The 121896-nt window shown below is 56.1% G+C and overlaps 1 protein-coding gene and 2 long non-coding RNA genes across 9 annotated transcripts; 1 reads left to right on the plus strand and 2 right to left on the minus strand.

Annotated features, from left to right (window-relative positions):
* The first annotated feature begins 1313 nt into the window (after positions 1-1313).
* LHPP (phospholysine phosphohistidine inorganic pyrophosphate phosphatase) lies at positions 1314-118930 on the plus strand. Of its 7 annotated transcripts, XM_045040798.1 has the most exons (8): positions 1318-1532; positions 19913-20100; positions 23455-23608; positions 29732-29795; positions 30643-30735; positions 45554-45645; positions 95583-95624; positions 118037-118930. In XM_045040798.1, exons 1-8 carry the CDS (start codon positions 1408-1410, stop codon positions 118131-118133), a joined length of 855 nt encoding a protein of 284 aa, XP_044896733.1. In that variant the 5' UTR covers positions 1318-1407; the 3' UTR covers positions 118134-118930. The 7 variants fall into 7 exon arrangements, with proteins under 7 accessions (XP_023096830.1, XP_044896734.1, XP_044896735.1 ...); XM_023241062.2 differs by lacking the exons at positions 95583-95624; positions 118037-118930 and adding an exon at positions 55190-55539 and having other exon boundaries at positions 1314-1532; XM_045040799.1 differs by lacking the exons at positions 95583-95624; positions 118037-118930 and adding an exon at positions 57427-57799 and having other exon boundaries at positions 1316-1532.
* On the minus strand, positions 46666-48866 carry LOC109492757. The gene is made up of 2 exons (XR_002146729.3): positions 47449-48866; positions 46666-46973 (listed from the first exon to the last, which is right to left on the minus strand). It is a non-coding gene; the product is annotated as an uncharacterized LOC109492757 (long non-coding RNA).
* On the minus strand, positions 115792-118152 carry LOC109492755. Its single transcript, XR_002146727.3, has 2 exons — positions 118018-118152; positions 115792-116951 (listed from the first exon to the last, which is right to left on the minus strand). It is a non-coding gene; the product is annotated as an uncharacterized LOC109492755 (long non-coding RNA).
* Positions 118931-121896: the final 2966 nt, after the last annotated feature.

A 121896-nucleotide genomic window follows, 5' to 3' on the forward strand; every position in this document is an offset into this window, starting at 1 on the left:
GTCTTCTTTTGATACCTCAAAGCTAAGTCATGCCCAGAGGAGTCTGATTTTTTTCAAATTTCAGTATAAAACTTGGAAAAGTCAGAGGGACAGTTAAGGGAACCCTCCCTCTTTTCTACCAATTTCTATTTATTGTAAAAATGGTGTAGCGTTAGGGGCACCTGGGTGGCTCAGTGGGTTGAGCATCTGACTTCGGCTCAGGTCACGATCTCGTGGTTCGTGAGTTCGAGCCCTGTGTTGGGCTCTGTGCTGACAGCTCGGAGCCTGGAGCCTGCTTCGGATTCTGTTTCTCCTCTCTCTGCCCCTTCCCTCCTCTCACTCTGTCTCTCTCTCTCAAAAATAAATAAACAGTAAAAAAATTTTTTAAATAAAAAATGATGTAATATTAAAGGGACTGTAACAATTCATCCAAAATATGACTGGCCTAACACACTGCAATATTCCCATGTTCCTCCCAGCCCTATTCCTATGCACCCTTAATTTTGCATGGCGGTGGTCATTATAGTTTCGTAGTCTGCTTTCTCATATGTTATAACACGAGCACTTTCCGTGTTGCTATCTAGTCTTCATTTTTGATGGCATATTTCTTTCTGTAGCCATGTTATACGTGCTTACACATTCACTTTTCTTCCAACTCGTTGTGGCATGATAGCTTTCATTGCACTCATGGTCTTGAGAATCATTTCCGGAGCATCACTTCCCAGGCATAGGATTGTGTGGCCAATTGATCCATCACTTCCCAGGCATAGGATTGTCCGGCCAATTGATCCAACTATCTCCACTGCTGCTTTTTTTTTTTTTTTTAACATTTATTTATTATTGAGAGACAGAAACAGAGCGTGAGCAGGGGAGGGGCAGAGAGAGAGGGAGACACCGAATCTGAAGCAGGCTCCAGGCTCTGAGCTGTCAGCATAGGGCTTGACGCGGGGCTCGAACTCACAAACCCGCGAGATTATGACCTGAGCCACCCAGGCGCCCCCAACAATCTCCTTTGCTTTTAAGGCTGGTTATACTCTTCAGCCAGAGGATGAGGACACCATCGATCTCTTTAACTTTTGCTACAGGTGTCTCCGTGTGGTCCACAAGTGCCTCGTTCTGGTTTTTAGGGAGGGGCTTGTTTTTTGCTTTTCCTGCCTTTGGTCCACTGATCTGGGAAGACGGCTCCCATTTCGCGCGCGTGCGGCCGGGAGTCGGGAGGCGGCAACCGGCGGCCCGGGGTTTGCGCCCAGCGGTTCCGGGTTTGCGCCTGGCGGAACGGCCCCGCTGGCCCCGCCGGCCCCGCCCCGTCGGACTACCCGGCCCAGGACTACACTTCCCAGGCGCCCCCGCGCGGTAAGCCCGGCCGCAGTTCCCAGCCGCGAGTTGGAACGCGGAGTCTGAGAAGTCAGAGGTGCACAGCGGCGCGCGATGGCTGCGTGGAGCGAGCGGCTGGCAGGCGTGCGCGGGGTGCTGCTCGACATCTCGGGTGTCCTGCACGATAGCGGCGAGGGCGGCGGCGTGCCCATCCCTGGCTCCGTGGAGGCGCTGGCGAGGTGAGTGGGCCGCGCCGGCCGCGGTGGGCGCGAGGCTCCGCGCGCTGCCGGATCCCACCGGCAGCTTCTGGCTGCCGCCGGGGACGGGGCGGGGCTGTTGCACTGGCCCCGCCCCGGTCCCTGAGAGCCCACCCGGGCCGGACCCCCGCCGCCCCTCCACCCCCGCGAGCATAGGGCCTGTGCTGGTCAGAGCTGCCCGGTCCTCTGGGGCTGCCTTTTGCTTCCTGCCGCTGCTGAGCGTTAGGTAAAATAACACACATTACATTTCTTTTCTTTTTTTTTTTTTTTTTTTACATTTTTGTTAATGTGGTTACAGGAAAACTTTAAATGACGTATGCGCTGGCATCGTTTGTTTAGAGGGGAGGAGGAGGAGGAGGAGGGCATCTTGCCCACCAAATCTTGTGCACAGAGGACCACACAGGGACCACAGTTGGTACTACTGGACCCTCCGCTTTGTAGCTGCCATTGATTGGCACGACAGGCCAGTGCTGCCATGATGTTGATGGGCAGCCAGGAAGGGCCAATGGCCAGGACTTGACTTCCCAGAGGCACGAGCTGGGAAACCCTGGGTTAGTGGCCTGACCTCACTAGGACTCAGTTTACCTACCTATGGATGGCAGTTAAGTGAGCCTCTTTGTCGTTCTCAGGGAGCCCACCCCACCTGTCTGGACAGGAGCCAAAGTGTCTTGTGTAGCAAAGCAGGAGGTGTTTGAGAGGCCAGGAACTCAGAAAAGGGAGATGTGGCCTCCAAGAGAGCATGTGAAGGGCAGCCAGACCTGGGAGACTCTTGACACCCCCCTGGAGCTTCATTTCCTAAAGTCAGGTTTAATTCCTGGCCTTTGCCAAGTCTTCATGGGGCTCATGTCTGCAGGGGAAGTGAACAGTAAACTTAGACGCAGATGAGTAAACATAAGATTTGCTGAGAAAGTGTCAGAGGTGAGGCTGGACTTCTCTGAAGAGAAGGCATTGGATGCAACCGAAGGGTAAGAAAGGCTATCTGGGGGAAGGGGCGGAGGAAGTGCATTCCCGCTAGAGGGAACAGCAGTGGCTAAGGCGTGCGGCAGAAGAGAACTCGGCACATTCCTGTTCATGGAACTGAAGACGGGGAGCTTGGCTATCGCAGGGATTGTCACAGAGCGGTGCCTGGATTTTAACCTGAGTGTGGGGGAAGGCTTTGAAGATTTAGGCAGAAGGGTCATGGGATCTGATTTATGTTTTTAAAACATAATTGAAACGTAATTGAAATTGAAACGTTAAAAGTGCAACCGTGTAAGTACTAGATGGAAACAAGAGAGACTTCCTTTGAAATCTTAGAGTAGAGGACCTTTATAATTATGCCCCCAGATCTAGATATCAACAACAACAAATCAACAGCCTAGTAGAAAAATGCACAAAAGATATAAACAATTCACAAGGAAGAAAAAGCAAATGACCCCTAGTCATATGAAAGATGCTCAGCCTTACTTAGATAAGAGAGATGCACTGTACTTGAATGGCTCAGTTGGTTCAGCATCTGACTTCGGCTCAGGTTATGATTTCACAGGAGATCAAACTCTCACAGCCCGAGAGTTTGAGCCTGGCGCCGGGCTCTGTGCTGACAGCTCAGAGCCTGGAGCCTGCTTTAGAGTCTGTCTGTGTCTCTGTCCCTCCCTGGCTTGCACACTGTCTCTCTCCCTCTCTCTACCTCTGTCTCTCTCTCAAATATAAATGAATACTAAAAAAAAATAAGAGAAATGCACATTGAAACTATGCCAAGGTGCCATTTTTTCAAGAGTATGAGAAACTGGCAATAATGCACAACTTTGGGCACACATTCACTTGGTGAGAGTTTGCAGAAACGGACCCTGTCATACGTTGCTTGTGGAAGATGCATTTGGCATTAGCTATCAGCGGCCCCACTTCTGGAAATTTGCCCTACCTCCTACGTGAGAAAGGACATCAGCGCCAGGGCATTCACGACAGTAACTTCGTAAATAAATAAAATAAATATATGTATGTATGGAAATAGCTCAGGTATCTACCACGAGGGGAGCATCATGGTCCATCGGTGTAGGATGGGGGAGGTGGCGAGAAGGGAGTGAATGCAAGAGAGGTTTTGGAAGTAGGACTGGTAGGGGAGGGGAGGGGAAGTAGGACTGGGAGGGGAGGGGAGGGGAGGGAAAGTAGGACAGTGAGTATTGCGGGGGCCAGGGAGAAGATGAAATAAAGAATGGCCTCCAGTGTCAGACTAGAGCACCCGAATGGATGGAGACGGGGGCGGGGAGGGGGTGAAGGGGTGCAGGGCAGGTGCCGTGATGGCTCATGATGTATGTCAAGTTCTTGGCCCAGTGCTAAACACATGATAGACCCCATGACAGCCCAACAAATATACATTTATTTATTTATTTATTTATTTATTTATTTATTTATTTAAGTTATGGAATTTTTTAAAGTTTTTTTTTTTAATTTATTAATTTTTTAATTTACATCCAAGTTAGTTAGCATATAGTGCAACAATGATTTCAGGAGTAGATTCCTTAATGCCCTGACCCATTTAGCCATCCCCCCTCCCACAACCCCTCCAGTAACCCTCTGTTTGTTCTCCATATTTAAGAGTCTCTTATGTTTTGTCCCCTTCCCTGGTTTTATATTATTTTTGCTTCCCTTCCCTTATGTTCATCTTTAAGGTTTTTTTTTTTTTTTTTTTTAATGTTTATTTTTACCTTTGAGAGAGAGAAAGAGCGCCAGCAGGGCAGGGACAGAGAGAGAGGGAGACACAGAAACAGAAGCAGGCTCCAGGCTCTGAGCTGTCAGCACAGAGCCCGATGCTGGGCTCGAACTCACAAACTGCAAGATCACGACCTGGGCGGAAGTCGGACGTTTAACCGACGGAGCCACCCAGGTACCCCTAAGTGATGGAATTTTTTAAACTTGAAGTTTAAATAACGACATACTATTGTACATTAGTTTCAGGCGCACAGCACAGTGATTTAGCCATTCTGTACAGTACTCAGTGCTCAACACGGTGCGTGTTGTCACCATCAGTCACCAAACATTATTACAATGTTATTGACTGTATTTCCTATTATTTCCTGGGGAGGTGAGGCCGCTTCTTCTGTGCTAGGCATTCATGCTCTCCTCTCACTATCTGGGGAGGTCCGCTGACAGTCTGGGGTGTGGAGGGGCTGTGATTCCCCTTTATCAGCTGAAGCTCAGGTCTTGTTGGGATCCCAGCCTGGATGGTGCGAGGACCACGGAGACCCAAGTCTGCCTCACTCCCAGCCGCTGCGACCCCCGGAGCCACACTTAGAGACCTTTGCGGGAGGAGTGGGTATTGAGAAAGGTCAGGGGCTTCCAACAGCCCCTCCTGAGTAATGCTCCCACCCTGATCCAGGCCTGCCCAACAGATGGGTGCACAGATCCCGGGCTGTGGCAGTAAGCAGGGCTCCCCAGGCTGCTCACCTCTGTGGGTTCTGCACTGGCACCTTCCCAGTCATCCCTAGGAGGGGACTGGTTTTGATTTTCTTTCACCCAGGCCAGTTTATGTAGCTGGAATGTCTCTGGTAGCAGCTATACCTGTATAAATCTAACAGCTATAGGAGAGTCTTCAAACATAGCAGAGCCAGTTTTGTGGGCCGAGAGGGGGATTTCTTCCTAGAGCATTTGGGATTATTTTCCACGAGGGGACATGGTGCTCCTTCTCCTGGGAGGTTTTATCGCTGTGCTGCCCAGGGGCCTGAAAAACTAATGGCCTCATCCCTCTGAAACCTCCTGGGCCTCCCATGCCACAGGACCAAGTGCCCACGCCCCCTCCTGCTCCACCAGGGCCTTCTCAAGTGAGCTTTGTGGCCCTTCTCTGCCTCCTTGCCCACCTCAACCCCTTGCTCTCAGCAGCATAAAGACTCCTGGGCAGGATTTTCACTGATGAACCCCCCCCTTGTGGCCCAGCACCCACTGAGCCCGGGCCCACGCAGTGCCCGCACCACGATGCCCTCTGGCACTCTGGATATTCCTTTTCAGCTCCTCTGCCTGCTCTTGTGCCCAGCCCCCAGTGGCCCCCCGATCACACTCGGGCTCAGGGAAGCCCCACACGCCTTCCTTGTGGGTGGCCCTGGGCACGCACCAAGTCCAGAGTCCAGACACTCAGTGGTAGTGAGTGTGATGCTGGAAACTTCCCCCTGCTTCGGGAGTTTTCCATGGGGGCGCTTCACACATACAGGATGAGGATACCCCTCTTTTGTGGTGGCCGAGCCAAGCATGGGCTCTCCCAGGAACTGTTCATGGAAGGAACAGGTGCCGTCTGCCCCGGTGCTGCATGCGTTTGGCTGCTTTCTGTAGTGTTTACAGCCCCCTGCACTCGATGGGGGGGGGGGGGGGGGGGCTCCTTGATATGCGTGGCTCACTTTGATGTCCTGGGGAGCTCGGTGGAAGCCCTTGGAGCCAGAGCAGCTGCTGGGGGACAGGCATGGTGGGGAGGGGACGAGGTCCTGGGGAACCTTCGTTCACCCGAATGGCGGCTCCCCAGCCCCTCAGATTTCCAGCAGCACCTTCCATCCTGGGAGCCCCGGAGGGGCCGGCTCCCCACTCTTCTTCCTAGACTTTCCCGAGTGACATGCGTCCTCCGATTTTCTGAAAGGTTCCCACTGTTTTGGAGACACAGAGCACATGGAGGGTACGAACTCTGCTTTTCCGGGGTGCCTGGGTGGCTCAGTCGGTTAAGCGTCCGACTTTGATGCAGCCCTCTGTCCTGCCAGAGTTCAGATCCTCTGTCTCCTTTCCTCCCCCCCCCCCCCGCACCCCCCCCCCGTCTCAAAAATAAACACGAAAAATAAATAAAGAAATACAAATCATTAAGCTCTGCTTTTCAGAATGGTGTGGACCACAGTAACAGTGGTCACCAATCACTGAAGGATGCCCCTGGTGGGTGCTCGACCCCATAGCTACCTTCACCACCAGTCGTGAGGTAGGGATTTGGGGCCCCTTTTTAAAGTGACTGAGGCGCAGAGATTCAGGAACGGGCAGAAGCAGAAAAAGTGGCCGGGCCAGGTTAACCCCCTGGGTCCGTGTGACTCCAGGGCCTCAGTGTCCCTCACAGTGCCTCACTGCCTCTCAGTACGTGCATTTGCTCCTTCGTTCACTCCCCCACCTGGCAGGTATTTACTGAGCGTTTCTAAACTCTGCAACACCTGCTGTAGGCTCCGGGGACGCTCCGCAGCGAACGAGGTAGATAGAGGTCTCTGCCCTCGGGAAGCTGGGGGTCCGGATGGGAGATCAGTGTAGGCAGCACCCAGAAGGGCCCGCTTCAGACAGAGACCAGGCGGGCGGGAACTGGGAGCTGGGGTGGGGGAGCACAGTCTCGCAGAGCCGCCACTGTGTGCGCTGGGGTCTTGAAGATGCCAGCTGGGCCGGGAGCATCCCAGATGGGACCGAAGGCCGCACAGGCCACACCGACTCCTTCCTGGAGCTGTGGGGGCCGGCGAGCCCTCTTTCTGCTCTAGGATTTGTGGGCGGGCGTGGTAATGGGACATCTGTAACCGGCCCGGGTCCCCCCAACAGGCCCTTTATTGGAGCCCATTCTTGGGCAGTTGGGCTCTCCGAGGGGAGCCATTCAGAGGCAGGGCCCGGCACAGCGGGGGCGACAGGGGCCGGCCCAGGCGCTGGCCAGCACAAAGGAGAGCCCCGGAGGCATCTGCATGTGAAAGGCAGGTGGGCATTTACTGCATCCTGTCTCAGGCCACTAAAGCACATCTGCCGGGCCCCGCTGGGTCCAGCCTTTTTGTGGCCGGCGGAAGAAAGTGGACCTCGGCCCAGGGCAGCTTCATAAAGCAATTCCCACCCAGGACCGCCGGGCCCACAACCCATCCTTCCAAGTGGGGCCTCTCAAGCCCCCGGGTGCACCGGAAGCGACCCTGTTAAAACTCAGGTGCCTCCCAGCAGGTTCTGGAGCCTCGAGGGACTGGGCCAAGGGAGCCTTGTCCGAAGTCGCCACCCTGCAGACAATAGGACTGACCCCTCCCCGATGCCGGGCCGCCCTGGCAGCGTCCGGCCGTAGGAGTGGCGATAATAATCGCTAGGGACCAGGGGACAGCCGGGAGCCTCACCTTGCTGCCTCATGCCATCCTCCCAGTCATGGCCCAGCACCTGCCAGAGGAGGCCCTTTCGGGATGTCAGAGGGGGCGGCCACTTGTTTGAGCTTGTTTAAGCCAACAGGAGCCACTCTGTCTTCAGAGATGGCACCAGGAGAACACGACACCCTCTCCTGGGCTGTGTTCTGTCTGGTTTTGTAACTTTTACAGTGTCAGCTTCAAAAGTCGTAAGTGGCCCCCTCCTCGCGAACAGTCCCGCAGGTACGTGACTGTGTGGAGTAAAAAGTCCAAACCCTCGTCACCGGCCCTGGCCCCCGCGTTCCCCCACGGTGACACTGTGCTTCCTCCCACACTCCTTCCTCTGTGTTTCCCCACAAGCACAGAGGACTTGAAGACACAGTGCCCCCCTTTCCTGACATCACACCATCCTTGCCCCCTGCCCCGCACTCCTCCCTCATCCACCCAGTTCTCACGGCTCACTGGAGGCTGAGTCCCTGCAGATCCCGAGCTGGGGCGTTCCGACCCTTACGTAGCCTCAGGGCACTTATCCCCCAAATGAAACCCAGGGTGGAACCCCCCAAATTAAAAAAAAAAAAAAAAAGAACAGTGTTTGACAAGTGTATATCTTCTCCGTTCAAATCTACAAATGATTATGAAGCCAGTCAGTGATCACGGTCAAAGTGTTTTGATGAATAACAATATTGAAGTCTGGGCCAGCGGACGGCTCAATGGTTCATAGGTTTATAATTTCATATGTGTGGCTGGGAACAAGCTGCTTGTCCGTCAGGAGAGGAGGAGGGAAGAAATTAGTTTACCCAGACTGGAGTACTCCGTAGCTATTCAAAAAGAACGGGGTAGGGACGCCTGGGGGCTCAGTCAGTTAAGCGTCTGCCTTCAGCTCGGGTCATGATCTCGTGGTTCCTGAGTTCAAGCCCCACATCGGGCTCTGCGCTGACAGCGTGGAGTCTGCTTGGGATTCTCTCTTTCCCCTCTCTGCCCCTACCCTGCTTGCGTGCTCTCTCTCAAAATAAATGAACAGACTTAAAAAAAATAAAAACAAAAAAGAATCGTGCACGCTGACCCACATGGAGGGAAACTGAGGGATGCTGGATGGGTGTGTGAGACCATACCGGACAAGAGCTGTTTCTCGGTTTCTGATCTCAGCATGGGTGCACAGGGCCACCACGTGGAAATCAAGCGTAGCCAGGCTGCTGGTTTTGGAACAGAGTTAATGGTGTATCCCACCCGTGCTGCCTCTGGTAGGAAGCCCCTGCAGATTAGGGGGTCACTGAGTCATGGGTTACTCGGGGGGCTCACAAAAAGAGTCCGTACGCCTCCCCCAGCACCCCGAGGACGTACGGGGAAGCCATATTGGCAAACCCTGCCTGATCCCTGCCCGCAGTGGAGTTCAGGGCGATTTCCCATGACCGTGGGGCTGGCGGGATGCTGCCCACGTATAGAGGAGGACCCAGAGACGCAACCTTGCTTAAAGATGCCTCATGAGGAAGAGTGGGGCCCGTGCTGTCCTCAGGGCAAGCTCTGCCTCTTACCTGTCACCTGAAAAAAGGCAGGGATACCTGGGTGGCTCAGCAGATTAAGCATCGATTTCGGCTCAGGTCGTGATCCCAGGGTCGTGAGTTTGAGCTCCACGTCAGGCTCAGCGCTGACGGTGCGGACCCTGCTTGAAATTCTTTCTCTCTCCCCTTCTCTCTGTGCCCCTCCCTCGCTCGCTTTCTCTCGCTGTGTGTCAAAATACATAAATAAATTTTAAAAGATTTCTTTTTTTTATTATTTTATTATTTTTTATTGTTATTTTTAATAAATTTTTAACGTTTATTTATTATTGAGAGACAGAGCATGAGCAGGGGAGGGGCAGAGAGAGACAGAGAGGGAGACACAGAATCCAAAGCAGGCTCCAGGCTCCGAGCTGTCAGCACAGAGCCCGACATGTGGCTCGAACCCACAAACCGCGAGCTCGTGACCTGAGCTGAAGTCGGCCGTTCAGCCGACTGAGCCACCCGGGCGCCCCCAGATTTCTTTTTTTTTAAAGTTAGGTGTCAGCTTTTGTGTGTGAGAGCCTGGGTTTTGAGTCCCGACTCTGTCCTGTGATTGTGATGTGGTCTTGGGCAGGTTTTATAGCCTTTTTGTGCCTCAGTTTCCCACCTGTGTCATGGGGGGGTGTAAGTTAAGTGAGGTGTTTTCTCTTAACCACCATTTTGCTTGTCCCACATCTAGAAGCTAAAGGAGTATGTTGTTGCTTGAAGGATCAGACGGTGGTCAGGAGGTGGTTACTTAGCAAATAAGTCTTTGAGTTGTTGAACTTGGTGCTGATTTCAACACGAAATCATTCAGCTCTGCCCCAGCTGCTGTATTTTTCACATTTGTATACATTCTCGTGAGGCCAGTTCATACTAAAGGGTTGTCGGCCCCTCTGAACCCCAGGTCCTCATCTGTGAATGGGGATATCGACCGATCTCTCAGACTGTCTTGAGAATTCAGTGTGAGCCTGTGGACGATGCGCTGGGTGGTTGGGAGAGGTGCTGGAGGCCAGTCACTGGGAGCTTTGGCAGCTGCTGTCAGGGTTCCCTTTGTCCCAGGTGCCCCAGGATTGTTCATCAGGACGGTCAGCCCTGGATTTTTGCCCCAGCCTCCCTTTGCTGGGTTGAACTTTACACTCTTTCTTAACGGTGCTCTCTGGGCTCCCTCACCTCCTGGCCCCTTCTGGCCCTGGTTCACTGGGCATCAGGCTTCCCCTGCTTCGAGGGCCCAGATGTCCCCAGCCTGGGCTTGCCAGGGATGTGATTGGTGCTGTCACTACCCATGTCTTCACTGGTATTCATTTTTTGTAATATGCCACGTGCTTCTGATATGGTTATTATTTCATTTCATTTCATTTCATTTCATTTCATTTTGGGGGGGGGGGGACAGGCAAGCCAGGGAGAAGGGGAGAGACAGAGAGATAGAGATTGAGAATCCCAAGTAGGTTCTACACCGAGCCCGATGTGGGGCTCAGTCTCTCACAACCATGAGATCATGACCTGAGCCCAAATCAAGAGTCAGTGTTTAACCAACTGAGCTACCCAGACGCTCAGTTATGTGGCTTTTCAATATAGTCTTCATGATAGCCCCATCAGTAGCTACCGTTAGTGTCCCATTTTATAGATGTGGAAACTGAGGTTGGAGAGGGTCGGGTCACAAGCCTCAGCCACACATTCAGAGGTGTGGGCAGTAGGTGTGTTGCTTTCTGAGTCAGGCTGCCACCCCCTGCCACGGGACCTCGGGAGCGCCTGGCCTCTGTCGGCTGCAGCTCCTGGCCCGGACCAGCCTCTGATGGTGCTCAGGGAGGACTGGCCGGCAACTGGCTCTCCAAGGTTGGGAGCGGTCCAAAGACACCTTGTGTCCCTCGGCACCTCAGTCTCCCGTTTGGCGAAATGAGCCGTTGGTCTAACGCTATGCGAGGTCTCCTCTGGCTTCTGGATTCCCTGGCACTTGATTCTAAGTTGTGTTTATTAATAAATAGTAAATCGATGCCTGTGGGCTCAGCACGTCCCTTTGGTCTGAGCTCCGAGGCTCGGGCGGGTCAGAGGGAACATGCTGGATGGCAGTCCCAGGCACGGGGAAGGCAAACCTCGCGTTTCACAAGGGCTCTGGCTTTGGAGCCTGCCCGGTGTCTGACCTCCTTGCTGTTCCCTGAGGTCACTGGCCGGCTGGTCCCGACTGAGAGGCCCAGCCAGGGCCCGGCTGTGTGCGTCACCACGTCCCTTGTTCTCTCTCTTCTCTCCGTCCAGACTTTGGACTCTGTTTCTTGCCTGGACTCTGACGACACAGTGATGTGCATCGCTGCCCACAGAATGAATGTCGGATGGAGACTAGGGAGGGACTTGAGGGCAGGGGAACAGCTGGCTGTCAGCCTAGCCGAAAGGTCTGCCCTGCTGGGTCGGTGGAAGGAAAGGGGAAGTGCAGCGGGTCCAGCCTGAGCTACTGGCAAAGGCTGTTACTGGTGCCCCTCGGTGTTTCTAGACCGATGGTCACTCCATCATGTGGGACGGCTCACGGCGTGCCCGGTGCTGGAGAGCAGAAGACCAGGCACCTGTTACTCCATTTCATGGCTGGGATTCAGGGACCCCAAGAGTCTGGCCTTTGGATGCCTCCTGGCCAAGGGCATTTGCAAGGTGCAAGTGCAGGACCCCAGCTGGGAAGCCAGACCCGATTCTCATGGGCCCAAAGCCCTTCTGCTGCTGCTCTGGCTACCAGGCGGCTCCCTGGCCCCAGCTGATGCCCATCATTGGAGCCCTCGGGGAGCTGGGCTGGTCCCCTCCCTGAATCAACACGGGCACCTCTTGGTATGCACGAATGACTGGGTTTTTCTACAGCAAAACTGTTCCTGTTCCACTCCTGGGCTCCTGTTTGACCTTCTATTTTTAAAAAAAAAAAATTTTTTTTTAACGTTTATTTATTTTTGAGACAGAGAGAGACACAGCATGAACGGGGGAGGGATAGAGAGAGAGGGAGACACAGAGTCGGAAGCAAGCTCCAGACTCTGAGCCATCAGCCCAGAGCCCGACGCGGGGCTCGAACTCGCGGACCACGAGATCGTGACCTGAGCCGAAGTCGGACGCTTAACCGACTGAGCCACCCAGGCGCCCCTTGACCTTCTATTTTTAAAAATTGGGTTCTTAGGGGCGCCTGGGTGGCTCAGTTGGTTAAGCGTCTGACTCTTGGTCTCGGCTCAGGCTGTGACCTCTCGGTTTGTGCGTTCAAGCCCCGCATCGGGCCCTGAGCTGACAGCGCAGAGACTGCTTGGGATTCTCTCTCTCCCTCTCTCTCTCTGTCCCTCCCCTGCTCTCTCTCTCTCTCTCAAAATAAATACATAAACTTAAAAAAAAATAAAAGATTGTGTTCTTAGAGCAAATAAGTACTTCGTAGGATTCAGTTCTTCCAAATGTGTGTTCTCAAGCGCTGTGGCTTTCCAAGAGACAAGCAGCCAAAGGTGTCAGAGTCAGAGAGCACTGGCACCACTACGGGGCCCTGCTGCCTATGCGTCTTGGTGCCCGTAGGGCAGCCGAGACTGATGTTCGCCGCCGGCGGCCTTGGCCGGGTGCTGACGCCCGAGTTTCGGTTCGTAACAGCCCCCTGAGGTGTCGTGAAGGTCCTTTTCCTCTCTGGGGGAGACCGAGGCATAGTTTTATCTCTCTGCCTCTGTCCCCCTTTAGTAGTAACAGGGACCCTCCACTCCACCAGAGAACGTCTTAGTTGTGGCCCCTGGGGCAAAGCAGGCCACCGAAAGGGGGTGGGGGACGTCCCTCCCCGCCCCTCACCTTCCCCTCCCCTCCTGGTGTGTTTCTCTGGCATCCCTCGGAGAAGGTTCCAGGCTCCAGCCGGGAGGCCACAACTCCAGCCCAGCCCGCGGGCCTCCTGCGGCTCTTGGGGGACCAGCCCAGGGATGAGACAGGATCAAGGAAAAGCACACTCAGCTTTCTCTCCACGGGGAGCAGTCACCCACCCCCTCTGCGTGCTAATCTCATTTGTCGCTGGAAGTTTGACCTGCCGGCCGGGAACCACCCAGGAGCCCACTCGGGGCTCGGGGCCTCCTCCCCACACTGGCCCGGAGAGGTCTCTCCTCGGGGGGGCGGGGGCGCGCGGCGATTTGGAGTCTGGTCGGCCTGGCCTCCCAGACCCTCCGCACCCTCCGACTCAGAGGCCCCAGGTGGGTGCAGGGGGTGGGAACGGGGGTGGGGGGTCCCGGCTGCCGCTGCTTGCTGACAGGGTGGCCGGGGTGAGGGGGGTGAGTGCCCCTGTGTACTCTGAGACATCAGGGCGGGTAGAGGGGGAGTGAATAAGGCCGGGGCAGCCTGTCCACAGGCCACTGGCAGGTGTTTGCAGCTGGCACGTAGTGAGCACTTACTGTGTGCCGGGCCTCTGCAGGCACATTACAGGTTTCGCTGGAGCCTCATAATGGGAGGCAGGTGCTATTATCATCCCCGTTTTGCAGAAGAGGAAACTGAGTCACAGAAGGAATGGCGCCCTGAAGGTCCCACAGCCACCGGGTGGCAGAGCTGGGACCCCGGCCACGGTCATCAGCCTCTGAGGTGCGTCCTGGTCACCACGTGGCCACCGGGCCCGCCGCCTGGCAGTAGAAGTACTTTCTGGCACGTGTGTGCCACAGCAACTCACTCCAGCCCCTTGCACGTAGGCCCAGCCTCCTGTTTACCTGTCTGGATGCATCCAGCTCCACTGTGCTTTCTCCTCTGGAATCCTCTAGAAACCTTGCACCAGAGACAGACGCTGGAGCAGCGGTTGAGCAGTGAGGAAGCAGTACTGCCCGTGGGTGGGCTTAGCTGTGAGCATGGGGTTTCTTCCTGAGGTTCCCTGGGTACTGGAGCAATGTGGTTCCATTCCCCGGTGGGCCCGTCGGATCTGGAATTTGGGTTATTTAGGTGCCCCCCACAGATAGGCATTGCCAGGCTCCGAGGGCTGTGAAAGCAGAGCCGAAGTGGGGCTCTGCCTGGGCGGGCATGGGATGGGGTCTGGGGGGCTTCCTGGAGGAAGGGAGACATGAACCAGGCCTTGAAGGCCGAGTGAGATTTGGCTGCAGAGGAGGATGCGGCAGACTCTGGGTGGCTTACGGTCTCCCTGGGTCACACGAAGGTGACAGCTTCCTGAGGGCCAGAGGGGAGGGGTGGAGGGAGGAGGGAGGACGGGCCCAGTTGGGAGAGTCTTGTCTGGGGCAGCAGCCTCCTTGCCCCCTGTGTGGTCTCCCCTCCCAGCCCCGCTGTGGCAAGCCGGAGAGGGCAGCGGGCTGGGGAGCTCTGCCAAGGTCGGTCGGGATGGCCAGGAATCGCCCCAGCGCTCTACTTGCTACCGAACGATAATGAGAGGGTTTCCATTATTTTCGGGTGAGCGCCCCTGGCAGATGCCGACAGCCAGCAGATGTGTGAGGTCCGAGGTGATTTGCAAGGGACCAGTTCATGTGATGCACAGTAATTGCACCAGGCGACGTTGTCACTCAGAGGCTTGTCCTGGCCTGCCGGGATGAGGTAAAGGTCAGTTCAAAGATCTGGTGTGGCCGCCGGAAGTGGGGGCAAGTCCCACTCTCGTGGGACTCCCGGGGAGGGGGCGGCAGGGTGAGGTGGTGGCCGAGGTCTCAGAAAGGCGGTCTGGCTGGAGCCGCACCCTGGGATGCCGGGGTCCTGCAGTAGGACCCCCGTTCTAGGGGTTCTTGGGTTTTGGGGGTGGGGATAACTCCTGGAGCCGGGCCCAGCCTGTGGCTGAAATCCTGTGGCTTCGTTTTCCTGAGCTGAAGGCCTGAAGCCGTGCCTGCCTGGGGCTTTCCCCACATTCGGAATTCTTGTGTTCCAGGCATCGTCAGGCCAAATCTGTGACATCTGGCAAGGATGGCGAGGACGCTTCCCCCCCAAGAGATGCTGAGGGTTTTGTTCGTGGGCTATCTTAGTCTGTTTGTACCGACACATCGAAAAACCACAGACAGACGTTTGCTGGGAAGTCCGGGATCTCGTGCCAGCAGCATCGGTTTCTGGTGACACTTCTCATCCTGGCTTCTTGGTGGCACAGAAAGAGAGGGCTCTGGTGTGTCTGCTAAGGATACGGATCCTGTCCTGTCACAGGACAGGTGTGACACAGCGTCAGGACAAGTGTCCTGCCACACTTGTGGCCTCATTATGTCCTGAGGGCTTCAGCATAGGAATTTGCAGGGTGGGGGACACAACTCAGCCCGTAGCATTGGCCGTCCTGGGCCTTTCCTTCAGCGCTGATCCATCGTGTTGCACTTTCTGTCCCCCGTGCCCCACGCATGCACCTGGGCTGCTGGGTCTCGCCTGGGCACAGCCCTTCCCTGACTGGAAAAGCACAGGCCTGCACACGCCACCCCTGTGTCGTCGGTTGATAGCTTGCGGGCTCTGCTACTTAGAAGCTGCATGACTTTATAGGTCTGCCTCTTGGAGCCTCCGTTTTTCTCATCTCTGGAATGGGGACGATGGTTTCGGTCTCTCGGCTTGTTACTCGGCTCGTTCCTGGCCCAGGGGGTGCATGTAGGGAATACAGACTGCGTGGCTTTGGACGAAATCAGATCACAGGTATTGAGCCCCGAGGCAGGGCTCACTGTAGTAATTTGTATTCATACTTTACTGTTCTAAGGACACACGTTTCTATTATCTGCAGTGATTACAAGAAATGGAGACGGGATCTGGGACTCTTCTCAAATGGTCAGAAAGGGGGACGAACAGGGGCGCCTGGGTGGCTCAGTCGGTTGAGCGTCCGACTTCGGCTCAGGTCACGATCTCACGGTCCGTGAGTTCGAGCCCCGCGTCGGGCTCTGGGCTGACGGCCCGGAGCCTGGAGCCTGCTTCCGATCCTGTGTCTCCCTCTCTCTCTGCCCGCCCCCCCCCCCCCCCCCCCCCCGTTCATGCTCTGTCTCTCTCTGTCTCAAAAATAAATAAACATTAAAAAAAATTTTAATAAAAAAATTAAAAAAAAAAAGAAAGGGGGACGAACAGACCCACAGGGAAGGGATTTCCCAAACCTTTTACAGTAGGTTTTTCAGGGACTGATCTAATCCTAAGACTAGTACTTTCATTTTAAAGCATGTGTTGTTGTTTTTTTTTAAAGTTTATTTATTTATTTTGAGAGAGAGTGTCCAAGGGAGGGGCAGAGAGAGAGGGAGAGAGAGAATCCCAAGCAGGCACCTCGCATTGTCAGCGTGGAGCCTGACATGGGGCTCGAACCCACAAACCTCGAGATCGTGACCTGAGCCGAGCCGACACCATGAGTCAGACGCTTCACCGACTGAGCCACCCAGGCGCCCCTAACACACGTGTTTTATGAACTCAGGTTGGTGTTTCAACGTTTATTTATTTTTGGGACAGAGAGAGACAGAGCATGAACGGGGGAGGGGCAGAGAGAGAGGGAGACACAGAATCGGAAACAGGCTCCAGGCTCCGAGCCATCAGCCCAGAGCCTGACGCGGGGCTCGAACTCCCAGACCGCGAGATCGTGACCTGGCTGAAGTCGGACGCTTAACCGACTGCGCCACCCAGGCGCCCCGTCAGGTTGGGATTTCAAAGGGGACCTGTGGCCGTGGCCAAAGTGTCCCGAAGTCAGTTCCGTTATTTGCTCATTTGTCATCGGCGTCTGAAGTTGCACTCTGAATAGCAGATGTGAGGCTCAGTCATCTCACTGTCACGCCGATTGTTCACTGTTCTGAGAAGGTCACATCATCATTCATTAGCACTAATTAGTCCCCCGACACCCCTGCACCTCTTCCCTCAACTGCTCCATTAACTTGGGTGCGAATCACACGTTCCAGGCGCCAATCAACGAAGATCTGTCCATAATGCACAAGGTGATGCTATTAGTTACAATATATTAACTGCCTAATTTAAAAATACAAAAGCTATCTTTATGAAGGGCAATTAACCACTAACGTGATTGATAATTCATAACACTCTAATTAGGAAAGACAAATATTAAGAAAGGACTGAGCCACCTGGGCTGTTGATTGAGACATTGTTAGCCTCTCGGTGTGTGTTCACTCTGTCATTGGTAGATCTACGGATTTCTTGCCAAGTGGCACCTGTCAGCCCCAGTGCACGGAGGGTCAGGAGGCTGATCTTAATGTGGGAACGCGTGTTCTCCCCGCTGAATCCTGCCTGTTGCCAGCGGGGCTTGTGAGGGAGCTGGAGGCTCAGGACACCCTTGGGGGAAGCAGTAAGTGTACTAAGCAGGGTCCCTCTCGCCGGCGGTCATTTGGATTTTCCATCCCTCAGTCATTCAGCAAATGCTTATGGTGAGCCTGCCTCGTGCCCAGCCCCGTGCGAAGCACTGGGGATGCCGAGGAGAGCGTGCCAGATGTCATTCCTGGTCTCATGGTGCACGCAGGTCTGGGAGAGAGACAGTAAGCAAAGATATAAATCAGATGATTGGCGATGCTGGCTAGTGTTATAAAGAAAGAAAAATACAGATAGGTAGTGTGAGGGCAGCGTCGCACAGGGTGGAGAAGGGGGACGCTGGACAGACATACCACCTTTCCCCCAGTTCTGTCATCGCTAAGGAGTGTTGCATTTGGAGCTCCCTCCACCCCAGGATGGAGTAGATTGCCTGAGGCATCCCTACCCGCTCAGTGAGCCTCCTTTCCAGCTTCATTTTCTGGCTCAGCTTCCATCTACCCAAGGCTGCTAGAAGATTCTGACACCTGACCGGGTCCCAGGAGGGCAGGGCCTGCCCCGCACCTGCTCCTCCGTCCCTGTGCTCTGCCCACCCTTCCCTGGCCTTCTTGTCTGTGCTGCAAGAGATTCTAGTTGGACCTGGCTCTTCTGGGAAGTCTTCTCTGAGACCTCATCCTGGGATGAGACCTTTCTGTCCTCTGGAGCCCCTTTGGCTTTGTAGGCCACCGTGGATGTGCTTCCTGTTCCTGACTCCACATCAGTTCCAGGATCTGCTTTGGGGTCGAGTAGGAATGAGCTCACGTCCCTAGAGTCTCAGATCCAGGAAGAGGAGCAGAAAGTCCTTGAACTTTCTGAGACTCAAATGTCCTTAGTCATCAAGCAGGATAAAAAGTGTCACTGCTAGGGTTGGGGCACAGTAGCACTTTTGGTTGGGTCTCACTTACTTGCCCGAATGGAGATTGAGTTCAAGTGCGTAGTTCTGAGTAACTGGGTCCAATCTGTGTGTTTACTTCTGCACACGGGGCTGTCTCTGAGCACGCGATTGGAGCCCGTCTGTCTCGTACACGAATATCTATGTCTAAATAACAAATGTTACGTACTTAACACTGGATTAAATGTATTATTTATATTACAAAAAACTGTAAAACTTGAAAGGGTGGCTGAAAAGTAAACATGAATTCCTGTATGTTTGGAGACCACTGACGTGCGTGTGTCCGGAGATCTGTCTACGAACAGTGCTGGGTGACGATTAGCGTACCTGGTTAACTTTACTAGGGGTTTCCCGGGCCTCCCGACTTGTGGCCTGGTGTCTTTTCCACGATCCCACGGTGCCGAGTAGGACTGCCCCTTTGTCCCGGCCGCGGCTTGTCCAGAGAGGGCTGTGTGTTCTGGGCCAGGGCCCGTGTGGACTTCCCCCCCCTCCTACTGGACCCCTGGCTCGTGGGCTCAGCCATGCCAGCCTCCTTTCCTTCCCTGTGCCGGGTGCCCTGTGCCCTGTTCTCCCTTCAGGCCTCAGCTCCCGAGCAGTCTCCCCACCCACTCTGGTCCCCATCTGTCTCTTCATCCCGTCCAGTCCTTCAGAGCACCTCTCTGCTCGCAAATCACAAATTCGCCTTCCTTTGCGAGTTTCCCTCCCGCCCACCGGATTGTGGCTCCAGGGGAGTGGGGAGCCTGTCTGCGGTCAAGGTTACGGTTCGGTGCCCTGGCCCAGCCAGGCCACTTAGTAGGTGCTCAGTAACCTTGTGGGAGGTTGTGTGTTATTGCCTGTGGGGCCTCTTTATGCATCTACGTTGTGGCTTTGCGTTCTGAGAGCCTGCCCGAGTGCAGCCAAGATGTAGCAGGTGTCCTGTGAGAGAAGGAATGTGGGTGCTGCTGACCTTTCACAGCACCTCAGGGTCACTTCAGGTTAACGCTGGGCCTGCAGGGGATCCCCGTGTCCTGCCTGTCTACCTGGGATCGCCCTGGGTGACAGGGCACCTCAGTGATCGCCTCAGTGACACCAATGAGAAGACACAGCCGAACTTGGTCCCTCAGCCTTCGCACTTCAGGGGAAATACGGATCCCGAGTGACTTAGGCACACGCAGCTCACATGACAAGTGGAATTGCTAACCACGCAATGGTATAGAGAAGTTGCTGCGGACATTCATAGGTGATCTCCAGCCGGGGCGAGTGGGACCGGACGGTGGCGGGGGATCTCCAGGGGGTCTCAGAAGGTGGGAGAATTGGCACGTGTAGAGAGGCAACGTGTCTCAGGCAGAGGGAGTGGAGGAAATGTGTCCCAGGCGAAGGGTGTAGAGATGTGTCTCAGATGAAGAGGTGGGGACGTGGCCCAAGCAGAGGGAGTGGGACGTGTCCCAGGCGGAGGGAGTAGGGACGTGTCCTGGGCACCAAGCTCGGTGAGGATGGAAAGGAGGGTTGTGGGGCCTGTCGGGGCTCCCTGGGAAGGGTCAGCCCTAGTTCGGCATCCCCGTCCTGACCCCAGGTCAGCCGAGGCCCATCTCTGGGAGCCACGGTGGCCTGGCCTGCGCGGAGGGTCCTGACTGCCCTTGGGAAGCGCCCATCTGGCTCCCTCCTCAGAGGCCGCAGGCTCTGAGGGCCGACAGCACCCTCTGCCTGTCCTGTTCCCACTTCCAGACTGAAGCGGTCCCAGCTGAAGGTGAGGTTCTGCACCAACGAGTCACAGAAGTCCCGAGGGGACCTGGTGGGACTCCTGCGGCACATGGGCTTCGACATCTCTGAGGGCGAGGTGACCGCCCCGGCCCCGGCCACCTGCCTGATCCTGAAGGAGCGAGGCCTGCGGCCACACCTGCTCATCCATGACGGTAGGCCTGCTGGGCCTGGGCCTGGGCCTGGGGCTGGTGGGGGTGGGGGAGGGTGTCCCTCTCCCCTGGGCCAAAGTCCTGGGAAGGACATGGAGAAATTTGGCTCCTGCTGGGGGCCTGTGAGATGGAAGCTGAGTGGGCTTCCTGCTGGGGACCAGGCCCCTTCTATCCCTGGCCTAATAGCAGACGATGAGGCACGTTCCAGATGCCTCAGGAACATCCTGAGCCTGCTCTCTTTGATCTAGAAGGGACCGAGGGGGCAGGGAATTGTCACGGGGCAAAGTTCTAGCTTCTAGGGTTGGTGGGCGTGGGGAGAATGAGGGCTAGATTGAAGCCCACAGGTTTCTGTCTGCTACCACCCCCTACTCCCTCCCTGCCTCCCCTGCCCCCCCTACCCACCCCCCACCCACCCTCCCAAGCTTAAGCTCTGTTGGTGAAAAACAGCCCTGCTCTCTGGCAAATGGCACAAAGTTTACATCCCGATCTTAGTCTAAAGACAAGAAAAGAGCCCCTTTGACCCTCTGTGCGGAGTTCTTCTGGAAAGAAGTGGAAGGAGCAGTATTATCTGGTACCTTCTGAATATTTAAAAAGAGGAAACATAAGCAGTGCTTCGGAATTCAGGACACTTTCCTGTCAATGCACCGAGCCCTCTTTCTTCCCCCCGCGCTTGGTATTTTTATTTACAAACCACTGGCAGAAGGATACTTCTCTGCCTCCCGGCAGGAGCGGGGGGCCCCCAGAGTTTGAGGGTGCTCCCTGAAAGGCCCGAGTGTCAAATCCATAGCTCTGGTGCCAGTCAAGGGCAATATGCCCAGGCTTTAGAAATCCTGTTTCTCAAAAATCCTTCCTCTGTGATCTGGGATCACGGCCAGCGTCTTTAGAACAGGTCCTCAAAGAGAAGGAAAAACTTAAGAGAGAAAATCCCTGCCCCTGGGGCAAAGGGAGGGTTGGGGGTGGAGGGAGCAGGGAGGGAGGGGGGAGGGTCAGCATCTGCCTCTTAAGGGCGCAGAAACAAGTAGATATTAGAGCTCGCACTGGCTGGAGGGGCAGCCAGAGTGGCCTCTTGGGCTGCAGTCCTGCCTCTGTTTTCAGACTTGGAATCTTTTTCCAAGTTTTATTGTTGATGAATTCTCCCCCCCCAGCCCCCCCCGCCCCCCCCCCCCCCGCCCGCATATTATTATGACATTTGGAAACATACAGCGAAGCCGAAGGAATTTTAGTTGGAAGATTTGTATGCTCGTCACCTTGACTTTACCAGTGACGTTTTTACTGTATTTTGTTCTTCATGCGTCTGCCCGTCCCTCCGTCCATCTTTTCATCTTATCTTTTTGATGCGTTTCAAGGTAAACGGCAGACATTGGTACACATCCCCAAAACTTCAGCACATCATTAACTAGGGTTCAACATCTGTTCATATTTCTTCTTTCTGATAGGAAATTTATGCACGGTGAAATGCAGACCTCTCTAGTGTACTTCTGAGTTTTCGCAGATGCGAAACCCTGTCACGATCAGGATCTAGAACTTAACCATCACCTTGAAAGTTCCCTCACGTGCTGCCCAGTCAGTGCCCATCCCCTCCTGCCTTGGGGGTACCTAGTGTTCTGTTTTTTTCCTTTCTGAATAGGTCTGCCTTGTCTAGAGTTTTATATAAATAGAATCATACAGCATCTAGTTGTGTCGGGGGTTCTCCAGGCCACACTCAGGCTTGATGATTTGCTAGAAGGACTCACAGGGCTCAGAAAAGCTGTCAGACTCAGTCACAGCTTCCCACAGTGAAAGAACACAGCCGTGAACTCAGTAAGGGGAAGAGAGGTGTGGGTGAACTCCGGGAGAATCCAGGCGACCTTCCAGTGGTCCCCTCCCGTGGAGTTGCCCTGAGATGCACCTGATTCTCCCAGCAGAGATGTGTGACAGCACCTGTGACATGTTGTCACCCAGAGAAGCTGACTGGAGCCTTGTGCCCAGGGTTTCTATTAAGGGTCCCTCACGTGGGTCTGTAGCACCTGGGTGACTAACCCTGGCTGCTCAGTCTCCAACCCCCCAGGGCCCCAGGCTTACAAAACACTCTTTTCTGGTGGAATATTCCAGGGGCTCAGAGGTGATCTCCCAGGTGCTGGTGGAGGGCCTGTCCTGAGGACAGCCTTTCTTTGGAATTTGCAGGATCCAAGCAGCCCAGGCCTGCTGGGTTTTTGTTTGTTTGCTTGTTTGTTTTTATTAAAAAAAAAATTTTTTTTTAACATTTCATTTATTTTTGAGAGAGAGAGAGAGAGAGAGACAGAGAGCAAGTGGGGGAGGGGCAGAGAGAGAGGGAGAGACAGAATCTGAAGCAGGATCCAGGCTCTGAGCTGTCAGCACAGAGCCTGATGCGGGGCTTGAACCCAAGACCCGTGAAAGCATGACCTGAGCTGAAGTCGGACGCTTAACAGGCTGAGCCACCCGGGCACCTCTTTGTTTTGTTTTGTTTTTTAAGTTTATTTCTTTTGAGAGAGAGAGAGAGAGAGAGAGAGAGAGAGAGAGACCAAGTGTGCAAGCAGGGGAGTGGCAGAGAGAGACACAGAGAGCGAGAGCGAGAGCGAGAGAGAGAGAGAGAGAGAGAGAGAATCCTAAACAGGCCCATGCTCAGCGCGGAGTCTGACACAGGGCTTGATGTCATGACCCTGGGATCGTGACCTGAGTGGAAATCAAGAGGCAGACACTTAACCAACTGAGCCGCCCAGGTGCCCTGCAACTTGCCCTGTTTGATGGAAAATTGGGGAGGGCAGAGAAGGTGAAGGAGGAAGAAGCTCTCCTCAGGGGATTGGAGAGCCAGGCCGGCAGGGGTGAGGCCTTCCTAAGGACGGGTGAGCTGGGCCAGCAGGGGTGAGCTTCTGCTCCTTCTTTTCAGCCTGTGTGTGTGTCCCAGCTCCGCCGTGTTCAGTGGCATGGGGCTGGAATGCTCGATGGTTCCTAGAGTCTGGGTGCAGCAACAGCCGTCCTCTAAAGGTTACCAGCAGCCGGATTTGACCCTACATCCAGGGATCTGTGTCTTCCAGGCGAATCTCTTCTCAGTTGCAGGGCTGTGGGTTTCCTACCTGTGGTATTGAACTGGGTAGTCCCTGGGGTGATGCCAGTGTTGGGGCAGGGACCCCAAGGGCGGGCCCGTCTTTCTCCTAACAAGCCCTAACTGTGGAACATTCCTTCATCTGTACAACCGGAGTAACAGCCCTTCCTGGTTCACCTCCCGTACAGCTGTAAGCGTCAGGAGGAACATTCGAGAAAGGGGCAGGGCCCACGTGGCAGGCAGAAGGGGTCCCTGGGAGGAGATGGGAGGTAGGCCACGTCACCCCAGGGCTTTATCCTTTTTTCTCTTTTCAGGAATCCGCTCAGAATTTGCCCAGATCGACACGTCCAACCCGAACTGTGTCGTAATAGCAGACGCAGGAGAAAGCTTTTCTTACCAAAACATGAATAAGGCCTTTCAGGTGCTCATGGAGCTGGACAATCCTGTGCTCATATCGCTGGGAAAAGGGTAAGTCAGCTTCAGGAAGAGCGTTTCTGGCTGCTTTGCATGCCGTTCTGTGGGCCTGTGCCTTAGAGAGTCAGTAAATGGTGCAGAAAAGTGGGTGTGGGGTGGGCACAGGCTGCCTTCCCTTTCCCTCCCTGCTTTGTTTCTTTCTTGATTTCTTCCTTCTTTTCTTTTAATGATGTATGAGGAAAGTAGGATCGTCTGACTTCAGGAGCAGGTTGGTCAGGCTTCCATGCGGGCTCAGGGCTGGGAGAGGCTGGGGGAGGGGAGGGGAGAGTCACTGCGGACGGAAGCTCCATGGAGTCTCAGGGCGCCAGTGCTGGCTGTCCCAAGGTTAGGTGCGTTCGCACAGGGTACAGCACAAGGCATTGAAGGATTGTCTCCAGGGGACATGTGAGTAGGGAAGAAAAGGCTTGATGGCCCGGAGGAAAGCTCTGGGCCGGGCTCCACGTCTTGGGCTGCAGAGCATGACCTCTGTAAAGTTGTGATCTTATTACCAACATTTTTGTCGGAGCCTTTAGCACAGTCCTCACTATCTCTTTCTTTCTTTCTTTCTTTCTTTCTTTCTTTCTTTCTTTCTTTCTTTCTTTCTTTCTTTCTTTCTTTCTTTCAAGCATTTATTTTTGAGAGAGAGAGATAGCAAGCTGGGAAGGGGCAGAGAGAGAGGGAGAGGAGAATCCCAAGGCACAGAGCCCGATGTGGGGCTCGAACCCACAAACCTCAACATCATGACCGGAGCCGAAGTTGGATGTTCAACCGACTGAGCTGCCCAGGTGCCTCGTGTCTCTTTCTTTTAAAAAACCACACTGGTTATTTTTCTTAACATCTTTTACCACCAAGACAGCACAAGTTCATGGGAGGAAAACTAGAGCCTATGGATGAGCAAAAGAAGAGAAGAGAAAGTACTTTCATTCCCCTGCCCAAGAAAACAGCTGTCAACATTTTGGTTTGTGTTCTTCCACGTGGTTTCCAGTGCAAACAGATCCTTACAGATGGATGTACTCAGAGCATCAGTATCAAACCCGACCCAGCTTTGTCGCCCGGGTTCTATTCTTTGCCAGATAGTACTTTATGAACAACTCTAAACTCAGTTAATAAATATCTCTATGGGGCGCCTGGGTGGCTCAGTCGGTTGAGCGTCCGACTTCGGCTCAGGTCACGATCTCGCGGTCCGTGAGTTCGAGCCCCGCGTCGGGCCCTGTGCTGACAGCTCAGAGCCCGGAGCCTGTTTCGGATTCTGTGTCTCCCTCTCTCTCTGCCCCTTCCCTGCTCATGTTCTGTCTCTCTCTGTCTCAAAAATAAATAAACATTAAAAAAAATTTAAAAAAAAATTTTTTTTAAAACCGATGGGCCACCAGGTGCCCCAAAGATGTATTTCTTTTTGAGAGAGAGAGTGAAAGCTGGGAGGGGGCAGAGAGAGAGGGAGACATAGGATCTGAAGCGGGCTCCTTGCTGACAGCAGCGAGCCCAGTGAGGAGCTTGAACCACGAGAGCCGTGAGATCATGACTTGAGCTGAAGTAGGACGCCCAGCTGACTGAGCCGCCCAGGTGCCCCCATCCTGTAGTCTTTTTAAGCCCATGCCTTCTGAGGGACATTAAGTTATTTCTGATTTTCCACCAAAGTAACGCTGTGGTCAGCATCTTCGTGCATTTAGAATGGTGGGCATATCTGAGGTTCTGGACTCATGTCACCAAGTTGCTTACCAGAAAGCTGTGCAGACTTACTCTGTCATCAGCAGAGGCAGTGCTAGCTAGGGTTTTAGAGTCACGGGCTCTTAAGGGTGCAGGGGCACTGTGGAGCCCTGCCCCAGCGTTTCGTGCCCTGCGGGAGTTTGGGGGCCCGCCTCTGGGGAAGGCTTTCCCAGTTTAGATGCTTCTGCTGATTGGGAACTCCCGACCTCTGCCTGCTGGACAGGGCAGGCCATTCCGGTAGTCAAGGGAGGGACCTTGTGTTTGGCCACCAGCCATTGGTAAGTACTTTACGTGCTCCGTTTTGTTTAATTCCGATCACGACCCTGAGAGTTGTAGGCCATGGCACCATTTTACAGGTGGGCTCATTGAGGCACAAGGAGGTGAAGTAGGCCAGGATCCCCAGCTGGTAAATGCTGGGAGGGCCACCCGGACCCCATGCTTGTCACCTCTAGGCTGTATTCGAGAGCAAATGTGTGGCCCACACAAGATCCTGCATTTTGGGGGGACCTGTGTTTAAAAATGGGGAGATTTTTGATCTCGGCTCAGGTCGTGATCTCTCAGTTTCGTGAGCTCGAGCCCCGCATTGGGCTCTGCGCTGACAGCACGGGACCTGCTTTAGGATTCTGTCTCTCTCCCTCTCTCTCTGCCCCTCCCCTGCTCGTGCCCTCTCTCTCAAAATTAGTAAATAAACTTCACGAAATAAAAGAAAACTCAGAAGATCTGACAGCACAGGGCCCCACATTCCTGAGCACACAGAAGCTCAGCGGAGGCCACTGCCTCCATGAACTCTGGTTTACCGCAGACCCCACCACGTCCTGTTGTCCCCTTCACCACACTCAGTCACTTGCCACTTATCTTGTGCTGCAAACAAAAGAGATTTCAGGAAAGAAAAGAGAAGCTGTATTTCTTTTAGGAGGTAAAAATATTCTCGTGTGTTTATCACACAAAATAAAATAATCCAGTATTAGGATTCTTCACAGAAACGAAACCAAGTGAATTTGGATACACACACACACACACCCATCCATATGTATATGTGTGTGAAGAGAAATTGGTTATTGAGGCTAGGTAAGTCCAAAATCTGCAGGGCAGACTGGCCGCCTGCAGACCCAGTGAAGAGTTGTGGTCTCAGTCCAAAGGATGTGCCTGGGGGCAGCATCCTTCTTGCTCAGGGAGGTCAGACCCTGCTGTCCTGGCCGTCAACTGATTGGGTGAGGCCCACCACACAATGGAGAGCATTCTGTTCCCTCAGAGTCCACTGATTGAAGTGTTAATCTCACCCCAAAAAGACCTTTACAGAAACACGCAGAATAACGTGTGACCAAATATCTGGCACCTTGGCCCAGTCAAGTTGACGCATAAAATTCACCATCCTATCCCTTTCCAAGCTCACAACCTTCTGAAGCGTAGGGCACTGCAAACCATAGAACCTGGCTTGCTTAATTCACTTAGGTTCCAGGCTTGGTCCTTCAGGCACCCCTAAAATCAACCCCTCCCCAGAGAACAGCATAATTGAGAAGCTCTGTTATAACTCATTTATGTTAAAAGTTTTTTCTTGAAAATTGTCTCTAATTTTTACAAGTTTTTGTTCCAGATTTTAGGTAGCAATCAAAGTAGATATGTTGTTGAACAGGAAAAACAAATGGAGTCAGCTGCTTTTTAGCTTTGCCATTCAAGGGTAGGCAAGGGTTTGTTTCACGAAGCAGCGGTTAGGGTGCCTCTGACTTAGGGTGTTCTGACTCGGGTTACGGGTCGGGTGCTCAAATACGAGAGAAAGGAACCGCCAGCTTTCGGGCTTAGGTCAGCAGCTTCTCGGGACAGCCCAAGGACAGCTGTCCCGTCCCAAGTGGGGGTCGTCGATGGTGAGGGGCCGTCCTCCGCCAGAACAGGGCTGAGCGGCGCCCCCGAGGAGGCAGGACGGCGGAGGCACTGGGGCAGAATGTCCTCCTCCTGGAAATGGAGTGATTTACATTTGGCATCTGTTTGGACCGGGAGTGGGAATTGCCTTTGTAATTTCTTCTGTCATGCCGCCGTCAGAAAATTAAGCTGTTTACGCGACAGACTATGGAAGGTTAATGGCTCTTGTGGGAAAGGTCAAGTGGTCATTTTGAAGGGAGGCCGTGCTGAATAATCGGAAAGGCAGAAGAATAAAGCATAAAATCTATCTGACTGCTTCTCCCCAGCTTTTCCCAGTCTTTCCCAGCATCCCCAGTTTCTTCTTTGTGGCTGGAACCGAATGTTCCAGAACACTCTGGAACTGAGTGTTCCAGCCAGGCTTGCTGTTGCTCTCCTTATGCCAGTAACAAAAGATACTGCATGAAATCGCTTATGTTCCTGGAATAACCTGGGCTTTTCCATTTAAAAAAATTAACAGGTACTTCTAAATTTTTTTTTAACGTTTATTTATTTTTGAGACAGAGACAGAGCATGAACAGGGGAGGGTAAGAGAGAGAGGGAGACACAGAATCTGAAACAGGCTCCAGGCTCTGAGCTGTCAGCACAGAGCCCGCTGCGGGGCTTGAACCCACGAACCGTGAGATCATGGCCTGCGCCAAAGTCGGACGCTCAACCGACTGAGCCACCCGGGCACCCCAACAGGTACTTCTATTTATTGTGTCTCTAAAAATGTTTTCAGCCAACAGATGGCCTTCAAGGTGGCTCTTTTGTTTTCCTGAAGAAAGCGGAAATAAAGAAAAATTCTGGACACTATAAAAACAACTCAGATTCAGTTAAAAAAAAATTCTTAAGGGGGCACCTGGGTGGCTCAGTCAATTGAGTGTCCAACTCTTGATTTCGGCTCCAGCCCATGTTGGGCTCTGTGCTGACAGTGCAGAGCCTGCTTGAGATTCTCTCCCTCCCTCTTTCTGTGTCCCTCTCAAAATAAATAAAGTTAAAAATAAATACATGCATGCATACATACATACATACATACATAAATAAATAAAAGGGGGAGCATTTTTAGGCCCCCAGTTCTGTAAGCAGGAGGTAGTTCTTTTTGACTACCAGGCATCTATCTTCCTGAAGGTGTGCGGTGTCCCGGCTGGTTACGGGGTGGCCCCTAGAGCACAGAGCCTCAGATCCCTGACCGGAAAACCTGGGGTTCGCTTGGAGACCAACGAGTCCTGTCGTGACAGGAGCCCCCCCACCCCACCCCAGCTTCGTCACAGGGGCTCCAGGCTCCAAACCCCTGTGACGAGTGAGTGCCGGGGGACCAGCCCTGGCCAAAGCCAAGAGTTTGGCCAAAGCCTTGCGGCACTGCCCGCGGGCATTGTGTCCTGGCGGCCCCCGGCCAGGCTCCTGCAGCCCTCGAGGCCTCAGGTGGGGCAGAGCCGAACAGGCAGGGTTCCCGGGCCCTGCCGAGTTGGAGGGAAGGGCACAGCCCCGAGGCAGCTCCCGGGAAGCTCGGTTCTCACCGATAGGCACAGAACAGGTTGTAACCCCCACAAACTGGGAAGACCTGCGTTCCTCCTTTCTGGCCCAGCCTGCGTCTTACCGCCTGTAGCTCACGCCGGGTAAACGCAGTGATAATATCCTCTAATATTGTTTGAGCGGTTTTCTGCATGTGAGGCGTCATGTTGAGAACTTCTCTTGGGTCTCTGCATCCGTGTCGTTCAATGTCTCCCAGACCCGAAGGACATGGGAAAGACAGCCGGGCACCTGGTGGGATGGGTCTCACATTTGAATAGTCCCGGGCTGCCAGGAACCCTGTCTGTAGAGAGGCACAGGTTAAACTATCTCTGTTCCTCTTTATGGTCAAATGGCTTTGCTCAGAGAGAAGAAGGCTTCGTCTACCGTGTGTCCTGAGGGGTCTGCCTGTGGCCTGGGGTGGGCCGGACAGTGGAGGCCAGGGCCGGCACTGTGCTCCCGAGAATCACGAGATCATCTTCAGAAAGGCATGCTTCCAAGAGCCGAGCTGTGTGGGTCTCCAGTGAGACAGGGAGGAGATAGCTGTCTTCTCGTGAGAGCATCTGGGGCCCCTGAAACCTAGCACCTTGACCTCTGGCTAATAGGAGCTGCGGCGGGGTGCCGTGGAATAATGGAGTTTTCTTTTTCAGGCAGCAATTAGGGGTTAGTTATTAGCAGTTAGGGGCTCACCACATGCCCTGTGGACCTGCTGTCCTTCCCTGGAACACAGGTCACTTGTCTTTCTCTGTGTTAGCGGCTGGATCCATCTGCCCCCGGGGGTCCCCAGAGGCCGGCAGCAGGGGACCATTGGGACTGAGATCTGCTGGCCCACTGGCTCTCCTGCCCGGGCGCGGTGACCTGGCCCTGGGCCCTGTCGTGCCGACCTCCATCGGTCATGCCCAGTGTGGCATCTGGACAGACCCTTACCGGTGGCTCTGCTCTCTTGAGCTGGCAGAACGAGGACAGGGCAGTCTCTCGTGGTACGGCTCCCGGGCCCAGCTCACCTTGTCCCCTCCTGCTCTTTTGTAGACGTTACTACAAGGAGACCTCTGGCCTGATGCTGGACGTCGGTGCCTACACAAAGGCGCTCGAGGTACCTCCCTGAGTCTGTCCGAGCCTCCTTCAGATCTCGGGGCTGTTTGGGGTGTTTCTGGTCTTTGTGGAGAACGGGGTGTACTCCCATGTCTGAATCGCCTCTTAGGTTTCCACAGTGGGCCCTCCTATTCGGGCCTTCAAGCCGAGCGCCCTCTCTGCCCCAGAGCTTGGCCCCTCAGCCGCCTTGGTCGTCACTCTACTGTCCTGTCCTTCACGCTCCTCCCCACACTCCAGCCTGCCGGCTGTTGACCCGGCTGGCCCTCCAGCACGCCCACTGCCACTCTCCTCTCAGACTCTCATCGAACCACCTGCCTCGTTCCTAACACCTGCGACACCTGGAGCTTGATGTGTCCCGATGGGATTCCTTCCCGACTCCCTCCTCCAGCTTCCAGGGCCAGGCTCAGATGGGGCTCCCCAGGGTCCCCTCTGACCCACGCCTGATCACCTGCCCCAGGTCACTCACTGCTACCCTGGCTCCTTCCTGCCTGTGCTCAGGTGGGAGGGTTGAGCACATTGGCAGATAGAGCCATGGCCCTTTTCTCCTGGAGGGCAGGTGACAAATGAGCATCAGCCCAGGTGGCCCGCCTCCTGCCGTGCTCAGGTTTTTGAGCAGGGGGCCCACTAGGGGTGCCCCCCAGCATCCTGTGCACCCTGATGTGGGGTCGCGATGCTCTTGCCTATGAGATGTGTCTCGCAGCCCCTGTGTCCTGCCTCTTGGAGGCCCCCGGCCCCCGGGGGGCACATTTGGGGCACTCTTACCTTGATTCCCCGGAGGGAGGCCTTTGGATCCATATCCACCTGTTAATCCTAAACCCCATGCCATGTGTCCTTTTCTATTTTCCCAGTATGCCTGTGGAATCAAGGCCGAAGTGGTGGGGAAACCCGCTCCCGGGTATTTCCAGTCGGCCCTGCAGGAGATGGGGGTAGAGTCTCACGAGGTAGGCCAGCCGCTCACGGGTGTGTGTGGAAGCGGGTCTGTTGCGGGGGGGGGTCCCGGGCACTCAGGTGGGGCAGCCCTGGGGCCTGAGGTGGGCCTGAGGCCTTGGGCAGCCTGTGGGGTTTGGCTGGGCAACTAGGTAGGTGGGCCCTTCCACCCATCAGAGCTGATTGTCCTGGGGAAAGACCGCAGAGGAGGCCCACAGAATGCTTTCAGCCTGTGGAATGCGTTTCAGCGTAAGAGTAAGAAATGCCCGTGGCTGTGTCCCAGTGACTTTTGCTTCTTCTCCGGACGGATGGGAACTGAAGTGTATTAATGTGTCAGTGTTTTAAGCATAGTTCATTGAGGGGCGCTGGGGTGGCTCTCAGTCGGTTAAGCGTCCGACTCTCCATCTCTGCTCAGGTCACGATCTCACGAAGAGCCCCGAATCGGGCTCTGTGCTGTCAGCTTGGGGATCCGCTCTCCCTCTTTCCTTCTTCCCTTTCTGCCCCTCCCCTGCGTGTGCACATGCACGTGCTCTCTCTCAAAAAATAAATAAACTGAAAAAAAATAGTTCATTGAAAGGCCAACATACAGCAAGAGTCAAACAACATGTAAGCACTAAATCGTGCGTCTTGCGACCTTTACGTTATGACTGTTTTTGACACAGATGGCCTTCCCAACATCTTAAAAAGAAAAAAGCACGATTTTTTAAAAGAATTTGATGCCTCCAGTGCCTCCCACTTCCCAGGTAGTGTGGAGTTGGTCCCCAACAGCAGGTGGTTTTCCGAGAGCATCGCTGAAAAGACCATGGGCACATGTCTGCAGCGGGCCCCGGGCTGTCTGTTTTGGACATTGGCACTGAGGACAGCATCAGCATCTGCAGTGAGGCTGTGCCCCCAGGACCACTTGCTGATTGATTGTTGGACCCGAATTTCCCACATGTGTTCTGGTCTAGAGCACTGGTCTCTCAAGATGCATGGGGACAGTCCCAGAAGTCTGGACCCTCTGTCCCCCCGCCCCCCAGTCTCCCCAACATCTGTGAATGTCAGAAGGCAGGGTCTCTGAGGTTGCCAGGAAAAACCCAGAAAATGCCTTGTGAGGTTGGTAAGAGAGGAGAGAGAGAGGCTTGTGTTTTGAATGAACAAAGACCACAGGAGTAATGACCCTGGGTTTTCACGACTTTGTTTCATAGGGCAGAATTTCTTTTCTTTTTTTTTTTTTTTTAAATTTTTTTTTTCAACGTTTATTTATTTTTGGGACAGAGAGAGACAGAGCATGAACGGGGGAAGGGCAGAGAGAGAGGGAGACACAGAATCAGAAACAGGCTCCAGGCTCTGAGCCATCAGCCCAGAGCCCAACGCGGGGCCCGAACTCACAGACCGCGAGATCGTGACCTGGCTGAAGTCGGACGCTTAACCGACTGCGCCACCCAGGCGCCCCCAGAATTTCTTTTTTTATTGTGGCAAATTTCAGACATACATGAGAGCAGAGAGAATGATACAGCGACTCCCCCCACACAGCCATCACTCAGATTTAACAAAAGATTTTTGCCGCATTCCTTTCTTGTATCCTTTTTGCCTTTTTTCAACTTGTTTTATCTTTTTTTTTTTTTTGCTGTTGTATTTTAAATCCCAGATTTGTTGTCATGTGTATCCTTTCATATTTTAGTAATGCCTTCCAAAAAAAAGATAGTTATTTTTCACATAACTACAACACGTTAAAACACCTAACAATGGCCAACAAACACACAAAGAGATGCTCTGTGCCATCAGTCACGGAAATGCAGATCAAAACTACAGTGAGATCCCACCTCACACCCACTTGGATGGCCATCCATAATCATTTTAAAAACAAAACACAAGGGAAGATGGCCAGCTTTGGCGAGGATGTGGACAAATTGGAGCCCTCATGTGGGAATGCTGGCCGGAATGTGAAATGGGGCAGCCCCTCTGGAAAACAGCTCCTGGAGAAGGTAAACAGAAGCACCCTATAACCCAGCAATTCCACTCCTATGTACGCATCCAAAAGGATTGAAAACAGGTGTCCAAACAAAAAGTTATACATGAATATTCATAGCAGCACTATTCAGCATCGCCAAAAGGCGGAAACAATGCAAATGTTCATCGACACATGAACGGATAAACAGAATGCGGTCTATTCACACCATGGAATATTTCAGCTATAAAAAGAATGAAATACTGATCAATGCCACAATGTGGATGAACCTGGAAAACATGGGAAGCGAAGGAAGCTAGGCACAAAAGGCCGTATTTTACATGTTACGTAGCGTTTGTATGGCATGTCCCAAATAGGAAAATCTGTACAGACATAAAATAGATTAGTGATTGCCGGGGGAGTGGGGGTGGGGAGGGGCTGTTGATGGGGACAGTCTCCTGTTGGGGTGATATAAATGTCTGGAAGTGGACAGGGGTGATGGTCATATAATGTGACTATGCTTTATGCTACTGATTTGTATACCTTAAATGGTTACATTAGTACATTTTATTTTATGTGTTTTTTTATCACAGTGGAAAAAACCCCTACCTACAAAATCAACAGTGATTTCTTAGTATTTCCCAGTAATCCATATTTAAGTCTCCCTGCCTGGCTCAGAAATGTTCTTTGACGTTGATATGTTTGAATCAAATCCAAACGGGGTCCACATCTCCTGTGCGGTTGTTTTGTCTCTGAAACCCCTCTTTTTAACTTTTTGTCCTTATTTTTTTTTTTTAAAGTGTATTTATTTTGAGAGCGAGTGTGAGCAGGGGAGTGGCAGAAAGAGAGTGAGAATCTCAAGCAGGCTCCACACTGTTAGTGCAGAGCCCGGGGCTCAAACCCACAAAGCTGTGAGATCATGACCTGAGCTGAAATCAAGAGTCAGACGCCCGACTGAGTCCCCCCAGGAGCCCCTCTTTTTAACTTTTGGTCATGGAACATTCCAAGTGTCTATGCAAGTAGGGGGAGTAGCATAATGAGCTCCTCGTTTCCCATCGCCAAGCCTCACTAATTATCAACTAATAACCACTTTACAAACTTATGTGTAACTGTTCATTTTGAAGTAACTTCACACTTACAGAAGTCGCAAAATTAGCACAGAGAATTTCCATCTGCCCTGAAGCCAGCTTCCCCAAATGCTAACATCTTGCATAACAATCGTGGGAGAATTATAAGATCGGATGTCCTCATGGGCCAGCGCATCCGCATCTTTGGGTGGGACGCGTTGCATTTAGCGGTCCCTTCCCCTGTGTCCTGCCTCCTGGGCCAGTCCCTCAGCCTTTCTGGTCTCTAAGGACAGTGGCATTTCTGAATAGTACTGGCTGGTTATTTTGTAGAATATCCCTCAACATCAGGTTTTTTCCTGATGTTTCCTTGTGATTTCATTTAATTTTTGGCTATGCACTTTGGGCAGGAATCTCGCAGAAACAGTGCTGTGCCCTCTCGGTGTGCTGCATGGGGACAGGTGCGTGATGGCACTTTGCCCCTTACTGGTGAGGTTCACTTTGATCAGTGTCGGAGGTGATAGGTGCCAGGGTTCTCTACTGTGAAGTTACTCCTTGTCCCAGTAACTAGTCAGTATCCTGTGGGAAAGCATGTTGTCTGTGTAAGTATCCTTTCCTGTTATTCTTTTCCCGTCTCAACGTTTGCATCCATTGATCAATCATTCTTTTTAATTAATTAATTAATTGTTTGATTGATTTGAGAGAGAGAGAGTGAGCAGGGGAGAGGGCAGAGGGAGAGAGAGAATCTCAAGCAGGCTCCATACTCAGTGCAGAGCCAGATGTGGGGCTCGATCCCATGGCCCCGGGGATCATGACCTGAGCCAAAGTCAAGAGTCAGATGCTCAAGCGACCAAGCCACCCCGGCGCCCCTCCAGTGATAATTTTTACCTGAAGCAGTTCTTACTGTGGTGTTTGCCGAATGGTCATTTTGTGTTTCTGTCATTCCTTCTGTATTTGTTAGTTGGAATTTACTGTAAGAAAGAGCTTCCCTTTTTTGTCCCCATTTACTTGTTCATTCCAATATGGACTCAGGGCTATTTGTTTTATTCTCTAAGTTACAATTCATTCCCGTTATTTATTTTGTTGTCAGATTGTCCCGTATTTGGCCATTAGGACCCCTTTCAAGATTAATACCCTCTTGTTTAATCTATACTCTACCCATTCTTCTCCCCTAGATTATTTTGATAAATTTTTTTTTAACATCTATTCATTTTTGAGAGACAGAAAGAGACAGAGCACGAGCTGAGGAGGGGCAGAGAGAGAGGGAGACAGAATCGGAAGCAGGCTCCAGGCTCTGAGCTGTCAGCACAGAGCCTGATGTGGGGCTCGAACCCACGAACCACGAGATCATGACCTGAGCCGAGGTCGGACGCTTAACCGACTGAACCACCCAGGCGCCCCACCTTTCCATTTCTTAAATGTAAACAACTATGTATATATTTCTATCCTACTCATTGGATACGGTTAAGAGGGAATCAATGCTGAAGATGATTTGTTACAGGGCGGAAGAAAGGCTCCCATAACGTGGATTTAAAAGCCGGTATTTAGAATTATATGAGCAGTGTGACCGTAGTCGTCTCAGAACCTCCTCCAAACAGACAACACAGCAAAAGCTGCCCCTGTCTAGAAAGTAAGGCCGGGGGCACTGGACGTCACATTATCGCTGGATGTATTTGGGGAGTTCGACCTGGGATGATTTCCCCCCTCCTCTTTTTGCTTTTTGGCATTTTTCAGTTATTTTTCCCGCTGTCACCTTTTCCATTCCGAATGAGAAACTGTCCTCCCCAAACCCCAAAGAGCAGCCGAGGCCCGTATGGGCGTCCCGTTAATCTGGGCATCTCATGTGGCGGGTGCTGGGGCTGTGGGCGTTGTGTTTTAGATTCCTGGTGAGTCTTTGTGTGTGATGAGGTCAAGGTCCCTCGGCTGTCCAGTCGATGGCGAGCATCGGATACCCTGGGCAGCTAAGGAATTGTTTTCTCTGGTGGCTCTGAGCACATGTGGCAAAGCTGGATCTTATTTACTTCTCATATTATCATTCTCCCTTCCACCCTCAAATGTCATTTCTGTCTCTCCCCTTGACAGTTGAGTGGCAACTCCTGTGTGCCGTTAACACCCTCACCCCACCGTTTTTCTAAAACGTTCATTAACGTTACTCGAGCCTCAGGATGTGTAGACCTTTTAAGGCAGTATTTCAAAATAAGGCCATTTCAAATGAACGGTGTCTTATGCACAAGGTAATAATTCTCTGATCCTGCCTCTTTATTTGTAATGAAAAACGCCTGTGAGGAGCAGTCTTGCTGTGGAAGTGCCAGGGCTGTGGCAAACCTTAAATTTTTCAAGCCGCTTTAATCAATAAAGTTATCAGCAGTCATTTCCCTTGATAACTGCTCCTTCCAGGCCAGGGCCTGCTTCCTCTGCTGAGTCCTCAGCCTGCGCTCAGAATGGACATAACCACCCAAATGCAATTTCCATTCTAACCTTTCCTCGATAGCCTAGAAATAACAGATTGCTGGTATTACTCTAATAGATTGGAAATTCAAACCTCTTAGAAGTAAGCAGGCCCTTTCCAGGATTCAGTAATAAGGCAAAGAATAACATACCTTAAAGGTTGCTTCTAGAAATACCTAATTTCTCATGGCTTAAGGCTTCGGAATCAGTGGGTGGTTTTATAGCTTCACACTACAGCCCGAATGATGTGAAGGTTTTGGCAGTTTTCCATACACGTAGAAATTCCGTCCTTTGCAAATCATGCAGGTTTCATGGAAATTGGGACTGTTGAAACCAGAGTGCTTAGTTAGCACGGGAGTCGGTACACAGCAGCCAAGAAGCTGGGGGTTGGGGGGGCGCTCATCTCACTGATGGGGAGCCCAAGGCTTGGAGAGGAAGGACCTCGAATACGTGAACCGTCACAAACCTATTTATTTCTCTTAAAAAAAAATTTTTTTTTAACGTTTATTTATTTTTGAGACAGAGACAGAGCATGAACGGGGGAGGATCAGAGAGAGAGGGAGACACAGAATCTGAAACAGGCTCCAGGCTCTGAGCAGTCAGCACAGAGCCCAACGCGGGGCTTGAACCTACAGACCGCGAGATCATGACCTGAGCCGAAGTCGGACGCTTAACCGACTGAGCCACTCAGGCGCCCCACAAACCTATTTATTTTGTGGAGTCCTTGCCCCAGTCCTCGTCATAGGCATTTGCACCTCCATATTGAGGTCAAGGCAGGATTCCCCACCTCGGCACTCTTGACATTTGGGAGCCAGATCATTCTTTGTGGTGGGGAGCCACCCTGTGCATTACCGGATGCTTAGGACCCCCTTCCCCCAGTTGTGAAACCACAGCTGTCTCCAGATGTTGCCAAATATCCCCCCAGGGGCAAGGTTGCCCCCCAGGTGAGAACCACAGCATTAGGGAATAGTCACAGAAACCCTAGCGCCGAACCCAAGATTAATCTGCTGATGAGGCATGTGGCCAGGGCCCCATCCCCTCCAGGCCTTTGCTGTGCCCCAGGCCTCCAGGGGGGCGTCAGCCACATAGCAGGATTTTTCGGTTTGGTGATTGGACTTTTTAAAGGCACATGAAGTAGGACAGTATCACTTCCTAGTTTCAAAAATACTAAATATTGTTGACTGAATACCAACCATAGAAAATAAAGTTAGACAGGATCTTAGGGGGGGAGGGTAAATGCCCTAGGGATGGTCTGTCAAACATGTGGGCAAGGGCTGTAGGTTTCTCCCAAGAGGGCCGGGCATAAAACGCGGACTAGGCTCTGTCATTCTGCTCACTAGTTCTCAGATCGTTCATTCTAGCTACGCGGCTACGGGGACAGGCTGTGGGTGGGGAGGGAGTGTCCAAGCGGGGCCACTCATTTCTCTCATGGCCTCGTCCCCCCTCGGGAATTTCCACGGAAGGCCCATCCCCAGTCCCCTCCACCAGCTCAGGCCCGCCACCCACGAGTCTTGGGTGTCAGTTCAGGGAGACCTTGCAGGGCCCATGTGAGCCCAGAGCACCGGGAGAGAGCGGACCAGCTCCTGCAACCCGGATTTGAACGTGAAGCTCTGTCTCCAGACAGGGACAGGCCTGACACCACAGCCCTGGGTTTGAGACTGTCTGGAGTTTCGGGAAATTGTGGCTCTGAGGTTGTCGTAGGCATGTATCCCAGTCACGAGGGGTCTGTAAAACCTTTACTTACTTATTAACGATATTTATTTGTTTTTGAGAGAAAGAGAGCAAGGGTGTATGTGAGCGTGGGAGGGGGAGGGGCAGCGAGAGGGGGTGCAGCGCATCCAGAGCCTTCTCTGGGCTGTCACCACAGAGCCCCCCACTCAGGGCTCAAACTCACGAACTACAAGATCACAACCTGAGCCGCGATCGGATGCTCAACCGACTGAGCCAACCAGGCGCCCCAAGAGCCTTTTTAAAAATAAGATTTTCTTCTCAAAGCACAAGAATTTCATCGTGCGAAGTAAGTGATGTTTGTTAAAGGCAACAGGGAAAATTCAGAAAGTACAAGGAAAAACACTGTTCCTCATCCCACGAACCAGAATAACACAAATCCCGCGTAACCCTTCCAATATTTTAGTTTCTACATATACATTTTTTTTTAAGTTTATTTTTATTTTGAGAGAGAGAGAGAGAGAGAGAGAGAGAGAGCGAGCACGCAAGAGGGGGAGAGGGGCAGAGAGTGAGGACAGGGAATCCCAGACAAGCTCTGCTCTGTCAACACGGAACCCACCGTCGTGGGGCTCGAGCTCACCAACCATGAGATCGTGACCTGAGCTGAAGTCAAGAGTCAGATGCTTAACCGACTGAGGCACCCAGGCGCCCCATCTGTGTATACATTTTTAACACACAGTTTGAATGATCTTCTTTTTTTCCAATATTAAGTATTAAATACAGTATTGTATTGGGAGCAGTTTCCTTTGTCACAAAATAACGTCTGTGGCTCTGTGGTGTTCTTCCATATGGGCTAGCATAATGTTCTTTATATCCCCTGTCGCTGGATGTTAGATGACTCCCAATTTTCCTATCGTACCAAACCCTATGAATACCCTTGTATGTGTGCCCTTTTGTACAAATCTAATTATTTGTGGAGAAATCTTACCTAGAGGGTAGTTGTTGGGCCATGATGCACATTGCTTTTTTTCTTTTTTTTAATGTTTTATTTATTTTTGAGAGAAAGTGGGGGAGGGGCGGGGAGAGAGAGCGACAGAGAGAGACAGAGGATCCAGAATGGGCTCTGCACTGACAGCAGAGAGCCCGACGCGGGACTCGAACTCACGAACCGGGAGATCGTGACCTGAGCCGAAGTCGGACGCTTAACCGACTGAGCCACCCAAGTGCCCCGAGCATTGCTTATTTCTGTTTCAGAAAGGTGGTATCCGTTTACCTTCCTTACCAGTTGTATCCCCCACCCCCCATCCTTACCACACTGTTTCTTACTTTTTTATGACATAGCAGTCTTTGAGTTGTGCTGTGCTTTGGAATTGTTGCCTCACAAATGTGTCGGACTGTGGGGGGATTCCTTAGCAGTGGGCCATCTCCGGGTCTCTGAGGGGGCCCGGGTGCCTCCAAACCCGCAGGCTGAAGACCCGGGACGCATCGAGTGCTAGATGTCCTCTTGAGGCATCTCCCTGGAGGGGTGTGTGCCCCTCGGGGCTGAGATCCGGACTGAGCCCCCGGCTCCTTCACCGCCGGCCCTGCTGTGCTGCCCTGGGAGAGGGAGGAGAGCTCCTGGGCAGAGTCCTGGGGCGACTAGAAAGTGTATGACAGGTGGGCTTGCTCCCAAACGCGGTCACCTGTCAGCACGGGTTCCTTCCCTGGCAGACGGTAAGGAGGTGCTGGCAGGCAAAGATTGAAGAAACGTGAACGAAGCCTCTCGAAAGCTCAGACCGGAAGACCTGCTTGCGGGGCTCAGTGCCCCCTCCGGCTCTCCGGCTCTCCGTGTTCCCTGAGAGTCCAGCCTCGCCGGGTGCCTCTGCCCTGCCTTCACCGTATTGCAGTCAGAAAGGAAGTGCATCCCGGGCCTGACAGGTAGGGGTTTTTTATTTCCCCCGACGGCGCACCTCTTGACCTCTATCTTCTTGCCAATGATTTTTTAAATCCTAAATGATTTGGCAATAATTGCCCCTCGTCGCGTGATCATTGCCCTTCACCGATAGTAAATCTGTGAAATCCCCGGAGGCCCCAGCGCATTTTGGTTTGCGGAGCCCACAAGCTGGCCCGGACAGGCATCACTGCTCCGGGCAGCTGCACGCCCCGCAGCGTCCCCGGCACCCCTGCGCTCCCCCAGCCTCACACGCGGCTTCGGGGCGCCGCCCGGATCGGGCATCGGCTCATCGTGACCGAGTACAGCGGCCGCTTCTCCAGAGTTCTTCCTCCAAGGGCCCAGATCTCTGCTTCCGCCTTTGTGGGTCACAGCAGCAAATGGCCTTGCCCAGGAAGCCCCGGGAGGCTGTGTTCCGAGGGCGAAGACTTTCTACTGCCTTGGGGGAACGTGTGCACAAAATCTTCTTTTCCCCAGAAGCGTGGAAGGCATCAGGCTTGACACGGATTCCTTGGAAGACCTGTTTCATTTCCAAGTTACTTCTAGCAAGATGGCCCCCGGAGCCTCTGGTAGCAATGGACAGGGCCCTAGGTTGGAAGGTTAGGAACGTTCGGAGGCCTCGAGAGGGCAGAAAGCAGAATCTCATCCTGGGGCTCATGGCTGGTCCGGCGCCCTCCTCCTGGATGAGTCGTGTGGTGGCCCGGTTGACCCTGGCTTGCAGGACCACCCATGTGTGAGCCCTGCTGCTCTTCCCTTGTCAGGAGGTACACGTAGCCCCCTGGCTGTTTCTTCTATTTGGATTTGGGGGCCTGGGTGGCTCAGTCAGTTGTGTCCAGCTTCCACTCAGGTGATGATCTCGTGGTTCATGGGTTCGAGCCCCGTGTCGGGCTCTCTGTGACAGCACAGAGCCCGGAGCCTGCTTCGGATCCTGTGTCTCCCTCTCTCTCTACCTCTCCCCCCTCTCAAAAATAAGTAAACACTAAGAAAAAAAAAACCCATTTGTATTTGGCAGTGCTCTCCCAAGCCAACAGTCATCCTAGAAGAAATTTCCAATTTTTACCGTACATGGGTACTTGCCACTGGCACTATTACTCAATTTTTCTTTAAATCGACGGAATTAAAAAAAAAATTTTTTTAGTGTTTATTCATTTTTTGATAGAGACAGAACATGAGTGGGGGAGGGGCAGAGAGAGAGGGAGACACAGAATCCGAAGCAGGTTCCAGGCTCTGAGCTGACAGCACAGAGCCCGACGCGGGGCTCGAACTCATGGACCGTGAGATCAGGCGGCTGTGGCCACTAGCCGTTGGCAGAGGTCTCAGTGCTGGTGGTCATTGTCCACGTCCGAGCTTCTACCTGGGGCCTCCCTGATGAAGGCCCCTTCAGCCTCTGCTTGAATATGATTGAGTGGTACCTCCGAGGCAGCCTGTGTTGGTTGTTAGAAGAGCCTCGTGTTTACCTGGAACTACCTCTCTGACCCCCAGAGTGGCACCAGCTCAGTCTTTGTCCTTTTCCACAAACTCTTCATGATTTCTCCAGTTATTTGAATGCCTGTTCAGATGTTTCCAAGGACAGTCGCTTCGGGCTTATTAGCCTGTGCTTTGTGGAATGCATTGTATGGCCCTGCCCTGGGGAAGGGCGGCAGATGGGTTGTTAGCACACATATGGGGTCCCCTGCTGCGAGTGCCCCTACCTCCTAACCTGGCCGGCCCCTCTTGCCCTTCAGGTTGGAGCTCAAAACCTCACGTCCTCCAGGAAGCCTTCCCCGACCACTACCCCTCACAGCCTCCTGCACCTTATCACAGGTCTTGGCTATGTATTTATGGAATTGTCTGATGAACCTCTGTCTTCTGTATTCAACCAGGAGCTTCATGAAGGCAGGGACTGTGTCTCTTTGATCCCCTGTATCCCCGCTGCCTGCCCCCCACAGGGGCTTAATACAAAAGTGCTGGGTCACTGGAGGCAAGAGTGCCATCAGAGAGACTGGATTATCTCCAACAGGGCGAGATCAGGAATTTCCCCAACAAAACATTTCCTAGTGTGTTTTTCCTTTTAAACATATGCAGATAACTTATGTGCAGGCACTGTCCTCGATGCTTAATTGATATGGTTTCATTTAAATGCCACACCACTTAGACCCCTTTTACAGATTGAAGCAGAGCCTTGCCCAAGACCACAGAACTAGCAGATAACAGAGCTGGAGTTTGAGCCTGGTTGCTCTGGCCCCACCTGAAACCTGAGCTCAGTCTGTCCATTCTGCTGGTCACACAAGGCCGGCCTCTGCTTCCACTGCCCTATATCCCCCACTCTGAGATGGGAGACATGTTCCTTGCGGACTCCTGTCCTTACAGGCAGAGTCCAAATTCATTCCCCCAGTGTGAATGCCTCACAGTCATCGTTTGGATTGTCCTTGATTTTGGCTGGTGTATCTATTCACTGATTAGCCACCCACACCTGGCATCTGAATTCCAGAGGGGAGACTTGTGGAGTGACTGTCAGTTTCGAAGCTTCCACCCTGTCGGCATCAGGACACCCGTCTTGTCACGTAGAGTCCAGTTTCTCAGACCCATCTGGCCTCCAACCGCGTAAAATCCCAACTGGACTTGAGAACAGATCTGGAGAAATGTTTGATGTCTAAGGCGTCCGATTTTTCTTCCACTAGCAGAATCTTGTCCTGAGAATATTTTGAAGCTTTTAATCAGAGTTTTGTGGTAGTTAAGTGAGGGAAGCTGTTCTTTTTTTCTTTAAAAGTACATATGTGGGGCGCCTGGGTGGCTTGGTCGGTTAAGCGGCCGACTTCAGCTCAGGTCATGATCTCACGGTCCGTGAGTTCGAGCCCCGCGTCAGGCTTTGGGCTGATGGCTCAGAGCCTGGAGCCTGCTTCCGATTCTGTGTCTCCCTCTCTCTCTGCCCCTCCCCTGTTCATGCTCTGTCTCTGTCTCAAAAATAAATAAACGTTAAAAAAAAGTACATATGTAAGAAAGTATGAATCAACGTAAACAATAATGTTAGTAATACATGTGGATATCGCAAAAGGAGACCCACTAATGACTAAAGTTCAGGCAGCACTGAAGTAGACTCTACTTTGGTGACCAGTGAGGAGACCTATTGGCTGTACCTCCTAAGTGTCTCCTGACGTCGGCAGCCATGCCTTAAATTAGGACACTGATCTACTCAAGTTTTTGGATATCAGCTAAGTGCCAGCATCAGCCCATAGCCCTGCCTGCAGGAGCCCACACGTTTCTAGAAAAGAACGATGAGTGAACCAGTACAATGCAGTAGGGGACGTGCCAGGGGGTAACCAGAGGGTTTTGGGGGGGTCTCAGATCCCAGCTGGGTTCAAAGGTGGTGGTCTTGAAAGCCTGTTAGGAGTTGGCTGGTAGAAGAAGGGATCAACATATGCCATGGATCACTCTTTCTCTGTCCCTTTGTGCAGATCCATATTTCCACTTAGTACTATTTTCCTTTTGCCTAAGAGACTTCCTATTACATTTCTTTTGTGTGGATATGTTGGTGATGATGCCTTTAAGCTTAAGATATCTGAAAATGCCTTTATTTTGCCTTTGTTTTTGAAGGATACTTTTGCTGGGTATAGAATTCTAGGTTGGCATTTCCCTCTCTCAGTACTTTAAAGGTGGCGCCCCACCATCTTCTCACCTGCATTGTTTCCAGTGGAAAATCTCATGTCTTATCTTTGTTTTTTACTGTGTAACAGTACTTTTTTCTTGCTTCAGCAGCTTTTAAGATTTTTGCTTTGTCCCTGACTTTGAGTAGTTTGATTATGTTGTGCCTTAATGTAATTTTCCTCATGTTTCTTGTGTTTGGTGTTGATTGGGGTCTTGGATCTGTGGATTTATCAGTTTTATTGTGTTTAGAAAATTTTTAGCCACTAGGAAGTCACATTTTATTTCTGTCACCTCCTCTCATCTTCCAGTTACACCTGTATCAGGCCCTTTGAAGTCATGTCCTAGCTTGATGATGTTCTGTTCATTTTTGTTAAGTTACTTTTTTCTCTTGGTTTCATTTTGGATGGTTTCTATTGCTATATCTTCAAGTTCATTAATCTTTTCTTTTGTGTTGTGTAATCCGTTATTAATTTCATTCGGCAGATTTTCCATTCCAGACATAATGTATTTCAGGTGCTACCAGTATAAATAAAATGTAAGCATTATTTAGTACCGCACACTTGCGATTAGTTGTAAATGTCAGTAAATTGCACTGTTATTAGTAATTAAAAATAAAAGCAGTTCTCTGTCAGAAAAACAATCTGATGTAGTTTCCATCTCTAGAGGTTCCATTTGGATCTTTTCTTTTATCTTCCATGTCCCTACTTGACATTTGGAACATATGTAAGATAGTTGCAGTAACTAATTTAATGTCTTTGTCTGCTAATTCCCACATCTGTGTGAGTTCTGGGTCAGTTTAGACGGATTGAGTTTTCTGTTCATTATGTGTGATGTTTGCCTTCGTTGCATGTCTGATCACTTTTTTAAATTAGTTGCCAGACGTTGCAAATTCTACTTTTCGGCAGGGAAGGGTTCTGGATATTTTCGTATGCACTTTGTTCTGGGATGCACTTAAATGACTTGGAAACAGTTTGATCCTTCCAGGTCTTGCTTTAGAGACTTGGGAGGCAGTGCCAGAGCAGGGTTTGGTCTAAGGCTAATTACTCCCCACTACGAAGGCAAGATGCTCCTGAGAACACTACCCAGTGCCCTGTGAATGATGAGATTTTCCAGTCTGGCTGGTGGGAACAGGCACTATTCCCAACCCTGTGTGAGGTCCGGGCACTGTTTTCTTTCATTTTGCAGTGTGATTCTTTCCCTGGCCTCGGGTGGTTTCCTCACTCACGTGTGCCGATCAGCAGTCTGCAGAATGCTGCCTCATTCAGAGGGACCCTCTGTGGATCTGTGCCCTTCTACTCTGGGTAGTCCCCTCCTCTCTGATACTGCATCCTGGGAACTTCAGCTGCCTTGGTCTCCCAGCCCTTAGCTCTGTCCCTCCATTTGGGGAGTCTGCCAGGCTCCGTGTGGTTCTCCCTCCCTGCACCCGCAGTCTGGAAACAATATACTCGTGGGGCTCACCTCCTATGTTTCCTGTGTCCCAGAAATCATTGCCCTTCATTGCTTGATGTCCAGTGACTTGAAAACTGTTATTTCACATAATTTGTCTGGTTTTCATGTTGTGTCGGGTGGGAGAGTATATCCCAGAGGCTGCTTTTTGAAATGATCACCGGGCTGCAAGCGTTTCCTTTGTGTGTGTGTGTGTGTGTGTGTGTGTGTGTGTGTGTGTGTGTGTATTTTTGTTTGCATATTATTTTGGTTTTATAGGTAGTACCCTCATTATTGAAAGCAAAAAGTCCTAAACTGTGAGCTACAAAGATTTGCCAGAAATTTAGTTAATTTTCACAGGGCTAGTGGTTGGCACCTGGTTACGGAGTTTTTAGCTGCAGGTAAAGTTCAGCCCGTGGTCAAGTAGAGGCGAATCTGTGTCAGCCTCCCCACGTGGCCTTGTGACACCGTTATCACTTTGACACCTGAGGACTGATTTCAGATTGCCCACGTATGCGCTGTTCAGAGCCACTCGGCTCTTGGGGGGTGGGAGAGTGGGCAGCAGGAGATGTATTCAAGGTGGGTTGACTTTTAATCAATACGATGACAATATTGCCTTGCCTAATTTGTATGGTAGTAGTTTTAAACATCAAATCAAGCAGTTGATTATGTCAAAACAGCTGAAGGAACACAGGAATAAACTCCCCTGACATCACTTCTGAGCTCATTTCCCTGCCTGGCAGGCCATCATGATTGGAGACGATATCGTGGGTGACGTCGGTGGTGCCCAGCGGTGCGGGATGAGAGCCCTGCAGGTGCGGACGGGCAAGTTCAGGTGAGTGTCCCTGCACGTGGTCAAGTTCATCTGCCTGCCTGCCTCCATGGATTCCTGGGGTGTCCCAGTTTTCGTTTCGTTTTCTTTCCAAAAAGAACAGGATGTGGTTATCTGCTGACCTTTATACAACTGTCCTCTAAGGAGGGGCCTAGCTGGCCTTTTCCTAGGTCAGGTAAAGTATCAAAAGATACGGGGGCCAAGTTTCACAGCTGGGGTTTGAATAGGGTTTAGTGTGGAGACAAGAGAACAAAGGCTCCAGCTGCCCCAGGCCACAGAGGGGCAGGCCCAATTTGGGCAAAGTAGTCAGTGGGGGGGGTAGGGGGGGGACGGTTTACAGATTGTGGGCCCTCGGCCCTCCCTGATCACCCTCCGTCTCCTCTTGCTCTGTCTTCTCAGTTTGTGGGAGACAGAGAAGCTAGAGATGGCATGATCCTTGGTCAGGGACACCTTGGAACCGAACCGCTGTGTCCAGAGAAGCCGTGTTTCTTTCCTGGGTCAAAAGTCAGCCTAGTCTTGGTCAGGTTGCCGATGGGCACCTCTCAGGGGTCAGGTGCTTGTGGGCACGTGGAGGTGCCCTGTGGTGTCCGGGTTTGGCTTGTGGGGCCGTTGAGGGTGTCTTAGACATGAGAGCATTGTCTTGACTTGTTCCAGATGGTTTTGATGGTGGCCATGAAGAGAACGTACAGTTTTGTGGATGCTGTAGAGACTTGGTTAAAACACGGTTACCCAGGGGTACTTGGATTGGGGTGGGGGGTTGCATCTGTCCCGAGCGATCTGTTTTCACAGGGTCCAGGAAATGGATTAGAGGACCTGTTCACTGTGAGGCCCCTCTCCCATGTGCGAGAGCCAAGAGACCTGTGGGTTTGGGGCCCAAGTGGATGCAAGGGGAGTGAGGAATGCTTGCCCCGCCAGCCACCTCCTGGACCCTCCCGGGGCCCTAGAGACTCTCTTAAAGCCCCTTGGCACACCTGAGATCTAGGCCCTCTTTCTTCCCCAGGCCCTCAAAGGAAGGCACCCCAAAATTTTGTATCTTTTTATTTGTTTGTTGTAAGGACGTAAATCAGCTTTTGTCAGCACACAGGGCAGAGTGAGAAGACCACTGTCACAGGAAAGGCAGCAAATGAGCCATCTGAGAAGGAGGCCACAGGGCAGAACAGGAGGCTGGGCTCTGTGTGCGGGAGGGCAGGTGGGAGGCCTCTCGGCCCTGGCCGCTCTCCAGAGCCACGCTGTTGAGGACGGTGGTCACGTGTTGCCGGTGGCTGCCGAGTACTTGAACTGTGGCTGGTCGAGATCGAGATGTGCTGGACTCACAAGACAGATTTCCAAGACTGAATGGTAGAGAAAGGATGTGAAAAAGCTCGTGAGTAATTTTTTGTACCGATTACACACTCCTGTGCTAATATTTTGTGTTAATTTCACCTGCCTGTTTTAATTTTTGCCAGTGTAGCTGCTGGAAAGTTCTTGCTTGCCTCCCCGACTCACATCAGGGCTCAGCGCATTTCTGTTGGGCACGGGGGTCCCTGCACCTCCCCCTATTCCCTGCAGATGGCACTCGTGACGCACAGACCCCAGCGAAGAGCCAGAGAAAACCTTGTGCTCTGCGGCCCCCGTGGGGCTGGAAAGCCAGAGGCCTCCATGGCACCCTGCCTGGGGACTGCTTCGCGGTGTTCTCTGTGGTTCTCCCATGTGGTCGGCTTCCCCCAAGAATGCAGTTGGGTTTTCCTGGGCTGACCTTCATCTAACTGGTGTTACTGCCCGTTTCACCTGGCCATAGCTGGTTCATCCTCCCTGGTATGAACACACCTCTCTCTTCCCCTCCCCCGGAGGGCACACTTGGGTGGGTCCTGGTTTAAGCTTTCTTTGAAGTACTTCCAGGAACGTCTGATCCATGTTTCGTGGGCACGTGGGCATGAGTCCTTGTAGTGTCGATCCGCCAAAGCTGGAATTGCCGCGTCGTGGGGAATACGCAGGGTCAGCTTTACCAGACAATGCCAGACTTCCAAATCGGTTGTGCGGGTTTATGCTCCCCCCGCAGTGGGCAGGGCCCCACTTGCCTCCAGCCTCTTCACCACTTGGCTGTCTTGCGTCGGGAGGGCCCGTGTTCTCCCCAGTTTATGCGCCTAGAGCCCTCAGGGGCAGCGTCGACCCCCGGTACTCTGTCCACCCAGAGACTGGGGAGGGACCCAGAGGGACCTCGGGAGAGAAGGCACAGGAGAGGCAGAGGTGGGCACGTGTGGTGGCATCGGTGGCTGCGAGGGTGGGACAGGCAGGGGCAGACACGCCCATCTGGGCCCTGCCCTCTGGCTTTGCCTGGGTTTGGCTCCCTCCACACCTGCTTGGTGTACCTGCTCTTTGATCGGCTGGTGGTCGGGGGACAGCCCTGGAAGTAGTAACCCTTTCTGGTACCTGACCGTCATTATCCTTCTTGGTCCCTGACCAAGCCCGCTTCATGTCCAGGGCAAGAGAGAAAGGTTTTCAAACCGTGGACAGCTTGGCTAGGCCCTGCGGGCACTGGAAGGGGGTCCCAGGTGAGGCCAGGAGGTGGCCACAGAGTGAGGCCCTGAGGCCTGGGGGCGGCCCAGAAGTTAGCCTCCCAGCCCCTGGAGCTAGCTTCCTAGGAACCTGTGGTGCCTGGGACAGCCCTGAGAGGCTTGTCCTATCTCCCTACTGACAGGCACAGAGATTTAGTGGCCCCGCTTCCCATTTGTAGAAGTGGAAACTGAGACCCAGACAGGGCAGGGGTGTCGGTACACATATTTTGACCTGTGGGAGAATGGCCACCCAAGGATGGGACCCCAGCCTCCCCGGCACAGAGAGGGTGCCCGGGCCATTTTCTCTGGCCTTTTGGACTGTAGACCCCGGAATGGGGTGGGGGGTTAGGGTGTGTCCCTGGCAGAGGGGCCTGAGCCAGCCCTGACTGGAGGAGGGGCATCGGAAGGTCTGGAGGCCCCCCTAGCTGAAGGGCCAAGCCAGCCCCATGGTGTCGTGTGAGGCCAGTGCCCCGGGTCACCCAAGAAGGTCAATGTCAGCCTTGAAGACACATTAGTCCCTGAGGAGAACCCCGGGAGAAGTGCAGCCTGGCCTTCTCTGCGTTCTCCTCCGGTTTTCTCCTCTGCTCTCTCCTCCTGTTCTCACCCCCTGCCCATCGCGTCTGCCCTGGGCCTCACCGCCTCCTTCCCGGTCTGCTAGGGCCCGCTTTCACTTTCCCTTCCTCGCACACTGCTTCCTGCTGCGGCCGCTAGAGGGCGCCGTGCTGCCGGTACCGGGAGGGGCTGCGTGCACACCCACTCACACGTGACGCGCCGTGTCCCCTACACTCACACCCGCAACACACTCACGGCTGGGTCCCGCACCCTCACATGTGCATACCCAGGTCCCACACACACAAATACGCACCCAGCCCTCCCCTCCCCACACACGCTCACACCCAGGCCCCCTCGAGCAGCACACATGGATGGGCGTGCTGGCACACCCACACGCACTCGCACCCAACCCACATGCCGGCCACACCTGCCTGCATGCCCCGTTTTCCTCTTGCAGCGGCCGGGGTCTGTGCTGCGACCGGGGCAGCAGGCCTGGGGATCCTCGAGCCGCTCCAGCCCCTTCTGCCCCATCCCACCCCTAAGCCCTCATTCGTGCTGTGCCCCACCACCTGTCCTACTATCCTTCCTCAGTTGCCTGAATCCTGCCTTCAAGGCCTTTCCTAGTGAAGGAACTCCCAGGTCCTCCCACACGGAAGGGCCCTTAGGGGACCCCTGGCTTCATATGAGGATGAGCTGAGAGTCACAGAGGGACTGTCTCCAGGGCAGGGGTCACCCCATGGCAAGCTGGAGCCCGGGCTGGACCTCACCCCAGGGCCCTGTCTGTTGTGCCCCAGACACACCTCACCTCCAGGAGAATCATCTGCCACTGCCGGGGCTTCCCAAACCTTTTCTGCGATTTCCAGAATAGAAACAATTCCACGTACTGGTCTCCCAGGGCTGGACCTAGGAGGTTTCACCGGTAGATCCGTGATGTTCTTTGTAGAGAGGAGCGTCTGGTCCGGGGGCAGGCAGCTGTGTGGTCCTGTTTCTAGACTGCTTCGCTGGCCCTTGCCTCAGCTCTCAGGACGTTGACACCTTTGAGGATCACGGGGCGCCCACTTCATCTGATGTTTCCCTGCGATACGACCTGCGTTGTGCCCTTTGGGCCAGAATATCACAGAAGTGGTGCTGTGTGCTTCTGGGCGCATCCTGTCGGGAGGCCTCCAGCAGTATCGGTGGTGGCGATCTTGACCGATTAAGATGGGGACCGCCGTAAATTTATGCAAAGGTATGGGCTTTTCTCCCCCTTTGTGAGGTATGACGATTTGCGGGGTGATACTTGGAGGATGTACAATCCCAGTCCTCACCCTGCTCCTATCCGTTGTCTCTAAGGTCCATTACTGTTCCTTGAATTAACTATTTCTGTGACGGTTGCTAAGCAATCGCATTTTTCGTTCTTACGCTTGATGTCGGCATTCCACCATAAAGAAGAATGTTTTCTCCTCCCCGTTTATTTATACCCGTGCGGACTTGCGGAATTCTGTTCAGTTCAGTGGGTTATCATCTGTTCCTACTGTCATTTATTCTGATGCTCACGTGGTCCCCGACATGGCTAGCGGCAGCTGAGTCCTTTGGACACATCCCCACCGTTCTCTGAGCCCTTCCTTCCTTTTCTGGCACCAAAAGATGTTTCAGGTTCATAATATTCTGTCTTTGCGTCAGCCCTGGAGCCGACCATTTCTCAAGGAGCCCTAGTTCCTTTTAGTGGAGAGTGATATTTAGAATGGAACCCTAGGGCACGAGGCGTTCTTCCCATGCCTGGGTGGGGGGGCAGGTCGCTGTTCTGAGACCCTCTGAGCGGACAGAAGTAGGACACAGGCACTTGCAACTCACACGTCCACCCATCAGCACCTGTGTATCTGTACTCCCAAAAACAGCACCCCCGCACCAGTACCTCTGATTCTGGTCCGACACCACAGGGTTCATCCCAGCCTTACGCTTTTGCACATTTGTGCCTTCCTTCTACAGGGAGAAGCCTGCTTTACGTTATTCTCTCTCCATTTACGTATTTGCTCAGTCCCCCTGCATGTAGCCAACCTGACCTTGCCCGGCTGCTGAGTACCTGCTCCTCCCCTGCCCGCTGCCCCAGGGCCCCCTCCCCTGGGTCCCTGGTCCCCTTCCCACGCCCAGGCACCACGGGCTACACTCCTACAAGGAAGGGGGGAAGACCCCAGTCTTCCGCTGCCTCGTCCGCCTCCCTGCTGTCTCCCGCCCTGCTTTGCACGTGAAGGGATGAGTCTTTGCCAGTTTTGTTTTCCCCACGATGCCTTGCACGTGTTGGGCGCTCTGCATTTGTGAAACTGAGCAGCAACCGTCTTCCATTGGCAGGGGCCTTTCGGCTTCCCAGCCATTTTCACGTTTGGGGCCCCCTTCCGAGCCTCAGGGTAGGCGGAGAAAGTCTGCTGTTTTGTGGGGAAGAAGCCCACTCATCTAAGGTCACCCCAGCCAGTAAGGCCATTCCAGGGCATTCGTCTGTCACAGTTGTCCCTATGCCTGGATGAAAGCCTAGCCCTGTCGTGTACGTGTTCGTGTGGGAGAAGGGACCATTTGTCCTTGGCTTCCGGGCACTCACCTGGGCTGCTGCTTGGAAGGGTGAGCATAAACAGAGGGGAGCCCCAGGCTCATGTCCTGGCTCTGCCACTTACCGGCTGGAAGAAACACCGAGCCTCAGTTTTCTCATCTGTAAAAGGAGGGTTTAGGGGGAAGTACTCCCTTTGGTGCAAAGGAGGAGCCCAATAAATACCTGACTGTGGGGGGGATAGGTCAGTGATATGACAGGTGTGCACAGCCCGACCCTCCAGAACTCTGGGGCCTTCCTGAGGGCAGGCCCAGCCAGGCCCCCACCTCTGGGTGGAATCACAGTCGCGGCACCGCTTTGAAAATTCGCCCCTAGAGACCGCGTCCTCCGGTTTCCAAGGCATTCTCGCAGACCAGCTCTTGGCCTCCCCGTGTGTGGGGGGATGGCAGTGCTCATGGACGGCGGGGCGGGAAGAGTCCGGGTACAGCCATGCTTATTTCTCTTCCTGCTTGTAGCCTGGTGGCAGCCCGCCAGCATGGCCCGGCACACCACAAGCCTCCCTCGGGGGAGAGACGCTCGATTGGAAAAGCTGGCTTTTCTTTAAAAAGCCCGAGTGCAGTAGGCTCTACCCCAGCTTACTGGGGCACCTGCTCTCCGCCGCCCTCACCCCCGTGCTAGGAGACGTGGCCCACGTCGGCTGCCTGCTGCTGCCACCGGGAGCACATCTGAGAGGCAGCTCAGCTTTGCAAGCACCTGCTGTGTGTTCAGCAGCGTCGAGGAGGAGGAGTTCCCAGCCCGGTGCTGGGCACAGAGTGTTTGTCCAGAGGGGCTGGGAGGAGGGGTGCTCAAAGAGGACTCTGTGAGATGCAGAACGCAGGGGGTAAGGGATGTAGGGTGAGGGTGGCCGCCCAGGGGATCACCCGGTCGGCAGGGACCGTGTTTGCCCTGCGTCATGTCCCGCCCCGAGCAGGCACAGGGCTGGCCGCACTGCAGGCTCTGAATGACGGAGTTTGCGGGTGGGGGCTGAGGACGCAAGGGGACCCGGGATGGGAGCCTGGAGATGGCGGGCTGGCCAGAGCAGAGCCCTTCTGCCGCTGCAGGAAACCCTTAAAGGCCCCAACGCGTGACTGAGAGGTGGGCGGGCTGCAGGAGAAAGGCCCGCGGTACGGCCGCCTGTGTTTCAGGAGCAGACGCCCCTCGTGGAGCCAGCTGGGTGGCCACTGCGGGGGACTTGTATCATCGTCCCCCCCGCCCCGGAGGCAGGTGGAGGCAGGTGCGGGATCTGCCTGGGTCTTTTGTAGCACAGCACCAGAGCCTTTTCTCCATTTTTTTTTTTTTTTTTTTTTTTTTTTTTTGCATGTCCTGTATGTGGGGTTGTAAAGAGAGCTGATGGCAGGGAGGGGACAGCAGTGGCTCATCAGAAGCTGCAGCGGCGAGGGCAGGAGGCCTAGGTGGGCGCCTTTCAGCCCGACCGGCCCTGGCCCAGGGGCAGGGGGGCCTGGGGGCCTGGGGAAGGGCCTGGGCTTCGCGGCCCGGGGCAAGGGATGGAATGTCTGGCGTTGTGACCCCGCGCGGGCTGCTCTCTGTGCTCCGTCTGGGTTTTACGATGCCGTGAGGTGCAGGTGAGCCTGCCATGAGCCCGGTCCCCTCCCTCCCTGGTGCCTGAGTGGAGGTCTCTCCTGGCTTCTGGCTCTGGCTCACACAGGGCTGGGAAGAGCTCATTGATCAGGCTGCATAAAGTAGCAGTTAGGCGGGGCGCCTGGGTTGGCTCAGTCGGTTAAGCGTCTGACTTCGGCTCAGGTCCCAAAATCACACTCTGTGAGTTCGAGCCCCGCGTCAGGGCTCAGGTCCCAAAATCACACTCTGTGAGTTCGAGCCCCGCGTCAGGCTCTGTGCTGACGGCTCAGAGCCTGGATGGAGCCTGCTTCGGATTCCGTGTCTCCTTCTCTCTCTGCCCCTCTGCCTCTCGTGTTCTCTCTCTCTGTCGAAAATAAATAAACGTTAAATAAATAAATAAAGCAGTAGTTAGGCCTTGAAAATAGTTCCAAATTAAGACTTTGCCAGAATCTGAGGATTTTCTCATGTGCCCTGGTCTTTGGAGCCTCGTGGTTAAGCACACAGGTTCCGGGACCTGGCGGGCTGTGAATCCCAGCTCAGCTGTTTCGCCAGGGACTGGTTACCTAACCTCTCTGTGCTTTAGCTTCCTCACTGTGGGTGGTGAAGTAAGGTGTCTTCTTCCTAAGGTGGTTGGGAAAACACAAACTGGCCGCAGCAGAAAAGGGACCCCCTGCACCAGAAATTGGTTCATTTACTCTCAAAGCAGCTGTGTGGGATGGTTAACTGTTCTTTTCTTTGCTTGTGTAATATAATTTATTGTCAAGTTAGCTAACATACCTTGTATACAGTATGCTCTTGGCTTCCAGAGTAGATTCCCACAATTCTTTGCTTCCGTACAACACCCAGTGCTCATCCCAAGTGCCCTCCTCGATGCCCACCCATTTTCCCCTCCCTTGCCCCACACCCCTCCCATCAGCCCTCAGTTTGTTCTCTGTATTTAAGAGTCTCTCTTTTCTTTTTTTTTTTTTTTTTTTTAATTTTTTTAAGTTTATTTATTTTTGGGACAGAGAGAGACAGAGCATGAACGGAGGAGGGGCAGAGAGAGAGGGAGACACAGAATCGGAAACAGGCTCCAGGCTCCGAGCCATCAGCCCAGAGACTGACGCGGGGCTCGAACTCACGGACCGCGAGATCGTGACCTGAGCTGAAGTCGGACGCTTAACCGACTGAGCCACCCAGGCGCCCCTATCTTTTTTATTTTTTTTTAACGTTTATTTATTTTTGAGACAGAGACAGAGCATGAACGGGGGAGGGTCAGAGAGAGAGGGAGACACAGAATCGGAAGCAGGCTCCAGGCTCTGAGCCATCAGCCCAGAGCCCGACGCGGGGCTCGAACTCACGGACCGTGAGATCGTGACCTGAGCCGAAGTCGGACGCTCAACCGACTGAGCCACCCAGGCGCCCCTGTATTTAAGAGTCTCTTATGGTTTGCCTCCCTCCCTCTCTCTTTGTATCTTTTTCCCTTCCCCTCCCTGTAGTCTTCTGTTAAGTTTCTCAAATTCCACATGTGAGTGAAAGTATGGTATCTGTCTTTCTCTGACTGTCTTATTTCACTTAGCATAACACCCCCCAGGGGATGGCTAACTATTCTTATTTCCGAGAGGTTGAGTAACTTGCCTGGGGTCACAGAGCTGGTGAGAGCTGGCCTTTGAACCCATAGTCCACCACGTGCAGGGTTCCCTGTGATTACTGTCTCTCCATTTGTTTCTGTATGGTTTTAAGTTAGTCCGGTGGATTTTTATTTTTATTTTTTTAATGTTTATTAATTCATTTTGAGAGAGAGAGAGAGAGAGAGCCAGCAGGGGAGGAGCAGAGAGGGAGGGAGAGGGAGAATCCCAGGCAGGCTCCATGCTGTGAGCACAGAGCCTGACTCGGGGCTCGATCTCACGAACCATGAGATCATGACTCGAGCCTAAATCAAGAGCTGGACGCTTAACTGGCTGAGCCACCCAGGTGCTCCAGTCCAGTCAAGTCGGCCACCAGGGACGTGTGCCGTGAGGTCCTGCTGGGTGGGGGCTGGTGCCAGGAGGAGCCACTCACAGCTGCCAAGGGAGCTCGAGCCACAGGGCAGAGAATGTGGCTCAGGGTCCTCAGGTCGGGGCTCCAAGCCCCAGTTCTGCTCTGGCCCCTCAGGAGAATTAGGGGGATCCCTGTGGGGCTTCCAGGCCCTACCCCTGGTTCAGCCGGACCAGCTGTCTTGTCTGTATCGGGGTTCCTTGTGAATTCCACTGGGCAGAGGCAACGGGTTCTGCTTCTTCCGAGCATTCGAAAGCTTCGAGGAGCACTGTGTTCAGATCCTGTCCACACCCCACCCTCCCTTTTACAGGTGCAGAGGCCGAGACAGGCTAGGAACTGAGCCGGGGGCTGAAGGGGCCCACCCCAGCCCTGTGTGCAGCCCCACCTCACAGCCGAACGGACCTGACCTTCCTTGGACTCCCTCCCCAGCGTCCCCCTGGAGGCCTCACGGGTCTTGTGGAGACTGTATCTAGGGGCTGGCAGGATCCAGGTGGCGTGTGGAAGTCATCCCCCGTCCTGTTCTGGCCAGAGTCAGCCAGGAGGGGAAGAGGTTAACCTGTTTGTAACCTAGTAGTAGAGGGGAAGCACCAGTGTCCCCATAGGAAATAGTTTCAAATAAATTCCTGTCCTGCCTCCCTGCCGCCCCGGGACAGAAGCTCAGTAGCGCCTCCTAGTGTCCCAGCTCCTCTCTGCAGGCCTGAGAACACTCTAGCCCTGCTCCCCGACCCGTGTGTGGTGGACAGAATATGTGGGCAGGCCGAGGGACCCCGGAGCTCCAGGGAGACCAGCTGTCCTGCAGTGTCCTGCAGCCAAAGTCCAAGTCTCCCGGGTCAGGGAGGGGGGGAGGTTCTGTAAGCCGAGGCCTGGGGGAGCTGAGGGCAGGCAGGGCTGGGGGAGTGGAGGGGAGTAGAGAGCTTCAGTGTCACTGTGGAAGGGACTCTCTGAAGGCAGGCAGGAAGCAGGACAGGCCCCCGTTCGGCAGAAGACCATTGGGAATCTGATGTATTGAAAAACAGATCTTGTGTTGCCGCTCCGAGCCGGGAGAGTGGGGTCGGATTCGGCAAGGATCGGCTTGGACAGTGGCTCTTGATGGGTCAGGTTGGAAGCTGTCAGTAGTCCGTTAGCTCCTGGGGGATGGATGGACTGAGCTGTGAGGGGCTGGGCGCCTGGACTGTGCCTCCTGCCTCTGCTACGGGCCGCCAGGTGATGGCTCAGGCCTCCTGATCGCTCAGGTAATGAAACTAATAGCCATCTTTATAAAGTTTATTTATTTATTTTGAGAGAGAGAGAGAGAGAGAGAGAGAGAGAGAGACCTAAGCAGGCTCCTCGATGTTAGCGCGGAGTCTGACGCGGGGCTCGAGCTCACAAACTGTGAGATCATAACCTGAGCCAAAATCAAGAGTCGGATGCTTAACCCACTGAGCCACCCAGGCACCCCAGTAGCCATCTTTTTAGAATAATCCAGCACTTACCAAGTGTAAGCAGTGGGGCTTTTCCTCCTTTGTGCAACCAGCTTGCAGGGTAAACACAGTTTTCTGGGTTTCAAATGAGAAACGTGAGCATCAGAAACAGTAATAGCCTGGGAGTCGAACCAGGTGTGCCTGACTCCAGAGCCTCTGCTTGGAATCCCAGGCGAGCTTGCCCAGACTCACTTTCCCCACCTGCCGTCTCTGCCTCCTCCTTGCTGCTGAGAGAGGCGCTGGGAACACGGAGCTTGGGGATCTCCTGGGGGCCTAGGAACGTGTTGGAGGTGTTCGCGCTCTCTGTCCATGTGGCAGGGCTCCTCCTTGTTGCCGGAAGCGGGGACTCGGGCTGGAGGCGTGAATCGGGGCTGCAGAGAGTGGGCGGCGGGCATGCCCGCCCAGAGCAGGCCGTGCAGAGGCGAGGTGGGGAGGCTAGGCCTCCCAGGGCACCTTCTGCCTGGCTGCCCCGCTCCAGGCCGGAAGCAGCTGGCGTGAGCCCCACTCTTCCTTGCGCCCCAGCACGGCTGCCTCGAGGTGCTGTTTACAGGCTGCGCTCATTGTGGATAATGCCTGCGCCTTATCTCATCCATCACACTGCCCCCGTTTCACAGATGGGTACTGAGGCCAGAGGGCCGGGTGGCCAGCGTGAGGGTTGGTCCTAAGAGCCGGGCTCCCCGTTTCCTGCTTTCTGTGCCTCCTGCCTCGGGGGTGGGACGGGGAGATCTCAGCCAGGGGTGAGTAATGTAGACTGCATCATAAACAGAAGCCTCTGGGCTTATTTTGCCCTGTTACAAGCGTGTGTGGGTTTCTACCCCCAAGCGTGAGCCGCCACAGAGCAGAGACGTGGGGTGTGGGTTGGGCTCAGATTGGGGGTGTGGCCCAGGTGATGAAAACACCCTCTTAGGACCTGGCAGAGTCCTTGTCCTCTGCTGTGACTGAGCCCCCTTCTGGGCCATTCCAGTTCCCCCTTCCCAGGTGACCCCTCCCCCCCCAAGCCTCCCACCCCGGCGCTGAGGGCTGGGCCCACCCTGCGGGGTCTGCTGAGCACCCTGCCATTTGCTGTCGCTCTCCCCGCGGTCTGCAGGTCTCGCCTCGGTGGGTCTCACGGCCCTGCCACTGCCCTTCTGCTTCCCAGAGTGCCGTCTCCCGGTTGCCCTCTCTTCTCCCTGTGGGATGTTTGATGTGAGGAAAAGAGAGGCCTGATGCGGCGAGGCCCTGGTCCGCACACGCCCGGCAGCTTCAGGAGAGCAGACTGCCGCTCCGAGCCCCCCTCAGCCCCCCTGGCCGAGGGGAACACGGTGGACAGGCCTCCCTCCCCTGAGACAGAGGGCCACGCACGTCTGCCCCGGACCGCGTGGTTGCCCACGAAGGGCTGGCAGTGCAGATCTGGAAGACACCAGTGACGGTGAAGGTATGGGGACGGATACTCCATGGAGACTCACACATCTAGGAGAACCCTCGGGAACTCTCCGGGTCCTTTCCGCCCACCCCATCACAGAAAAGTAAGCCTCCGAGTGGCTTCTGACTTGCCCGGCTCCTGCAGCTGTTGGAAAACTGACTGCATCCTAGAGCCTGGGTGTGCTCACCAGTGCGTGCCCTGATTGCCTCTCAATTCCTGCAACAGAGGCGTGGCGGAGGAAGGAAGCGCTTCCTGAGAAGTTTGTGCTACCTCCCATGACATTTCAAGGCACTTTATTTCTCAAAATATTGTCGGGATGGAGTTATTTTTAGCTCGGCCTCATGGGATCGGAGAATACTGTTGCTGCCGCTTGGGCAGACAGACTTCTAGTGTAGACCGGTTCTGCGTGACCTCTTTCTGGGAGAGCCACGTGCTCTGAGGAATTGTGGGGTGCCCGTGAGGCGAAGCAGAGCGCCCCCAACTGTTCCCTGTGGGTCAGCGACCATCTTGAAACCAGAATGCCCCCTCCCCCCATCCCCAGGGTGCGGGTTGGGGACGCTGGAGCAAAGCATCTCCAGTCAAAGCCACTTGTCCGTCTTCCCATCCTGCTCCGGTCACTTCAGGCCTCAATTTCCATATCTTTAAAATGGGAATACTAAAAGGATCGATGCTCAGGTTGGGGAGAACAGAACAGCGTATTCTGCGGAAAGCATTCAGCACGCTTCCTGGCATGGAGTGAGTGCCCAGCGAATACTGGTAGTGTTATTTTTATTGGAGGAAACTCGGGCCCCAGGATAACTGTGGAGGCAGGGACTTGACTTCCAGGCACTCGGACCTGACCGACTCTGTGGCATTGCTGTACTGGTGTGGATGTGTGAGCCCTTTTCCGGGGAGATGCTCTGGGTGCCCCTGTGCTGTCCGGCCTCCCGAGGCTGGGGTGCCTCCCACCCAAGCAGGGGCCTGCAGCCTGAGCACATGGCCCTACCCTGTCCCTCCTGGTCCCCGTGGCCCCGGGTCCCCACCGTGTGCTGGCGTTTTTCTGGTCTCTCCCGGGGCTGGGCTGGGCTGGGAGCAGGAGGAGCCGCACAAGGAGAGACCTTCCGCTACGGTCTAGAGCCCCGCTCTCATTCATCTCTGGATCTGCTCTCAGAATGTTCTGGGGGAAGTTGCTGACACAGGACACAGTGCCTCAGAGGGCCGGCCCCTTCCACCTGGCACCCCCCCACTGTTGGTGTGACCCCGCCTCGTGTTCTTGGCCCCCCTTGCAGCCTGCTCTGTTTACTCTGTTCTGCTCTCCACAGTTTGAGTGGGGATTTTGCAGAGGACCCTGGGCTGGTGGGGGCCGCCCTCTCGCACCCAGCTGCCCACTCTGGCTGCCTGGAAAACCGCCATGGTTCCTGCAGGGGCCTCGGCTGTGGGGAGCACACGCATCGTCTCCGGCAGGCCCTGATGCGGCCCCCAGCCCCAAGGGGATGCACGGGTACAGGCCCCAAGACCGGTGGATCAGAGTGCTTGGCAGTTTATAGAAGACACTTGTCCTCTCTCCTGTCCCCTTGAACCCAGTCCTAGGTTCTGGCCACAGGACTGGGCTCTTTTCTCTCCCAAGAGTTGGAGCCAGAGTGTCCTGGTGGCAGAGCAGGCTGCAGCCTGCGTCCACACTTGGTCCCCGTCCCGATGGATGGAAGGAGCGAGGGGGCTTTGAGGGGCTCTCCTGAGATACACCTGCAGCCCACACTCCTGGAAGTGGAAGCCCGTGTGGGCTCGGAGGCTGAGTCACCAAAGGCCATCGTCATGCATTTGCCCTCCCAACCTTCTCTTGGTGCCTTATTAGACCCGACTGGACAACCGGAGGCAGTTGGGGCCTGGGTCTGCTGCTGGGGCCAGCCTGGAGGTACTGTGACTCTGAATGGGGCCATCGGTGGGGCTCTGATGCAGGGTGACTTCCACTTACTTGCTGACTTACATGTTTACAGATAATGATCACAACAGCCTGAGGAGGAGAGTATTAATATATCCCCATTTAGAGTTGGGGAAACCGAGGCACAGAAAAGTTGGGTTCCCCACCGAGAGCACACAGCAGCTCGTGGGCACTGGCATTCTGTTTCCAGTCTGAGTGCTGGGGCTGTCCATGGCACGTGGTGTCGAGGGGCATCTAGGGGCTCCCCAGGGGGCTCCCACTCTCATGGAATCTCACAGATTGGAGCTGCCCTCCCACATCAGGCCCGCTCTGGCCTTGCCTGAACTTCTCTGGCCTCTGTATGCAGGGACTGGAGAGAGGGACTGAGACGCCCCACAGGGACCTGAGTTCATGAGCGGCCGGAGGGAGGTACCATCTGTCCTGGACGCCCTCTGCCGGCACAGGCCAGCCTGAGGCCGTGTCGCCCACACCTGGGGCCGCACACCCCATCTGGGAGCCATCGTGCCAGTGGGATGAAGCAGAGATGCCCCAGGGAGGCCGAGACTTAGGAGCCTGGGAATAGGGTGTCTTTCTGGGCTCAGGGCCTTTCCCTCAAGATGGAACATCTCGGGTTCCAGAGCTGCTCACAGCACGAGTTCAGTTGTTGGTATTGAGCGCGTGCTGGGGTGTACCTTGCGTTTCTCATCTGCCGTGTGGTGGGTTTAGCGGGGCCTGTCTGGGCCGGAGCACCCGTAGCGGCACACGGAAAAGCCATTTTTACCTGGAAGAACTCCATTAATCCTCGGAGTGCGGAGGGGGGGGGGGTAACGTTTTTGATAAGGCCTCCAGTGTGTTTTTTTTTTCTTTTTAAAAAAACTAATGGCATTTTTCTGATCGTGAAAGAAATCCATACCTTTTTAGGAAAATACAGAAAAGCACAAGGAGGAAAATCCACAATCCCACCTCCCACAGGGAATCACAGTTAGTGTTTTGTTTTGCCTGTTTCTTAAAAAAAAAAAAAAAAAGTTGTACTGAATGAAATCGTGAAGCCCTGGCTTTGGATTTAAGATCGCACTCAGAGTCGCTCGCATCCGAGCGTGCTCCTGTCCCTGGGACGTGGTCGTGCTCTCACAGAACTGCAGCCTCCTGGCCTCCCAGCCAAGCTCCCCGGGACCCAGCCAAGTTTCCCCGGGGTGGAGCCTGTTCGGGAAGCTGCTAGCCCAGCCAGAGCAGGACGGCAGGCTGGAGGCCCCCCCCGCCCTCTACCCCGGGCTGACCTGAGCGACAGAGAAGGTCAGAGTCAGGCATGTTCCTCCTGGTCCCCTGGGTGCAGGGAAAGCCCTGTCATCCCATCCTGTCTCCCCTCTCTAGAACCCCTGGGTAGGAGGAATTGTGTCCCCCCCACCCCCACGTGCCTGCCGGCCCGGAGCCCCTGGAGACCAGGAGCAGACTAGTTGCTGGCACGGAGGGAAGGACACGTGGCAGAGGGTGACAGGCGGGCTTCAGCGGCCACGGCCACAAACCTGTCCCATGAGTGTGTACTGGCAGGTGGCCGTGGAGATCCTGGGGGAGGGTTTGTGAGTCCCTCTCCTCCCTGCCTCACCCCTGCCCAGGCTGGTGGGGCACAGCCAGCCCTGGATTTACCCTCCTCACTTGGTGGCCTTGTGCCCTCACCGGTGTGGGCAGCAGGGGCAAAGGGCAGGGAACTGGCACCCGTGAGTTGCAGCATTGGCCGCACTAAAGGGGGTGGTGAGTGGCCTCCAGGCACCCCTGGCTACTGTTAGCCTCTGTGCCAGGGTTCCGTTTACGGAGGTCAGGATTCTTTTTAGATTTTTAAAGGTTGTTATTGACATGTAACATACAGAATAGTGTACAGAACTTAGGTAAAAAGCTTAACAAATTTTTATTAAGCGAACACACCTGTGTAAGCAGAACGTGACCAGTCCCCCCAACCCCCCCCCCAAGTCTCTTCCAGTCACTTTGTTCCCTGAGATAATCACCACCCTGATGACCTCTCAAAGCAGAGATTAGATTGCCTGTTCTGGAACTTACTGTAAAGGGAATCATACCACATGTATTGTTCTTTCTCATGGTCAGACTTTTTTTTTTTTTTTTAATGTTTGTTTGTTTGTTTATTTATTTTGAGAGAGACAGAGAAAGTGCATATGCACGAGCTAGGGAGAGGCAGAGAGAGCGAGAGGGAGGGAGACACAGCATCTGAAGCAGGATCCAGGGCTCCAGGCTCCAAGCTGTCAGTGTGAGATCATGACCTGAGCTGAAGTCAGACACTTAACCGGCTGAGCCATCCAGGCGCCCCTCTCATGGTCAGACTTTTAAGGGGGGGGGGGGCCTGCTGGGTGGGTGGCTGGAACCGTGAGGGGTCATCCTGGCATCCGTGGTGGGAAGCAATGCTTCTCGGAGCAGAGGTTGTTCAGTCACCCTGCAAACACTCCCTGAGTGTTGCTCCTGCCAGAGGAACAGTAAGACCTGGCTTTGCAGAAACCTTCGGTCCACGGGGCAGGGAGCCAGTGTAAAAACAGGCAGTTTCTCTCTCTGGGGCTGGATGGCATGAGGGCTGAGCCCACAGACGCAGAGTGAGCCCAGAGGGTGGATGGGGTCTCCCTGGAAAGGGGGAGCCTGAGCGCTGTTCTGAAGGGTGAAGGGAGTTTGCCAGACCGACAAGAGCTGGGGAAAGGCAAGTCAAGAAGAAGGGAGAAGAGTCTTTGTTTTCCCAGTGGGCCCAACTCCTATAGAGGCAGCCGCAGCCACAGCCCCGGCCCTGGCCCTGTTGAGGTGGGAACCAGGGCGCCACCTACCAAGTCAGAGGCCAGAGTGGTGCTTTGCCCCCCCAGCCCTTGGAGGAGGCCCACCCAGCATCACACGTCCTGGCGTTGGGCCCGTGCCTCCCGCTCCGAGACTCTAAGCCCGCTGCATAGACCAGACGTGCTGTGATTCCCAGAGACACCAGAAGAACCTGCTGGTCAGAAACGTCTCCCTGTTTTCTTCCACCATGAGACTTAAGGGTTAAGGCAGATGCAGGACAGGGGGTGGTCCGGGACAGGGGGCCGCTGTGACTTGGCCGGGACGCGCCCCTTGCGGAGCCTCCGGAAGAGGTGGGAGTTGGATAGAGAGTCTCTTGAGGTCCCTTCCAGCTCTGCCCACCTCCCAGTTAGATGGGATGACTCACAGCGAGCGCTTGAGAATGGAGGTCAGTGTCCCACCATAAGGCCTTGGGTGCCCAAACGTGGGTGAGCACGCACGAAGGCAGGCCCGAGGGCCGAGGTGGAGACGGGGCACAGCCCTCGCCCCCAGGGGCCAGGGCTGGGCTTCAGGGGGTTGTGTGCAGAGAAGGTGTGAGGGGGACATTGAGGGTAAGGGGCTGTGTGAGGAGCTGTCCTCGGGTTCTCCGTGTGCCCTGGACGGGCCCTGACCTTGGCAGAGGCCGGGACACATCCAAGAGATGACCCTGAATCGAGTCAGATTCACACCCTGCAGGGGCCACCGATCTTTGTTTGCAAGGGGAGCCCCCTCCTCATTCTACCATCAGAGTCTGGGGAGCTGGGTGGGCCCAGCCACCTCCCAGAACCCCTTTGGGATGCTAACCACGGGCAGGCCGGTCTGCTCAAGCCGACACGGCTGCCTTGATTTCACGGGCCCTGATTTCACCTCTGGGCTGTCAGCCCCTGCCTGCAGGAGACCCGGCATGTGTTTTTATATCTCACCACCTCGAGGTTGTGCGGGGTGAGGGGAAGGATGCGGTCAGGGCTGTGAGCACAAGCTTCAGCGCTGTGGCTGCCTGGGTCGGGCCTCAGTGTTGTCATCTCTGAAGTGGGGAGAAGGATGCCGTCCTCACAGGACCTCACAAGTAAACGCATCTGGTGCCCAGCAAGCCTTTGGTCAGGGTGTGGCCGTCTCGGCACAGACACCAGCACTTGGTGGCCGACTACATTTTGACCCACCCATGGAGTTGGGTCCCCTGGGTTGCTGGCACCCATGGAGGTGCTATCCGTGTGCACCATGTGCCACACATTGGGGCCGGCTCCCCGGGGGACTGTGGCTCCCCGGCCTCATCCCGTCTTCCCCCGCCCCACAGATGTCGGTGCCTAGAGCCAAGTCAAAGACGGAGCTTCTCCAGGGGCGGCCCCTCCGTAGTCCCCCCGACACACAGGACAGGAAGAGGCCCTCAGCCCCTGCCTGGCCCCCAGCCCTTTGGAGGAAGAGGGGCTTCTGTGCCCCAGGAAGTTCTGGGGGATGGGAGATGGCTCCCTTGGGGCAGGCGACCGAGCAGGCGTGTCTCCACATCCTCATCCGGACGAGGGGTATATGATCATGCGTGTCCCGTAGTTAGAATCGCGCCTGCCCCCCCACCCCCCACCCCGAGCCCTGAAGCTCCACAGGTGATCACTGCTGCCTCCAAACAAGCCGTTATGCTGGTTCACCTGTTTGGGGCCATCTCGCAGCCCCACATCCGCCCCCGGCTGTGCTCCTCCGGAGGCCTTGTACTGGTTTTCAAGAACGTGAGAACATCGGAAAGCACAGGAGACCTGTTAAAAACGTGTTCCTGGGGGCGCCTGGGTGGCTCAGTCGGTTAAGCGGCCGATTTCGGCTCAGGTCATGATCTTGCAGTCCGTGAGTTCGAGCCCTGCGTCGGGCTCTGTGCTGACCGCTCAGAGCCTGGAGCCTGTTTCAGATTCTGTGTCTCCCTCTTTCTGACCCTCCCCCGTTCATGCTCTGTCTCTCTCTGTCTCAAAAATAAAATAAACATTAAAAAAAAAAATTTTAAAAAACGTGTTCCTGAACATTAATACAAATCCCCAGGTGGAACTGGGGTCTTACCGTGAAGGCTGACGTCGTCATCTTGAGAAGTTCCGTCGGGGAGAAAATGCAGCCTCTTCTGCTGACGTCGGGGGCTCAGGAAGCCCAGCGATGGACAGTGGTCGTCACAGCTCTGATGGACGAGGAGGCAGGACGTGGGGCACTGAGGAGGCGTGTGTCAGGGGTGTGCTTGGAATCGGGGTGTCTCTGGCTGGCTGTCCTCCCTCCGCCCGCCAAGCTGGTGGGAAGGTCTGGGACGCGTAGGACTCCGTGCGGGCGCAGCGTCCGCAGGGGGCACCTCTCAGGAGCAGAGTGGGTTGGAAGGGACGCGCCACGGGACTGCCAGCCTCTCCTGACCTCGGATGGCCGCTAAGGGACAGGGTCACTTAGTGCCCGCTGCGCCTGGAGCCGGGCCGGGTGCTGCACACAGTCCCGCCTTTCCATGGCGGTCCCAGCCACTCACGTTTATTTATCAGAGGTGCGTTCTGTGCGAGGCCCCTGCCAGGCACTGGGAGGCCCCTGCCAAGTATTTGCTCGTATTCTTAGTTCAAGTATCAGACGCTGAATTATTTGGTCGTACTTGGGCCTGAGAAGTTGCCCAGAGGAGTCCGGAGCCATCCGAAATTCCTCCTCGGTCGTGTCCTACAGCTGCCGAGCCTTCCCGTTCTCCTGCCTGAATATTTCAGGTCAGTCACCACACGCACTCCTTGCTGCTGCTGGCCTGGGTCCCTGTCATAACCCTCTGCTCCCATCAGGACGCCTCTGGCTGCGGCTGACAGGACACCTGACCAGCAGTGGCCCCAACCCTCAGGGTAGTTATTTACCTAAGAACACAGTCAGGCTCAGGGTCGGCATCGCCGTTTACCGTCTTTGTCTTTCTGGTCCACCAGCCTCCATATCAGAGTGAATCCAGGTTTTTTGAGGCTTGAAGTTGAGACAAGTTGGGCAAAAGGGGCATTTTAAGGAAAAAAAAAATACATTGGATTTAATGAATACACAATGAGGTTTGAAAGAATCGGAAACATGTGTTTCACCAAAAACATGTACGCGAATATTCAGAGCAGCATTATTCATGATGTCAGAGCGGAAACAGCCCAGATGCCCATCAGCTGATGAATGGGAGACAAAACGTGGCGTACCCGTACGTGGGATGTTATTCAGCCATAAAAGAGGATGAGGCCATGTCAGGCTGCACCGCGTTGGTCCTTGTGGACACGGTACAGGTGCATGAAGCCAGATGCAGAAAGCCACATATTGTGTGGTTCCATTTATAGAAACGTCCAAAATAGACAAAGCTGTGGAGATAGAAGGTGGATTAGTGATTGCCAGGGGCTGCAGGGGAGCCAGGATTGGTGAGTCACTGTTTAACAGGTGTGCCTGGGTGGCTCAGTCGGTTAAGCATCAGACTTCGGCTCAGGCCATGATCTCACGGTTCGTGGGCTCGAGCTTTGCATCGGGCTCTGTGCTGACCGCTGGAGCCTGTGCTGACCGCTGGAGCTTGCTTCGGATTCTGTGTCTCCCTCTCTCTCTCTGCCCCTTCCCTGCTTGTGCTCGCTCACTCACTCTCTCTCTCAAAAATAAATAAAAAAATAGGTACAGGTTTTCCTTTGGGGTGATGGAATGTTCCGGAAGTAGATCGTGGGGGTGGGGGGGTGCCTGATGTTGTGAACACACCAAACGCTCCTGAAGTGACACTTGCAAATAGTGATTTGTATGTGATGTGAATTTCACCTCCATTTAGAAATGGCTTTTGATGTGGACACATTGTCACCTCATGGTCAGAAGATGGCCTGTTCTTCCACGGCTGTGGGCCTTTGCCATGGCGTGGATGTTGACAATGGTGACAGTGGCGATGCCAATGGAGATGGTGGTGACAGTGGCTGGCAGGGAGGGAACACTTCTGCAGGTGCTGCTTTCTGCGGACTTTTTCCTGAATTCCCTCGTTTAAGACTCATAACCAGGGGAGGCTTTCGCCCCCATCTTACAGACAAGGGATGGGGCACCGGGTGGGCGAGGTCCTGGTCCCCAGTTATGTAGCAGCGGCGGCAGCCGGGCGTGTGGTGGTGCTGGTGACGATGATGGGAGTCACTGCTCCGTTTCCTGAACCCTCAGCGGGCCAGGCACGTGGGCTGCAGACATTGCCTCTGCTGTCCTCTGGTCATTAGAAAGAGCCCTCGCTTGAGCGTTCAGGAGACCGACCACAGCTCTGCGTGGGGAGGGGTGCTGCCCAGGGTCCCAGAGGGAAGTGGGCAGGGCAGGATTCAGAGCCACGCCCTCTGAGAGCCGAGCTGTGCGGTGCTGGGAATAAACCGGGTGCAGGAGTGTTGCAGCACGCAAGGGCCCTTGCCCAGTTGGGGCCCTGCGGGCGCCCACGTTGGCAAGATGTCTGTGTCTCCTCCAGACCCCGAGGCCACCCCCAGGCTCCTGTGCCCCAGCCCGGGATTCCACCTCCCTGATCTTTCCACCCAGGGCTCCCCACACTAGACGTGCCTGTCACTGAAACACGGTCCCCTCTGCTCACCTGGACCGTGGCCTTCGGTCACCCTCCCCAGTCACTGAGTCACCCCCACCCGTGGCCGGAGCTCGGTCACACCACCACGGGCAGTGGCTGCTGTCTGGTCCTGTGTCTCCATCTGCCCACCTGCCACCGCCACCTCCACCTCCAGTCCGTCTTCCCTGGGAGGCAGAAGGACCTAGAACCCACGCTCGATCATCCCGCTCCCTACCTTGAACAAGAAATAATGTGGTTTCATGTGGCCTGTGGCAAGTGCAGGTCTTATGTGTCCCCCTGCCCTCCAGCCTCACCTTTCCCAGACGCCCCTCCCTTTGTCACATCCCATTCTCCTTCCTCGTCCCTCTGCGTATTTACGCCTTGTTTGTATCAGTGTGTAGATAATACTGTTGTTAGAGTTTTGTGTTCTACGTTTGTACTTACTGTACTTGACGTTATAGCACGCGTATTGTTGTATTTACTGTGGTCTTTAAATTTTCTACACCTCTTCCCTCTCATCTCTCCTACCCCTACCTCCATCCCAGAATAATCTCTGTTAACAACCTGCTTAGCCTCTCTCTGCTCCATCGTGTAAACCACCCCCCCCCCCCCGGCCCACACACATCCTTTAAAGAATGGAATCATATTGTTTTCTTGCTTTTCTCCCTTCCCATCCCAGACACCCCCCAAGGCCATGGTAGAGGGGCTAACTCATGCTCTTCAGGAGCCATGTGTGCCTCCACGGCGGGGACGGTCTAGCTCACTCCTCCCATCCCCCGGTAACAGAGACTCAGGTTATTTCCTTTCTCTTCAACATTACAGATGAAAAAATATGCTTTCTTAAGCCTTTTTTTCCTGTTTTAAAACTGTTTCTGGTGCACCTGGGTGGCTCAGTTGGTTACGTGACTGACTCTTGATTTCGGCTCAGGTCACGATCTCAGGGTTCCTGAGATCAAGTCCCGCGTCGGGCTCTGCGCTGACAGTGCGGAACCTGCTTGGGATTCTCTCTCTCCCGCTCTCTCTCTGCCCCTCCCATGCTCTGTCTCCCTCTCTCTCTTAAAATAACTAAAATGAAGTTTAAAAAAAAAAGTTAAAAAATAACTGTTTCCAATTTCGCACTTCAGTGGTTTGGACTTTAGATTCTCTTAGTGATTTTATCATTTCTATGGATGTAAGTCTTTGTGGAGGAAGGAGATGTTCTGGAAAGTCTGCAGCTCGCCCTTCCCGGTGGCTGCTGGGTGGAAGTTTGAGCGTGCCGAAGGGTGAGCCTCCGTCCCACCGTGTCTTGGGGGAGGTTTCCATTCTGGGTCTCCCCGGGGCCCGTGCTGAGTGCCCGAAAAGCCGCCCTTGGCCCTGAGGCCCCTGCCCTGGCTCCGTGCGTGGTGACGCAGCATCGATTCAGAGGGGAAGGTCTGGGCTGATAGTCTCCCTCCTGAAGAAACAGTTTCCCAGAGCAGGGCCACCCAGGCTGGTGAGGGTGCTTGCAGCGCTGTGAACACAGCCTTATTTGGAAAGAGTCTGCAAATTTAATTAGTTAAGTTGCCATACTGGAGTCAGGGGGGTCCTTAATGCAAAACAAGAAGAGAAGAGACAGACATGGCGAGAAGTCCCCCGCGTGTCGACGGAGGCAGAGGCGGAGCGATGCGCCCACAAGCCAAGGAGCAAGGAGGGCCTGGGGCCGCCAGAAGCTGGAAGAGACAAGGAAGGACCCTCCCCAGGAGCTGTGGAGGGAGTGTGGGCTCGGAGCACCTTGGAGACTCCTGGCCTCCAGATCTGGGAGGGAATGAATTCCTTTTGTTTTAACAACCCCCCCCCCCCCCCCGTTCGTGGTGCTTTGTCACAATTAGCATCAGCCTGTCTGTCTAGTACTGACCGAGGCAAGTACATACGGGCATCTCATCGTTGAGTCTGGAACCTGTCCGGAGCCAGAGACCGGCAGGCTGGGGAGGGCAGGGGAGGGGACTCGGGGAGACCGCAGGTCTGGGGCCCGAGCAGCTGGTGGAGCGTTGGGGGTGGGAGCCGGGCCGGGGGCCGTGGGTCGTCCTGCCTTGGTGCCCAAGTGGAGCGCCCCCCAGCCATGGTTGGGCCTCCGAGCCTTGAGCTCCGAGCGACAGGCCGGGGTTGAGATCAGCCACACAGCTTGTCCCGCAGACCCGCAGCCAGAGCCTCAGAGGGGCCGGCTCTTCCGCGGGGGCCTTCTCACGGGCCAAGCTGCCCAACCTGGAAAGAACAGGAGAAGGGGGACAGTTTAGAATAAATACATGCATTTTTAAGCGCATGGCCTCTTTTAACTTGTACATAGTATTGGTGATTGTTGTATTTAGGCCTGAATGGAAGCTAAGTCTAATATAAAAATCTAGGGGCGCCTGGGTGCCTCAGTCAGTTAAGCGTCCGAGCTCGGCCCAGGTCGTGTCTCACGGTGTGTGAGTTCGAGCCCTGTGTCGGGCTCTGTGCTGACAGCTCGGAGCCTGGAGCCTGCTTCAGTGTCTCCCTCTCTCTGCCCTCCCCCGCTTATGCTCTGTCTCTGTCTCTCTCTCTCTCAAAAATAAGTAAACATAAAAAAAAAAAATCTAGTCTAATTAGCTTTTTCCCACAAAACAATTTCCAGCAATGTATCATGGACATGAAAGTGAATCTGAGTGGACATGAGTGGACATGAGTGAATCTCATCTGCTCGGTTCAAAAGCATCAGGGAAAGAAGGGGGACTGTTTCTGAGCCTTCCTTCTGAACGCCAGCTTTTCTTTTCTTTTCTTTTTTTTCCTTTTTTCTTTTTTCTTCTCTTCTCCTTTCTTTCCTTTCCTTCTCTTCTCTTCCCTTCCCTTCCCTTCTCTTCTCTTCTCTTCTCTTCTCTTCTCTTCTCTTCTCTTCTCTTCTCTTCTCTTCTCTTCTCTTCTCTTCTCTTCTCTTCTCTTTTTTTTTTCAGTCTTAGGCTTATGTGTAAGACCTTGGAAACTCACAGAAGAAACCATTTGGTAGCCTTTGCCCTTAATTGGGGCATGGGATAAGGCTTCCTGCCGCACCCAGTGCTGTGAGTTGCAGGAATGGGCCTTTCCTTCACGGAATGGTCTCCCAGGCGGGGCCAGCCTCTGGCTGCATCACAGGGCCCGGTGTCCAGAATCAGAGGCTCGGGTTTGAATCCCCGCCCGGTCACTGCCTGATGGGGCACTCCGGGGCAAGTGACAAACTCTCTGAGGCTTGCTTTTCTCGTGTGTGAGTGGGGATGGTAAGGCCTCTTTGCGGGCCGTTATGAGGATTAAATCCAATCAGGTTGCATGCATGTGAAGCGTCTGGCATGGTAATTGCTGGCCGCGAGGGGTGGGTGGTACAGATGTCCTGACCTCGGCGTGCAAGGCAGATGGCCCGTCTCCCAGCCCCTCATGGGCCTGGGGGTTGGATGGACTCCCCTCTTCTTCTTCATGCCTGCAAGTGGGGCTTAAACACCTCTGGTGCTGGGGAGCTCATTCCTGGTCAAGGGAGCCTGGTCCACAGTCACTGCCGTTGTCTCTTACCGTCTTTCCCGATCTGTGTCTTGTGGGCTCAACCTCAGGCATCTGTGGGGCAGGGGACTCGTGGATGACCCTGGTCTCGTCTGTTTGAGCCCTGACCCCTGTCTCCCGCCCTTCGTGTGCTGAGAGGAGAGAGGACCCACCCCCACTCTCTCTCCTGGTAGTGCTCGCGTTCCAACGGTGCCTCTGCTTTTGTGCGTTCGCAAGACTTCCGGCGTTGCGTGCAGGTGCAGGGAGAGCATGGTGCGGTCTGTTCATAGGGGTGGTTCGGCTGCAGTACGCGGAGGCCGCCGCGTAAAGGCCCAGCCCCAGCATGTCGATGTGCCCAGGGCCCTTCCTTCCTGCACCGGGGGTGTGTGCGCGTGACTTCTCCCCACACTGACCGACTGTGGAGAAGACAGACCTGCTTCCCCCTCCAGGCCGAGGCTCTGGAAAAGGGGCTCTGGAATGCCAGCTGCGGGGGAAAGGGAAGCCGGGGCGGCAAGGGGGGCCCAGCCAGCACAGGTCTGAGACAGCCGGGTCGCGTGCTCACAGCCCTACCATCACCTCTGTGCCCCGGGGTGACGTCCTTCCTCAGCAGCAAGGGACCAGCTCAGTGCCCCACAGAGGAGCTTGGTCTATGTGGGATCTAGAGCCGAGCTCTGGAGCCCAATAGCCTGAGTGTAGATCCTCGTCCACCACTGCATAACCTGGTAATCTTCCGTTCTCTGTGTCCTCTTGCTTGTTGTGCCTCCACTGGTACTTAACCCATCTGTAAAATGGGCCCACAGGAACCACCGTCTCCCAGGGTGCTGGTTTTCATTATCACGCCCGCCAGCATCGGCTCCCATCCGCCCCCTGGGGCTCCTGAGGCAACAGCACACCCCCCTCCCCACCTCATTAACCACCTGCCTCAGAGACCAAGCAGGGGGGGAAGGCAGGTCGCACCCAGGACCAGCTGGCCCGTCCCCAGAGGTGGGGAGCCCTGCTCACCTGCCTTCCCACTGCCCCAACCCCGCCCAGATTCCAAGCCTGCCCACCACCCCTTGGGCTCTGGACTCCTACCTTTCCGAGCCCTTTTTTTAGTCACACTCGGCCATTGACAGACATCCACGTCCCAGTGCCCTCATGGAAGCCTGTCCCCGCCCCTGCCGCCCCATGGGCTGTTCTCTCATGTTGCATGTTCTGGAGGGGACTCTCCCCTCCACAATCTCAGGGAGGTGAGGGCCAGCTGATGGGATGCGGTCCTGAGTAGGAGATTCAGATCCGCAAGAGCCAAAGTGGGTGGGGGCGGCCACCTTTGCCAGGGTGGAGAAGTGACCCCCAGCCTTCTGAGGTTCTGATGCTGGTGGTTCCTGCCTGGCTGGCCTGGCCTCCGTGGGAAGAAAGTCCACAGATGTGAGGGACCCAGTGGGGTCCCCTGGTGGGCCTCCTTAACGAGCAGTGTGGCCCAGCCCCGGGCTCCCACCTCTGGCCGCCTGCTGAGCTGCCGATCTCCCCTCGGAGCCGGGGCTTGTGCTGGGACATCCAGAAGGCGCCGTGCCCCGGCCGCCTGCTCTGCGGTCTTGCAGGTTGTAGGAGGGACCCCGCAAGCAGGTCCAGCATCCTGAGGCCCCAGGACACTTCATACCTCACCCCCGCCCCCTACTGCAGGCACTTCCCGTTCTGTCTCCCTGCTCTGCCGGGTTGTCCTCTGGAACCTTTCCTTGCTGGCCGCCTTACCACCATCCATTTTCCAGGCTGTCGGGTGGGGGTTCCGGGCACTCATCGCCCTATCAGAAGAGGTGCCCTCTGTGCCCACCTGGCCCTGTGGCCTCCCTGCTCCCCATCCCGGAAAGTAGGTTAATAATATTTATCAGCCCTCTCCAGAGATAAGGAGAGAAAACCATCTCTGCCTGGAGGGGCTGAGCGTCATAATTAACGGGCTGATGAGTGTCCAGATCTTGAGGGAAGAAAGGGGGGCTCCAGTGGCCAGGCTGGGCACAGCTCTTAATCCTGGGGCCCTGCTGTCCCTGCCTCATCGCCGAGGCGATCATTTCTAAATCAGGCCTACACGGACTGGACATGTGGCCACCATCCTTTGGAAAACGCCAGAGATCATGCGAGCACCTCCTCTCCCCCTTGCTCCAAACCCCCAAATGCCCCTGAGCCTGTGAAGGACCAGCCCCAGCGTAAGGCCCTTAAAGCCCCAGCATTTTAACCGCCCATCCCTGAAGAATTAGGAGGACCCCCTTGCTGATTTATACACTATACACTTGGGGTTTAATTGGAACATAATTGTAATCCATATGCCTGTTAAGGTAATTACACTTATAAACCTAATATAATCCATAGATCAATGGGTTCTGGGCTAATTAAGGCAACCGTAATTAACATTTACAAAAAACCTTGCAATTACCGGGCTATCCTTTAAGCTGGCCCTCCGAGCTGATAATGAGGGCTGGCTCAATGCTCGTGGCCGCCTAAAGCTCTTGGATTCTGCACCTTGGGTTGCTGGACCGAGCGCTCGCCCCCTACCGCCCAGGGGGTGGGGTCGGCACCCGCACTTACCACCCCGGGGCTCTGAGGCAGGCACCCGACTGATGATCGCCATACCAGGAGAGCCAGAATCTTGTGATTCGGCTGTCCCCGGTGCTCAGCTTGGGTTCTGGCTCAGTGGACTCCACCTGGCAAAGCAGATCTTGGAGAAAGAGAAAGAGAAATCCTCTTGTTGAACTAAAAACCAAACTCGGGCGGGGGGGGGGGGAATGGAGTCTCCTACCCCAGCCTCGGAAGTTTCGGGGGCCTTTCCTCCTGCCCCACCCCTTGCACCTGCAGCCAGCCTATCCCTGTGCCCTTCTCACTGCCCTCGGGGAGAAAGTGGGACTTTCGCTGTTTCCCCGTGGGCCCTCCCGGGTCCATCCAGCGTTGGGGAGTTGGGCCTCCTGGGTGTGGAGGACTGAAGGTGGCAGGAGAGACCAGAGGAGCACAGCCAGTGCCCAGAGGTCGTGTCCAGGGCTGATGCTGAGGGAAACCAGCCAGGACATCTAGATGCCCTTGGTTGTCTGGGGCTTTTACACCGTCTCCAAATCTGTGTGTCCAGGAAAAGGATTAATACAGAACATTCCAGACCTCACCCCTGTCCTCTCTCTACCCCTTCCCAACCTCAGGAAAAGTCTGACAGCTGCACGCTCAGGTCAGGATTGCCCCTGTTCCTCTGTGTTGCCTGGTTCCTGGTAACACCAGCTTCGTGAGCTGCACGGAGGCCGGCCCGCCAGCCCCCCCACCCCATCCGGAGCCCGAGATAAGCGGCCGCCTCAGCAGGCAGCGTCCACGGGGGGATTGCCACAGGCTAATCTGTCTGGAATCTGTCCTCTTCCTGCCCAGGAAAGCAGCGGCACTCTGGGAGGGACAGGGACATCCTTTTGTCCTTGTAGCCCTGTCCCCTGGGAAGCAGGTGCTCCTTCAGACAGCTACCACGGGGTGCCTTTGGCAGGGATTCGGGTGCAGACAGCAGGAGCCCTGGAGCCTGTGTCGGAAGGGAGTGTGGCAGGGCCCTTGCTGGCCTGAGCTGTCTCCACCACTTGAGCTGGTACGATTTCGGCAGGTAGAAGTTACCGAACCGCTTGAAGACCGGCTTATGGAACGGGCATATGATGAGTAAAATCATGTGCTTGGAGGACTTGACATAGCACCCGGTCCACAGTACACGCTCAGCTAATGCTGCTGCTGCTGCTGTCACTGTCACTGTCACTGACAGGGGCTCTGGAGGACACAGGGTGGATGGCGCAGGGTGCGAGAGAGCAGGGCTAGATGGGGGCAGGGCCAGGTGGGGGAGGGGCCGGATGAGCCTGGCCCAGTGGGGGCAGGGCCAGGTGGGGCCAGCATCTCGGCTGTCCCCACCACGCCGACTCTGGGTCTGGTGCATACGGGGGTCCCAGCGCTGGTTCCTCTCCCTTGTTCATTTCTGCGCACCTTCCCGTCTCTGGACCCCAGAGATTCTGCAACTCTGGCAGAAATTCCCAGACAGGACCAGGTTCGTCAGTGGAGGAATGAGGCAAACAGGTACAGGGTATATCTCCGTGGGGACCACATGGCTGGTCAGGGCTGGCACACACACGAGGGGAGAAGATGACACGTCATAAGAACAGCTGTCGCTTACTGAGCCCCCACTGCGTGCCAGACTCATTCCCTGACTCCGGACCTCAGCTCGACACAGCCGGCATTCTAGTTGCCTTCCACGGATGAGGAAGCCGGACCCAGAGGGGTTGAGTCATTGGTTAGAATTCGTCCAGCAGGGGAGTGCTGGGCCAGGATTTGAATCCTGCCATTCTTTTTTGTTTGTTTGTTTTTAGTTTATTTATTTATTTTGAGAGGGAGAGAGAGAGTGAGAGCGAGAGCACATGAGCAGGGGAGGGGCACAGAGAGGAGGAGAGACTGAGAATCTCAAGCAGGTCTGCACAGTCCGTGTGAAGCCCGACGCAGGGCTCGAACTCATGCACCGGGAGATCGCGACCTGAGCCGAAATCGAGTCGCACGCTTAACTGACTGAGCCACCCAGGCGCCCCAGAACCCCGCCACTCTTACCGCCACTGTGCTCTCTCCCTCCCAAGGGCCCACTCTCTCCTGTGCCAGCCAGTGGGGCTGAGCAAGGGATGGTCTATGCGGCCTCTTCTCCCTCTCCATAGTAGAGAAGAGGAAAGATCTGGCTGGGCCGGGCTGCGGCCCCCACCCCACTCCCACAAGGCCAGCATCCCCCGGCGGGGCCAGAGAATGCTGGGGGAGGCCACCCTCTTCAGACAGAGTCTGCTGGGTGGGTGGTGGGTGGGGGTGTCAGACACCCCTCCTCCCCAGATGGGGGCCCCTGAGGTCACCTGACCCTCCCACAGCCCGGGAGGCGAGGTGTAGGGCCGCGGAGAGTGTGGGTGGGCCCCCTTTCCCCCGCATGGGGCCGCTGGGGGGCTGGCCTCGTCTGGGACCACAGTCCTGCCCTGCCCGTCGTCCAGAGCCCACATACTATCATTTCATATATTTTATCCCATTTTCTAGTTGCCTCAAGGCAGGCGAATCACTCTTTTGTGGCTGTTAGCCTCTTTATTTTCTCAAAATTTCAATGTAGCGAGTTATGTTTTCTCTTGCTGATAGTAAAACCCGGGGCATTCCTGAGCCCCTGTTCTAGGCGCACATGGAATTGCTGGTCAAAAGATATGCAGAATTCTAAGGTTTTTGGTGCTTCTGGAGAATTCTCCCACCCAGTGGCTGTTGTAACCCCATCTGCAGCGTGGACCGCATGTGCTCCATACCTTTACATCTTCACCAGCTCGTACCAGGGAGCGGTTATCATCGGTTTCCTTTTATTTTTTAAAGTTTGTTTATTTTGAGAGAGAAAGAGAGAGAGCAAGGGAGGGACAGAAAGGCATAAAGAGAATCCCAAGCAGGCTCTGCACCGTCAGCCCAGAGCCCGATGTGGGGCTCAGTCTCACGAACCATGAGATCATGACCTGAGTTGAAATTACAAGTCGGGTGCTTAACTGATTGAGCCATCCGGGCGCCCCAGTTTCTTAAAAATGTCTCCGTTGATAAAAATAAAAACGTTACCGTCTCTGGTTACTAATGAGACTAAAGGTTTTTTTCTCATCTTCCTTGGTCACTGATTTTCTTCCCCTTCTGTGCATTGCATATTCCTATCCTTTTTCATTTCTGTTGTGTGTTTTTAAAACCAAGCCTTTTCTTTTCATGAGAAATCTGCATTTCATCAAAGATGGAGTGCAGAGTCTGTGGCTCATTTATTCCCTAGAGAAGATGCTTCTGTTTTGTTCCCTAATCTAATAAGATACCGAGACATGTTGGCAAATTACTCTGCAGCCTGCGAGACGGGTGGTCGGTGTGCGGAAGGATCCCAGCCTCGTCCGTTCCTTGGCTAGGGCTCTCTTGACGGGTCCCTCTCTGCGCCAGGCCCGGGAGCAGCTGGGCTCCCAGACCCAGGCTTCTTCGTTTTTGCAGCCGTGGCGTCCAGGCCAGGGGGGGGGCCTGGAATGCACCCCACACCTGGTTTTGAGCTGATGAAGGAAGGAAGCAGGCACCAGCAGCAGCAGCTGCGGATCAGGGCCTGGTGCTCAGCAGATGCCTGTTGAAATAGTGGTAGCACTCAGCCCCACAGGCGCACTGACGCGCCCTCAGAACGCGTGCGTACCACCCCCTTTGTGTTAGGGGTGCGAGTCGACGTGTAGCTTCTTGTGTCTACTTTGTGCGCAAACTCCCGTGTCCCCAGGAATTGGGGAAGCAAGGATACGTAAGTGATTTCTGTCCTCGAGTAAATCACTGTCCGTTTGGAAAATCTACTTCCTGGCGGGGAGCTAGGGCTGCTGGTCTTGGGGGTGGGGCTGAAGCCGGTGGGCTCCCCCCTGGCGAGGCCATTGGTGGGGCCAGGTGTCCTTCCCATCCTGCAGTGACATTAGGTGAGGCTGGCCACTGTGGGCAAGGGGCACAGGAGTGGACTGGCGGGGGGGGGGGGTCCCCACACAGCGGTCTCGGACTGAGTGGGGAGCATGTGGACGGAACATGGAGGGGGCCGCAGGGGGTCTAGGGAGTTTAGGGTGCGTGCAGGGGTGGGTGAGGGTAAACACGGAAGCGAGCAAGGGCTACAGCCCCGAGCCCCTCCTTTCTGTGTGTCCTGATTCTAAGAATGGTCAGGTGAAAACCGTCCTGTTTCTTCCCGTGTCCTTTCTGTGCGCTTGGTGCTTCAGGGTCACAGGCGGTAGTCAGGGATGCACAAGGCTGTGAGAGAGAAGGAGCCACTTAGCCCTGCCTTCTGCTGTGACTGGACAGCTGCACCAGCCCCTTCAAGGGCCGCTCTGCAGCTGCCGGGCCACCTGGACCAGCGAATGGGCCCAGCGGCTCCCTGGCAGTGCACTTGGTGGCCTTTGCAGGGGGAGGAGGTCACGATGACACTTCTGGAATCCGAGCCCCGTGTCAGGGAGCAGCAGCTGGAAGGACTCCCCGTGTCCTCCCTAGTGGATGTCCTCTCATGGCCCTTGGGCACCTTTGTCCCTAAGGAGCTTACCATCTACCCACACGCACAACAAACTCGCATGTAGCCCGTGCTCCGCGCCTCGATGCACGTGCACGCATCGCTCGGCACAGGCCCCGATCGTAACCCCACTTTCCGGGAGAGGTGCAGAGAGCGGGGAGGTGTCAGTCGCGTGCCCAGGACCCACGGTGGGAGGCGAACGTGGCTCAGCCCCCGGCGGTATGACTCTGGAAGCCGTGCTCTGGGTCTTCCTCGTGGTTGTAGGGAGTCCCGGCCTCTCCCGTGGGTGGATGCGCGTGGCTTGTGTGTGTTCAGTTCAGACACAGAACCTCCTGGAGAGGCTTGCAGGGAAAGATCAGGCAGAGGGGCTGACCTGGTGTGCTGGCCCGCCCTGTCGGGGCCGGGAGCGGCAGGCAGGGGCACTCACCGCCCACCAGACGTGGAACAGAACGGCCCAAGACCCACTCTTATTTTGCCACAACTCTTTGTCCCCATTTCCATGTTTTGTTTTTCCTTTATAGTCCCAAGTGTTGAGCCTAGCAGAACACAGCTGTCTCACTAAACAAAAATAGATCCCATCCAAGGAAGGCTCTGCGGCCGCAGACATTCTCATGCTCTCAGCAAAACCAAGTTCCCTTGCCAAGAGCTCTTTGAGAGGATGTTTGGAAAAAATGTCAAGGCATTCATTTTTCTCTCGACCTTTTTGGTCGGAGTTGCGGGGCCTTAACACTGGAAGTAAAAGAAGTTATAAATAATAGACGCAGCCAGTGGCCTGGCCTGCTCCCCCAACTGGCCGTCAGTGGTTTCTCCACAGCTGTTACTGAGCACAGGGGTCCCCGTGTGGCTCTGCCTCTGTGAGAGGAAGTTGAGGGCTTGAGAGGAAGTTTCCAGATAGCAGAGGGACAGGGAGCCAGGTTTCCACACGCTACCATAGCAGAGAGAAGGAGGCATCCGAAGAGAGAATTGACAGTGGAGCACGCTGTCGGGGGATTTCTGGGGGTGGGCGTGGCTTCCTGCACGATGGTTCCATCTCAAGATGGTTTCAACTCTTAGAAGGTTTGCTGCTTCTGCCCTGGATTCTGGGAGTGCCGGTTCCCTATTGCCCTTCGGCCCCCCGGCGGCACTGACGGTCTGCTGGGGGAGTCTGGGTGTGTCTGAGGGCACCTGCCCGTGATGTACACCAGCTGGCTCTTAGCTGTATTTGCTCTCCTGCCCTGGCCTGGCGGTGGGTCCCAGACTTCCAGCCGGGGGGCCATCTGGCTTCCCCCAGGGCCCGCAGCCTTCCAGGGAGGCCACAACCCAAGTTGCCTGCTGAAACGGAGGCCACCCACCAAGGCCACAGAGGGGGTGTGGCGGCGGGGCCGAGGATGTGTCTAGCGGGGAAGATGTCCCGTGTGGGCCCTCGTCTGCCCGGGCTCCAAGCCATCTTGCTGTGGCGCTATCTCACGCAGGATGACGGGCCGTTCTTTTGTCTCTGTCCTAGAGGGCTTCCTCTGGCGAGTCTGGGGGTGGGGGGGGGGTCGGGTGGGGGGACTGATTCTTGGAAGGACTGGGTTTTGCTGCTCTTTTGATCCTTTGGTGGCACTAATCGTGGGCCTTAGTGCTCCTGCACAGGACTCGTGCCACTGACTCTGGAGCCCCGAGTACATTCCACGGGGAGAACCTTCAGTCACATCTGTAGAGTGACGCCCTGAGGCGGTGCCCCCCGAGGTGTCGGCCTCGGGGCTGGGCAAGAGGGCAGCTTCAGGCGCCCAGGGGAGAGGCACGACGTCCACTCTCCAGGCCCTGGGGCCGGTTTGCGTTGCGTGTGACCCCATCCCGGTCCTGTCCTGAGCACAGCTCGTGGCATCGAGGAATACACTCGGGCCCACAAGGAGACAAGCGGCCTGTGGTGGCTTCGGAGAGTTTCTGGTTTGCTTATCTTGGAGGGGAGAGGATTGTTTTTGGTTTAAAATTTTGAGTTTTAATTTTATACACATGATAAGTTCATATGGAAACTTTGGAAATTGTAACCAGTCTGAAAGAAGCCGCTCAAAGAAATCCTTTTGTGATCCACCAGTGACGTGAATTCACACTTTGGAATGTGTTCTTCCAGCGCCCCCCCCCCTCCCTTTTTAGTATTTTTTAAACACAATTGAGATTGTGTTTTATGTACAGTTTTACAGAATGTAGTTGTCAGCTCTGAAACGGATTCATCTGCGTTTTCGATACGGGCCGCAGGGAAAAGACCAGATTGCTGAGGCTTAGCTGTGGGAGAGGGAAATCTAAAAATATCCCTTTCGTCGGCCTGGCACGAGGAACCCTATGGCTCCGCGTTTTCCTCCCAGGAGAGTAAAGGCAGAAGTAGCCAAGACTAAGAGTGGACCTTCTGGTGGGTGTTTGGTTTTTACGCTCACGGAGCACGTGTGGTGCTCTCACTGTCAAGCCCGGAGACGAGGAAGGGGCTGTCACCGGAGGGAGCCTGGCCTGGCTGGGGAGGGGACTGGAGCCCAGCTCCTTCTTGAGGAACCTCGGGAGCTGGAGGGGTCTTCTGTCAGATAACCCACCATGGCTTTACCCAAGATCCACCCTGGTTGCAAGAGGAGAAATCCCAACCGGGAAGAGCGTTTGTAGAGATTTGTGTTTCCAGCAAGGTGGGGTAAAAGCACCTTTCCTGTTCTTCCAGTTAAGTACAACTAAAACCCCTGGGCATTGGGCATCATACACACAGGAGAAGACTCTGGAAGGTGGAGAGAAGAAGGCACACAGGCTAGCAGCCTTGGGACCTGAGGAATGACAGCGGTGAGCTCCTTGGGTTGTCTTTTTGCATCATTGACCCCAGACTGGGGGTTGGAGAGGCCAGGAACTGGAAACACCGATGGGCACAGACAGAAAAGCCCCACAAAAACCTAAATCTAAAAGGTTTAAACCTAAAAACAAAAATCTAAAGAGGTTTAACCAAAGGACAGACAGGCGGCCTAGCAAGACCGAAAACCTGTAGACAGTAACCCCTCTACGCCAGCCAGATACCGCAGCAAAACTGTGGTCCGTCTCCGCCCTTGCCGGCAAGGGCCAAATGGGGAGCCTGGACCCTCATGAGGCTATAATGAGCCCCCACCACTAGGGGGGGGCAGTATCGGAGAAAGCCAAGTAGGGAGCCAGGAGCCAGGTGGTAATGAGGGCCCCTCAACTGGGGTAGCCGTGGAGGCCACATGGAGATCCTGTGCTCTGCCCTCATCCAGTGGTAATAAGGCCACTTCACCCCCCACTTCCTCCCACACACAGCATCAGTGGAGGCCATATGGGAAGCAATCATGAGGCATTTCTGCTCCCACCCTCGACCAGCCGTCATTAGAGCCTCTCCCCCACCTCAGTGTCAACAGAGGACCAGTGGGGAACCTGGACTTTTATCCTACCTGGCAGTAGTGAAGCAGCTCTAACCCCCTTCTCCTGCCAGAGATGTGTCCAAAAACCCATCAGAGAAGGTTTCAGTAAGACCCAGAGTCTCATACCATAGTACCTCAAATGTTCAGGTTTCAATACAAAATCACTTGTCGTGCCAAGAACCAAGAAAATCTCAACTTGAACGAGACAGGACAATCAACAGACTCCAGCACTGAGGTGACACAGATTTAGGACCAGGATTTTAAAGCTGCTATTACAAGAATGCTTCAACAAGCAATTGCAAGAATGCTTGAAGCAGACGGTAAAGTAGAAAGTCTCAGCAAAGAAGTGGAAGATTTCAAGAAGAACCAAATGACAATTGTAGAACTGAAAAATACAATGGCCAAAATAAGGCAATCAGTGGATGGGCTTGGTAGCAGAACTGAGGACAGAGGAGACAATGTGGGAACATGATGATAGAAAAATAGAGGTTGTGCAATCAAAGGGGGAAAAAATGGACCGAAGAAAACGAACAGACGTTTCACCGAGATGATATGGAGATCAGCACGTAAAAAGATGTTCTGCATCGTTAGGTGGTAGGGAGATGCAAATTCAGACCACAATGAGGTATCACTATCAGAATGCCTAAAATAAAAAATAGTCCCAACAACACATGCTGATGAGGATGCTGAGAATCTAGAAGACTGTGGCGTTGGTGGGAATGTGAAACGGTATGGCCCCTCGGAAAAGTTGGGCAGTTTCTTAAAAATCTAAACACGCAACTGTCATAGGACTCAACAGTGGCACTCTTGGGCATTTATTACAGAGAAATGAACACTTATAATTCACGTCAAAACCTGTCCTAGCAATTTTTCCCCAAGCCTCAAACTGGAAGCGACCCAGATGTTCTTTGGTAGGTGACTAGTTCAACTCTAGGTTCATTGCACGGAAAGGTGCTTGGCAAAGGGGAGAAACGGACAATTGATACGCTGGATAGATCTCCAGTGATAAAAGCCTATCCCCAGGTTACGTACCATCTGACCCTGAGTATATAACATTTCCAAAAAGATAAAATTATAATGATGGAAAACAGACTCTTGGTTGGCAGGGATTAGGGAGGGTGTGGGAGAGGGGAGGAGGGAGTGGGTGTGGCTACAAAGAGCAGCATGAGGGATCCTGATGGGATTGAAACCTTTTTTTTTTTTCTTCTTTAAATTCTTTTTTAACGTTTGTTTATTTTTGAGAGAGAGAGAGAGCTCGCGCGAGCGAGCGCGCAAGCAGGGGAGGGGCAGAGAGAGGGAGACACAGAATCTGAAGCAGGCTCCAGGCTCTGAGCTGTCAGCACGGAGCCCTACGCGGACTCAAACTCATGAACCATGAGATCATGACCTGAGCCGAAGTCGGACGTTTAACCGACTGAACCACCCAGGCGCCCCATATACTTAGTAGATTTCTTATAACTGTGTGTGAATCTACAATTATTCAATTCAGTTATTGATAATTATTGATTATATTCGACTGATAATTATTGATTGATAATTATTAGTAATTATTCAGTTATTAACTGTTTATTCAAAATAAACAGCTGTCTCAAAATGCCCTGGAACAAGGAGGAGGGGTACCCTTTGTGTGTAGCAACTCAGAAAAATGCCTGTGATATAAATCAGAAGGGCCAGGGGCCGACGACGGACTGTTCAAGGGTGATAGCAGTTCCGGAATCAGCATGCTCGTGGGGAAGGACGCAGGAAGACAACATTCCCAGGTGCCCAGGTGGCTGACTCGAGGGCTGGATCGACCTGTCGTTTATCTGTCTGTCTGTCTGTCTGAACACCCGTCTCCTGTTGTGCTTCCCGGTTCCTCAGTGGAAGATAGATGAGGAGAGGACAGTTGCTCTGTGGGTTGGGGGGGGGGGGGGGCGGACCGTGTGTTGTGCTGTGGAATTATGGGTTATGTTTCTTCTCCGTCTCTAAGTTCTAAGCGCGTGTGCTGATTATATTATTTTCTTATGATGGAAGAAGTCACATATTTAAAAAGGAAAGCAGACAAGCAAAGTTAAGCTCTTCTGCTAGCCATTGTCGGGGAGCTCGTGGGGCACACTGAGCTGCTAGACAGTCATCTGACAACAGCCCTGGGTTCTAGGGACGGGAGAGGGGACATGTGCTGTGACTGCTTTGCTGCTGGGGCTTTGCCCCGCGCTTCCCTGACGTGGCAGGACCAGATGGTGGTGGGGAACAGCCACCCCTGCTCCACCTTGGTTGCCCACCGAGCAAAACCCAGGAGGCAGTCTCCAGGCGGGAGTGAGGGGGGTTGTCACAGGAGCCTGTGTCTCCACTCAGCAGTGACGTGCTCACCCCCACATGTCCCGTGTTCGTCTCTGTGATATCGTGATTTCCAGGAAGAAATACATACTTGGTCCTCGTCTCTGGCACAGAGCTCCGAAAACCTTTGGAATTCCCTAAGTGGTAAGAGGATAAAGGTGTCTCATATTCATAACAAACCTCTTGCAACCACATCTGAGGCCACTGTAGGGAAGCTCTTAAGGATGCGGCTGGTTGCCAGGGAAGCCAGCCACGTGGTTAGAGAGTTGGTACTTGGTGCGTCACCCCCCGGCCCCCTGGGGGAGAGCAGAGGGGCTGGAGAAGGACGTCAGTCACCAAGGCCAGTGATTTCATCACCGGTGCCTTTGTCATGAAAAGTCCCTAGGAACCCAGAAGGATGGGCTTCTGGGAGCTTCCACAGTGGTGCACGGGTACGGGTGCCGGGGGAGAGTGCTGTGCTTGGAGAGGGCATGACAGCTCTTCGCCCCTTTCCCTGAACCTCGAGTTCTGTGAGCTGTTCCAGCAAGTTAACTGAACCCGAGGAGAGAGGGCGGTGGGACCCTGACCTGTAGCGGGTAGATCGGAGGCACAGTGACGCCCGGACTGTGATTGGCGTCTGCAGTGGGGGAGGGGCCGTCTCCTGAGACTGAGCCCTTGGCCCGGAGGATCTGATGCCGTCTCCAGGTAGACAGTGTCAGGGCCGAGGTGGGCTGTAGGCCCCACGCCTGGCGGGGTGGGGAAGACACCTCGGGGGCTCCACCCACCCTGACGCTCGCCCTGCCCCGGGTTTGCAGATGTGACACCTGCCGCAGGCCAGTCCCACCTGAGACCCTCAAAGGCCTCCGCTGGGCGGACCCCCCTTCGCACAGCAGCCACCGCGGGCTGAGAAGTGTTTTCCCTCCCTTGGAAACGTTGTCTGGTGCAGACGGAGGGGTTTTGTTTGTTCGCTTGCCTGTTCTTCAGGCCCCTCGCAGAAGCAAGGACCGGTCTCCCTCGTGTCCTTTGTTAGAAATGAATGAAGAGCACGGGGCCTGCTGGCTTGCTGTACAGGTCACTGTCCCCAAGAACTCGCTGGCCCTTCTCTGCTAAAGTGCATCTGTAGTTAGGGTTACCGTTTAGTCTGTGGGGAGCAGGACCCATCGAGCTGCATTTCCAAATTTTGCACCTACTCTTAGAAAGGGCGCTATTTTTATTATTTATTTATTTATTTTGAAATGTTTCTTTTATGCCTGAGAGAGAGAGAGAGCGCGCGCGCGCGCGCGCGCGCGCGCGCGCGCGGGGGGGAGGGGCAGAGACAGAGGGAGACACAGAATCCGAAACAGGCTCCAGGCTCTGAGCTGTCAGCACAGAGCCTGACGCGGGGCTTGAACCCACAAACCGCGAGATCGTGACCTGAGCTGAAGTCGGACGCCTAACCGACTGAGCCATCCAGGCGCCCCGAAAGGGCACTATTTTTAAATTGATCGCCGCCAGCCCGGAGGCTAAATCTGACCCCATGTCCCTCGGACCACGCCTGTTGGGAAAAGAGCCCAGCGCCCAGAAGGCTGATAAGGAAGCGAGGCAGCCCCAGGCCGTTTCCTGGGTGGCCACTTTCACCCAAGAATTCCAAGGTTTTTCCGGTATCTGTTCTTGGCATGTGCGGTTCTGTCAGGTGGGGTAGAAGCCCAGCTCCCACCGTCCGGCATGCAGCTGGAGGCCTAGGGGCGTTCGGCCTCGTTCAAGGTCGCCGGGAGGCAGCTGGAGACGCTGGCGTGCAGAGCCTGGGACGCGGCTGCCAGCTCCCTGCTCCAGCCGCGCATCGTGTTACAGCGGGGTCGGAACTGGGTCGGAAGGCCGCCGCTGCCCTTCCGTGTTAAAGAGAAAACCGGACTTTATCCTTTTCGAAACACGACAGGACAAAGGCGCCTAAGCGGAGAGCGAGTGCCCCGGCGGTCCCCCGAGGGCCTCCAGGGAGGCAGCTCAGTGTCGGCGCCTGGCCGCGGGCTGGCCTGCAGAGCGGGGCTCCGCTGCCCGCAGTGCTGTGTTTGTTGTGGGGGTTGCCAGGCCACACTCAGGAGCGTCAGCAGGCGAGGCCCTAGGACAGGTGCTCCAGCCCAGTGACTCCCCGGCCCAGCCGGGCCAGCGGGCGGCACCTTCTCCGGTTACCCCTCGGGGGCCTGGAGGCTGGACTTGTCATCCTATCCGTGCCCAGGCACCCTCACGGTACCAGGAGGCTGGCTGGCATCGCTGGGTCCCCAGAGACACCCCCTCTCGGGAGTACCACGGTGTACTCAGTACTCAGGCGTGCTCAGTACTCAGGTGCGCTCCTTACTTGTCCCCCTGGGGCACTAAGCCAGGAGACCTTGTGTGCTGGCCACCATTGCAGGGCCTCTGCCCGCTTTCCTCTGGTTTTCCCAACATCGACCCTAAGCCTTTGGCTCAGGGGGCGCGTGTAACTGTGGGTCAGGTCTGTGGAGCAAGCTGGGACCAGCTTACACATCTCTTCGCCACTCTGTTCAGCCGTATCGCGTTGGCAGCTTGAACTTGGACACAGAAATATTCACACCTTGCCAGTCTGCAAACACTCACAGACCAGGGTTTGTTCCCACCCCCTCAGGGAGCTGGATCCCTGGCACACCTCTAGCTTTTGGGACTTTGGTGCAGAACGAGTGGCGTCCCCACAGAGACTTGGCCAGGTCACCCTGAGGCCCGGCAGGCTGAGAGGTGGGTGGGCCGCCGACCTGTTTCCCTAGACGACAGAGGCCGGGGGTCTGAGGGCAAACCGCCGTGCCTGGAGGTTGTTCGTCTCAGCCACCCGAACAGTTCCCATTGGGTTTCCCCAGGTGGCCCCGCTTTGCCCAGAAGCAGGGCCCTACCTCCCCAGGTCAGGCGCCCCATTTCTGTGCGTGCCCGCGTTCCAGGCCACACACCTGTATCCAGCCTGCTCAGCTGCCAATCTAGTGAGGGGGTCCCCACAGTGAGGAGTGCAGGGGAGGAGCGGGGAAGGGGCAATCGCTCGGGGCTCCAGAATCTCAGGGCTGGGGCTTTCGCCCAGTCTCAGAGTCCCAGAGGGTGTGGATCTCACACCTCCCTCCTCAGGACCCCCAGCCCTTTGATCTCAGATGTGATGAATGCCGGGAAGGGAAAGACCCAGGGAGCCTGATATTGGTGGGGAATGACTGTTACCAGCGAGTTTTATCTGTTCTTTCTTTTAAATGTTCATAGCGTGGGGGCACCTGGGTGGCTCAGTCGGTTAAGCATCTGACCTCAGCTCAGGCCATGATCTTGCGACTCATGAGTTCAAACCCCCCACCCGGTGGCTCTGTGTAGACAGCTCAGAACCTGGAGGCTGCTTCAAATTCTGTGTCTCCCTCTCTCTTCCCCTCCCCTGCTCACACTCTGTCTGTCTCTCTCAAAAATAAACATAGGGGCGCCTGGGTGGCTCAGTCGGTTGGGCAATCGACTTCAGCTCAGGTCATGATCTCGGAGTTTGTGAGTTCAAGCCCCGCATCCGGCTCTGTGCTGACAGCTCAGAGCCTGGAGCCTGCTTCAGATTCTGTGTCTCTCCCCTCTGTCTAACCCTCCCCTGCTCATGCTCTGTGTCTCTCTGTCTCTCAATAATAAATAAACATCAAAAAAATTTTTTAAATAAATAAAAATAAATAAACATAAAACAATCTTTTAAAATGTTTTTAGCATAAAGTACATGATTCTGAAATGTACCACTTGGTGAATTTGTACATACGTGCACATGTGTGAGCTTCCACTCAGATCAAGACAGGGAACAGTCCAGCCTCCAGAAGGTTCTCTTGCGCCCCTCCCCGGGTAACTATCGTTCTGATTTCCCACCAATAGATTAGCCTTCCCACTTTTATGTGTCCCTCACAGCAGATGAGGAAGTCCTTTTACTTGGAGAAGATTTTGATTACTAACTTAGGTTTAAAGGCTTCTTTGTAAGAGGCAAATCTGGCCAAGTCCTCCCGGCTTAAAATATCTCTGGGGGCTCCCAGGACTACCATGAAGATTGTGTCCATTCGAGACACAGCTTCACCCTGAGCCAATCGGAACCTACCCTTCAGATCTCAGGTTGGCTGTCACTTCCTCTAGGAGGCACCCTCTGTCCCCACAACACCACACCGTAGCCCCTCACAGCCCTTCTGGCTGTCCCTGCTGTCCTCAGACTTGCCGTCTGCCCTGCTGGATGGAGGGCCGCTCCCGGCCCCATCACACAGCCCCTGAATCGGGTTCCATCTGGGGCAGCTCCGTGCGGCTAACCGTCATTAAGCACCTGTGAGTCAGGCACCGAGCTGGCCCTGGGGACTGTGGGGGGGGGGGGGGGAAGGGGACGGTCCAGCTGGGGTTGGTCCAAAATCAGAGCTTTTACCCTCTGAGCAGCCAGGTTTAAAAAATGTTTTAATTGAGATTATAATTCATGCGCCATGAAATTTGCTTTAAAGTGTGCGATGTCAGGGTTTCCGGTTTTTAGAATATTCACAAAGTTGTGCAGCTATCACCGCTGATTCCAGAATATCTCCATCACCCCACAAAGAAACCCTATACCCATGAGCACTTTCTCCCCAACCCCCAGGGCCCCAGCCCCTGGCAACCACTAGGCTACTTCAGCCTCTGTGGATTTTTGCCTGGTGCAGACATTTCATGTAAATGCAATCACACACCATTTGTCCTTTTGTGCCTGGCCTTTTTTTTTTTTTTTTTAAGTTTTATTTTTATTTATTTTTGAGAAAGATACAAAGAGCAAGCGGGGGGAGGGCAGAGGGAGAAGAAGACAGAATCCAGAGCAGGCTCCACGCGGTCAACGCAGAGCCCGACGCGGGGCTCAAACCCACGAACCATAGACCGTGACCTGAGCCGCAGTCAGATGCTTTAACCCACTGAGCCACCCAGGCGCTCCTGGCTTCGGGTTTCCTCTGGCTGCTCTGTTGGATCAGATGACGGGAGGTGAGGGCAGAAGCAGAGAGAAAGACCACTTAGGAGGCTTCTGCAGAAATCCCATGGAGAGGTCGTGGTCGCTCGCACAAGTTGGGATGAGCATGTTGTAGAGAAGCTTTTTTAAATGTGTATTTATTTTTGACAGAGAGGGAGAGAGAGACAGAGCATGAGTGGGGGAGGGGCAGAGAGAGAGGGAGACATAGAATCCAAAGCAGGCTCTGAGCTGTCAGCACAGAGCCCGACGCGGGGCTCGAACTCACAAACCGTGAGATCGTGACCTGAGCCGCAGTCGGTCGCCCCACCCCCTGAGCCACCCAGGCGCCCCTGTCCTCCTGGCCTCTTACGTGTACATAAGCGCATCCTTTGTCGCTTTGATGGGATCGTACCCTAAGCGTGAAGTTCAGCGGTCCCGTTGTTCCCCCAGTATACCCTGCTGTCTGTGTCTCGACTGTAAGGAGCCACCACCCCTGTTTTGCAGCCACACGCATGTGGCACATGCTTGCACTGTTGTATATTTAACGATCCCCAGACTGGTAGACATTGCTTTTTCTAGCGTTCCACTATTTTAAACAGTGTTGCAGTGAAAATGCCTATGCAAACATATGTGTATTTTTAAAAATAAACTTTATAGTTTGGAATAATTTCATAGTTACGGAAGAGTTACCAAGATGGCAGACGGTTCCTGTCTGCCTTTCACCCAGCCTCTCCTCTGGTTAACATCTTCCGTTTCCGTGGGCCACTTGTCACAATTAACGAACTGACATTGGTACGTTTATTGGTTCATTTCAAATAAACTCTAAACCCTATATGGATTTTTACCACAAGCATGTTTTTGTACACTCATTTGATTGTTTATGTTTTTAATGTTTATTTTATTTATTCTGAGAGAGAAAGCATGAGCTGGGGAGGGGCAGAGAGAGAGAGAATCCCAAGCTGTTATTCGTTTTAAAAAAATTGTTTTTAATGTTTATTTCTGAGAGCGTGCGAGCAGGCGAGGGGCAGGGAGAGAGGGAGAGAGAGAATCCCAAGCCAGTGCTGCACCGTCAGCACAGAGCCTGACGTGGGGCTCGATCTCATGAACAGAGAGGTCATGCTCTGAGCCGAAATCAAGAGCCAGACGCTTAACTGACTGAGCCACCCAGGAGCCCTGATTGTTTCTTTAAAATAACTTCCCCAAAGTAGAATTGTCGGGTCAGAGGGAACATCTAGAGGCTCAAAGTGAAAAGGTCCCAGCTCCTAGTTATGTAGCGATTAGTCAGAGATAGGAGGGAGACAGCTTCCCCGCACCCTGCCTAGAACACAGGAGATTCCCCGTTCTCGAAGGTGATTCCTGTCCCTGACACTGGGACAGGTCCGAGTTTATGTTCGAAGCCTGGGAGGTGAAAGGCCACCCTCGCAGCCTCCAGGCACGCGGGCCCCGCGCCTACGGCACAGCACGGCTGTGCCCCCGCGGACACCGTGCTGTGCCTGTCCGCGAACACGCCAGGCTCAGGCTGTGCCTCCCTGGTGCCCCGGGCCTTGAGAGCCGTGTCTGCAGCTGTGGCTGGCATAGAGCGGGTGCTCAAAACCTCCATGCCGGCTCCTCCCCACGGCGCTGTTACATCCCCGTGCGTTCTCTGTGTGCGTGCATGTGTCAAACCTGCAAGGCAGGCAGATGAGCCCTGCCTGTCAAAATATTTGTTGTCACACAGGGTAGTAAGTCATTTTTGACATATGGCTCTTGACTCACAGCTATAGCAAACAGAACAACAGCGCACAGGGGCTGCAGGTTTGCTGGAAAGTGGGAATCGGGAACGTCTCCCTGTGGGAAGATTGCACACGGGACTCATTCGCTCCCCTTGAGCAGAGCCCTTGAGGAGGGGACTGCGTCACAGGCACCTTGGTTTCCTAGAACTTCACACACAGAGAGCCTTGCTCTCTGATGGGGGCTTATGTTGGCTTAAAAAAAATTTTTTTTTTATGTTTATTTATTCTTGAGAGACAGAGACAGAGTGTCAGAGGGGGAGGAGCAGAGAGAGAGGGAGACCCAGAACCCGAAGCAGGCTCCAGGCTCCGAGCTGTCAGCAGAGAGCCCGACGCGGGGCTCGAACTCACGAATTGTGAGATCATGACCTGAGCCGAAGTCGGACACCTTACCGACTGAGCCGCCAGGCGCCCCTCGTTGGCTTTAAACTCAACGTGTGCAGAAGGGGTGGGTGCCTCAGGACTGTGGAAAATCAGAGGCAGGGGACTGTTCCTAAGGCTACCAGTTCACAGGGACCGACCCCGGCATCTGTGCTGCCCCAAAGACACAACCAAAATCCTGAGGAGTCTGGACCAAGGGAGGGGAGTGGTCAAGTTCCACTGAGTCCTTGAGTGGCCCCGGGGACGCAGCCCGTGAGGTGGATGAGAGGGAGGTTGTGCGGAGAAAGGAGCAAGGCGAGGGAAGGGTGTGGGGGCAGAGGTGCAGAGCAGAGGAACGGGGATCTGTCATCTTGAAGCACTAAGGGTAGATTCCAGTGTTTGACTTGCTGAGGCCACGCGTCTCCTCATGGCCTCGCAGTGTGAGGTCGCTCACGGGGCTTCTGGTGTTCAGATGTCACAGGCTGCAGGGTGGCTTGGCCCAGGCCTGCTGCTGCTCTTCTCCATGCTCCCCCCAGGAGACCCACACAGGCCTTAAGCCCCACCATGGGGTTCTTCCCCGGCCTCGGCGTCCTTGCCCATCATTAGACACCTCCAGCCCGGGGACTGGAGGTTCCCAACGGAGCCCTTTGGGAGTTTCAGCAGAAACAGAATACGCGCATGGCCTTAGCGTGCTGGATATTCAGCAGGGGAACTGGGGAGTGTGGCAGAGGATTCTGGTAGGTTCAGCTTCAGCCTAGCCATCAAGGTTAATGGCACTGCGGTGAGACCTTACGTGCTCCCTACGACGGACCGAGAAGGGTGCCTCAGCCCTGTGTGTCCTTCCCCGTGAACCACGGGAAAATGTCAGACATCGTCACGTTGAGGAAGGAGTTCAAGGCGGGGACCCGAACAGCCCCTCGCACACGTGTGTTCATCGCACCGTTGCTCACGATAGCCGAAAGGTGGAAACAGCCCAAGTGCGCGTCCATCAGCGGGTGAGGGGATGAACAAAACGCGGTCTGTCTGTATGGTGGAATATTCCTCAGCTGTGAAAAGACGCAAAGTTCTGACGCAGGCCACACCACGGGTGAACCCAGAAGACGTGATGCCGGGTGAGATAAGCAGACGGAAAGGGACAGCGATTGTATGATTCCACCCGTGTGAGATATCCAGACCAGGCAAGTTCGTAGAGACAGAAAGTAGGATGGCGGCTGCCAGGGGCTGGGGGGGAGGGGAGGTGGGATGTTCTCGCTTAACGGGGACAGAGTTTGTGTTTGGGGCGATGAGAAAGCTTTTGAACTAGCTCGTAGTGATGGTGGCACAGCATTGGGAATGTAAGGAATCCCACCGTACGCTTCACAAGGATTAAGATGTCAGGGGCGCCCGGAAGGCTCCGTCGGTGAAGCGTCCGACTTCGGCTCAGGCCACGATCTCGCGGTCCGTGAGTTCGAGCCCCGCGTCGGGTTCTGTGCTGACGGCTCGGAGCCTGGAGCCTGTTTCCGATTCTGTGTCTCCCTCTCTCTCTGGCCCTCCCCCATTCATGCTCTTTCTCTGTCTCAAAAATAAATAAACATTAAAAAAATTTTTTTTAAATAATAAAATAAATAAATAAATAAAAACACACACCTTGAGGGACAGCCGAGGAAAGGGTCCCTGTTCTCTCCAAGGAGTGCCACGTTTCCTCCCTCCCTTCCCTCTGCTCAGATGCCACGTATTGGTCAACCCCAGCTGCCAGAACAGAACACCACAGACTGGGGCCGAGACACTGGGCATTTATTTTCTCCCAGTTCTGGAAAAGAAAACGTGGCTCTCAGCTGCACTGATCATTTCTCTGTGGCCCGGAACACTCAGGCCTGGTTCTTAATCACATTGTTCTCTGAACACCCAGGGTTTTGATTATTAGCTGTCGAGGATGACTTCATGTGGAGATTTTACTGCCTCATGGCGTGCACGCATATTTAAAAAAGAAAAAAAAAAAAACCTGGCAGGACTAGAGTGAAAATACAGCTTTCCCAGAAATATATTTAAAGAAGAAGAAGAAAAAAAAAACCATTAAGAACCCAGAAAAACATAAAGCACTAGTATGAAGTACGACGCGGGGGGAATTCGGGGGGCGGGCCTGGGCCACAGCGGTAGGGTCAGACCCCTCTCCCTATCCTGCCCCCCTCCGCGTTCCCCCCCACAGCCCGTCCCCCGGCCTTAGAAGCACAGGGCACAAGGCTGCATAGACACACACAGCCTTCCTCCCTCCCTGAGCCGGAGGACCAGGAGGGCCCCAGGGCGGGGGCCCCAGAAGGAACGCCCGCGGTCAGCGTCCACGCTGCCGAGGGTCACCCGCCATCCCTGCTCCTTCCTTCTACAGCCAGTGAGTCCCCGGGCTCTGCCTCCACCCCATCTGGCCCGCGCCCGTGTCAAGGTGGCGTGGCCGTTGGTCCCTCTGAGCCCTCCGGCGCGTTGCCCCATTCACACAGCAGCCTCTAAAGGAGACCAAGCAGGAGGCCAGGGAGGTTAACAATGGTGCCCGCTGAGCGCTCGCTCGTGTTAGGCCTGATGCCGACTCATTTGGTCACTAACAGGAAGTAGGTGTCGTTATCCTCCCCACTTGAGACCTGGGGGAACAGGGCCCAGAGAGAGGTGCCAGCCCACCCAGGTCTGGGGTTGGCCACGCGATGAACCAGGTGTACCGGTGCTCCCGGCCACCGGGTTCTGCACCCTGGGGACCGAGGCCGGACGGCTCGCCCGAGCTCCAGCCAGCCAGAGACGGGCTGTCCCCTGGACCCACGCCAGCCTCCTGGGCATGGAGGGCATGCCTCTCAGCCCCCCACCCCCGCCCCGTGCAGCCTCATTCCCCCATCTGACCTCCTCTTTGTAGCAAGGCATCCCCCTGGAATGGGCCCACCCTGCGATTTTCTTGATCTAAAGAAAAAACTTAATTAGGTTCATAAACTGTCACACTTGACGCTCTCCAGAGGGCCTGCCTCCGGTTTCCAGGGCCCCCGGGGAGGCTGAGGCCCGGAGGCAGGCGGCAGGCAGGCTTGCCTGTGTCTGCCCCTCACCCCTCCCTTTGCAGAGGAGGCCGGGTGGCCTTCGAGGCCTGGCCCGGCCCTGTCTTCCCCGCCTCGAAACGTGGCGATGGGGGTGCCTCCCTCCATCCCTCATGGCAAGGTGGTGATGGGCCCCCCTCCCCCCACACACGTGCACATGCGCGTGCACACCTTTGCTCCTTACTGGCTTCTCTGCAGACCGCGCGTCCTCTCTCAAAGCCCTTTTCGTGCTGTGATTAGCCGTTCTCACTCCTGTGCGATGATGCGTTCATGTGTGTGTCCCCACCCCTACCCTCTCCCGGGCTGCGAGCCCCCTGAGGGGAGGCCACACCATCACGGTCACCAAGGTCCCCAGCACTGGCCCAGACAGGGAAGCCGGCTGAGGGAACACTAATGCCTCCAGGATTCGGGGGATTAGGCCGTTTGTCTTCTGCCCCTGCCGCTCTTTCCGGAGGCCGCCCGAACCTTCCTCGGTGCCCGGCCTCCAGCGGGCACTCATTCTTGGCTTGCACGCTTCGGTTTTGGCCTTTGGAACAAGAGCCTTTTGTATCATTTATCTTTGGCCGCACCCTTGTCAGCCTGCTTGGAGGGCCCCTTTGAGGCCCAGAGAGGCTTCTAGTAAAGGGGATTCCATTGTTTCCCAGGCACATAATCTGGGAGAAGCTGGCTGCTTTAGCCTAACGGGCTGACCGCCGCGGTGCTGAAGCACGTGCTCCCCAGGGCCTCCCAGACGCTGTCGTTGGGTCTCTGCCTCTTCAAGACACGTCTTCCCAGCGCTTTTCCGAAGCACACACGTGTCCTAGCTGGCCGAGTGCGAGCACAGGATCCTTCTTCCTGGGAGCATCTCCTGGCACCGGGGTTTGGTGTGCATGCGGCAGAAGGCGCTCCCACCCAGGGCAGTCCCCCCACCACCATGGGGCCGGCAAGTGTGAGTCACTCCCGCCTCTGGATGGAAATAGCTACTGGAAAAAGGTAGAAGAATCATAGCACTGAAGGCCTTCCAGTTCCCCTCAACTCTGTTCATGCGACATGGCACCAGCAGGGAAAATCGCACATAGGACCTATTGATTTAGAGGCCTGGCCAGCCTCGGGAAATGAGCCTTTCAGGCTGGGCCAGGAAGGCAGCCAGAGTTACATTACAGCATGTCAATGTATGGCTGTCCCCGGTGTGCATTCCAGTCTCCCGTTGATGGACGCGTTAGATGGTTTCCAATTTTTGCGTGATTATAAATCATGCTGTGGTGAACCGTGCTGGCAGGCCTTCTTGTGCAAATGTGCTAGGTTTTCTTGAGAACAATTTTCCCCCCACTTGCCAGGTAATAAGCATCACCGTGGAGAGCTGGTTAAATACACATATTACCAGGTCTGTCCTGGCGGGTCTGACTTCGGAGCCAGGAATCTTTGATTTCCTTCAACAATACTTCAGTGAGTCCTGTTATCGGGGGAGGCTAGCACACCCCGATTCAAGGGCAGGAGGGCTGGCCCGGAGCGACGGCCTCTCACAGTTTACCAACTGGACGCTGCTGATCACTCCCAAGTGGATGTGCCCGTTTCTGTCCCCTCCAGCAGTGGAAGAGAAGCCTGTGTTCCCACATCCTCGCCAATTCTTGGTACTGTTAAGTTTCTAAAAAGCTTTTCCAAATCTGGAGGATGTGTAATAATATCTCATTTTAATATAAACTACATTCCCTGTACTTTGTGTGGGTTGAGCTCTTTTTCAAATGTTTAATGACCAGTCAAGTTTCCTTTTGTGGATTATCTATTCATATCCTTTGTATACTTTACTATGGAATGCTTGTCATCTTTAAAATTACAGTTGACCCTTGAAAAACCCAGGGTTGAACTGCATGGGTCCACTTATACATGGATGTTTTATAGCACAGTGCTGTAAATGTAGTTCCTCTTCCTTACGATTTTCTTAGTATTTTCTGTTCTCCCACTTACTTTATTGTAATATATTATGTATGACATATTAAAAATGAGTCAATCAACTGTTTATGTTATTTGTAAGGCTTCCAGTCAACAGTAGGCTATTTTGGGGGAGTCACAAGTTATACATGGATTTTTGACTGCTGTGGGGTCCTAACCCCCACGTTCAAGAGTCAACTATAGTTTGTGACAGTTCTTAACAGAATCTACTCCTGCTTCTTTGTCGGGTGTTTGTGTTGCAAATATTTACTCCCAGTCTGTGGTTTGTGTCTCTGGTTAGTTTATGGAGTCTTACTGAATGAAAGTTTTAAGTTGAAATATATAAGATGTATTCATCATTTTGTTACAGTTTATGCATTTTGCGTCTTGTCCAAGACGTCTTTCCCTCCCCATAGTTAGAAAGATATTCTTCTACATTCTCCTCCAGCAGTTTTAAAGTTTTACTTTGCTCATTCAGGTTCTACATCTACTTGACGTTGACTTGTGTGCATGGCATGAGGTAGGGATCGAATTTTATTTTCTATATAGTAACCAACAGTTGTTCAAACACTGATTTTCAGTAGCCCACCCTTTCCCCACTGACTTGGAATGCCACTTCTGTCCTGTGTGAGTTCTCCATCCTTGCTCTTATCAGTAAATATGTTAAAAAAAAAAAAGACAGCTTGGGGTGCCGGGGTGGTTCAGTCGGTTAAGCCTCCAACTTTTGCTCAGGTCATGATCTTGTGGTTCGTGAGTTTGAGGCCTGCATCGGGCTCTTCGCTGACAGCTCAGAGCCTGGAGCCTGCTTCGGATTCTGTGTCTCCCTCTCTCTCAGCCCCTCCTCTGCTCACACTTTGCGTCTCTCTCTCTCTCTCTCTCTCTCTCTCTCTCTCTCTCTCTCTCTCTCAAAAATAAATACATAAATAAGTAAACATTAAAAAAAGCAAACCAGCTTTATTGAGATAGAATCCATAACCACATACTTTATCCATTTAAAGAATACAATTCAGTGATTTTTAGTATGTACAGACACCATCACCATCAGTCAATTCTGGAACATTTGCATCACCTCTAAAAGAACCGTGTACCACTGTCCCCATCTAGCTACCCATCCCATCTCCCCAACCCAAAGCAACCACTCATCTACTTTCTGTCCCTGTAGGTTTCCCTATTCATACATTTCCCTATTTCATACATTTCGTATGAACGGAACAATGAGAAAAGCGGTCTTTTTTTTTACTGGCTTCGTTCACTTGGGTATAAACCTAGGAGTGGAATTGGTGGGTCATATGGTAACTAATTTTAATCATTTGAGGAGCCGTCTGTGTTCCAAAGTAGCCACGCCGTTTTCCATCCCCGCCCGCAGTGCACGAGGCTTCTAACTTCTCTGCATCCTCTTCTGCGCTTGTTATGACCTGACTTTTTTGATTCCACTTGGTGGGTGGTAAAGTTATCATTGTGGTTTTGACTTGCGTTTCTCCTCCCTTTGACAAATCGGAGGCCATGAAGATTTACCCCTGTGTTTTCTTCCAAGAATTCTCTATTTTTAGCTCTTCCACGTAGAGCCACCTTGAGTTTATTTTTGCCTATGGTGTGAGGTAAGGGTACAGCCCTTACTCTTTTGCATGTGGCTATTCCGTTGTCTCCACACAGGCGGGAAAAAGGCTACAGACCTCTTATGGCCCTCCACCTTGCTAATACTAATTTTACACCTTGCTAATACTAATTTTAATGACTCAAACATTTTATAAATTAAAGGTTTGCTCATTTCAACAGACCTTTGCTGGATTAACAGTAATTAGGTTGTATTGTCATCATCTTGGAAATTGCCCCGCCATGCATCTGTGCACATGGGCTTATTTATACATGAGCATATACGTCATCATGTCATGGAGTCTCTTAGGTTTTACCTAAGAGAAACTTGGAGGGTTATCAAGTTCAAGTGGTATGCTTTAAATGTAACAACTAGCTGTGCGGGGGGCGGGGTGGGGGGGGAGCCCTGATTGGTAGCCCTTGCCGCTTTCCGTGGCGTAAATACTGCCATCGGGGCTGATTTCAAGCCACCAGAGCGAGGTCGCCGAACGTGGTGTTGGGAAGATGTGCGATCAGTACAGGCTGGCTTAATTTTTGTTCTGAAAAAGAAACTGTGGTCCCACAACTCTTTCTGGGGCAAAACCGGTCTGTGTCAGGGACGTAGTCGTCAGCTGGTCTCACCCCCGACACTTGTTTGTGGTTGTGCTGCCGTGGCCCTAGGAGAGGCGAGGAGGCTTGCGAGTCTGATCTTAGCAGAGCACAAAAACCGTCAGTAGGCTGCAAAGAAGCAAAGTGGCTTCCGGGTGGGCTGTAGAGAAGGGACAGGAAGGAGGCTGGGAGAGCAAAGGAGTCCCACTGCCATAGGAAATGCCACTCTCTAGGCTCTGACCCCTGCACTGCCCACGTCAGATACACTTAGGAACCCTCAGAGGGAGCACCTACGGCCCTCGAGGGGAAGGCTGGGATCTGAACAGGCCAAGGGGTTCAGAAGATTCAGGGCCAGGGGATCTGCCCCAAGCCATACATATCTGCTCCTGACCTCCAAACCCCGGTCCCGGGGGAGGGGTCCCCACAGATGAGTGAGGCCGCCCCCAACTCAGCACGTCTGGGCAGGGGCTCAGCGAGCGACCTGCCTCGTCATTTGGACCAAGGCCATCTTCCTTCTCACACTGGCTGCTGTAACTTCCTCTTCTGCCCCTCGATTCAGTCTGAACGCTTCCCTCTCCCCGTTTGGCTCACTCTTCTTCTCCATCCCTTGCATCGACTCTGAGGCCAGGGGGCCCTTGACCGCGATGTGACAAGAAGTGCCCCTGGCCCTACTGTGCCCGGCCTCCCCCAGGTTACCACGGTCCCTCCGCTCGGCCGCCACGCCATTTGCCCTAGCAAATTCTCCAGTGTGGCTGGAATACATCCTGAGTTTAACACAAAGCAAAACAAAAAGGCCAAGCAACATTTGCTCAGATGTCGGGGCTGGCCCTGACCTCACAAGTGTCTGCAGAACCGGGAGGGCATGGAAGCCCCGGCTGAGTGTGGCTGCAGGTAGGGCTGGTTGCCGGCCTTTGTCACGATGGGCATCCCAGACCCCCGGTCACACCGGCGATGCCACCCTCCCAGCCCCGAGAGGCAGTCCTGCTGCCCACCGCCCCTTCCTGGCAAACCACGCTCACAGGTGCTCTGTGTTCAGAGAGGGCAAGGCTGAGAAGATACAGCCCGCGGAATGGGCATTTGTTGAGATGTAAGGGCTCCGTGGGTTCTCAGTCCAGATGGAGCCGTGGGCACAGTGCATTGCAGCCTGGGCCCACCTCCAGGGTGATCACGGGGTCTGGCCACCCAGAAGCTTTGCTCTCTAGAGAGCAAGCTATGCTTTTTTTTTTTTTAATGTTTATTTTTCAGAGACAGAGAGACAGAGCGTGAGAGGGGGAGGGGCAGAGAGAGAGAGAGAGGGAGACACAGAATCCCAAGCAGGCTCCAGGCTCTGAGCTGTCAGCGCAGAGCCCGACGTGGGGCTCGAACTCACGAACCGTGAGATCATGACCTGAGCCGAAGGTGGACCCTTAACCAACTGAGCCACCCGGGTGCCCCGCCAGCTATGCTTTTTAAATTTAAAAAAAGAAAAAAAAGTTTTTGCCAGTGTCTGCACAAAGACCTCCATATTGGTGAGTTCTTGCTCCTCAGGACCTGCTGTGACAGCTTGCAGGGGACAAGTGTGCCTTCCAGGAAGGGGGACATACGTGCCCAGTAGCCACCTTGTCCCCTGTGGGCGCACGGGGGCTGGCCCGCGTGTTGCCTTGTGCTCTAGGAGCCGAGGAAGGAAGAGCAAAGGGTAGAGAAAACCACATGCTCGTTCTCTTGACCAGCTGTGTTGCCAGCAACGTGTGGTTATTTATAACCGTGGTGGAGCGTCCATAAATCGTGGTTTTTCCCCCAGCAGTGCAGCTGATGAGGACTCTGAAATGATCGCATGGTGTCCCTCCGCTAAACCCTCTGGGAGAAAACGGCCCGCAGTCTGCAAGAACCGCAGCTTCTGCCCAGCCTGTGCAGACCCTGGCCAAACCCTGTTCCAGGGCCGCGGGGTTTACGAGCAGCCTCTGGGGCAGCGTGTGCAGGAGGAGCGTCGGTGGGTGTTAACAGGGGCTACTCAAAGCAGCCTGACGGGTCGAACGGAGTTTGGCTTGGGCGCGGCGGGCACCTTTTCCCGAATAAAGCGGCTCCGAGCTTCAAGGTGGTGCCTCCTTGGGGGCCTGCCTGCTTACCGCGTGCACCGCAGGCCCTAATCTTTTATCCGCCCCGTTCACCAAAGCTCCCGCTGCTGGACTGAGCTGTGCCCACCATTCTGGCTTCAAAGCCGCCTCCCAAGACACGGAGGCCACTCAGCAAAGAGTCACACTTGGCTTCGAAGAGGTGACGCGGGCTCAGTTACGGAGCTGCTCCGGCACGATTCACGCTCCCCACCCCGCCGTGCCCATGGCAGGACCGCAGACCAGAGAGGGTGTGGGCAGTGGCCCTGAGGGCTCAGCCTGACCGCTCTGTCCGGGGCCTGATGAGCCGGGAGGAGCTAGCCGGCCAATTTACGGGAGAACCCCACTCCCTGGAGGCCGCGGTGCCGCAGGGCTCACCCCTCAGCAAGTTCGATGCCAGTCCGGGACCGGCCCCTCCATTCCCAGTCGTGTCCATCCCGGGCAGACCGGTTGGCTGTCCTGCATCTCTGGCGACACCCATGCTTCCCACCACCCCTCCGGGGCAGCCCAGGCCGCGCTCTGCAGAACCGAGGTCGGGCTCTCGGTGCACACGGGGCCCCTGGGGCTGCAGCCCCTTGACGTGCAGGCCCCCCGCATGCATGGACTCTCCAGCGCCCCCCACCCCGCCCCGGCTTGGCTTTGAATGAGTTCATTATTCCCAGCCGTGCCTCGGCATGCCTGGCCGCCAGTTTCTTCAGGCTGGCGGTGCTCGGAAGCTGGCCGTTGCCAAATCCAGTTGTTTGGCTTAATGTTTCAAGGCCAAGTCCTTTCAGGAAAGCTCTCTCCACCCTCACCCACCCCCTTAGTGAAATAGATGTGCAATTGATTGGCTTTGCGGGGTTTTAGTCCATCGTTCTCTGCAAAGAATGAGGTGAAGGGCTCATTATTGGTTCACGTAACACTCTCCCTCTCCTTTCCAAGTGCACCCAGAATGGAAGTGGGAGACTAAGGAACACGAGCATTTCGAGGGTGGGGGCCGCAGAATTAGCCCTGGCCGAGGTCTGTGCAAAGGAAAGTGCTGCGGGCTGCCAGGGAGTGACAGTGCCCATGGGTGGCCACAGGGACATGCTGGAACCTTCCGCACAGGGTTTGCTGCAGCTGGCCATCCCTGTTGGCGCTCCTCTCTGTGCCTGTGATGTTTCAAAAGGGCCGGCTTCATTAATAATCCATCTCTGTATTTAAACGCCCACCTCTTCCCCACGGCGGGAGGGGGCAGCGCCATGCCGGCTCCGGGCTTGGCCTTTCCTGGTTTTTCCTGGTGTGAGGGCGTGAAGGGCACACTGTCAGGGGCCTTTCTTGAGCTCCGGAGGCACCATCAGAGCCAAGAGAACTTTTCCTGGCCCAGAACCCTGAATCTGTCTGTTCTGTCTGTCTGGAGCTTCCCTACACCTGCTGGGGGGGGGGGGGTGGCGGGGGGGAACCGTCCCAGCAGAGGTGCCTAGTGGTATGCGGATGAGAGAAGGGGAGAGACCCTGGACCCGGAGACAGAGCGGGGTCACAGCCCAGCACGGCCACTTGCCTGCTCTGGGACCGAGGGGAGCTTGCGGCCCCCATTTCTGAGCCCACTTCCTCATCCGTAAAACAAAGACTAGGTCATCGCTGTGCAAATCAGGGACAGAATGCGTCCCTGGCCTGGGCTGTGCTTCATAACGTGAGGGAAGGGACTGTGGTTTTAGCACACACTGTTGCCCACCTCGTAGAGGGAAGCCGGATACCTGCCCCAGACGGAAAAGATCTCGCCCGTCACCATTCTTTCATGAAATTTCTGCCAGAAGGCTTGAGGCTTTCGTGTGCACAGGGAGCACAGAGCAGCCCTCCAGGGTAGGGGGGCAGGCAGTAGACTTTGCAGGACACGGCCAAGAGGAGGGCGAGGGGGGGTGTTCAGTGCTGTTTCGGGGGTCTGGGCTCGTTAATTCAAGAGATGGAGCTGGAGACACGCCCCCTCCTCCCCCCCCCCCCCGCCCCGTGGCAGGAGGCACACCCCCCATGGCGGACCATCAATGAACATCCTGTTCACATCCCAGCATGCGAGCGTGTCCTGAGTGTCTGGTCGGGGTGGGGGCTTATAGGGAGAAAAGACAAAACCCTGCACCCCGGAAGGAGGAGTCTGTGACACCCCCAGGGAAGGGGCGGGGAGGCAGGACTTCTGCCCTGGGAGCCTGACTCATCCCTGTTGTCCCAGGTTCCTCTGGAAAGCCAGGGCTCCACACAGCACAGGTGGCCAGTGTCAGCTCTAGGACAAAGTCTGGTGTAGAAGCTGAGGCCCGGAGAGGGGAAGGGACTCGCCCAACACACACACAGCCAGGCTTGGGCACTGGGCTGCCTCCCTTGTCCTGCAGGCATGGAAACTGAGGCAGCCCGAGGGACAGCCCGGCTGCCCATTAGAAGCACCTGGGGAGATCAGACCACCCAGCCCTCAGGCCAGACCCCAGACCAACCAAGTGAAAAACTCTCTGGGGTAGGGTTCAGGGTCAGCATTTCCAGTCAATCTTTTCAAAGAACCAACTGCTTGTTGCCCTGACGTCCTCCGTCATTTTCCTGTTTTCAGTTCCTCGCTTTCGGCTCTGATCTTTTATTATTTCCTTCCTCTGTCTTGGGTTTATTTTGTTCTTCTTTTTCTAGTTTCTTAAGGCGGGAGCATAGATGACGGGTTCGACACTTGGCTCTCTAATAACGAAAACGTCCAGGGCTACAAATTTCCCTCTGGGTCCTGCTTTAGCAGCACCCACAGCTTTGACGGCGGTGGGTGGTTCTAAGCTTCCCCTGAGCAGCCGGGTTTGAAAACCAGCCTCCGCTTTCCAGGGTTCCGAGGAACAAATTGGGCTTTGCCTGCTGAAGAGCTTTGTTTAGGGACCAGACATCATCAGGGCTGTCTGCTCTTCTCCTTCCCCCACCTCATAACACACTGGACAAGTTAATCCTCAAGTTTATATGGAAAACAAGTAAATAAGGAAGCCTCTGGGGTGGGGGTGGGGGTGGGGGTGAGGAGAGAACGAGGCAGGCCTTAACCTGCTGTTAAGCGGAGCACAAAGCCTCAGTTGTGGGGACAGGATGGAACGGTGTGGTCCTGGCGTGTGCCCGGGCCGAGGGGCCAGTGAGGGACAGCGTTCCTGCATGTGCCGGGCCCTGTGCCTGGCCTCTGGTGCCCCGGACGGCATTGTAGATGGCATCCAGGGCCCCGCTTCCTGTTGGATCTCCAGCCCACCCAGCACCCCGAGGCAGCCGGTCCTGGTACCCTCCTCCCACCCATCACCAGACGAGTGCCTGCTGGTTCTCGAATCCTGGCGTGCCTGAGCCCTTAAAATACACTGCACTTCGGGGCCCCCGGGTGGCTTAGTCCATTATGTGTCCGACTCTTGGTTTCGGCTCAGGTTACGTGCTCACAGTTTGTGAGTGTGAGCCCCACGTTGGGCTCTGAGCTGGCAGCACGGAACCTGCTTGGGATTCTCTCTCTCTCCCTCTGTCTCTCCCTGCCCCTCCCTTGCTTGAGCTCTTTCTCAAAATACATAAACACTAAAAAGAAAAAAAAAAAAAGGCATTCGTGTCTCCACGAATGGAGCTGGTGTGCCTCCAGCTCCGTCTCTTGAGTTAACAAGCCCAGACCCCCGAAACAGCACTGAACACCCGCCTCGCCCTCCTCTTGGCCGTGTCCTGCAAAGTCTACCGCCTGCCCCCCTACCCTGGAGGGCTGCTGTGTGCTCCCTGCTCCTAGGGTGCGAGCCCCGAAGGTCGCCGGTGGAAAGCGCTGGGTGAAAGGCTGTATGGGAGAAGGTGTGTCATGGGGCCAGTCCCGGGACTTGGGGAAAACCCTGACCCCGAAGCCTGAGCTGCGAGGGCTGCCGGGTTCCCCCTCCGGGCCTGTTTCCCCATCTGCAGAGAGGACAGCGTCTCCCTGCGGATCACCGAGTAAATGCATCGGGAGGCCGTCACCCTCCTCACCCACGGCCCATGGTGGCGGATGGGACCCTGCTGGAGCGGTTTCCAGGGCTTTCTGGAGGCCGCAGGGCAGACTCGTGTGGGGCTGGTTTATGGCTTCCCAGTAAATCGCGGACAGGACTAGGGTCTGCAGAAAATCAGAGCAGGGCGATGTCCTAGAAGAGCGGCTCGTCTGCCTGCCCCCTGGAGACGGGTCTGACGAAAACAAGACCCCGTCTAGGACCCGCCCAGGGCACGGCGGCCCGCCAGGAGCCGGGGCGGCTTGCGTGGGGTCCCCGCACACACAGTCGGCCCACGGTGGGGCAAGCCGCCCCGGCAGGCTGGCGTCCCCGGGGGCCGGAACGAACGGCCCCCTCGCCGGGCGGGCGGGCGGCTTTGACCATTTACAAGGCGCCGTCTGGACTGTGACGGATGAGGTGGCATCCGTCAGCTTTTCGGGGAACCTGGCCGGGGTGGAAGGTGCTAAGTAAATATGGGGGAGGGGCACTGGCCTCCCTGCTGGTTCACTCTAGGCTCTCCCTTTTTGTGCCTCAGTTTCCCCATCTGTATGGAGGCACGGATGAAGAGGGCCCCCTCTCCCTCCCCCTCCCCTGACCCCAGCCCCCATGTTTGCAAGTACAGGCAGGAGAGAGAGGGTCCTGGGAAGAACGGAGCCCAGGGACCCCCTTCTGCCCAGGCCTCTGCCGTGTGGGTGGCAGGCAGCCCGGGTGCCGAGATCTAGGCTAGCTCTCCAGGAGGACGTACGCCCCTCGTTTTGGGCCCTGGCAGGATTGCCTCGGGCCAGCCTCTGTCCCTTCCTGGGCCTCCGGTTCCTCACCTGAGGGGTTGTGCCCTAAAGCCCTTCCAGCTTTGGGGTTTGGGGCTCGTTTACTTTCCCCTTGGTTGTGTTTCATCCAGCAGGTTCAGGGAAGGTGCTGCCATGGAGTCACAACCGGGATCCGAGTCCCAGCCCTACCCCGTGCTGGCCACGTGACCCGAAGCAAAGCCCTTGTTCCCGTGTCTTTGTCTCTGGGAGATGAGATCCCCAGTCCTCCCCGGGTTGACAGGAATGCGGTGCCACCATGGACATGCTGGGCGGACCCCTTGGGACTCTCCATCCTGGAGGCGGGGCGTGTGGACCCGTCCAAGCCCCCGAGGGGCTGGTGGCCGGACAGAGGGGCCGGGGGGAGCCAGCCCCGGGTGGTCCTCGATGACATGTGTCTGACGTTACAGGTAGGGCCCACCCCCAGGGTTACCTTGGTGCACCCGGGCAGGCCCCCCCTCTGTAATGACCTGGAATGCTCTGCAGAGGAGGTGGCACTTGTAAGCCCAGCCAGGTGTTTGGCCCCAGGGCCAGGGCTGGCCTGGACTGTCGTCCCCGTGGCTGGCGAGCCCCAGCCCAGGCGGGGCCGCTGCGCCTCTCGCGTCTGTCCGGGCTGGTGCATAATCTCGACCTTCCCGGCCTTTTCAATACCTCTGGAGAAGCGGTGGCAAGGCGAAACAAGGGAGTATCTTCATTATTACGTGTGCCATTAAGACAGCATTACTGCAGCCTTGGGGGGAAGTTAAAAAGAGAAAAGGCTCCACCCGCGGTCCCACCACACTTGGCGGTTTATCTCAGGTTTCCTGCCCGCTCCCTTCTGCGACCGTAGGCGTGGGCACATAGAACCCTCTCTTCTGCTTTCCCCCTTCATCCTGCCTGTGGTTCACGGCTCTGCCGTGGTTCATGGAGCGGGTCAGCCGGACTAGGCTTCATTACTCCCCCGGGGTCGGACATCGGAGCCGGTTCCTTTCTTGTTATAAGTAGCACCGTCACAGGCATCTCTAAAAGTACTTTCTCCCCGCCTCGGCTCAGCAAACTTTTATTGAAAACCTACCACATGCCAGACTCTGTATGAGGTCTCTTTAGAATTCCGTCTTTAGGAAAGATTTCCAGGAATGGGGTTAAAGAACATCGTTCTTTTTATAGATCTCAACGTCGACACCAGATGACCTCCAACAGAAAGTGGCAGCTTGCGATCCGGGGAGGAGGGGGGCAAAGGGGACAGTGTCTGTGCCCCGCCCTCCCCCCCACTCCCCCCCGCCCCCTCGCATGGTGTGATTCCGTCCCTTTCTCTGCTGCCCAGCTTCCGGTCCGTGAGGGCACGGCTGCCTCGAGGCCTCCCGAGTGCTCACGCTAACTACTACCGGCCAGCCCACCCGGTGCTGGCCACCACTCACCTAGGGGCTTAACACACACCATTGTACTCGGTATTCAGTCCACATCCCTGCACCTCAGAAGGGGAAGTCCCAGGGGGGTGGGCCGTGGCCACACAAGTCCACAGCCTGCGTGCAAAATGCTGCAGCCAGGCCCCCCCACCATAGCCGCCACCAGCCTCCGTGAGGTCGCGGGGGGTGTCATTCCCTCCCTTTGTGCACGGGGAGCTCACTCCGCACTCGGTGGCAGGTGGGAGCCAGGCCAGCAGCGCCCCGCTCCCTGCCTGGCACGGAATGCCCTTTCCCGGCTCCGGGATGGAAACTGGCATCAGGAGCCAGTTGTGAGTGAACTGGATACAGTTTCTTCTTCTGTCCCTTGTGGTGCCGGAGGCTCCTGACCGTGGGCTAGTAAGTGACAGGCAGTTAACTGAGGACCTCACGACAGAGCGCATTTCAGTGCTCGGTGCCCAGCATTGCATGCGGTGTTTCATTTACTGTCTTGTTCCATGGGGCCAGGATGCCCCTTGACGATAGCACAAGTCCTCTCCACGTGAGGGTCTCGGGTCCTTTGCGATCCCATTGGCCTTCAGAGGGACTTTTGAGCACGCTGGGGTCCGGGCACTGGCACTAGACCCACTCGGCCCGTTTCCTCTGTGCAGGCCCTGGGCCAGGCCTCACCGTGCCCTCCCACCGGGCAGGGACAAGACCCTCCCGGTCTGTGCTGCTAGGAAGGTTGTCCTTCCTGAGCAACCATCTGCTTCTGTGTAATCTACAGGGTTTCCCTTTTTTGCTTTGGCTGCCAGGGAACTCAAAGCCACATTTTTGTTGTTGTTCGGGTTCCCAGGCCTGTGGTACAGGTCTTTCCTCTCTTCTTTACTATGGTTTCTGAACCAGGTCGCTAACTTCCTCTGGCTGTCCTAGTGTACACATCACCGTGTGCCTTTCTGAGCTGCCCGAGACGCTGGAAACAGTTCTTTACTTCATCCACGTTGTTCTTTGCGGCAGAAGCCTGTTCTTTCTCACTGCTGTGTGTTTCGTCCAACAACTAGACCGCGGTTCACTCGTGCTGCCGTTGCAGGGCAGCTGGGTCGTTTCTCGTTTGGGGTCATTCGGAACAGAGCTGGCAGAACGTTCCGGTCTACACTCCCCGGTGAACACGGTCTCGTTTCCCCCGGGGCACGTGCCCAGGATGGAATCGCCAGGTCACGCGGCACGCCTGTGCTCCCAGCAAGGGGGTATCTGCCGAGCCGCGTTTTCCCGAGTGCCACACTACCTGTGCTCCTGCCAGCCACGTGCGAGGGTTCCCGGTGCCCCGTCCTGCCAGCACTCGGTATCCTCCACCTCGGCCATTCTGGGGGTGCGTGCTGTGTGCTGCCTGTAACTTCCCCGGCCACGCGACGCTGGGCACCTTTCCACGCGTGCAGCGGCCACGTGGACCCCCTGGTTTGTGAAGTGCCCGTTTTCACCCTTTGTGAGCGGAACAGGCACAAAGTAGGTGAAGGCTGGTGGATCCGAGGTGAGTCCCCAGAGTCCCCATGTGAGTCCCCAGAAGGCATTGGGGTTCACGAAACTGCGTTTCTCGGGTCAGGTTGCACTGTCTCACGCTTTGGACCCGAAACAGCCACCGGGGAGGAGCGGCCCGGCTCGTCAGCCCGGGGCACCCTGACTCAGGAGACTTTCCTCCCGAGCAGACAGATCAGGACAGAGTTCGGGGGTGAGCCTCCTGATCCATCCTGAGCCTCTGTCTTCCTGTATCAAGGGGGCACATTGGTGCCGCCTCCCAGAATAGCTTGAGGAAGTGCCAGCCCAGCGCCCCACCTGTAGCACCCCCCCCCACCTTCAGCAACAAGATCCCCCCCAGCCCAGCCACCTAGGTCTGCACGTGGTGGTGGAGAGGACACCGGGCCTTCGATGAGCCGAGTTCTGGGAGGGGGTCACCACCTCCCTGCACCCTCCCTCTCTCCTGGGCCACCGCATGAGACTTGAGTGTGCAAAGCCAGGGTCGCTGGGCTAGCCCTGGGGTCTCCCTGGCCTCCCGTGGTCCAGCCTCTGGAGGAGAGGGGGGAATGTGGTCGCTTGCGGGGGGAGGAGGCCGGGAGTGAGCGCCCCCGCCCTGCGTTCCCGAGGACCCGGGTGGGAGCGCACACAGACTCCTCGGGGGAGTCGGCCGTTGGCGAGCATGTTGCCGGGGGCCGGGCCGGCTGGTGGAAAACTAAACACACACCAGGTGTTCGACATGTTTTTATCAAAATATTCCGAACAGCTGTCAGGGGTTCCTCTGCGCGAGGCCAGATGCCCAGCCCCCAGAGGGCCCGTCCCTCCGCCAGAGCGAGCCTTTTAGGTGAGCCCCTGCCTGCTGCTCGCTAGCCCAGCCCCGCGGGCTCCTGGGAAGGTCTAGGCCACGCTGCAGGCTGGGGAGGCAGACAGGGACCCCGCTCAGTGACCCCCGGGCAGGCCACCCACCCTCCCTGGGCCTCCGGGTTGCCAGCCGTAAGATGGGGCGGTGGTGCCTACCTCCTGGGCCGCTGTGGAAACCAAAGCCGCTAAAGCGTGCCGGGCCGGGGCCCTTGCCGAGTCCCTGGAGGCAGAGGGCTGTCGGTGACCGTCACTATTATGAATAATACTCTGAATAGAGCATCCCGTGGGCTTGGAGAAGTGGGCCCCAAGGGCAGGCTCATAGAGGGGGCATAGGCTGGGTCAGCAGCTCCCCAGTGGCCGCCCCTTGTCTGTCTCAAAGGAGTCCAGCGCGGCCCCTTGCCGCCTGTCCCCGGGCACGGCCACACGGGCATCTCTGCAGATCTGGCACCGCGCTCAACGCCCGCCGAGCAGGGGCATGGCGCTCACGCCTGGCGGCCCGGCTGGGTTCTGTCCACAGCCCTGGGGGAAAAGCTCCCCGGAGATACTTGGCCCTCAGGACCTTCTCCCAAAGATGGCGCCCGCTCTCCAGACACGGAGCCGCTGTGGGCCTTGCCCCTCTCCTCGGCCGGAGCGGCCCTGCGGGGGTTCTTACCCACCCCAGTCCAACGCGCGCCGTCCGTCCATCCACCCGGATGGCGCATCTGCTGTGGGCCGCGCCCTGGGCCGGCTGCATCATCTCACGGACGGTCCACCACAGCCCCCCCGGGGGGGGGGTTCTCCTCGGCCCCAGCCCCAGATGGGAGGCTCTGAGTGGTCTGGCCAAGGCCACACGGTGGGCACGGCCAGCCCGGTCCAAACCGGTGGCTCAGACACCCTCTCCCAGGCCCACCGGGCCAGGACGGCGGGAGGGCCACACGCACTCGGCCTGGCGGCCCCCGGCCCTCCCCACGCCCCTGTCCAACCCCTGCCCGAGCGGGAAGCCTGAGGCCCGCACGTGGTTGCGATCAGGGGCCTCCAGGGGCAGCAGGCCTGAAACGCTCTCTGGGAACAGATCGAGGGAAGTAAAGAGAAGCCGCCCGCTGTTTGGACGACCTGTGGGAGCCACGGGGTGTGTGATGGCCGACTGCTCGGCCCGACAGAGCTACCCGCCTCGGGGTCCTCTCACATGACAATGCCAGGCCCCCATTCCGGAAGGTCGCAGCTGGATTCACTGGACCTATATCCCAGAGAACCTATAGGTGTTCGCTCAGGGGTAGGATGGGTCCTAGAGTCCCCTTGAGTCGGGCTTTGCGAGGGAGCCGGGGCGCGAGGGCGTTCTAGGCGGTGGCACGGGCGGTTTGGGGGACAGGACAGGATGAACACCGAAGTCGCGGCGGGGGGGGCGGGGGTGGCCGGCAGGGCCAGGGCCAGCTCGTGGGCCACAGTAGGAGGGGTGGATCTGGTCTTGGCGGGGGTGGGGGACCGCAGGAGTTACGGCGCCCTGCCCGACTGCTTGGCCCGATCACCGCCGCTTCTGTGCAGCCCTCTGCTTGCCTGTGCTTCTGTTCCCAGCGCCAGGACTTTGTTCAGGACCCGGCCCTCGGGTGCGGGCACGGGAGCCCGCTTTGCCTGCAGCACAGAGAGCTTGCTTCTCGGGGTTTCGTTGGACTGGCCACATAGGTACAGGGCTGGCCCAGGCTGGGTGTTGATAAACACGATGTGGGCTCAACCCAACATGTCCCGAGGCCACTGGTCTGTGACTGTGGCCTCACCGTGTATGTGAATCGAGCCAAGGCTGGCGTGGGGGCTCCAGCCAGCATCGGGGGTTCTGGGGCCCTCTCGTCAGGGTGCGGGAATCTCTCAAGATGGCCACCACACCAGCTGGCGGTGATGTGGGGCCACCGCTTGCGTTGAGCGTGTCTCCAGTCTGTTGTCAGCACCATGGGTGGTGAGAGCCGCACAGGAAGCAGCTGGCGCCGTGGGGTGGGTTCTGGTTGACGGGGCGCCACAGGCCGAAACCTACCGTAAACAGGCCCGTTTCCTCCCTGTGGACCGAGTGGCCCCGGGGGGGGGGGGTGCCAGGGTCCACGGTGACATCCCTCCGGGGCTGGGCTCGGGCCCCCACTACCCTCTGCCTGGCTGGACCGCGCCCGTAGTCCGGCCCAGCCCCAGGTGCCGGTGACCACAAGGCCCGGATGAAAGGGTGTCGTGGCGCTCCGTGGCTTTGCTGGGCGTGCCCAGCCGTGGGGGAGGCTGCGTGTGGCTCCGGTGCGAACGTGCCTTTTCTTTCCTTCTCCACCAACACTGTGCTGTCCTCACTGCCGTTGTCGAAGGTGGCAGGCACTTCCCAGCACCCACCTCTGTCCCAGAGCCGAGCCAAAGGCCCCTCCGTCCGGCCGGAGGTCGACCAGCACGCTGGCGATTCCCAGCTGCAGAATCTGTCCTGTGTGCCAAGGGAAGAATCACGACGATGAACCGGGTTTAAGTTTTCGAGAAAGCCAGACGCGTGAGGTTTAAGTCCCAGCTCTGCCATTTACCACTTGGCGGCTTTGGGCACGCGCCTTCCCCTCGTACGTCTGTGCCATCACCTCCAGAACGGCGAGTCACGGTGCCCAGCTCACGGGCCCTTGTGCAGGGTACGGGGGAGACTCTCCTCCAAGCCCACCTGCAACAGGTGGGGGCCGGCACACGTCCGTGCCCTCGTTCTCAGGGTGTAGCCTCTGGGCCGCTCGCCCATCCCCCAAGGCGGGCATGCTTTGCTTGCATCCTGGAGCCTGCCTGCTGGCCGGGGTCGGGGGAGGTCTGGTCTGTGGCGAGTGCTTTCCCTGCCTCAGTTTACCCTCCTGGGCTCAGCGCCCCCGAGGTTGATCCCGCAGGTGCTTCCTTCCGCCGGGAGAGACTCTGGTCCTTCCCGGCTGGAGGACGGGTCAGCCAGGGTAGGGTTCCGGGCTCTGGGGTGTCCGGTTAGCCCAGCCCCGCCCCTCACCCCCGCTCACCACCATATCCAGGTGAGGGGTGGACGGACCACGGGCCACAGGTGCACATGCAGGTGGGCGTGTTTCCCAGCTGGCGGGCGTGGGACCCTACCTGTCTTGACGAGCCGAGGTGGAGGGACGGGGAGACGGCCGGCCTGCGATGCCCGTGCCCCCCGTGCCCCCTCCGCCATCGATGTGAGGCTCCGGGCTCCACCGTCAGTTCCGTGAGGGGCCCGGTCACCCAAGGTTCAAGGGCGTTGGTGGGAGGAAGGCAGCATGAGGCGGCCCAGAGGCCGGGCGGTTCCCTTCTGCCCCTCCCCACCCCCACTCATTACAGCTCAGCAGGCGGCCAGGTGAGGGGAGACCCAGCGCCCGCCAGGGAAGGGAGCCGTGACGTGCAGCCACGTCCACCCCAGCAGAGGTCCCGGCCAGCAGAAGTGTGTTCCCGTTTCCTCCCCCGGCCTGGGAGCTGTGGGCCTCACGGGGGTCCGGGGCAAGCACTCTCTCCGGCCTGGGGCTTTATGTCGGTGTTTTCTCCCCGTGTGATGTCCAAGCAGGTCAAGAAGCCCCCAGTCTGCGTGAGCTGGTGCGGCGAGGTCTAGGGGCCCGGGGCTGACCCGCGCGCAAGCCGGGCCTAGGCAGAGGGGCACAGGCCCGAGGGCTGAGTGAGGACAGGGACGGAAGGCTGGGGCCCCTCGTGAAGGAGGGGCCCCACGGACCTCGGCCACACGCAGGCACCGGCTTCCGCTAGCAGAGGGCCCAGCGTTTTCCCGGAGGTGCCCGTCTGGGCCGGGCCCACCCACCCCACCTCCGGAGCCCAGGTCCCGAGCCGGCCCAGGGGGCAGAGGGTTGGAAGCAGCCCATCGGAGATCTGAGGCCAGCTGCCCTCCCGCCACCCCACCGCAAGGTCACTGGCCCAGGTCAGGGGGTGGCCGGCTGCCCCAGTGGCTCCCGGCAGGCTGCTGTTCTCTGGGCGTCCCGGCCAGCAGGTGGCCGGGGGGAGGCATTTGCGGGAGGCCACACTCTGGCCCCCGGGGTCTTGGACTCCGGTGGCTCAGATGGAGACACACCCTGGGCCCTCAGCCCAGCCGTGTCCCCGCTGGCCCCGCGGCACCCTCTGTCCTTCCCTCCAGCCTCGTCAGCACAGCCCGAGCTGGCGTCACTCTGATGCCGGTGCCCTGTGCCCTGAATCCACTTGGCTGGCCTGCCCCCAGGGCCCAGCTCTTCCAAAACGATCTGGGACAAGGACACGTGCCCCTCCCCCCGTGGGCAACGTGGTGGCCTCCGGCCTAGGGGTCTGTGTCGCGACCTCTGTCACGCCCTGCCCCGGAGCAGAGCAGGGCAGGGAGGCGGGCCTGCCACTGGGCGCCGGCCCTCAGCGAGTCCCCCAGGGGAAGCTGCACCCGGGTCCCCGCAGTGGCTCCCGCGCCGGCCCCTTGTGGGCCCCGGGGAAGCAGGCGGGCACGGAGGTGGGGGGTCTGGCCGCCATTTTTCTCCAGCCGGTACAAAGACTGTCCCTGTAAAGCTGCCCTGGCCAGGGCACAGACCGGCCTTGTTCTCTGCCCCTGTCGTTGCCTCCTTCCCTCTGCTCACAGGGCACGAGGGGGAGGAATAGCTAATGACAGGCGGCGCCCTGCCCGGGTGGGGGCCTTTGTTCATTCACTCGGCGGCGGGCACTTCCTGGGTGCCTGCTGTGTGCCAGGCCCGCGTGGGCGACCACCGAGGGCAGGAAGCCGGGCTCCTCCCTCTGGGCGGCCCGGGTCAGCGGAGCACCTACCAGAACGGCATGGGGGTCGCAAGTGCCGAGCGCTCAGAGAGGACAGCGCGGCTGGCCGGGTGGGGTAGAGCTGGAGGTGGGAACGGGGGAGCGGGGTCTTGAAGGGTGAGTAGGAGTTTGCAGCTGGAGCAGATGTGAAGAGCGTTCCTGGCCACAGCGTGGACAGAGGTGGTGGGAGAGCAGGGGATGCCCGAAGGGCAGCGGGCCCCAGACGCCGGGTGGCTGGCACCTGGCCGGGTGGCACCGGTGGCGATGGGTTTGTCTGAGGAGCCGGGCTGTGGCCTGGGCGCCACCAGAGTTTACACGGGCAGAGGTGGGAGCAGAGGAGCAGTCGAGGAAGCTGCCTTGATCGACCCACGGGCTCTGGGCTCAGCCGGAGACACGCGAACGCCACCCGAGGAGCCCGGGAGGGCAGGGAGGGACGCGCTGGCCCTCTGCAGGGCACCACCTGGGAATCTGCCTCTGCCGGTCTCTTCGTGCTGGGACCTGAGGGCTGCGTGCTCCCGCCTCGGGGTGACGTCCCCAAGGACCCATGTTTCCACGCCAGCCTCTGGAGGGCAGTGAGGACGAGGCATGGGGAGAATCCAGACTTCATGTCCCCTTTTCTGGAAGTTTCCCTGACCCCGCAGGTCCCTGTAAGTGCCCTCAGAGCTCTCGCCCTATGAGCCTGGGAGGGCTGAGGGCAGGATGGGAGGGGGCAGCCCAGGTGGTTCTGTCACAAGCCCACTTGATTCTCAGAGCCGCCTTGAGTCACGTGCCCACCATACAGAGGAGGAAGTTGGGGCGCAGAGAGGCAAGAGACAGCTCGTGGTGGGCAGAGCAGGGCACGTTGGGGAAGGGTGCGGGGGGTACAGGGAAAGGGGGCCCCCTAAGTCACAGAGGGGCGGGGGGGCGGTGACCAGGGCATACGTGGCCCGCAGCAGGGCCACTGAGGCCGTCCGCTCTGCCCGGGAGACGGGTCCGATCCCCCGACCCTGCCCCGACTTTGTGCATCCTCGCTGTCTCCTTTGTGTCTCTGCCCCTTCCCTCCACCCCTCTCTCCCCTCTCTCTGTCACCCTCCCCCATGTCTCTCTGTCCCCCTGCTCATGACTTTCCTGTTTCTCTTTCCTCCCTCTCTGCCTCAGTTTCTCCATCCTCCTCTTCCTTCCTCTGTGTGTGTGCATCTGTCTGGTTCCTTCTGTCCGTCTGCCCCGCGATGTGCTCTCCTCCCCGTCCGTCCCCCCACATCCTGTTCTGTCCTGGCAGGGCCTGCTCCAGGCCAGAGGGGTCTCTCGGCCCCTTTCTCCGTCGCCCTCTCTGCTCTCTTCCCACTGCCTCTTTGCTGGCTTTCCTGGTTCAGCCTTTGCAGTGTGGTGCCTCTGAGGCCCTGCAGGTCACAGGTCACTGGCCAGCACGGAGCAGGGCGCTCTCTTACGCCGTTGGACAGAGTGCAGTTGCCCGGTGGACTTGAGGGCGGGCGGCCCAGAACCGGCCCCCTCCTGGAACCCCGGCTCCCGGGGAGCCACAGCCCACGGCAGCGTCACGCAATTAAGACATAAAAGTCCGTGATTTCCTCTGTGTGTTGGCAAACACCGGCCGGCTGCTAATGCAGTCCTTTCTTTTAACGGATTCTTGAATTTAAATGATACGTAATTAAACCTAATTAGCCACGTATGCCATTCGGCTAGGTGCCGTATGCCGAGCGAGGCTGGTGAGAATCTCATTATAAAGCATCTTCTTTCATGGGCAGATTTCTCGTTCCTTCTCAGGGTCGAGTTCATTTGACTGAACGGGCCCGGGGGCCCGGGGAAGGTGTCTGAGGAGGGCAGCCGGGGCCAGCCACCCAGGGACTTGGATGATGAGCCGGGTGGGGGTTTGCTGGGAGAAGTCTGGTTCCTTTGAGCAGCCCACCCTGGCCTTGCCATCGGGGGGCAAAGCTGGGAGTGCCGCGGGGACTGGGGTTGGGAATGTGGAGCAGGGCCCAAGGGTCACCACCTGGACAGGTACAGTCTGAAGCCAGCCCGGCCTGGCTGTCCCCCCTCCCCCCGGCCCTGGTAACCCCCTCATGGGTGGAAGAGGGCCGTGGAGCGGCCCCCGGGCCCCAGGTGTGGCTGAGGGAAGCCCCAAAAGGCATGTCCAGGCCGGTGCAAGACTCGAACCTCGTGCACACAGGCCAAGCAAGAGGGGAGACCAGCGGCGGGGCCTGGCGGCGGGGGAGCGGTGATGCCCGCCAGACGCCTGGCCTCCTGCCGGCCGCTTCCTGCAGGCACATCTGCGAGGCCCCCCGAGCTGCGCCCTCACTGGTGCGGGGGCTGCCGGGGCTCCAGGTGGCCGGGACGTCCCCCTGCGGTCCTGGTCCCAGCCCGCCTGCCCCTCTCACTCTAATGCCTGTGGCTACCTGGCACCCCCTAGGTCTTCCCTGTGCCCCGTATACTGACGTCTGTCCCCCCACCAGCCCGTGTGCCTAGGATGGGGCCCAAGGCCGGGCTGCCACTCCACCTCCCTGCCAGCGCCCACACCGCATCCGGGTTCTCACGGGTAATGGCGCCGAACACCCGCACCCGCTCCTGTCGGCTGCTGCGCCCCTCGCAGGGCCCGTGCCTGCACCTGTTACTACCTCAGTTTAGAGACAGAGGCACCAAGGCGTAAGGTGCTTGCCCACGGTCACATGGCGGACGGAGGGTGGAGCCAGGCTCATCCTCGGGGCGCGGAGGAGGAAACTGAGGCAGGGAGACAGTCGCCAGGGTCGGGTTTATTGCCGCTCAGGTGCTCTGTCTTCCTCTCTCTCTGAGGGCCTTCCCCGCCCACCGTCCGCCCGCCTTGCTGAGCCCTGGGCTCAGAGCTGCCCGGAGAAGAATCCCCTCCCCTACCTGCTCGGGGACCTGAGTGTTGGGGGCAGGTCAGCAGCCTCAGGGTGACCGGGCGCCCCTGCCCGTCAGTCTGTACTGGGGAGGGGCACCGGCACGCCGTGGAGCCGGGCATGGCCAGTAGCACCCACCGGATGCTTCTGGACGGCGGGAGGGCCTGAGTGCTGGCTCTCCGAGGACGGAGAGCCTCCTGCAGGAAGGGCTGTCCACAGAAACCCTGGGCGGTTGGGAGGCGTGAGCGCCATCCTGGGTGGAGAAAAACGGAGAGGCCCCGGGATGGCGGGTGGCCAGAACCAGAGGTCTGCAGGCCTTCTTTGCAGGCGCCCAGGGAGTAGGGGCCGGTTGAGGGGCTGGGAGCCACATGCTGCATAGTTTTTAAAAATTTATTTATTTTGAGAGAGAGCGGGCACGTGTGTCCTGGGAGGGGCAGTGGCGAGGGGGAGGGAATGCCAAGCAGGCTCTGCACCGGCTGCGCAGAGCCTGATGTGGGGCTCGAACTCACGAACCGTGAGCTCGTGACCGGAGCCGAGATCAAGAGTCGGATGCTTAACCTACTGAGCCACCCAGGCACCCCTGGCATATTCTTTTCTGTTTACAGTAGCTGGAGAGCTGCACAAAAGCAGGCTGCGGGCAGGGTTTGGCCCAGGGGCCACAGAGAACAGGTGCGGTGATGGGAAATAGGTGCCTTGTCCTTGTCATATAATTTGCATTACACGTGACTTTTTGTTACGTACCCATATGTGTGTATACGAAGAACACTAAAAACGAGCAGGGTGATGGGTTTTGCCCTCCGCACCACCCCTGTAACCACCACCCAGGTAAAGATCTAGAACGTGGCCAGCACCCTCGATCATTCCCTCCCCAAGAAGTAACCATCTTCTGGCCTCTGCCCTGTAGAGACTGGTGGCACCCATTCCTGAACATGGCAGAAGTGGGTCATCCACTTTGGGTTCCTTGAGCCTGTCGTGCTGCCCGTGGGGCCCAGCCACGCCACAACGTAGACAGCAGCGCCTTCTGAGTGGCGCCGTCGCGGCGTCGCGGTGTTCTGACGCGCGCACCTCCCGCCGCCTGTCTCTCCGCGGCCCTGTTGCCGGACGTTTGTGCCGTTTCCCCCCTTTTTTGCCATCGTGACCGAAGCCGTTAGGAACATTCTGGTCCGTGTCCTTCGAGGAACATGTTATGTGCACACGTAGGAGTGAAACTGGTGGGTCACAAGGAGGGGCCAACGCACGGTTCGCTAAGTGGCCAGGCCACATACAACCTTTTGATGGTGACCAGTACCTGTTTCGGCACTGACGTGGGGTGACGCAAATCTTCAGTCCCGCGTCCGTCGGGTTATGGCCGTGATGGCAAGAATGAAATAATCCCCTGGGATACCTGCCCTGACATGAGAGCTATTCTTGCTCGGGTCGTTGGCCCCAGTGGGGGGGGGGGGGGGAGGGGGGGTCCCACGCACTCACCCTCTTGTGTTGTCTCCGAGGCTCTCGGTTTGGGGCCTCCGCAGCCCCGGGGGAGCCACTGGGCCGACCCTTTAAAACGAAAAGTAGGTTCCCTTGCTCTAAAAAGACAGCCGTTTCAGGGTAAAAGTGCTTTGCAAAAACCAACCCTTCAAAAGGGACAGTTTGGCTTTTAGGATGTCGTCAGAACCCGTGTCAACCACTTCCTTCCAGACCAGGGTGGGAGCTTCCGAGGTGGTGACCTGGGGGGATCTGAGTAGCAGGTCCCACAGACCTGCTGAGTAGCAGCCAGAGGGGTGCCCTGCCCCGGGGTGCCCCGCCCCCCCCCCTGCTGCCACCGGGCTCGAGCTAGAGCACTGGGGAGGGGGCTTCTGGTGGCCGGGACCTGAGTCTCCAGCTCACAGCCCCAAGGACGAGGTCCCAGCCCCTCCCACGCCGTCCAGACCATCGGGGTGTCCCTAGGAGCCCGCCCCGGGGCCCTCCCCGCGGCTAGGCCTCCAGTCCCATCACGGTTCCGCTCCCACATGCCCACCTGCAGCCCTGCTCCACCTCAAGACTCAGGCCACGGCCCCCCCTCCAGGAGCCCCCCTATGTGGGATCCCCTTGGTGCCGTGGGGGCCCACAGGTGTCTGCGTTTCTGGCGTGGTCACACTTCCCTTGTGCTCAGTGTCCATCCAGACCTCGGGCGCTGTCTAGGGAGGGGACGAAGGCTTTGGAAGGTTCTAGGCCCCAAAATCCCAGGCAGAGAGCTGCTTTGCCAGAAGCCCCCCCGTTTCGTGGGAGTGACCTCAGAGGACAGTGACCAGATGGCAGGGGGACCCCCCAGGGTGTGGGCGGGAAGGCGCTCCGAGTGGGTTGAGCTCATGGCCCTACTGTCAAGGGTGTGACGTTTCTGCCGGAAGCAGGGACGGAGCAGGGGTCTGTGGTCACTCTGCTCCAACGGAAGGGGTTTGGCGAGGTAACCAGGTGGGGAAATAGGAGGGGAAACGTGTGCGCCGGGATGGGGATGGCTGGGATTGGGGGGGGGGGGCGGGGGGGCACATCTGTTAGCCGGGCGCAGAAGGTTCTGGAGGTTTCCCAAGGGCGGGCCAGGCCTGTACTAGAAGCTGGGAGAAAGAGGGGTCACCGACGGTCTAACCTGTAGCCCTGCTCTCCAGGCCCAGTGACGAGCACCATCCAGAAGTGAAGGCTGACGGGTACGTGGACAACCTGGCAGAGGCCGTGGACCTGCTATTGAAGTACGCGCACCAGTGATGAGCCTCGTAGGGTCGCCCCGGCCTCGTTCCTCCCCTCCCCCAGTGCCCGGACCACCCAAGGCCCTGCCCTCTGCCCTTGGCCCCGGATGGGCAGGCGAGAAGGTCCCAGCCAGGCACCTCTGGCTGCCCACTTCCTTCCTCTGTCTCCCTCTGCTTCCCCCCAACCCCCCCGGGGAGAGCTGTTCTTTCCGGGATGTTCTTTCCCCGTAGTGAGGTTGGAGGGTGGGACAGACCTGTCTGGGAGCCAGCTCAGAGGAACCCTCTGGGTATGGGCTGGAGGTGCTCCGGGGACACCCCGAATCCCAGGTCCACAACTCCCCAGCCGCACCTGGTCCTGTAAACGCTCCACCTACGGGGACTGGGACACCTCCCACTGCGTCTCTACCAAACGTTCTCTTCTCACGAGTGAGGAGCCTGGAGAACAGGCAGGGGCTTCCTGCACGGTCCACACAGCACAGAGCTGAGCCAGCCTCCCTGGGACTACCCAGCGACCCCTGCCCACCTCCCGGCCCCCACCCAGAGTCAGAGTGGCCACTTAGCACCCATCTCCCCCCCCACCCCCCGCCAACTGCGACAGCCCACTGCCTTCCCTACCCCACAAGTCACCTTGGAGCCAGAGGCTGGGGCAGCTCCCAGGGGCACCGAAGACGCCGTCCTACAGAGCAAGACTTGTAACCACTGGGATCAAGGCTGCAGGCACATAGGGTGCTTCTAACTCGACAGACTCGAATGCGTCATGCCCGGTGTCTGCAGGGGCAACTGTGGGTTGAATAAACTGCCCTGACCTACAGCTGACTCCGGCTTTGACTCAGAATTCGACTCCGGGAGAGGCTGGGGATGGGGAGGGCTGTACAGGGCTGGGCACTGGCCTGGTCCTGCCGTGCACTTGAACCACTGAGCGCCAGAGCCCCAGGGCTCCCGAGACACCTCACGTGCCCCAACCCCGTCCGGGAAACAGGGGCCCTGCGGGGACAGCAGGCCACCCTCGGCCCCGCCGGGGGACCGGGTCGACCGGGGCAAATGTTGGCCCGCTGTCACGGGCAGCCCTGTGGACGGTGGTGGTGAGCCACAGGCTTCCAGAATTCGCTCACAGCCCGGGTTTCAGGTTTCGGAATCAATCAGCCCAACAGATACCCTGATTGCTGTGTTTCTCCTCAGATCAATCCAGACAGATTGGAGAATCCAGGATTCCCCTCCGATCGATCCTATCAAGACGGATAGGTCTTGGGAGACGACTTCGCATAAAGGAAGCCCTGGGTCCTCCACAACAGGGTTTCCACTGAGCGCAGGCAGAGGCAGGATAAAAGGCCGGACCCTGAACCCTGAGCCCCCTGGCACGGAGGTCCAGGGCCGGAGGGGGCTGTGCTGTCGTCCCCAGGCAGCCCGGCCACCATTAAATCAGGATTAAGAGGAACCAGTGGCCAGGCCTTTTCATCAAGATGAGAGGCCACCGGCGGGGCTGGTGTCACTGGCGGCCGAGGGAGGAGGGGCGTTTGGCCTATTAGCTGGAAAATATGCAAACTGCCTGCGCCTCGACAGAGTCCCCTAATTACAGCTTGCTAGATCAGCCGGCACCCGGTGGGCTAAGCTCATCAGGGCTTGGGGGCCAACGTCCAGGAGACGGGCTTGCCACGTTCCGGTCAGTTTGCCTCGTGGGTCTTTGGTTTTCCTTTTCTCTTCCTTTCTTTTTCACAGGCTGTCCTTGTCCACAGGGGTCTGCGGCGGATACGGGAGGCTGGTGTTCTCTGTGCCTGCCGCCCGGGAGTGGGGGCGGGGAAGTGTCTGAGGGACAGCTCTGGGGGCCGCAGATGGCTGCTGGGTCTGGGTGAAAACCGTGGTGCCCCTGGGCTGTGGGTTCAGCGAACCCCACTTTACAGACAAGGAAACGGAGGTGTGGAGAGCAAGGACCCGCCCACAGGCTGGCGGTAATAAGGGCCGAGCTGAGACTCGAACCAAGGTCCGACCCACGTCCATGTCCTCCCTAGTCCCTCCCACAGGCCTTCCGCGGGGGTGGCCTGTGGTGGCCTGCTGGCTGTGACTTCCCAGGTGAGCCCGCACACGGCGTCCTCCCTCCGGAGACGACACGTTCTCTGGGACTGAAGTGCGTTCAGCCCTAACGCCAGGGGGACCATTTCGGAGCCTCGGCTGCCCGATCTGTAAAGGGGTGGCTTCCTTTCCTTAACGGGCACCCCGAGCCCTGCAGGGGGACCAGGCCCCTCCAGGACGCCCTGTCACCCGGCTGGGGGTGATGGCCCCTGTCCTGCTGCCACTCAGGGCGATGGTCCCTCACCCCCGGGGCCTCCCGGCTGCCCACTGTAGCCCCTCCTTCCCAGCAGGGTTGGGGGACAGTTCTCAAGCCACAGACTGACAAAGCCATCGGCTATGGGGCGGGGCTGGAGCTCAGGGCCGGCAGTGGCCTAAACACCCTTCTGCGGTCAGGAGTCCACCCCGGAGCTGCCGCCGAGAAATGGACCCCGCAAACCCAAGGAACGCGCCAGGCTGGCCCCCCGTGCCCTTCCGGCCGAGCCCCGGAGTGAGGCAGCGGTCTGGGCCCCACCACACTGCCCGGCAGGACGTTCCAGGATCTGGGGGCGACCAGAACCCCTTCCGGGAGGGGGAGGGGCGGAGAAGAGGACAGTCTGTGCAGTATCACCTCTTCGGGGGCAAAGGGCTTCACCCACCCCCAGACCTTCCAACACGCGCGTCCACGTGGGACCGGCCCCGGCTGCACCCGGCGCCTGGGAAAACCGGATTCAGACGGGGTTCATCACCTAGCAGGAGGGTTTCTGTCTCACATCGTCTCCAAGTCCAGGGCCGGCTGGATCCGGACGCCCAGAGATTCCCAGGCGACGCTGAGGTGGGGCAAGGGTGCCCCCCCCCCCAAGCTCCCCCAGGAGAGAAAGGAGGCCGCGTGGCAGCGGGAGGGCCAAGGAGGATGTGACCTGAGGCTGGGAACTGGGCCAGGAGTCTGAGGACTCAGCACGAGGCCTGGGCCTTCCTGTGGGGCCAGCGCTGCCCCTCTTGGGCAGACAGGGGCACAGAGGTGGGGACGCGGGGAGGAACACGCGTGTGCCTCCTGGGGGCTCACGGTGCCAGCTCCCGCCTCAGCATGACTATCCGGTGGGCTTACCTTTTCTCTCCCTCAGGAGCATCCCGTTTAGACGACAAACATACTGGTCTAAAAAGAAACCCAGAGTCACTCAGGGTCTGACCACAGTGACCGTTGAGGGGTGTTTCCTTTCGGCCGTCCTTCCAAGAGAAGAAGGTTTCTGATACGCCCTGGATCGTCCCGCACGTCTGCTTTGGTGCTGGGGAGCTTGGGGCTCTGATTCTCTCCATTGCCTGACATCAGAGGCAGGGGTGAGCTGGCCCGGTGCGAGGGAGGGCACCGCAGAGGGCCCTCAGCCGGACCTGACGGCAGGGCGGAGGAGGGTAGAGTGCCACCCGGCGAGCCCAGCGCCCTGCCACCGGGGGCGGCACAGGGTGAGCAGCGGGGTGGCCATCGCCGGGCAAGCCGAGCCGGAGAGCGGGTGCCCCCGGAGCGAGGCCGGCGTGAGGCGGGGGCCCAGCCAGGGACACATAAGGGGACGCGAGGGGCTGGGGTCTGTCTAGGGCCGCTCTGTGCCCTCCTGGGGGGGGGGGGGGAGACGCACACGAGGCAGGGTCCCTGGGCCTTCCCCCTTCCCCCAGCTGCAGCCACAGCAGCCATGCCTCCTCTGTGTCGTAAATTAGGTGTTCTTACACCATTCTGGAACAGGGCC

The sequence above is a fragment of the Felis catus genome, chromosome D2 (genome assembly GCF_018350175.1).
Source record: "Felis catus isolate Fca126 chromosome D2, F.catus_Fca126_mat1.0, whole genome shotgun sequence".
Lineage (NCBI taxonomy): Eukaryota > Metazoa > Chordata > Mammalia > Carnivora > Felidae > Felis > Felis catus.

Excerpts from the sequence above, each read along its gene's own strand:
- LHPP (XM_023241062.2), top strand. The coding sequence starts at position 1,408 with ATGGCTGCGTGGAGCGAGCGGCTGGCAGGCGTGCGCGGGGTGCTGCTC. Across the intron at positions 1,533-19,912 it reads TCCGTGGAGGCGCTGGCGAG|ACTGAAGCGGTCCCAGCTGA; the intron begins GTGAGTGGGCCG and ends TCCCACTTCCAG. Across the intron at positions 30,736-45,553 it reads TGGGGGTAGAGTCTCACGAG|GCCATCATGATTGGAGACGA; the intron begins GTAGGCCAGCCG and ends CCTGCCTGGCAG.